At 44.6% G+C, this 107,350-nt stretch overlaps 1 protein-coding gene across 9 annotated transcripts; it reads right to left on the reverse strand.

Annotated features, from left to right (window-relative positions):
- Positions 1-1,184: 1,184 nt before the first annotated feature.
- Positions 1,185-84,944, reverse strand: LYN (LYN proto-oncogene, Src family tyrosine kinase). 9 transcript variants are annotated; one of them, XM_066578319.1, is made up of 13 exons: positions 84,758-84,876; positions 39,763-39,836; positions 24,328-24,376; positions 24,131-24,236; positions 22,870-22,968; positions 22,689-22,792; positions 18,689-18,838; positions 18,010-18,162; positions 14,954-15,136; positions 14,701-14,777; positions 11,037-11,190; positions 9,589-9,720; positions 1,185-8,170 (listed from the first exon to the last, which is right to left on the reverse strand). In XM_066578319.1, exons 2-13 carry the CDS (start codon positions 39,829-39,831, stop codon positions 7,968-7,970), a joined length of 1,479 nt encoding a protein of 492 aa, XP_066434416.1. In that variant the 5' UTR covers positions 39,832-39,836; positions 84,758-84,876; the 3' UTR covers positions 1,185-7,967. The 9 variants fall into 9 exon arrangements, with proteins under 9 accessions (XP_066434416.1, XP_066434414.1, XP_066434413.1 ...); XM_066578317.1 differs by having other exon boundaries at positions 24,131-24,239; XM_066578316.1 differs by having other exon boundaries at positions 39,700-39,836.
- Between the last annotated feature and the right edge of the window lie 22,406 nt (positions 84,945-107,350).

The raw sequence follows: 107,350 nt of genomic DNA on the forward strand, positions 1-107,350 counted from the left end.
GTGTTTTTGTATTTCCTGTGTGAGCTAGTGAAACATTCTGACATGTCAGAGTTCTAGTTTGTACAATGGCAACTGGTAAACTTCACTAAAAAAAAGATGGCCAATGATTTAGTTAAGAAGACTTATAAACTATTTTGATTGTGCTCTCGGGGATCGGGACAAAAATGTTGCACTTCATATTGCTTGCATAACCTGTACAACTACTAATAGAATGGATGAAAAGAAAGCGTCGAGCCATGCCCTAGCTGTTCCAATGGTTTGGTGTGAGCCAACTAGTCATGGGGATTGTTATTTTTGCCTCACAAATATTGCAGGACATTCTAGTAAAACTAGACACAAGATATGCATTTGTGTCTTCAGTGCATAGACCTGTGCCTCATGGGGAAGGCTTGCCTATTCCTGTCTAACTACATCGGACCTAGCAGAGGAAGCTACTCAGAAGATGCTGACCTCTGGAAGAGTACAACCCTGAATCTCATGACAGGTCGCCTCACCTCATAGAACAGAAGAGGAACTAAACAATTTGGTCTGTGATTTACAACTTGCTAAACGGGGAGCTGAACTATGGGTTCTAGATTGAAACAAAGGAACCTTCTAGTGGAAGGGACAAAGATTTCAACTTATAGATCAAGAAGTAGCCGTTTATCTGAATATTATGAAATGCAGAATTCAGTGTGTGTAATTATATTATAGTGAAGGCTATTTATTGATTCTAGTACAATCAGCTTAAAAGCAGTGCTATTGTATAATGGCAACAAACTCCAGTTACTGCCTTTGGCCTGGGCAGTGGACATGAGAGAAGCATATGAAAGCATGACTTTATATTTGATTACCCCCAGTATCTAAGATCATGAGTGGCAGATATGCTGTGAGTCAAAAGTTGTAGCACTGCTTCCAGGTTTACATTCACATCTTAATTTCTTCCTGGCAAATGTAGGTGCCTTCAGAGATGAACAGGGTAAACGCTTTTACCAAGATATCCTTAGGATGGAGCATAGTTATCAAGGACACTGGAGTCCTTTGATCATGGGGGGTTACTATTGGTTTCTTCCTAGGGAGTCTTATTTTGCCAAACTAAATCAGTACGAACATTGCGATATGTGAATCTTAGTGCGTTTGTTGGTCTCGCATTCACAAGTACATTACCAGAAAACATTACTGAGTTCTAAGTATTTTTTGGGGGGGCATTTAACACCAGTCAATATTTGCCAAAATTTATTGTCCCTGTATTAGAACTGTGTATCTTGGAAATGTGATAGAATCTGATTCTTCCACTGAATTCAGCACCTCAAAATTAAGTAAATCGACCTATTTGCATACCAGAAGCAGGAAAAAAGTTAAAATTTGTTGACTATTATAATGAATTGAGGCTTGCAAGAGAGGCCAAAAGCGATCAAAAGGATTTGGGGAGTATATCAAAAGAAAAAACAAAGATACTATAGGATGTTTACAGGATGAAGATGGTGAATTGGTTAAAAATGATGTTGAGAAGGCTGAACTTTTAAATTCCTATTTTGTGTCAGTTTTCTCTCTGCAAGTAAATGTAACATTAGCTGATCTTCTCTGTACTATTGGGGAAATAAAAAATACAGGTTATCTATAAGCAGAGAGATGGTGAGGGAACACTTAGTTAAGTGAATTGAAGTCTCAAGATCCAAATAAATTAAATCCTAGGATTGTGAAGGAAGCAGGGGAGGTCATTACCAACTCGCCATAATTTTTGAGAAGTCCCTGAAGATTGGAAAAGGCCAAATGTTGTCCCTATCTTCAAAAAATAAAAAAGGGGGAAGACTGTGGATCCAGGAAACTACAGGCCTGTGAGCCTGACTTCTACACCAGGAAAGATTAAACCACATGTATGCAAGTACTTGGATGAGAATGGCGTAATTTAACCAGAGCCAGCATGGGTTTGTAACAAACAAGTCATGCCAGACTAATCATTTCCTTCTATGACAAAATCATGGACTGGGTTGAGCAGGGAAATGCAATGGATATAGTATATTTTGACTTTACTAAAGCATTTGCCAAAAAAATCTCACACCATCCTTATTGAACCAATGATTGACTATGGGATTAACAAAGCAGCTGTCATATGGGTTCACAACTGGCTGAGTGATTGTACTCAAAGAGTGGTCATAAATGACTGCACATCCAATTGGAAGGATGGGTCTAGTGGAGTACCACAAGGCTCCGTCCTGAGCCCATTAGTCTTCAACAGTTTTATAAATTATGTAGATGAGGGAAGACTGATCAAATTTGCCAAGGAGACAAAGCTAGGAGTGATGGCTAACACCCAGAGGATTTTAAAAAGGATTCAAGCTTGAAGAGCGGGCAGTAACTAATAGAATGGTATTTAAGGAGGAGATATGTAAAGTCCTCCAAGTGAGCAATAAAAATTAAAAGCATATCCAAAATGGGAGGAATTGGGCTAAGCAGCAGCATATGTGAAAAAGACTTGGGTATACTACTAGATCACAGACTGAGAGCTTATTCAGACGACCATATATCGGGTGGGTTTTCACGCCCGGCCGATATACGGTGTCCCTTTCTGCAGGGAGAGGAGGTGGGCCGGGCTGGGAGCAGTGCACTGAGCTTCTGCCCCCTCTCCACCCATCGCCACTGTTTGCAATGGGAGGGTGGGACGGAGGTGAAGCTAAGTTCCATTCAACCCCCTCCCATTGCAAATAGTGGCAAGGGAGTGGGAGCTCAGTGCACTGCTCCTGGCCCGCCTCCTCCCCTTGCAGAAAGGGACACCCTATATCGGCCCGGGCATGAAAACCCAGCTGATATACGGATGTATGAATAAGCCCTGAACATGAGTCAACAGTATGAGGGAGCAGGAAAAAAAAGGGCAAACACACTTCTGGGCTGTATTAAGGTCTCTATGCTAAAACGTAACCTTTAATACTAATATGTTAAAAACTAGAGAGACATCTGACATACAAAAAAAAGGACGATAGCAAAAGTTGGGCATAAAAACCCCCTCTAGAGGATCAAGAGAAAAAAGATTGGTGCAGTACCCAAAAATTAATGAATGATGCGTAGACAATGGAATTGCATCATTTACACCAAATCCATGGACTTGGTAATCTTAGATGTAATAGGGATGGCACCAGGATGACACACCCAGTTGGTGACACTATGCGGAGGCACAACACGCAGCACCCAAAAATTAATAAAGGATGCGCAAACGGATAGTTAGCATCATTTACATCCGATCCTGTGATTTTATATTTTATGTCTTAGTCACAGGAATAGTATTTTAGATTGTACTGCACTCCCAATAGGTATATCTACCTGAATTGGGTGAATTAATGATGTATTTTACAGTGTGACAATTTGCACCAAAAACCATAGGCCTGTTCAGTCTCCCTGTCAAGACTAAAAGATAGCTGACAAGATAACCTCAGAGATTCTCCGCAGCTCCCAGAAATGACTACTGCAGTTGTCAGGTGACATTCCGTAAACCTGTCGTCATGTGGGCTTCTAATGCAGAAGCCCTGAGGCAGGTTTACAGGATGTCAGCGATGATATCTCTGCCAGCCTCCCATTGGCTCCAGCAGTCATGTGGGTAAACAACTTATACTAATGGAGCAAGCAGTTCCTCTCTGATTCTAGTGGTAGCTGTGCCACATAGCTCTGTTCAGTCTGCAGTGTTTACCCAGATTCCTTCACCTGTACTGCAGGCATCCAGGTAGAACGGGCAGCTGTCCAAGGATTATTCTTCATGGGCAAACAGAATTATGTACTCACAACCTAATCGCGTGAGCAAGTTATATCCTTTTCTTCTCTCTTATTTCTATATGAAGGTATATATTATTTGTATCTTACTTAAAGCCCTTGTTCATAGGTTGGATGTGGTATTGCAGTTCGGCTACCATGTTGGCGATTTCCATAGCAGGCCGCGGTTCATGGCCCAATATTGCGCTTGCCCATGTGTAGGTGGTCTTAGATATATTGCAGCCAGAAATGTTGATTACCACCTACATATTTTGGGTCTTTCTTCCCTCTGCTGACTCCAGTATTCCAGTGTTTCCCAACTCCAGTCCTGAAGGCGTCCTAACAGGTCATGTTTTCAGGATATTCTAAAGTTAAAAAAAACTGTGGCAATGTCTGAGGCACCAACAATAATTATATCACCAATGCTGAGGAAATTCTGAAAACCTGACTTTGAGGACTGGAGTTGGGGTACACTGCTGTAGGCATGCTCTCTCCAAGCTTACGGGTCTGGTGAGTTCATAGTGGTGGGATGTCAGAAAATCTGATCAAATCTATCCCCTGAGTTTGTATTTCCTGGTTTACACTAGGTTTTTGAGAACTGCCTCGGAGGTGAGAAAGATTCCACTTTCTCTTTAGTACAATATTTTACAAAGTTCTATACATTCACATGTGCTACCAGGGGCGCCCCAAGCCTTTACAAGCTGTCTGAGGCAAAGTGTGAAATGGCACCTCCACCTCCCCTGCTTCGCAAAAAAAACCAAACACTTATTTTACAGGTATTTTAAATTCCATAAAAAAGATACTCCGCAAATATTTGTTATTTCAGGCAAGTCTGAAATGGTCCAGAGTAATAGTAACCCCCTTAATTGCCATAGTAGTAATAGTGATGGCTCTCAGCCAATCAATGCAGCGGTCACCGAACCAATCAGAGCCATCGCTTCCTGGAGGCGGGATTTATAAATCCCTCGATCAGCAAGTGACGTTCTGTCAGCGGCCGAGGACTGCAGGACGTGTGGTGGAGCTACAGAACCTCAGAGACAAGCGGGAGGGACCCGGAACAAGCCTGCTAGGTCAGTAAAATAAGCCATTCCCCGAAAATAAGACCTAGTGCCTCGTTTGGGCCAAAAATGTATTCAAAAGACAGGGTCTTATTTTCGGGGAACACATACACAAAATAGGAAACAAAAAGTTATAAATTAGGTGCAGCTTAAAGGGGTCTACTCTTGTGACCTTTCCTTTAGGCATACCCTGACTATTTAAACTGTAGATTTTCTAGTGCTCCATCCTTACAGTAAAATTCATGAAGACGTTTTTTTTTTCTTTTAAATTGAAAAATCCTTTCATACAGCATCATGTATACTATAATCAACATAGAACAGCATTGCTTTCAGAACAGTTAATATTTCACAAGTCAATGAAAAAAACTTTATATACATTAGTTTCATGCAAAGTCTAGAAAAGCCGCTAAGACTGATTAATTCAAAACTGCTCACAGAACAAAGCAAGAGTGGTTTAGTAATGAAATACACCCACAAAAAACCTGGAGTAATACAACTGAACCGGGCATGTATGCCGCCACTGAAGTGATGCCTGGAATTACAGATAGCTGCACGTTCCTCAATCCAGTAGAGATGGGCAAATTTTGATTGCAAGTGAGATCTGCCGATCTCTGCTGGAGAACATGCGGCATTGTTCATTGACACAGATGAGAGGCTGTAGACATTATGTAGGATATAGAGAATGTTCATGCGACATGTGAATGAATCCATTTAGCTGGAGTACATTATGAATGTGTATGGTGTATCGCACATGGTGAATGTATATGGTGTATCATACATGGTGAATGCATACGGTGTATCATACATGGTGAATGTATACGGTGTATCGCACATGGTGAATGTATACGGTGTAATGCTGGATAGAATTCATCTGCTGTATAATTGTTATATACACAAACATTTCTTTGGTACCAGGATGCAGACTATAAAAGTGGAATTCTAGAAGAAAAACACCTAAAAAAAAAAGCAATTCCTATAAATATTACTAACTAGCTTCACTTTATTCTTGGAGACCACAGGAGGTCGCAGAATCTGCACGTTTTAGTTTAGTGGAGATATAAAAATGTAAATTAACTCGTGAACAATGGGACAGGTTTACTAATACTGTCCAATAGAGCAAACCTCAACTGGACGGTCTCCGAATGTGCCGGATTTAACACGATAAATCTGTTGGATTGTATTGACGGTCCAGTTCCCTGGTATGCGACCCATTAGTTAGCTTAGTTTATGCCAAAATTTGGTGCAATTCCATTTTTAGGTCAAACCCCTTTTCAATGGAGGAACACCATTTTGTTGGGCAAGTTGTAAAAAGTGTATGAAAGTGTCTGAAACGCGTAGCAAGTGTAGTGCAAAGGACGGTCAACAGTTTTCTGATGCAATTTGTGCCACAAAACTCAAATTTCCAATAGTAAATCTGCCCCATTGTGTTCATCCTTTGCCGTTTGTGAACTGAAGTGAAGAGAGACCTGCGGGAGAACCGCTTGCTACTCCTCCGTACGTGTGACAAGTACCTGCTGGTCTTATTCTTCTCACTTCAGAATTATCATCTCCTTCCTGAACCAGCAATTATATGAGTAGGTACCAACTTCCTGGCTGCAGCGGCTTCTGCATTTATACCGCAGCCAATTTAAACCAGCAGAGCTGCATGAACTATGAGGGAAGCAGGCAGAGCCTCTCTGGGGGGGCAGATGTACTTCAGACTACCATTAGACCACACTGGTAAGCCGTGGTTACTGATCATAACCCAAAATGGAGCATTATAATAAAGCAGCCAAGAAGATAATAAATAGCAGGTAGAAATATCTGAAGGTAGTAGCCAATGTCATTTTAAGCCCACATGTGGACATCCTACATCTAAGAGGAATAGAGGCAGCAAATTCTGTTATCTCTGACCTGTGTAATGAGGAATGGGCAAAGATGCCATACTGCAGGCAGCCAGTGTCTCTAGATTATATAGGACTATTCCTAATATTACTGGGATCTCATATACCAGCATTTAATACGGGGAGATAAAAGCATCAAGCAGAATCTGACCCCACTACTGTTCCTATAAACACAAGAGGCGGCCTACAGACCAAGTACTGGGTCCCACGGACAAGAAGATTCATAAGTGGTGGCAAAGGGTTGTTAAAAAATGTGGCCTGGGGGAAGGGGCAGTAAAATAAATGTTTGGCCCCATAATTTTAAAGGCACTTGCCATTATCTGCATAATAAAAAGTGAAAATAAAGTTAAAAACCATGGCTTCTCCACCGCACGAGCCTGTCTCACTCATAATTAACGCATTCCTCTGTGCTATATCAGGCTATTCGGGTAAAATAATCGTCACTAATTGCGGGCAGCAAATGAAATGTTCTTTTTCTATCATTGAAAATATAGCAAAATTACTTAAAAACATACTAAAACTCATACTCTGGAACTAGCACTGCAAAGGCGAACTCTACAGTGGGAACCCAATTGACATGCTGCCAATTCATAAAACGGCGTCGCGTGTCAACTGCCGTGCGGATTTTTCCACAGCGTATGGATGAGATTTCTTTAAACCTCGTCTACTTTGCAGCGGATTTTCTGGCCATTCGTTCCAGAAATAAAATCCACTTAGTGCGGCAATACCCATCAGTATTTGTAAGCCAAAACACGGCCGAGATGCAAAGCTTTCCATTGTACTTTTTCTGTATTGGCTTGTAAATACGGATGCAAATCCTGCTGTCTGAAGGGGCCTGACTGCGATCCCATACAGGTAAACCTGCTACCTTCATATGGCACACGTGTTAGGTGGCTATGAACAGTTCAGGCCGTTTGACTGCTCCTAGGAAATGTTGATATGGTCCGATAAGCACACCTTTAATTACACGGCTCAGCTCATTGATTAGCAGAAGCAGACCCCATTACCGAGAGCGAACGACACACTGCATTATTGTATACGGCCACAGCCAATAGAATGGCTGCACAGGCTGCGAATACGAGACGGCTGGAAATTCACCGCTAGAGAACATGAAATCTTTTAAATATTCAGAAAAAGAAAACAGATTAACTTAAGTCCATTATATACATAGAAACTGGTGCTGACAGCCGCGAATAATGTACCCTGAAGCTTGGGAAATCAGACAGCCATTGTAAAGGGAAGTACACAGCTGGATGGGGGTCTCCAGCAGTACCCCTACTCGGTAACGTGAGGACTTGTCCATGGTCTATGGCTGCTGTTGATATTGTACTTCTGTTGCTGTGTAGAAGTCATCCAAGACACTTTGCAAGTAATCAAAGGTGGGTCTCTCTTCAGCTTTCTCTTTCCAGCACAGTTTCATGATTTCATACAGTTCATCAGGGCAGTTTTCCGCTTTTGGTAATCGATAACCGCGCTGGAGGGCAGCCATCACGTCTGCGTTGCTCATCGCTTAAAAAGAAAAAAATTTAATAAAATAAAAATGATAATTTAGCACCATTATTAGATTTCTTAGCCCCCTCCCCCCCCCCCCCCCCCCCACACACACACACATCCCCACCCCCACCCCACCCCACCCCACCACACTCACTGCTTGCACCTTGCTGACCAGTAACAGGTACTTCTACTCGTCAGTTTCATTAATAGGGCAGTCCAGTTTGGATAACCCCACTTATCTACTTGATGACTTGCTGATTGATGGAGTATTACTTTTGTTACTTCTGGGGTCAGCTGTTCTCAGTAGAGGAACTCCATGCTTAAGAGCTTGTCCCACAACATATTACCCTAAGTGTATGGCTTGGTGGTCACAGATGCGCACTACCACTATATGCATTTCATTGGGATTGCCAAGCGCTTGAACACCATTATCTCTGTCAGTCCCACTGAAATACATGGAGTGGTAGAGCATGTGTGACCACCACTACATTCATTTGAAGACCTTCAATACCCCAATTTTCATGATTGGTGGGGGTCACCGCAGTCAGACCTCCACTGATTAAATAGTTATCTCCTATCCACAGGATAACGGATAACTTCATTTCATGGGACAACCCTTTCAAAGCTCATTTGCTCATTACACTGCATAGATGTGCCAGGCTGTCCAGAAGCAAGGGCAGTTGTATTCTGGCTTATATAATATTTAATCAGCAGACCATCTCCAATACGTCAAAATGCACCAAATGGACATTTTATAAGGGGTTGTCTAAAAGGAGAGGACTTCAAAACATTTCATTCTTTATACAGAAAGGGCCATGGAAAAAGTAGCACCTCATACTTATGAAAACTTTATAAAAGAAAATTTGACTCGGTCGCCCACAGCAACCAATCAGAGAGCAGCTTTTATTTGACCCCAGCAGTATCAGAAACAAAAAGCTAAGCTGCGATTGGTTGTTCTGGGCAAAGATTTTCTTTTAGACAGCTTTCATAAGAGTGTGGTGCTGGGCTGCTTTTCTGTGGCCACCACAGTATTTTAATTGTATCCATTGGGACAGGTATAAAATGGATTTAAAAAAAACTGTGTTGCCCCTAGCAACCAATCATGACATAGCTTTCATTTCTCTTAGTACATTTACAAAATGAAAGTTGCACAGTGATTGGTTGCTATGGGCAACAAACCTATTTTCTTTTAGCGCATGGGGCAGATTTATAAAAACTATTTATTTATCTAAAGAGAAGTCTTTAAAATAAAAAAAACAACGAAAACAGAACACACTCCACACTTGTCCTTACCAAGATGAAGGAGGCCGATCTTAAAACATCACACACACAAAAAAAAAATAGAACTCTACAGATTGTATTCCTGCCAAGTATATTCCACATGCATTTCTTAAATAGCATTGTTTAACCCCTTTAACACCCGCCGTAGTTACCTGGATACGGTATTTTTCCATAGGTTATAATTTCACTCAGCAAAATCCCAAATGACCATACATCTGACTTTATGGTGAATGACCCGTAGTTGATGGCTTCCGGGGCTGTCCATTTGATAGGGAATTTTGCACCTGAAACATCAAACACGTCGGTCACAACTTAACCCGTCAACATGAAAAACACTCAAAATCACTCTTCGATGTGGCTCTCCTCTGCGTTTCCTCATGGCTGATGCAAATCCTACAATACATGGTCATATTTGTGTCCTCTTTTCTTGGCTCATTTTAGGACACGTTAATAAAATACACCAGAAGGACCAACATGGTGCATCACGCTCAACTTCTCTTTCTTTTCCCCCTTGGTGGACAGTAGGCTCATCTTATCTAGCCACCGTCTTCATACACAAATTTATTATCGTACAAGTTTAGATATTGTCACAAGTTTCTGGCACAAATTAACATAATAAGGTCAAAAATGGACTATGGAGCTTAATAAATAAACATGGTCACTCGTTTGCAGCCAAATCATCATAATTGTGGCAGATGTCAAATTCAGCATTCTTAAAGCATATTCAATTTCCTGAAATATTGTACATCATGATTATAGGGGTTGTACCACAAATCAACCTTTATCATCTATCCTTAGGTGATAAAAGTCTGATTGGTGGGGGCCTTACTGCTAAGACCGCTACTGATTCTGAGAACGAGGGTCCTTGGACCCCCTCTTTGCCTCACGATGGGCTTGCTGCACTCACCCACAGTGAATGGCACAGTGGTTGCACATGCTTGGTGCAGCTCCACAGATTTTCAATGGAACTGCCAGAGATAGCCGAGCACTCGTACTTGACCATTTCCATCAGCCCTACTGAGATAAATGGAGTGGCACCACGTATGTGCAAATACTGCTCCGTTCAATCTTCATGTCACTGAGGATGGGTGCAGCATCCCCACAGTGAGGTAAGAGGGAGTCATAAGACCCCTGTCCTTGGGATCTGTGAGGTCTCGATGATTAGATGCCTAGAGTGAGGACACAAGCACTCCTGTTCACAGTTACTCAGGATGATCACACAGCTATTATAGAGGAGATCACAGCTCATCCTCCTGACTGGATACTTATGGTCTGTAGCCAATTTAGGAGAATATAGAAGGTAATGATAATTAAATTGTCCTCCCAGTAGGCTAATGCTCGGCTGATGTGACCAGAAAGTAAAAAAATATGAGCCTGAAGATGATGGTTGAGAAGTATCATACAGGAGGACTGCACTGTAGGGAAGAGACTGCAATACACTGAGGAGACCACTAGAGTGTGACAGGCAATCAGGTGCGGGAGGCAGAGATAGAAAAATATGTTTTCACTGGAAGTGCCTCTTTAAAGTCAGAAGTGTATAAGACAATCAAACTGTATATTTTTATATAGCATTAACGAGCTTCGGCAAGATTAGACATACCTTCTCTTGCTGTATATTCATTATCTTCAATAACACGGGCCAGACCAAAGTCCGCTATTTTGCACATGAGAGACTCCGAAACGAGCACATTCGCTGCCCTAAGATCACGGTGGATATAATTCTTCCTCTCTATGTAGGCCATGCCTTCTGCAATCTGGAAGAGAGGTTGTGTCATTAAAGACTATGCATCGTGTACGAGTACCAGGTCTCTACAGTTTAGGTACTTCTAGTTGTCGCACTGTTAATATGGCAGATAAGAATGGGTCATTTGTAGTTTTACTTTCGGCTGTGTTATTTCCTGGCACCATAGTGTCTTATTTCCCTGGCAGAATGCAGATCTACCAAATGCTGATCCACAGCGTTTTAACCCTTTCCAATCCACTGTCTGACATCTGAAGACATTCTGATTGTACAGCTCCGATGTCGGAAGACGTCCGGCAGGGTATTCTTACTATATATTACTGTCCGCTCTATTGTCAGGGGCCTCTCCAGCATGTCCCACACCGCAGTACTGGCTCTAGCCAGCAAACGGCACCATTGAAAAATGGCCGAAAGAGAAAACCCCTTAGGAGACCCTGAATCCAAAATTGGATTGCAAAGGGTTAATGATCTGTGTGATCCGGTAAAGCATGTTTCTGATAACTCGAAGAATGCAGTGGAATATGCATTGCAATGTGGTTTATATGCAAAAATCCATATATGTAAGAAAATATATAAAATACGTAACCAAGCACTATTTTTAAAGAGCTCATACATAAGTCCAGGCATCAGTTTACATTGTAAGGCTAAAGCTTGCCATACACACTAGGTCTGTGTTTCCGACAAGACTGCCCCCAATGGGGCAGATATTAAGGAAGTGAGGATTGGGTATGTTGGATTACCGCTGGGAGATGAGCTGCCGCTAGGTTCCTGAAAACGGGTTTCCTCTGACTCAAACTTTCATATTTCTTTCTGTAGGCTAAATAAAGATAGATGCAATCTGACTGGTTGCTGCAGGTAAGAAGAGCCTGTGGTGTAACTGTAGTCATGTAAGATGTCACAGGGCGACACTTTACAAATCATGTCACAACACTGCATCCTGGGAGCAAGAAATCAACTGTATACATACAGTATATACAAGTATGCATACAGTCAGTGTTTGCAGTTTTGCTTCAGTTCTCGTTAGTTCCCCTCCCTTGGCTGCGTTATCATGGTTATTCATAAGCTGATCTTGAATATTCTCAGTTCCCCTTTTCTCACTGCTGGTTTTACAGTAAGACAACTGTTAACGTCAAATCTAGCAAAGTGAGAAGGATATACAAAATATAAACAAGCAATGGCCCTCGAACTGGTTGTGTGCCGTCACAGCCCATCTGTGCTCAGGAACGAGCGCTGTATTCAGTCATGTTAGTTGGTGCATCAGCAGTGTATTAGGCTGCTTTGTGCTTGCCCATGCACAACCTATTGGTTAGAACAGGGGTCCCCAACTCCAGTCCTAAGGGACCCCCAGCAGGTCATGTTTTCAGGATATCCTATAGTAAGAACACCTGTGGCAATGTTTGAGGTGCTGACAATAATTACATCACCTGTGCAATACTGAGGAAATCCTGAAAACATGACCTGCTGGCGGTCCCTGAGGACTGGAGTTGGGGAACACTGGGTTAGAAGATTCTTGACATCCTCTTCTGACTCTCTTCATTGACGAATTGTTTATGTCACTTGTGCTGGATGTTTTTCCTCAATCACGCCATTCTCTGTATCCCCTCAACACCATTGCACACCAAAATCTACCTACCCTGTAAGTTTTTTTTTTTCAGTACTGGTCCTGACTAGCCTAGCACCGATGACCATACCTTGTTGGAAATCGATAAAATGACTCAATGTTCGCATTCTAATGTGCATTCACTAGAACTGATCCACGGAAAAATTGCCCATTGGATTTTATACTTCATTCTGGGGTCATTTGTCCAATTTGTATACAGAGAAGCGCCAGTTATAAAGGGTCAGCAGTCACGAATAAAGTGGCTATTCAGTGTATGTAGCTTGTTCACCAAGCAGTAACCATTAATGCTTCTGACTAATGAAGGGATTTTCAGCTTTTAGAGTACTTTTACAAGAGACGACTATCAGGAGGTGAAGTGGCTGGCAGTCATCCTAGTGATGATTATTCCTATGCTTTCACACAGGAGTGATGATCTCTCACTGAATGGAGGAGTAGCACGCTGAAGATCTTTTTACGGCCGCCCGCCTACATTCAGAGTAAACAGGCAGTCATAGTTGAAGGACTGCCTGTTTCAAACAGGCTGAAAGTCATTTGGTTTTTAGGTGAGCTGAAAACCAAGCAACTCCGACAAATGAGCGATTCTCGAAGGAAGACAAAAAAAACGCAATGAGGTAGAAGCCAATAAAGGGAAAAAGATGCCTTCCCAACGTCAAGTCTAGCAATCAGAAGAATCCCTGGATCACTGACCCTTCTGAAGTAATTGGCGACTAGAACATGTAATATTGTAACACTCAAGAAAGGTGTCCAAGCTCCTCTTGAATTTTTTTATCAAGTTCGCCATCACCACATCTTCAGGCAGAGCGTTCCCTCTGAGCGATTACCTGGGAGACTCTGTCAGCCCCTGTAAGAAGTAGTCTTACACCATAGCCCAAAAATATTTAACTAGGTCTTTGGCATTTGAGCACAATAAGGCATATAGAGATATCGCAACTGGTCGGTCTGTACGGGATATTTCACACTATCAATTAAAAATAAAAAATATAAAAGTGGAAACTGGAAAAAAGCGTCCATGAATGTGGAAGAGCCAACGGTTGGTCAACAGCATAGACAAAGTTGTGCAATGAATATAAATTCTCCCGGGACTAACATATGAATCAATAGCAGACAATTATTAACCTAGAATAACAGGCTCATAAATAGAGGGTGGGGACATCATTCCTTTCCGCTTCACTTGCTGTAGATAAAGAGAAGTTTTCCTAATGTTTTATCAAACCTCTACATTTTTGTAGGTCATTACACATATCATTTGCATGCCTATCTCCACTTCCTAGTTTATGACAATCTACTTTACAGAAGGCCCTTTGTCTGGACCTCTGTGTGTTCTCCTTTACATACAAACAGACAACATCTTCCTGAAGGCAGGACAGTTCACAGCCCGTGTATCACACAATGACCCATTGAATGAGTAGACTAGCAGAAGATTTAACCTAGCATACTAGGTTTATATAAAAGTGGTGGCGGGGAGCCAAAAACTGACAATCACATTTGCATCCTCTGAGAAAAGAATAGACGCCGGCTACCTCGCCAGTAGTTGTGTGTTATTTGTACTGTACACAGCTTCCTGTACTGTAAACAGGTAAAGACTCCCATGGTCAAGTAAATCACTTTTTCTTGCCAGAAGAGGTCAATATAACACAAAGAGCTTCGCAGGCTTAAATAGCTATTCATGACATTCATGGTCTATGTTGTGACATAGACATTTATGGTCTATCCTGTGAAATAAATGTCTAACAGGGATGTCTACTGCCCGAATTTACTGTTTGCAGCAATTATATAAGCAATAATCATGACACGTGAGGGTACCTTAACTGATGATTTTCAAGAGGAAACCACTTTAAGGAGAAGGGAATTGTCACCAAAAATAAAAGCAATTCCATATTACAGATGCTTTATTAAGCATACCTGCGCAGAGAAGTCAATCAGCTTAGGAAGAAGTACTTTAGAACCTTCATCGCTCTTCAGGAAATCTAGTAGGCTTCCTAGATAAAAATGAAGAAAAAAAAAGTTTAGACAAGGCTGAAAGAGTGACTACAGTACACAACCTATAAGTACACTGTATAATATTTAGTCACATTATATAGTTAATATGTATTCGTGTGATATTTTTAATATTTTTATACTAAGAATATACAATATGAGCAGCTAGTAGATTTACCCTTTGCCATATATTCCGTGATAATATAAATCGGTTCCTCTTTAGTGACCACAGCATAAAGTCTCACTAATTTGTCATGCTGAAGTGTCTTCATCAAGTTGGCCTCCTCCATGAAGGCTTCCACAGACATGGACCCCGGCTTGAGGGTTTTAACTGCGATTTTTGTATTGTTATTATAGGAACCTAAAATGGAAAGTTTAAAGATGACCCAAAATGAAGACTTTTGTAGTTACTTAAAAGATGTTGAACTATTAGGATATGTAACATAAAACACATTGCAACTAATGTACACAAACCCAACCAGAAAACAAAAAGGGGTTGTCTCATCCCACTCCTGGCTGAGAAACAGCAGATTTTGGAGGGAAAAGCCGCCATGACTAAGCATTATCCTACCAGCCAATGCAGGGGAAATGTAGTATTACATGGCAGCCATTCACATGCATGCCCCATGCATGTAATACGAAAACAGGTTGGTTCATCAAAACAGGATCCACTTGTACAGAACCAGGGACTCAACCTCTATGAAGGCCATATGACCCAAGAGTTGTCTTCCTGAGACACTACCCTCAGTTCACACACTACTTTGTGTCCAACTCCAAGCTCCATACATTAGCAAGAGGAAACATCTTGAAACTTGTTTCAGACTATTGCAAAATTTGTTCAAGTCATTTCCTGTACTGTAAATGTTCAAAGGAAACGGAAGCAAGTGTCCTTTATAGTCCAATGCATTTTTGTTTCTATGGAAGAGCACTCTTTATAGGTGGACATACTACTTTCGTATGTTAATAGATTAAGATAACTTTATAACAACACTATAAAATGTATCTTTAAAATCAGCATTTTACATAGATTTTTATCAAAGAAAATCACATTCAAAGCATTGGGGTATTAATGGTTTATAAAGTCAATCCGATGTTCTTGTTCATAACCTTTCCATGTAAGTGATAAGGTATACAGTGTTGTGAAAACTACATGATATCGGTCTTCCACACAGCAGTAGAGAAAATTTAGCCCACTCCAATTCTGGAACAGTCGTAGATTTTTGGCCATGAGGTACCAGTTTCAGGGTCTGCTACAAAATTTAAAATTGACTAACTAACACTGCAAGTGTATTTTGTCTGCAACTATGTTTATGTAGGCTGTGCATGTCACAGCAACATCAGTATGAATGTCAAGACCCAAGGTTCCCCAGAAAACCTCTGCCCAAAGCATCACACTGCCTCCGTTGGCTTGACTTCTTCCCCTAATGCATCCTTTTTCTGAAGTAAATGACTCAAACACACCCTGACACACCCTACATGATGTAGATTAAAAACATGATTCACCAGATCAGACCACCTCCTTCCATTGCTCCATAGTCCAGTTCTGATGACCACACAACCATTGGTAGGTGCCATCAGCAGTGTACAGGGCTCAGCATGGCAGCGCTGACTGGTTTGCAGCTAGTTAGCCCTATACACAGTAAACTGTGATGCAGTGTGTGTTCTAGCACCTTTCTGTGATAGCTACCATTAATTTTTTTAACAATTTGTGGCTACAGTAGCTTGTTTGTGGGATTGGATCTGATGTGCTAGCCTTTACTCCTCTGATGTGTGAATGAGCCTTGGTCACCCATGGCCCTGTCGCTGGTTCACCGATTGTCCCTCGATGGACCACGTTTGTTACAGTAGCTACTAAACACTGCATACTGGAAACATTCCACAAACAGGGATGCTGTGAGCCAGTCACGTAGCAAACACAATTCGATCCTTGTGAAAGGCGATTAAATCCTCACTCTTGCCCATTATCCTGCTTTCATCACATTAACTTCAAGAACTAACTGCTCACTTGCTGCCTGATATATTGCACCCCTGACAAGTACAATTACCAATATTAAATGTAATTCAATTCACCTGTTTTTATGGTTTTAGTGCTATGGCTGATCAGTGTATATTGACTTTACATTATGGACTAGGTTTGTGAAAAAAATGTAACCTTGTTCCTCGACCATTCATTTCTCTTGTGGTTTAGATCACGATTTGGCCAAAGAACTCAAATATCAGTTTGTGGACAGATAACTGGCGTAAATGTTAAGAGCATCTTGTCTGGAATATTGTATGTACATTTATGGTGGACATAATTGCAGCAGCGGTGTCCAAAATGTTCCACATTTGTCCATAAAATATTATCCAAACAGCTTGAAGCATTCATCATGGTCTTATGAAAATTTGAGGAACATTAGTTATCACCTTTCTACGTGATTATGAAAAGTGCTCCTCGGCCACGCTTACATCTGGCACAAAAGCCCATATGAAGTAGTGCAGCATATTGCGCAATTTCCTCCAGGAAAATTTGGGATGGCATTCCAGAAGCCAAACGAATCTCATTATAGTCAATGGAGTCGGTTTGGCACTGCTTGGGTCCGGTACATGCCAAATCCAGTACTTCTGGTATTTTCATTGCTCAGCTCCTATAGCAGAGCCCAGGGGCATAACTATAGGGGTTGCAGTTGCACCCGGGCCCACGAGCCTTAGGGGGCCCATAAGGGTTCTCTTTTCATATAGGGAGCAAAGTACTATGAATAAAGCATTATAGTTGGAGCCCTGTTACAAATTTTGCATTGGGGCCCAGAAGCATTGGTGCCCAAAAATCACACCGGAAGTCTCCAGCAGCTGTGTATGTGGCCTTAGAAAGACGTGCAATCGACTGGATGCCTTTCTGGGATATTTATAACTTCCTGGATGAGTGGTCTCTGCACCCCTTAGCATTATTTTGGCAAGCTGGCCACTTACTGATTGTCAATGTTTCACACAGACTAACTTGGTGACTCGGAATGATTCCCCATCCCCCATCTCAATCTCTTCCAGCATTTTCCCCAACTTTACTTTCAATAAATTTTGGTTTTACCTACCTGGATGCAACCATATATATATATTATATTATATTATATATGCCAGTAGTATTCAGGAAACATTTTCGAAAATGGAGAGCGTATAGACAAATGATGGTTATTGGCATTACCGCGCTTACTTTACATGACTTTTCACAAGCATTGCCATATAGGTTTTCTAGCTCACCCATCCAGACTTCTCCAAACTGTCCAGCTCCAAGTTTCTTTGTTAGTTTAACAGACTCTCTTGGAATTTCCCAAGCATCTTTATCCCATGGCTTTTGAGGTTTGGGACTAAAACAGGGCTTTTCCAATTTCCTGCAGAGGCCATCAGCTTGTTCTAACATCAAATAAAAGAATATTATAAACAAAAACTCAAAAAGGTACCATAAAATAAAAGAAGGTATGTGAAGGTGATAGAGATGGTAGAGCCTGAATAGATGTGCTTTGCTAACAAACATTGTCCTGAAATGTCTGACCGAATGATACCATATATTCATACTGCATGTATTGCATGGAACTAGTCTGAAGGATCTTTGGCCAATTTCCTGGAATGAATTATGAACCTTATACCCTATTAAATTGCAGTCAGAGGTCAACAGATTTATATTACAATGATGAGAGGTGATATGATCTACAAATATATTCATTTTCTTTCTACGGGGCAGTATAACAGTGTAATCAACATTAAAACCATTCTGAATACTGTGTGTGAAGGAGCAGACAATGCAAACGCCAGGATCAATTCCAAAGTTGTTTCACATTAAACTATATTAAAAACCATAAACCAGCTTTACTGCGTGACCCACATCATCTGTTCATAAAAGAAGACGCTCCTATAAAAAGCAAAAGCATGAACGGCTCACTTTGGTAATGCTGGATCATGTCACTGATGCACGGGAAGGTAATCCTGGGGGAAATGTAAAATCCGCCATTGTCCAGAGTCCTGATTTTATAGTGCTTGATGACATCACCGCTCTTTGCATCGAAATCCCTTATTGACAAGGAGAAGCTGCCTGATGGAGAGAAAAGGATTGGTTTATGTGAGTTAGCATGGCGGTACTGCTCCCGCCACTGCACCATAGGCCTGATCACATTGGTGTTGAGGACATGGCAACAGCCAGGTAAATACTAAACAGCAGTGCTCTATTATTCTGAGATTTAGAATGTACAATACTGTACTTAAATGGGATTAAATCACGCCTTAAAAGAAAGTCTTATTTAAAATGCAACCGGCTGAACTTCTTCCACTATTGTAGACAAACCAAACAGCAATCCTCGCTTTGCTGTTGCAAGCCATGACATTTCTATGAAAACATTAGGCAACTAGCAGCATTATAGTATATGTGTACCATTGGTAGCAAGAAATGAGCAGCCAACTATAATAGAAGCAGGTCATCGAGGACGGGGTCAGCACCCGTGTGCCCACTGAGTCTGGGGGGCTGGGCTGCTAGGTCAGCACAGCAGTTGGGCCTCCCTGATTTGAGTTTCATGTAGTCTGGATAATTAAATAATGAAGTACATACTTGCCTCCTCTGTCACTCCCTGGCAGCCGTGATTGGTGCAGCTGACACATGATCGCTGCAAACATTCCCCGACCTCAGTAAGACCGGGGATTGCCCATGGAAATCGTGTGTGTCACAGCTGCCACGGAGCGACAGAGGAGGAAAGTAGGTACTTTTTAAAATATACTGTAATTACATATTTATAAGGGGACGCATAGCATGTAAAGGGGGTCAAAAAGTGCCACCTATATGAAAAAGGAAGCAAAATGTGGCATATACGTGTAAAAGGGATTTTCTATCTATCTAAAAGGTGGCATATCTAAAAGGTGACATTATTTCTAAAAGTGGTACATAAGGGGCAGAAAGGAGTATTATTAATGAATGGGTACAAAAAGAGCATTATTACAGACTGGAAGTAAAGCGGGCATTATTACTGACTGGAGGAAAAATGGGGATTATTACTTAATGGGGCAAAGGTGGGGGGGGGGGCATTAATACTGAATGGGGAAAAATTAGATATTACAGATAACCCCCTACTTACGAACAGGTTCCGTTCCAGGAAGCTGTTCGTAAGTGCATTTGACAGAACTGACAGCGGCATTTAAAGCATTAACAGTTCTGATGAGCGGCATGGCTTGTCGGAGCTGCTGCCGCCAGGTGTCGGCTATAAGAATCAGCCTGCACCCAATGTTCAGGGGTCCCGTATGGCCTCCCGCGATAAGATCGTGGGATGCTGTGCGGTTGCCACAGCAGCAGGGGGCCTTCTGAAAGGCCCTAGGGCTGCCTATGCAGAATGCCTATCAAGCCGGGCCTATGGCACGGCTTGATAGAAGCCTGTCCGATCGCTGTACAGTATGACGTAATGTCATAGTATTACTGCAGGACAGGCTTGTTCGCATCTAGTGAAGTTTGTAAATTGAACATTTGCATGTAGGGCAGTATCTATATTACTGAGTGGGGGCATAAAGAAGGCAGTATTACAAAGTGGGGTCACTTTTACTGTGTGAGTCACTATAAGCAGCACAGAATGGCCTCAACAGGGAGCACAAAAAGGGGGATACTATTATTGTGTGTGACAATATTACTACCTGTGGTACAGGGGAGATTTTGCAGAAGTATGGGAGAAGTAGGGAAGATGCTGGAAAAGAAAGAAGCCAAAGATGTCTGTGTTATTCTGCAGAGATAAGTTGTGAGAAGTCATCATGGTGGTCTGGGATGGATGAAGAAGAAAGGAGAAATTCAGTGTCTCCAAATAGGAAGTCACCTATGATAACTGGAGGTAATTGCACTATATTCACTTATATGGTCTGCAGAGTGCCCCAGTAGAGCTGGCATCTTCTGTATAGTATGTACAGTCACTGTATGGGGGTAATGTTAGTCTTTGTATAGTGTCTTTTTTTTCTGCAACAGTATGGTGATATGTTATCACTGTGTGGTAGTGGTGGTATGTGATCATGGTTAGGTGGTATTATTTCTGGAGGTAATATGAATGGTAACAGTATTTGCACCTTGTATATTTGGTATGTGATATTATTTTAGTTTCTGGTTTGGGGTGACATATCCATGATTAACCCCTTAACGACCAATGACGTATAGGTACGTCATGGAGCGGCGGGGTATGTATGAAGAGAGGTTGCGTGGCAACCTCTCTTCATACAGTGCGGGCGTCAGCTGTTTATAACAGCTGACACCCGCGGGCAATAGCCGCGAGCGGCCGATTGCGGCTATTAACCATTTAAATGCCGCTGTCAATTCTGACAGCGGCGTTTAAATCCCCCGAACGATGTTCGGGGGTCCGGCGCGGCCCCCCCGTGGTGAGATCGGGGGAGCCGTGCAGGTGTCATGGCAGCTGGGGGCCTAATGAAAGGCCCCAGGGCTGCCTTAACAGAATGCCTATCAAGCCATCCCCGTGGGGTGGCTTCATAGGCTGCCTGTCAAAAAGCAGTATGACGTAATGCTATAGCATTACGTCATACTGCAGGAGCGATCAAAGCATCGCATATTAAAGTCCCCCAGGGGGACTTCAAAGCAATGTAAAAAAAAGAATCAATAAAGTTTTTTTTAATTGAAAAAAAAAAAAAAAAAGTTGCAAAAGTTTAAATCACCCCCCTTTTGCCATACCTATTATTAAAAAATCTAAATAATTAATTAAAAATATGTATTTGGTATCGCCACGTCCGTAAAAGTCCGATCTATCAAAGTAGTGCATTATTTTTCCCGCACGGTGAACGTCGTCCAAAAAAAAAAAAAAAAAGAAATACACTTTTTTAGTTACCCTGTCCCAGAAAAAAACGCAATAAAAAGCGATAAAAAAGTCGAATGTACGCCAAATCGGTACTATCAGAAACTACAGAACATCCCGCAAAAAATGAGCCCTTGCTGAACTATGTCGACGGAAAAATAAAAAAGTTATTGCGTGCACAAAATGACGGCAGAAAATAATTGAAAAAAATGAAATGTCTTTGAAAAAAAAAAAGAGGAGTATAGTAAGAAAAAACCTATACAAGTTTGGTATCGTAGTAATCGTACCGACCCATAGAAAAAAGTTATGTCATTTTTTTTGCTGTTTGTGCGCTGTCGAAACAAGACGCACTAAAAGATGGCGAAATGTTGTGTTTATTTTCATTGTACTCCACTTAGAATTTTTTTAAAGTTTTTCAGTACATTATATGGTACTTTAAATAGCACCATTGAAAAATACAACTCGTCCCGCAAAAAACAGGCCCTCATACAGCGACATCGATGGATAAATAAAGGAGTTACGATTTTTTTAAAGGGGGGAGGAAAAAACGAAAATGGAATTTAAAAAAGGGCCGCGTCATTAAGGGGTTAAAAGAGTTATCCAAATTCGCTCGGAGTAGTGGAGTCAGAACAGCTACTTCCAGCCGAGTTCCAATGAGTGGCTACTTGGTATTGCTGTCCCTCTGTTGTTGGTGAAGCATAGGGACATTACACACATTGCTGTACAGCCATGCAAACAAAATTATATTGAAAAAGGAAGAGGAAGGTAGGCAGGTTTGGGGAGAGAGGGATTGTGGGCATCATGATCTGTAATGACAGTAAGAGCAAAATGGTAATGGCTCATAACCAGATATGCAGTTGTCTACCAGCTACAATGCTGTCTGACCAGATGCTTGAAAATATTCAGATGCTTTTAGTTTAATTTGCCAAGTGTGGTGCTACATGGGACAACAACTTAATTCCTTAGCAGATCAGGTCACTCTTATTTTATTCACCAGCTGTGACGTGGAAAGGGAGGAAACCTCTTTGAATTAGATTTCCTGGATAGAAGATGGTCATTATCTCCACACCATTGAGAACGTTAAGTGGTACCATTACTATGAACTGTCCCTGGAGTTACCTTTGAGGGTTTCACTCTCTCTGATAAGAAACGCTCCAGCAGCATTACCAGGGGCTAACAGCTGTCTTTCTGCATCTTTTCTTGTTAGGTCTTTGAAAAACCATCTGAGAAAGAAATCATAAATTAAGCATCTGAAGATGATCCATAAGAAATGGCTCCAAAGTAAATCAGGAGAACTTACTCTTCTGTTTCTAATGTGTTAACTTTGGCCACATAGTTGCTTGGTATATAGCCTTCTTTCTTGGTGGATAGGGACTTTGCTCTCCACCACTCTCCATGCCTGTAACAATCACCACATAAATCAAAAGAGATCAAAAAGTGCAAAGTAAAGACTTTTTTAGAACACCAGCAAGGTGGAGTCATAACTAACCAAATAAACTAACCGGTCTTACTTTTATAGGTTTGTTTTATTGGTTTGCGTAGTACGATACAAGGAGACCTTTAACTCCAAATCACATGGTAACACCAAGCTTTAATTTACTAGTGGAGGTTATAACAGGCAACATGGTATGACATTCTCAGCTGAGGTAAAAGATTGAGATGTCCATACACTTTAAGATAGAAGTTAACCATTACTGGTGACCATTATCTGAAAATCTTACACTAAAAGATCTGCCATGATCCATCCAGTTGCAAAATTTTAGCCAGGGTCAAAGTGTATGGTATGATTGGCCAACCATTTGCCAATTTGGTGTGCTTTTTTGCCTAAACTGGTACTCTGGTCAGCTTGTATAGTTTTTCATGTTGCCGATGGGATCATCCTTACATTATCTTATGTGTACAGCCTGCTTAAAACTGGGCTCATTATTTAAGTAGAAGACTCCCATTGATCGATCAATCAGTAAAACTGGAACTGCAATCTTACTATCATGTGTTGTCTTTAAATGCTTTCTTCAGACGTCAATCTGAGATACACTGACAGCATTAATGGACTGAAGTCACCGACCACTTGTGCATGCATTTATTACAACTAGTGACCTTCTTCTGCTATCTTTTGCCCGTTCTAAACAAAACACAAACATCACAGCCTCTTCACTATAACTGCACCCCAAAGATGCCCTCATCCCACCCCCATTGAGTAGAGGAGTAGCCTCACTCTGATAAAGCTTGTTTTTAGCTAATGAATTAAAAAGGGGAGTTAATCAGTATAACCAAGATGAAACCAAGGAAGACCGAAACCAAATTTGTTATGACATTGCTTTCCTACATTTTTCCCCACGCTTGCTACCCAATGTTTTTTACTCCTGCTTTATTGGACTTTTCCAAAAATTGTTCTCACCTTTCTGAAAATTTAGCTATTCTGTTTTAGAAAGATCTCCTTAAAATATTATCTACACTGAATCTCAAAACAAAAGCAAAATAAAAAAAAGTTACAAACGATTCGAAATGTGAACTTTTCATTTCCATGTGCAGAGCTATATACAATCACACTCAGAACTTACTCTTCAAGTATTTTCATTTTTTCTCCTTTCTTGAAAGTCAAGTCATCTTGATGGATTCCTTGATATGCATATAAAGCTACTACTATATTCCCAGACTCCTCTGCTTCTGCTATGGATGAAATAAGAGAGTTGTATTTGCAGATAAATACATGTAACTGTAGGCATTCTACATCTCCAGCCAAGACACACAAACTTACCTGCATGTTGAATCACTTGTCCCGGCAAGAGACCTCCTGTATTTGGCAACTAGAAAAAAAACAGAAAACAAGATGACTATGGGGCAAAGTAGAACGGTATGGCTTCTGACTAAAGTAAATGGAGAACATTAGAAAGGGAATAGCTAATTAATAACCCAATCTACCAAAAATAGGGCCAGATTTAACAAAAAGCATAAGTCCTAAGGTATCACACACTGATAGGTGATGGATAAGACAGCAGTGGGGAAGCGTTGTGGTGTACTTCTACTCATAAGGGACTTAATTCACCAAATTCTGGTTACTACAATGCACTAACTGTAAAGCTTCACATTTCACACAGAAATGCCAGGCATAATTCATGAAAAGTATCCTAAAGTGTAAATGTCTGCTGACACTGTGGTATTGGTCATTAATAACACTGTACTACACAAGTGCAACACGGTCTGGGCAAATACGGAACTTTTTAAAGATTTCAGCTGCTTTTTCTTCCGTCTGGAAGCCGGGCAGCTGGACAGAAAATGAACGGCCCCCATTCTAGTTAACGCGTCCATTCTGTTCGGTTCCCCAAACGGAGCAGGAAAGCGGAATCGGAATCTCCAATGTAGGTATGACACCACTCTTAGGCCCAATGTCCACTGGCGCGTTTGAGTTGCAGAATCCGTGTGGGGCATCCGCAAAGCAAGCTGCCCAAAGGAAAGAATGGGTGTCCGCAAATGAATTAAAACATGCTGATTTGTTTTGCGGACCTTTTGGTCTGAAAAACAAATTGCAGCTTGCTCCATTTCAATGCGGTTCGTGCATGAATGGAAGCTGTCCGATCTGCAGCACACCTGCAGCCGACACTGCGAACGTGCCATGCATCCTGCAGGAGTTTGAAAAAAAGAAAATGTACTGCGCATTTCCGACGGCGAGCTGTGAGGACCATGCACAGTACAGCAAACCTGAAAGTGGAGAAGTCCGCGCGGACGCTGCTCCCAGGGAAATACAGGTATGCAGGGGTCACTGGCCGCAGGTAGGGCTGGATTCCATGCAGAATTTCCCACTTAGAATCCAACCAGCCCATGGACATGAGGCCTTACTGGTACACTACAACTGAAACAGTATGGGTAAAAAGGACAAAAAAAGAGTGTTTAAAACTTGTGTTTCTAAATCTGTTAAAAAACAACAGACGAACTATACATTAGGCTATTAAGGTTGTGTTTGCATCAAGATTGTCATTCTAATGTGCAGTCCCATAAAATGAGCCACCCTCACCGGTTAGATGTCCCCCTCCCTGGTCCAAAGCAGGAGCCACAGGACCAGCCAGTCTGGTTCTGGAAGCTCCTGTAGCAGTCATGTGCTCTTTACTCTACATGTACCCACTTGGCCAACCACTGGCCTCAGCACATGCCCACTACAGCCTCTGGAGCTGGATCAGTAGGTACTGGGGTTTCTGTGCTGGACTGCGGCAACCACTAACAGTGGAGTTGTGCTTATTTTTTATATTTTAACACATTCACTGCCTATACATATTTTTACTGTTGGAAAACTCCTTTAAATTACTCTTTAGAATATTTATTAAAGGAGCTATTCCATGAACAGGCTAAAATCACCAAAGTAGGCGACAAGGGATAAAATGATAAAAGATGAAGTGTACACCTGTTAGATCTCCCTGCCCTTCCAGTGTCCACCGTGGCACACCACTAAGGCCAGTGACTGACCGCAGCAGTAACGTGTTGCAGACAGGATGTCATTGCTGCAGCCAGGTAGGGCCCTTCAGACCTAGATATCGCCTCCTTCCAGGAGTTCTGTCAGGGTTTCCATTTAACACCCCCCTCCTCAAACAGCACCCATCTTTGTCATAAATGAAAACTGCTGAAAGCAGAGCTATTGGTCTCAGTTTTGAGAGTTTTCATTAATGGCCAAGATACATTCTGTTCTGGTTCCATTTTTGGGATTTTAAATGGATACGCTGGCGGGACCCCAGGACAAAGGCAATAGCGAGCTCTGTAGAGGCCCTCAACAAAGCACAGATGGATGACAAGCAGATATCTGCCCTAAGGCTGGATTCAGACGAATGTATGGCCCTCAACAAAGCACAGATGGATGACAAGCAGATATCTGCCCTAAGGCTGGATTCAGACGAATGTATATCGGCTGGGTTTTCACGCCCAGCCGGTATACGTCGTCTCTCTCTGCAAGGGCGGAGGCTGGAAGAGCCAGGAGCAGTGCTCTGAGCTCCCGCCCCTTCTCTGCCTCCTCTCCACCCCCCTGCACTATTTTCAATGAGGAGAGGCAGGACAGGGGCGGGGCTAATTCTCAGAACTTAGCCCCGCCCCATCCTGCCTCCTTTCATTGCAAATAGTGCAGAGGGGGTGGAGAGGAGGCAGAGAGGGGGCGGGAGCTCAGTTCCTGCTCCTGGCTCTTCCAGCCTCCTCCCCCTGCAGAGGAAGACACCGTATATCAGCTCGGCGTGAAAACCAAGCCGATATACGGTCATCTGAATCCACCCTAAGGATTAGGGGCGTTATATACTGATGGGGAACTAAAGCTGAGCATACACTAGAAGCCATGGACAACTGTACAAGCAGATTCATGGCATTTCCTGGCATGATTTAATGTGACAAATTGGCAGCTGAAATCAGATACAGTGAAGGAAATAATTATTTGATCCCTTGCTGATTTGGTAGGTTTGCCCACTGTCAGAGACATGAACAGTCTATAATTTTTAGGGTAGGTTAATTTTAACAGTGAGAGATAGAATATCCAAAAAAATCCAGAAAATCACATTGTCTAAATTATATATATTTATTTGCATTTTGCACAGAGAAACAAGTATTTTATTCCCTACCAACCGTTAAGAGTTCAGGCTTCTCCTGACCAGTTAGAGGCTCCTAATCAACTCGTTACCTACATTAAAGACAGCTGATTTAAATGGTCACCTGTATAAAAGACTCCTGTCCATAGACTCAAATAATTAGTCAGACTCTAACCTCCACAACATGGGCAAGACCAAAGAGCTGTCTAAGGATGTCAGGGACAAGAGCATAGACCTGCACAAGGCTGGAATGGGCTACAAAACCATAAGTAAGAGGCTGCATGAGAAGGAGACAACTGTTGGTGCAATAGGAAGAAAATGGAAGACATACAAAATGACTGTCAATCGGCATCGATCTGGGGCTCCATGCAAAATCTCACCTTGTGGGGTATCCTTGATCATAAGGAAGGTTAGAGATCAGCCTAAAACTACACGGGGGAAACTTGTTAATGATCTTAAGGCAGCTGGGACCACATTCACCAAGAAAACCATTGGTAATACATTACGCCGTAATGGATTAAAATCTTGCAGTGCCCGCAAGGTCACCCTGCTCAAGGCGGCACATGTGCAGCCCGTCTGAAGTTTTGATAATTCTTAGAGTGATTGGAAGAAGTTGCTGTGGTTAGAGGAGACAAAAATTGAGCTCTTTGGTGGAAACATTATGTCAATGGGAGAATGGAAGGAACCATGTACCGTAAAATCCTGAGTGACACTAGGACATTAAAAATGGGTCGTGGCTGGGTCTTCCAGCACGACAATGACCCAAAACATACAGCCAAGACAACAAAGGAGTGGCTCAAAAAGCAGCACATTGAGGTTATGGAGTGTCCTAGCCAGTCTCCAGACCTTAATCCCATAGAGAACTTATGGAGGGAGCTGAAACAACAGCCTCGAAATCTTAATGATTTAGAGATGATCAGCAAAGAGGAGTGGACCAAAATTCCTTCTGACATGTGCGCAAACCTCATCATCAACTACAAAAACCGTCTGACTGCTGTGCTTGGCAACAAGGGTTTTGCCACCAAGTATTAAGTCTTGTTTGCCAGAGGGATAAAATACTTGTTTCTCTGTGGAAAATGCAAATATATATAATTTAGACAATGTGATTTTCTGGATTTTTTTGGATATTCTATCTCTCACTGTTAAAATTAACCTACCCTAAAAATTATAGACTGTTCATGTCTCTGACAGTGGGCAAACCTACAGAATCAGCAAGGGATCAAATACTTATTTCCTTCACTGTATTTGGAAAAGTTGATCTGACATGTTCGATTTTTTTCAGTCGTTTTTGGTGCTGTGACAAACGACAGATATGCATCCTATCGATGGAAGCTCAGGACAGAATCATAGCAAAAATCAATTGCCAACTTTGTAATTTGGACATATGGCTTTGTTGTCCAAAATAACAACCTCCATAGGCCAGCCATGAAGGACAATGACGCAAAACGACCATCTGAAATCCCTAATGTGTGTCCAGTTTACAGTAATGTCATCAGACTTTCCTTCAAAGTACACAATACGAGTATTTAAAAACAACTAATGTTTATGTTCACACACAGTATATAAAAGAAAGCCAAACAAATTAAGCCCCTGGCACATGCCAAATTTGCAGATACAACAAATACACCCTAGCAACAAATGCGTGAGGCGGTAGACTGCATGTACAAGTAAATATTTAGGTTTTATTCAGAATTTCACCCCAGCCTTCCAAAGTGTGACATACAGATTCAAAGTCTTTCTCCATGGGAAAGGAGGGGTCTTATATAGACCATTGCAATGCTCCCTGGGAAAAAGTATGCAAATAGGGGATGAAAGAGTACCTCCACAGCCCTGGGGCAGAGTAGAGGAGGGAGTGTTACTTCTTAAGCTCATCCAACCATTGAAAAGCGCTAATAGACAAATAGCATGTCGATTGGCGCTGGTTTCTGCCATTCACACGCGGCAGAGGATTACTGGTTTAAGGAAGAAGGATTGGTAAAGAGAACCAGTCATCGATTATAAGCACCATGCAATAAGTTATGGTGCTTATAGTTTAGATGATGGGGAGTCTAGCGAACAGTGTCTTATACTCAACGGGTCCCCTGTTTCTACTGTGTCCCCCGGCAAAGTCAGCGCACACACAACAGCTTGACAGTTTTCAGAAGACTGTACACACACCCAGTAGAGACGAATGGAAGGTGTGCACACAAGGCCTTCTGAAATAAGTCACGCTAGCATGCATATGCCAACTTCGCCAGGGAACACACCAGGAACAGTGAACCAGGCGAGTATAAGAGACAGCTCCGCAGGCTCCCCATCATCTACACTATAAGCACCATAACCCAATTTATGCTGCTTATAGTTGATGATGGGTTCCCTTTAATTTGATCTTTCCTCCGCATACATATAGCATTCTTCGGCAGCATATTCACAGTTTACATGTGGGGAATATGTTGCCAACAAGCGGGCATTTTTGTGCCCACATAAAAGATCCAATCATCCAATAAATCAGCTGATCATTGGCATATTCAAATAGTTGAAGATCAGCAAATGAACCTGATCATTGTCCCATGTAAAAGCGATCTACAGACTAGTATAAAAATATGTTCACACATGGCAGATTTTTGCATGGATGCCGTTTCGACAGCACATTAATGGATTTTCCTATTCAGATGTATAGGACTGTTGCAGAAATTTCTGTAATTGGTCTGCATGTGTGAACGTATCCTAATACTCTACAATATGAGCAAAACACCTATCTGAATTTGGGCATATCAACGTCGCGGCGGGGGCAGTAGTGTCTCCGGTTGGGAACACCAACTTTGTGTGCCAGAATATTTGATTGACCGCTATGTAAATGATAGACAGTGGAAACCTATGTCTATTGCTGGCATTCCCAAACTCTAATCCCTAGCAATCGGTTGTTACAAATGCCCGATCTCAGCTGGTTTAAACAGAAGTATTGTGGAACACAACTCCTTTATTAATAGTCATGACATCTAATCTGTAGCAGGAAAGTCACTGATGAAGAATTATCTAAATGCACCTAAAGATCATAGATTAAGCCCTTCCCACCCACCATCTGTATATACATCTGCACTATGTAGCTAGGACGTATATATAGATATCCTTCATTTTAGTGGCACATCTCACTGTATAACCCACTACCGGTAAAAATATTGGAACAGCACTTTGTCAGTTTGACCCAAAGTGATAGAGTTGACATTACATAACGAAAAGTGATAAGCATGGCAGCGAAGTGAGCTGAATTACCAGGAGATACCAAAAAATACAAATGGGGACCTTTATACCTAGGTATTAGAGTGAGAAAATAAGTTCCAGTTCTTTAAAATATGAAATAATTATGTGAAGGAGTTAAATAACGGTTTCTAATGCCAATGCCAGACTGCTGCTCCTAAACCCAGAAAGAAAAAAAAACGAAACAAAACTTTCATGCATTAATTTTGCTGCTTTACTAAAAATAGAGCAGCTTCTTTTTGAATACATGATTTTGAGCGCTGTATGACAAACGCTAGGATTTGGAAAAGGTGCAAGAGAGGGCAGTAAAATACATAGGAGGCTGGGAGAACATGCATGAGAAGTGGATATACATATATAGTCCACAGAAAACAACAGCAACGTCTCCGAGACACCAAAGTTCACACAGGACCTGATGGTTATAGGCGTGATGGGCTTTAATGCGAACATCATGTCTTCTGGATGGCATTGCAAAATAAATATCATTGGTAATTATTGTAAAACCCACATACTTCCCCTATAGGATTGGGTTTAAATCGTTCCTCTTTTGTGCTGGGAAATGAAAGCTTTCTGCTAAAAATACAATTGCGATGGCATTTTTTGAAATAGAAAGACCCAGATTTTGGGGCTGAAAAAAGTGCAGAAGCAGAAATATTTCCAACTCATACTTCATCATTCTTCTACTTCTAAGGCTGTTCAGTCACATAAAATGGTTGTATAGCGGAGACATACCTTGCTTGATCCCCTCACAAACATACACACATCAGATCGACCAAGCAAGCAGATTTATGCAATAGTAAAGTGGGCATCAAGCTGCCAGACACTTGGCTTATCTCCGTACAGAAAAAGATAATCCCTTTTCTTTCCCCACATTTTGAGAATGACACCCCTCGGCCCATGAACTGAGTAGAGATAATCTTGCTGCTTCCTCTCTGTATAACAGGTTGCCCATCAAATAACTGAGTGACAATAGCTACAGTGTCTATTACAAGTTTATAGCTTGTGGTCAATCCTAAGGGGACATTAGCAACTAGCGACAATCAGATATGCAAATGTCCCACAGCTGATCTATTAGTGGGTCAGCTGATCACACTGTTGAGGCCAGAATCGTTTGGGGAGGAGTACCTTATTGGAAACCTCGCATCGCATGCACCCTGCGCACCGTGCAATGCTTTGCCGCCCCACTGAAAACAATGGTGTGGCATTCTAAGGGAATGCCCAAAGGTAGGACGTGCCCGCGACATATCTACTGCCCCGCACAGGGAGGGCGGGGACACACTCATTTATACTACTGTCTCAGTGCACAAATCTCATACGATTTTCTCGGCCGTGTGAAAGTGGTCTTAGGTATTCTTTTGTAGTGTGGTGCAAGTTATAGTGGAAATTATGTGTATTTAAATGCAGTAATCCTTGCTTATTTCTAGCATGCTGAGGTAGTCTGCTCAATGTGCTCTTGATCCTTTGTTTAGGTCTAGTCCAGACCTTGCTTTGTAGGCATTTTTGTTTTGTCTGCTCCTTCCCAGTTTTGTACAGTTTTCTTTGCTTCCCCGTGTCTGTGGGTCCTACTGACGATCATTGTTTTAGGGATAGTGTTTCAGCCAGGGTTTGCCACTTGGGACAACTAAGAATTACTGATGTCTGGTGTCAAGAATAGATTAGTGAGACTTTGGGAGAGCTAACATTAAGGTCAGGCATTGTCAGGTTGTTATTTCTGTTTCCATCAACCTTCAGCTTCATTATCTGACTGTCATCATCATCCATCCCGAGGATTTTGGCAGAGTGAGGGATTTCCGGGATGCGGCGTATTTTTTTCGCATAAAATGACACAGTCATGTGAATGGATGAGGAAACGCTGGCTGTGATCGGGGGAAACGCCCATTCAGGCACTTATACGGAGCGGGCGTAAAAACACTGTCACTGCATATGCACTAATGTGAAAGATCCCTTAGTCTAACTGAAAGTACCAACTTCAAATTGACTCCTTAAGGAACAGGCCATAACATACAGGGCTATTTTTAATTTTCCGTTTTTTTTTATTTTATTCCAGGTAAAAAGCTTAAAAAATTTTTATTTTTAATTCATGGCTTTTTTTATTAGTATATTTATGCTAAAATAAAAGTATGGGAATGTCGGATTACAGGACACATGTGGCGTTGGTTTTGGTTGGTGTCAGTGGAGGGTCAATTTCTTTTTTATGTACATATTTTTATTTGAATTTTTTTACATTTTTTTAAACTTATTTTTGTAACCATTTGTTTACCATCTATGTCCCCTATGACGTCATATAAGATCCCTGGGATTCATTTATATTGTATTGTTTTTATTTCACACTTTTCCACTGTAGCTGGGGCATCCATAGGATCTGGGTCTGCTAGGACATCGCGGCTCTGCTGTGCAGTCACGTGTTCGCCCAGTCGCATAGCGGAAGTAATACTTGCACTTTCACTTTTTAGTTCGGAGCACTCATTAAGCGCTATGTACCAGGGAAAGGGGAAGGCTTCTTTCCTTCTCTGGGTCCTCGGTTGTGTCGGACAGCTGAAGACTTGACCTGCTCCTGCTTGATTCCAGGAGCAGAGGCTTTAATCTCACACCATATTTCTGCTATCGGCCAGGATTAAAGTCCAGAACCAAGTGCTATGTATATTTACCGCACTTGGTTCTTAAGGGGCTAAAGGGGTTTTCCAGGTAACTACTATTGATGACCTATCATCAGGATAGGTCATCAATAGTTGATCGTCCGCGGTTCGTCACTCATTGACACAAATAAACAGAGGTCAGAGCAGAAGTCTGCACACCGACTTCTGTACAGTGGCCGGCGCTTGTAACTGCAGGCACGGCTTCCACTTACTTCAATGAGAGCTGTGCCTGTAGTAAAAAGCGCCAGCCACTACACAGAGGTCAGCATGGCGGGCTTCCGCTCTGACCTCTGTGTATTTGAAGCGGAAGTGTTCGCACCGACCTCACATGTAGTGTCCGGCGCTTGTAACTACAGGCACGACACTCTTTGAAATTAATGGGAGCCATGCCTGTACTTACAAGCGCTGGACACTACACAGAGGTTGACGACGGACCCCGGCCAATCAACTATTTATGTCCTATCCGAACGTTAGGTCATTAATAGTATTTCCCTGTAAAACCCCTTAAAAAAGAAAAAAAAAAAAAGTTAAAACAGCCTTAAAATAAGGAAAAATTGTATACTTTCCTATCCCTACTGCTACCCTTCTAGCGCTGCAGACCAGGTGCCCACCTCACAGATCCCGGTAGAGGAGGCATGTGGTCACGTGCCGGTCACTGTGCACTGGACTGCTCAGCTACTTACAGGCTTCAGCGGCTGTAGAAGAATCACTGCTGAAGCCTGGGAGTGGCTAAGCGGCCATGTTCATAATAAACGGTACATGACTCCCCGCCGCTTCTTCTGAGTTCAGCGCAGTGGGCACGGGAGTTGTGGCACTGTGTGGGGAGCAGCGGGAACGGGTACATATTCAATTTTTCCTTATTTCCAGGCCATTTTAATGTATTTTTCAGTCCTGAAAAATCTCTTTACAGACACTGCTACTCTAGTGGTATAATAGCAATCATAAAATAATTTCAGTCAGATAAGTGTGAACACAATACTTACTGCTACAGAAGAGTCCATAGAAATATGCCAGAAATGCAAATAAGTCAGGCAGGGCAGACCACAAGAATGTACCAAACAGAATGGTGCATGTGCCAGCCAAGACAGTGCGCATACAATGGTGCCAGTCAGCCATAATGTTGCTACAACAGGACACAGTTTGGCCACTTTCACATCTGCTCTAGAACTCCGATCGGAAGTTACATCGCAGTTCCGGCACAAAATACCAAAAGTAAAAGCGCTGCATGCAGTACTTTTTCTTCCCCTAAAATACCAGACAGCTGATTGGAAAGCAGACGGACCCCATTCTAGTCAATGGGATCCGTTCGGTGTTGCTCAGTTCCGTCACAGGACGGATCCGTTCAACCAGGGGATTCCCTTTTCCTGCTTGTATAACAGAGCACGAAAACAGAACCTGTGGATGCAGATGTGAAACCAGCCTTATTTTTCAAGTGGTCCTGAATTTCTCTTGACTTCTCTTACATGAATTTACATAAGGGCAACACAACTTGGCAGTAGGTGGGGCCAAGATTTAAAATCTGCAAACCTCTTAGGGCCGCAGGTAAGTTTTTAGTGGCTCACATTGTAAGCCACTAAGGCCCATTTACACACACAGAAAATCTTTCAAAAGATTGAAAGATCAGCGAGCGGCTTGTATAAAGTACTAATAGGCACTAATTGCCATTAGTACTTTATCAGCTTCATTTGCATGCAAATGAGCTTCTGGGAGCTGTTGCAGAACTCAGCGGGAGGTCTGAGCTCTGTAATCAGCTCCATTGGTCAGCCACGGGATGCTTTTGAGCGATCATTGTTGTGTCTAAATGCACCTTTAGCTGCTAAAAACCTATTTGACAGTTTAATGATTAAACTATTTTGCAAACCCCAGGATGCTGTGTGGCCAGTGAATAGATATGAGCCCGGACCACTGTTGGTTCTTGCTGCTAGTCAGATACAGAATGAGTATGTAAGTTTTTTTTAAAAAGCAATTATTGTGCTATTAATTTGCACTATATGTACTCAGCAGACTAAGGAAAAGGACAAAGGAATCACATAAAACTTTTTATCCTGCAATGCACGATCTAAAATACTGTAGGACAGGTTGAAAGATTCTGTCGCACTGCCACTCCCAGAGCCTACAGGTCCTTCCCTGACTTGAGCGGCAGTCATGTGGCTGGCTGAGCGCTGTGCAGCGTGTGGCTGGTCACATGACTCATTCACTGAAGGTCCTTTTAACCCGCACAATCATGTCACACTAGCCACTAGTGGAAAAGTGTAGGCTTTACCACCAGCAGTGGCTAGCATGACAAGACTGTGACATGACCATGTTGTCAAGAAGCTAAAGATTAGCCTTTTGACTTCGTAGTCATGCTACAGTCTGTGGGCCGCCAGAAATCCTCTGCCGGGACACTTGTGGCCCAGGGGCAGTATTTTGTTAACAAGGTCCCGCTTGGGACTGAAACGCGTTATCCGTGTATTAGCCTGTAACATGAGCACATTGTAATTAAGCAGATGATTTCTTTCACAAAAGCCGTTTTTCCCCATTACTTGGTTTTTTCTTGTATTTTGTGCAGACAATCTCAACAAATCTTTGTTTGACACTAACTCACTCATTAAGAGTCTAGCAAGTAGTTTTCCAAGCCATCATGTAGCTACTCTGGTGACATATGGATGTGATAGAGTAATTTATATTATATATATTATATATATAAATTACTCTATATACACACACACACACACACTCTCTCTCTCTATCTCAATTACTGATTGCAGAGTTCATCAACTATTCCACTTTGTAGCTAACAAAGCATGGAAAAAAATATTTAACACGCCCATAGATGTAATTTGGTACTTTTTGAAGCAACCTCCCAAAAATGTACTCCGGAAAGAACTGTAGAATATTCTAGATTGCAAAACTAAATTTTCTGCGTTGCTCTCTCGAGAAAAAAATGTACTTCCCCAATGAACCATGTTATAAATAGCTAGGTTTCATTAGAGTAAGGATTTTTACTGACTGTGCCCCTTTTCTTCCTCACTGTAGTTTACAAGACAATGTAGCAGAAGCTTAAGGCTGCCTGTCCACGGGCGTTTTTGAATTGCGTTCCCTGCGGTTATAATCTGTCCGCGGGGAACGCAATGCATGCTTTTCATAGCGTTGCTATGGAAAGCGCTTCTTCCCTATCCACGAGCGGAGAATCACAGCGATTCTCCGCTCCCGGCCGGCAATTCGCAGCATGCTGCGAATTACCGCGATTCTCCGCGGTCAGCCTGTCAGATTGGCTGACCGCAGAGATCAGTCTGCCGGCTCCTGCTCCTGGGCAGCAGCTCCCGTGGCGGAAATTCGCTGTGGGATTTCGCAACGCCCGTGGACAGGAGGCCTAAAGGACCACAACAAGCTAAAATAACAAGAGAATAGTATAAAAAGAGGCAGTTAAAATCTGTAATTTTGTATACTTACACTTTTGCTTCACCGCTGTATGCCATTGGCTGCATGTTGATGTATAAGAGGACTAGTGCTTTTCATTATGTATGTATGCTCAGTAGTCCTCTCTAAGCGACACATGGCTGGTTACATAGCAGGAGAACTGGAACATAGGGCCAATGACACATGAACCAATCACAGACCCATTTATGCAGCCTTCATACGGATGAGTGTTTCAGCCAAATCGCGGCTATCCTGACCTGAACTCCGAGCATCATGGATTCCCATAATGCTCTGAGTTCGGGTCAGAATTCCCATGTGTAGGCTGAGACGCTCATTTGTATTAGAAACGCCATAAACTTGTGTGTCACCGGCCAGAGGATGCAAAATAGATTTGAACTCCGTGTCCTTTATACTATTTACTGATTACTTTAGTTTAAAGGGACAGATGAGCAATTTCCTTTGAAGGGATCGAGAGGATGAGCTGGGCAAGGCGAGGAGCGATAAAAGACATAAAATTATTTCCTACCAGTTAAATCCTCCACCATTACAGTTCTTCGCAATGGTCTTTGTACCCTGTGTGCAACAATGACATCACTCTGACACATAACCACTGCAGCCAATCACAGTTCAGCAGTCACATGCTGCACACACCCGAGGCCAATGACTGGTTGTAGCACTCATGTGTCAATGTGCAGCACAGTAAATCAAGACCAGCGATGAGCGCTGAGGCAACTACAGGTGATTTAATGGGTAAGTAGTACTTTTATAGTTTTAATGTCAATTACCCACCTCGACTCCTTTTTTTTAATCCTAAACAAGTCCTTTAAGTGGCCCCAACACATACAGACTGTGAATACATCTTAACTATTTCCTAAATATATCATTGTGGAAAACATAACTTTTGAGCAACAGCTGGTATTACGTCAGTCAATGCTCAGTAATGCCCCCGAGTGGTAGAAAAACACAACCTTCAAACATTTCTGGTAGCCTTATTAATCAAAAGCAAAAAGGCCTTGTTGCAAACGGCAAAGAATCAGGATTATGCCAATATTTTTCTAGTTTTAATACCAATCCTCTTCTAAGCTTCAGATCTTTTGCTGGCTGTGGGATATTGGCTTTTAGGAGACAGTGGAATCCATTCTTTCTTCTAGTCTAGTACCGCACGTGGACACAACTCCATAAAAAGAACCGCTCCCATGGTTAAGTACTGGAAGGGTCTTTTCTTCAAAAGTTTCCTTTTCCCCTGTAATCAAATGAATTGTAGCCAAAGATTTCAGTCGTTAGATCGGCCCCCTGGAGTTCACTCTAGACGTGTTCTATGGCATGAGAAGTTGGCAGGGAAGGTTTTCTTCTTATAACTCAGACTGACCACGAGTGACCAGTGGACTTGTGTACCGTTGCTCCCTCAGAAGCCCAATGGGTCTTTGGGTTCTTGGCAGAGATGTGGGAATTTTCACTTCTATACCTGACCAGTCTACAAGTGGTTCTGTCAGGCTGGTTTCATATTTTTTGCAACCTTTTTTTCATGTCTTTTGTTTTATATTTAAAAAAAAAAAAAAAACACAGCAGGCAGATATTGGCAATAAGGCAATAGCAAAATACAAAATGCACTACAAACTATGCAATTTTAGTTCATTTTTTGAGTCAGGCGTGTTTGTTTCTTTTATTTTGCCAAAACACAGCCAATTCTAGGTATGGTTTTTTGTTTTCCTTTCTTTTTTGTATATTTTTTTTCTATAGATGAGGATTATGGAAAAATGGCTGGAAAAAATGCAAAACTTGTAACACGATCAAGAATTTAAAAAAAAAAAAAAAGCCCCAGAAAACTGCCGCAAAAGACTATATATAAAAGAAACCATAGAGATGTTGCTTATTTTAGCTTCCGGATCTTATCTCAAGAGCTCCTCTCCACTTCTCAACTTCCATTTATAAATGACATTTTAAAGAAGTTGAAAATGTAAGAAAGAAGCATTTAGATATTTTTATCCTGCTTCGCTGGAGTCCGTTATCAGATGTTCAGCTGCTAAGGGCCCATGGTTATTGAGAATAAACTCTCTAAGATTTCTCTCACATAGGCGTTGTTTTACAACGTTCAGCGGGCGTTAAAACCGCTGCACTAAGTTTCCATTCACGTCAGCGGGGCCTCTCAGGCGAGGGTTTTAGCCTAACATTTATAACGTACACTAAAACAAGTGATGTTCTATTTTCGGGGGTTCAGTTCAAATCGCCCATTGAAATGAATGGGGTGCATTAAAACCGTGGACAGCATTTTTACTGCTGCTTATTATGCCGCCGGGAGGGAGGGGGGGGGGGGGGTATGGTGCTGTCATCTGCTTGCTTTGCCTGCGTTGTTGCTGCACAAAATATGCAGTAAACGCTCACACTGAGCGAGGAACAGTAAGTGCAATAAAATTTGCAGATGTTGTGTGTGAACATTTGTATAAGAGTGTGATCATCTGCTACCATACTATATCTCCCATTCACTGTAGTGGAGAGTAACCGCAGAGTTGAAGCCACCATGTTGCTGTAAATGGGGGACATGGAACACCCCTCGTTTTGGAGACTGATGTGTGTATCAACGGTCAAACATTTAGGGCAACTGAGTTGAATTCTGACTACCATAAGGCCGCATTCACACAGCAGGTCCAGATTCCAGATCCCGCCCTTACTGTAGCTGGTAACCCCACATACCTGTGTTTCTTCTTCTCTATCTGTACTGCGGATGGTATGGCTGTTGCGCTGCCACACATGCGCAGTACAGATTCCCCCATGCCTTCCGGTATAGCCGCAGGTCGGACGGCTTCAATGGAAGCAGTTTGTGCAGTTTCCGCACGACAATAGACCGTGCTGTGATTTTCCTCTGAGAGCAGCAATTGCAATTGATTTCCGCTCGTAGGCATGAAAAATCACTTTGCCATAGCATGCTATGGAGGGTTATTGCTGCAGAATCCGGGGGATTCCACAGCAAAAATCCACCCATGTGCGTGAGGCCTAAAATGGTCATCAATGATAGGGACTTAGTTATCTACAGCCAGATAAAACGTCACCTGAAAGTCCATTTACAGGAATCATCCTCACACAATGTATCATAGGTGTGGCTGAGATACACGTATAGAGAAAAGGATTATATATAGATAGGTTACTGATTTTTTTACTGAATTACAACCCTTATAAGGCCAAAGCATCTGCAGTTTGTCGGCCAAAGGCCGCCTAATATTCCTGCATATAGGAAAAGATGGGCAACAGTATTGAAAAAAAAGGCGCTACTGAATGCGTTCTCTCTCCTTTCTATCTACTTACTGGCCTTTGCTGCTTATTGGACGTTGGATCTGGTACATAAATAGTTCGTTCAGGTTTACGTACTGCATAGCTCTTGATATGGTTTCCAATCGGAGATGATGGGTCTTTCGTTTTTGATCTGATACATCCCATATTTTCTGCAACGATAAAAGCAACATCCATTGAGATTGATTGTAGATACACGCATGGAGACATCATAGCACCCTGTCCATGTGGTCTACACGGGGCTGCTCTCATATTACAGGCAGTTTCCCACTAAATACATTTATTTCCTATTCACAGGATAAGGGACAAATGTCTGATCACTCGGGGTCCGACTCCTGGGATCCACAGTGATCCTAACAACTGTGCACCCTGGATTCCCCATGTGAATGGAGCGGCAATGGGGGGGGGGGGCATGACCATTATTTTAATCACTTCTGTGGGACGGAGGGATATCGATGTATTCCGCTATCTCCTTCCATACCAAAGAAGTGAATTAAGAGGTGGTCACATATATGCATCACCGTTCCATTCACACGTGACATTTGGCGTGTGTCATTCTTGTGATCGCTGCCAGTCCCAGCGGTCAGACCCCCAGGATAAATGCAATTATTGGGAAAACCCCTATAAAGAGATTGTCTGTGAGAATACAATTCTAAATAGTTAAACAAATATAAATGAAAAAGAATAAACGTGCGTCACGTCTCTAATCTAACTCGCATGGAAACCATTAACCGTGGTTGACACTGTTGAGACGATTTTCCTCTTACTAAAAAGAACCCAAAAACAGTTGATGTGCTGCGCTGCTTATCTTACAGAGGTTGTTACGTTTTTTCTTTTTTTTTTAATTCTGTGCTCCCCACGGCCAAATTTTCCTGGCTCCCTGCATGTTTAGTGTTGCACCTCTGTACTCCGCGCCATGTCTGTTAACGGGTCATCCCAGACTGCTGCAGCCAATCACAGTTCTTGACACTTGATTAGGTGACTATAGCAGCTTTTATTGTGTTTGGCCACGGGGAGCACAGAATTAACTCTGTAAGGGTAGGAGCGGACGCAGCAGACAAATCTACTGCAAGCTCGATGTTTCCACAACAAGTGGCTGAGATTTGTTCAGATCTCATCCATATGGCTGGTTCTGTCATCTACTGTGGATCTTATGGGCCCAAATCTGCATGGATAGTCCACAGCATTTCAACTCTGCGCATCGACCTTAAATTTTGCCATCCGTGAAACAGGGAGCCCTGGATGACCACTGCTATACGCCAAGGCCAATATGCTACCATCAAATAAATCAAATCAATGAGCTGATATCAGGAAACAATACTTGAAGTTAAGAGTCATGATGTCAATGTACTCAACCATATCAGTCCCTGCAGGGTGTATAAGAAAATACAAGCACTAGGCATAATATGCTAGTAGTGGCTCCCCAAAATGCTCTCAAGGAACACATTTTTATTTAGATTTTCGAAAGATAGTCAATATAGGAATAAAACAGATGAGGAACAATAAAGGCCAAACATTTTTTTACTCTTGTAACTTATGGATCCTGTAGATACGCCATAAATGTCCAAGATGGGAACAGGAGGGCCCGACACTGGATAAGGCCAGCGTATTGGCTGCATGGCTCAGCCACCCTGGCCCCACTGACTCTAGCCACTGTTTTTTCACCCAGTGAGGCTAGGCTTGGAGGCCCACAGCGGATTCCGTCTGTGAGCCCAGCCAGTCACCCTGCGTATTTGTTATGTATTGCGTATGTCTGTGGCGGTTCGCTGTCGGTCATGCGCCGTACAATTAGTTTTTTTTTTATCAATCTTTGTATTTCCTGCACCATCGCTAAGCGATGACGTGGGTACCTGCAAGCCCATACGCAATGTTAATTGCATTCCGGCTGCAGTTTGGACGCTCCCTATTCAATGGAGGCCGTCCAAGCGGAGTCTGCGGCAAAATAGAACATGCTGTGTTTTTTTCTTCCGCTCACAGAATACACAATTCATATCTACGAGCGTGAACTAAAAAGCGAAAATACATGCCTTTCAAGGTCTGTTTTGCCAGGGACCCTCCGTGCAGACGTCGATCGCAGATTCCACAATTGGAATCCGCCCATGTAAGCCCAGACTGAGGAGTGGTGGGGACCGCCCACTTGACACACTCACAGCGCCAGGAGCCACATCTGGACCATCTGGACAAAGGGAGGATAGTATAAAAAAACAAAAAAAAGGATCAGAACATCAGCAACAAATCTGCACTGTGTCAATAGGACCTTACTAACCTATACAGCCGTGCCGCTATGTAGAAAATACTTCCCATTGACATTCTAATGAAAGAAGTCGGCCTTCTTTACTTTAGTGCTACATTACATTCTCAGCATTAATGTGAGCAAGCCCTTGCAATGTGATACTTCTCTTTTGAGCTCCAACCCTGAACCAGCGACCTGTGAACAGTTGTGTCGTTCCCACATACTACACATTCTTCAGCTACATACATTTACAGCAAATACCAGCAACCTAATGAAGACATTCCAGGTACCATTAGATGTTCAGTATTTAATGGTTCACCTCTGGAACAGATGGAGCAAACGTTAACCATCAGGTTAACACATTCTCATAACTAAACTACCAGATACTACCTACAATGCCGTCAACCGTGTCACAATGTGGCGGTCACATTAACAACTATTACATAGGTATGGCAGCGGGGGGATATCTACAACAGAAGACCCCCAGCCCCCCTCTCCGGGTCACTTGGAACTAGGTTTGAAGATATATAATACTTACAAAGTTTTAGAAAGCCATAAGATACATCTCGCGTGTCTTTCAGGATCTCGCTATCATCTCTGGTAAAGTCTCCCCACACCCGCTGTTTTTACCATATTGTGTTACATGCAAATGTTTCATAAAAATATTTTCAATTCCTTTTTTTGTTTTGTTGAGCTGATAAGGTTGACAGCACTGAAACAGGAAGTTTTGCGCTCAACATATTATATTTAGAGGACATTTCCACATTACGACAGAAGCAAAAACCTGATGAAGAAAACAGCCAACAAATCAACTTATTGAAAGTTTGATCAGTTGGACTAGTGGATCCTGATGCTGTGGTCAACTTTTAGTATACCAGCAAGAGGCCCAAGAAGGTTTGGCAAACAGTTTTTGCCTATAGCTCATCACCGGTGTTCTCTCGTTCTTCTGCAGTGATAGTGTATCTGTACGTCTTTATTATTTCAGATCTTATCCAAGGGGCATTAAAGTCATGGAGCTGGAACAGACCATACGAAGCAATGTGTAACAGGATGTATCAAAGCTCCAGAGTTGTCAAATTTCTATAAATGAAGCTCATTTAAAATGGCATTTAAAGGAGGGATCCTTCGCAGTGCCGGAGCTATCGCCCTATCTCTCTTCTGAATGTGGACCTGAAATTGTTCTCCAAAATAATAGGAGACAAGAGTTCCCCCTATCTACATCTTACGAATCACAAAGACCAAGCCAGCTTCATCCCACTCAGAGGCTAGGGACAACACGACTAAAGCCATAAATTTGATACACCTGGCACGAAGACTATCCTTACCTGTGTGCCTACTGTCCACAGATGCAGCTGTGATTGGTTCATCGAGCTCTGGCTTTGATCGGCAGAGCTGCGGTGCTCGAGAACCAATCACAGTCATTCAATAACATTTTTTTTATTGGCTGCACGTAGGGCTTATTTTAGGGCTTTGACTGTAGGATTTCCTACTGTCAAAGTTGCATCGCAAAGCATGAAAACCGTGTTTTCACGTGACAACACAAAGGAAGGGTCCATAGGGAAACAAGGGCTACAAAAAAAAAAAAATCGCGGCTATATAGAGCACACAGCAATTTTGTAGTCTCGCTACAAAACATAGCTTGTGTGGAAGAACGGTACCGGTGTATCTTGACGCCACCAGGAAGTACCGGTGGAGTCAAGATTGACAGGGGGTGATGCCCCTGTACCTGATTGGTTGCAGAGTGGGATGGGTTCCAGGTCCCGGAGTCAGCCCACTAACAAAGGATTTATGCCTCTGCTCCAAGCTCCTTCCACCCCAGCCGGCCTATTGGAATCACATACTGCAGCCTTCGCTGCAGTCAGGCAGCCCCAGCAGGACAGCGCCGTGAAGCTCCTTCCCCGGACGCGTCCTATTCATCACCTCAGCAGGGGCACGACAGCGGAGGGAAGCGCCTTCCCTGCTGGCGCAGCAGTACGCAGGCCACAGCTCCTTGGGACAGACACTGTAAGCTGGTCGGTGCAGCATCCTGCTGTAGGATGGGAAGCCCTGGCGCAGGCGGCCGCTATGTACTGCAACAGGACAACAGCAGCGACCACAACACAGTGACAGCCGGCAGCGCCACAGTACCGAAGGAGGTTGACAGAAAGGAGCCCATAGAGCGCGGGGGGAGAGTTACTAACTGCTGCAGGGAGGACACAGCACCGGGAGACAGTGAGTGACAGCTTCCGCATGCACGCACGTACTGCACTGCAAACTTACACTGAGGCTGGGGACGAGAGTCCCACGCCTGGGAAGAAATGCATCCTATCACCTTCCAGGACCTAACATTCTTGCACCAATCGGGAGCTAGGGGTGTGAGAGGGGCGTTCCTTCATGGAAGCCCTGTCAAACCCCTAGTTGCCGGTGGCATCAAGATATACACCAGTACCAGGAAGAACCCATAGGAAAGCATGGGCTCTACATACATGCAACTTATAGCACTGTCGCAGCGTGAGAAAATAGCCTGTGTGAAAGCGGCCTGAGGCGGTGATTTTTTACTTTCAGTTTCACATCTATGCCATGATGCAACATCACAGCAATAACTAAGGTTACACCATTTCTGCCTGCTGGGAAGACTGTTCAATTATCATTACTTTCTATATTCACCTAAGTAAGCTACAGACCATAACTATACAGTCAAGAGGATTAGCTGTATTCTCCTCTGTAATAGCTGTGTGACAGGATCAGTAACTGTGATAAGAGTGCGTGTATCTCTCTCAAGGCAGTTTCTGTTATAGGTTTATTAAACAGCATCATACAAACTGAGAATTTGACTAGAAACTGAATACATAACCCCAAGCAGATCTGAGCTGGCCAGAACTGAGATCACACAACCAACTAAGGAAAAAGCCAGGAGTTTCAGACAGAAATAAATAACTAACCATGGTAACACTACCTGGCATATATTGAAGTGATGGATTGGGGGTGGAGGTAGGGGAGAAAATAGTTACCTAATGAATGAAGAAAGAAAAAAAATCACCAGTGGCCCTTTAAAAGATTTTTTGGAATTTTCTGGTAGAATTTCCCCTATGTTTTCACAAGACTGGAAAGATCTACCCATATGTGCTGTACAGCTATTAGCTACAAGAGGCTATTGTGCAGGGAGATTACATGCTGAGCTACAAGGCCTTCTGTTGATCTGGTGTCATTTGAAACTTATAAAACTAGTGGAACCAGTTCTGGGACAAAGACCGTACGCAACACCAAAAAGGAGGGGATATCCGATTAAGGAAATAAGTGTCAGAAAAACATGTCATTAAAACAGACAAATAAAATGTCAGATTTTTTTGTGGACCACGATCAGAAATACGTTTGTACATCCAGTATCGGTATATGCCATATGAAGCAACATATATAATAGGCACTTCAGCATGGAACATTGCGTCCACGTCTATGCACTACAATCTCCTGTCCGATACTTATCAGGCACCATCTTGAGAGTGGGATTTTTTACGTTCACTTTTTAAATCTATCCCATGATGCATAGAGGCTGTACCATTCTGCCTGCTGGGTGGACAGTGTAAAAAGGTTTTGGTTATTAAAAAAAAAACCCATCCCCCAGCTTGGCCCTGCCTAAAATAACAAACAAGCACATTCTCACCTCTTCTGGAGTTCTGGGACACAGCTTACAGACGGCGCTGGCATCGGCAACAGCTTCTGGGTATACAGGCTAGGCCTCAGCCAATCTGAGGCCGCAGTGTCCCTGTCAGCGCTCCTGGCATCAGCACTCCTATCTTGGCTGCCGTGATACCAGAAGCTTGAGAATGTGACACTGTGGCCTCTGATTAACCACAGCAGTCATATGCTTCCACCCAGCTTGGCTACCTAAAAGTCACCGCCAGCTGTCAGCTGCGTCCAAGGGCCCCAAGGAGAAAGGAGCACACTCTACTTTGTTATTTTAGGCAGGACCCAGCTGAAGGATGGGGTTTTGTTTTAAGGACCTCTATAACTATGGACCTCTATAATTAACATTAACTTCAATATTCACCTACATAAACTACAGACAATAAGTATACAGTCAGGAGGATGAGCTTTGATCTCCTCTATTATAACTGTGTGACAGAAGCTGTGTGATCATCATTAGTAGCTGTGACAGGAGTGTCTGTGTCCCCCCTTTAGGGGGTTCTGTTACATGAACCCTCTGTGGTAGGGTTCACGCAACAGCATAACATACACTGAGAAATTGTCCTGCAACTGAACACACAATCTCAAGTAAATCTGAGCTGGTCAGAATTGAGATCACATGACCATCTTAGGAGAAAGAAATCAGGAGTTTCAGATAGAAAGTAATAACCAAGGTAACATTAACTCACATGGGTCTGTGAAACTCAACCCATTATTGTGCTCAGGAAACGGATGTCCTCGCGGACAAAAACACCTCCCGTCACTTCAGGAAAGTAGCGATCTTATGGCGTATTTCCCACGGTTTGTACTGCGAAACCTCACATCGCACTTGTGTGCAACTGGAACGCCATGCAATGTTTTTTCTGGCCTCATTGAAAACAATGGGCGTGGCATTCCGATGTGGGGGGAAAAAAATAAATAAATAATAAAAGTTCTCATGTGTATGACCCCATTCAGAAGAGTGGGGTTCATATTCGTGTGTCTCGCAAAGCACGAATCTCGTACGATTATCTTGGCAGCGTAAAAGCAACCTTAGGCTGCTTTCCCACCTGTGTCAGGGCTCAGTTCTGGATTTCTGTATCTGTTTTCATTTATTCAGGTTTCCGACAGAAAAAGAGCGCAGTCTGCAGCATTTTTTTCCGTAAAAACAAACAAAAATGAAGCATAACAGTATTAACACACGGATCAGTTTCTCTCCTCCAAAAAACAGAAAGCTTGAACGGAGCCTTAATGCAGGTGTGAAAGCAGCCTTGAATATAGCGACCCTATAACCATGTATCATTCATTAGAAGTTTGATCATTTAGCTCTAAGAAGTTGGGCTAGACCAACGTGTAACGATTTTCTCAAAGGTGTCCTTCAAATAGAGCACTTATTTTAGGCAATTCCTTAAGTACATAATCTCTTCTGCTTTCACTGTTCCCATGATGTTGACTTAAACGCCATTAAATACCACACAGATCAGCCAACACATTCACATCCCTAATACTGTGTAGTTCCCCCTTGTGCCTCCACAAGCGCTCTGACCGGTAGAGGCATGGACCCCACAAGCGCTCTGACCGGTAGAGGCATGGACCCCACAAGCGCTCTGACCGGTAGAGGCATGGACCCCACAAGCGCTCTGACCGGTAAAGGCATGGACCCCACAAGCGCTCTGAAGGTTTCCTATGCTGTCTGGCCTTAAAATGGGTTTTCTTGGACTACAATAAACAGTCTTCAAGACAGGTCATCAATAGTTGATCAGCAGGGGTCTGCCGCTCGAGTGAGCATCGAGGCCGCTTCGGTATACACCAGTCAAAGCGCCGTATATTCTATTGCAACTTGAGCTCCTCATTTGACTGACCATAAGCATATTCACTCGGGCTGATGATCGGACAAGTGAACGTTCATACAAAAGGTTCATCCCCAATTAATCGTCTGCCTATGTAAAGTAGCCTCAATACTGAACAATTGCTAAAACAAACATTTTTCTTACTAAAAGGTCCATTTATGGGGTTTGATGATCAGAGAAGAACATTTGTAGGAACATGCATTTGTCTATTCATTGGGCAGTGTGACGCTGCTGTGTAAGAAAAAGGGGTGAGACTGCCTTACCAGCAGCTGATCCAATACTTGGAGATTACAAGGAGCCGCCCCAGCAGCAGACACAAGAAATGCAAAAGTTGCAAAACATCCAGCAAATTTATATAAAAAAAAAAACCCTTAAACTTTCATTCCATCTTAATAAAAGCTCAGCTAGTAAAGGAGCAGAAGATGAAAACAGGAACGGGTTTCAAACCAGAGAAACTTGGTTCTTACTCACGAATAAGAAGAGTATTTTTCTGTTTCGAAACGCATTAGAGCGTTCCTGTTTTTATCGGACGTTCCTGTATTAGCTGTGCTTTATCAAGATGGAATGAAAGTTCTGTGTGAAGCCGTACCTGATTAGTCAACCAACTGGCAAACGCTCATTCATCGGCTGATGGTATCTTTAGTGCAGCCCCAAAAAACATCCATCAACAGCACATCTTCCGCGACAATGATGATTCGCCCCCCCTGATGCAAAGCACATAATACTGTGTAAAGGCCTTTTAAAGAAGTGCAGGTCTCTCAAAAGGACCCCAAGTGTGAGCAATACCTACTGTACTCGGATGACAACAATATAGGGTCACCTACAGCCTGGGAGACCTAGAATCTAAAAACTGAACAAACCACCCATCATGCACTTTGCAGAATTGTCTTTAAAGCTCCGACGGAATAAAAAAAAAGTTCAGACTTGGAGAATCCCAGGAAACCCATGCAAGCTGCCAAGAGAGATAACTTCTGATAGCTATTTTTGACTTTTGTGAAAGTACAGAACCAAATACATCCACCATACGTCATAGAGTTATGTGGATTGTGACTTCTGTTACACTTAGTATAGACTAAACAGACTGCTGATCAGTATTGTTTTTTAAACACAGTACAACATCCAAGCTGTAGTTACATGTGATTAGAACCCGTTATTTTCAATGGTTTAATTTGCGTAAACGAATTTTCGCTTGCGGCAATAGCTCCATTTCGAAAAATTACAGAATATAAAAAATCCCACATTAGTTCCAATGGGTATGTGAAAAAACTAAAGAAAAAAGTCACATGCCACTCTCATGCCATGTGATTTGTATGTGAGTGCAATGCTTTTTTCCCACATTTTAACTACTTGCGATTTTTTTTGCATGTGCGTGAAAATCGTAAGTATATTTGATGCATAATCTGTATTCTACGTGCAAAATGCATCACATACTTGAAATTTGCATGTAAACCTATTGAGATCTAGGTCCAAATTTAAAGAAGCACGTAAATACAGCCCTATAGTGATAAGGAAAATAATGGATACCAAATATCAGCACAGTTTCCCTACATGTTAATATATTGCTGTAATGGGGCCTGTATATGCCGGCATGACATTCGGCCTCATGTTCCTCATTAATCTGTGCTAAGGGCTCTTGACGATCGATATCTTGCCGCAAGAAAATCACGTCTTCATTCCCCCAATTTTTGAGAGTCAGCAATGCATTTTCCTGAGAATATCTTGCATCGCTACCGCCACGATTTTCTTGCGCAGAAGTCAATAGGAGTTTCTAATGTTAAAAACGCATTGCATCGTGCGTTGCGAGGTGATAAAAAGAAGGCTCCACAGGAACACATGGGAGAAAAAAAAAGCAAGGAGAACAAAAAACAAACACCCAAACCAAACCACAAAAACGCAGGAAGATAAGGTATGCTGCGATTTGTTTTCACTCCACATCACATGAGTAAAAACATCGCAAATGGGAATGAAACCATTGGTTTCATAATTCTGTGTTTTCATTCACTTTTGCATTACTAAAAAAAACGCACGATTTTCTCGCAAGTGTGAAGGCAGCCTTAGAGAAGTCTTCAGAAAGTTTCTATCTAGAAATGCAAGGTTCTCCCTACAGCTCTAACCAAAATAAACCAATGCTAGACTGCTTTCACACCAGCGTTAGGGTCAGTTCAGGGTTTCCATCTCTCTGCTCTGTTTTTGAGGAGAGAAACTGAAATAGGATGGAAAAAAACAGAGCAGAGAGACAGAGACCCTTAACTGACCCTAACGCAGATATGAGAGCAGCCTTACTAAGAATGTGTTAATTATATCAAAGGGAACCTGTCACCAGCTTCCATCACATTAAACCACGAGCGGCGCTACAATCAGGATGGATCTACCCTTCTCAGACTACTTTTGCCATCAATGATTATAAAAACCTACCTGAATAATAAATGTGTGCAAGTTTCACATGTCGCGTGTAAATGAAGCGGGGCAGTCCGGTAGCGGTGCCAGACGGTTTCTGCAAGTTTTTCATAAAAGTCCTCTCTAGCCCCCTCTGACATGGAGGACAAGGTAGGCGTCATCCACACTACTCTGAAGTCTGGCGCCTGCGCCGTGCGCTTGGGTTGCTGCGCAAATAAGCTCCTTCAGTTTTGGATAATTCATATGTAAATGCGCTTGCAGCTGAATGCATGGCGATTGCGTCAGACTTTAGAGCAATGCATGGATGACGCCTCCGACTACGTAGTATTGTAGCACAGCTCCATTGAATTGAATGAGAATTCCATTGAAGAGGATGGGATCTTTGCCTGTAATACCAAGCTTGGCCACAACAGTAAAAACAGAGCTGCCTGCTTCCTGAAGAAAGTAGCTTAATGCATGAGGGCAACAGCCCGGCAAAAAGCTAATCAAATGGGGTCCTGCACGGCAGTTCCCCACTGATCTACCATTGATTACTTATCCTGCAGATAGGCCATCAATAGTTTACAACTGGGGAACCCCTTTAAGCAATAGTGTAGTTATTATAGTTTTATCTATGCAGATAATACTAATTGCTGATCATATTCAGAACTCTCAGGGCTCTTACTGCCAGACAATGAAGCCAGTCACCAACAGCCTACACAGAATAAAGGACTTCTACTCTAGTGTTTAGTTCAGGAAGCTGTACAGTGACACACGTGGAGTGCCGTACCTGTATCTCCGACATATATTGCCCTGGAAGCTGTAATATGGCCAAGTGCATGAGGCCTGAATAGCATTTGGTATCTGTGCTCCATCCTTTGGGATGCTAGGGATTACATTTTGAAATAGAGGAAAGGCTATTTCACCATTGATCTTAACAGCGTAAAGCAACCGTCCGATCCCGAAACAACATGCAGAAGGTATATTACCTGCCGTTTCTGATTATGTCCATCTGATCCACAGCTTCGGGATCCCACTTTTAGCCATCGCCGATGCAATTTTGTAGCTACCTAATGCACATTGGGCACTGCTCTTTGATTGGCCAGCACTGATCATGTGAACAGGGCTGGCCAATTACAGAGCAGGTATAGTGCACTGGTAGTCTAAGGCCTCATGTCCACGGGCATAATACGGCCCACACAGATATTTGATGCGGATTTCTGCTTCGGATGCACTGCAGAGGATCTTTAAATTGTATTTTTTTTTGCCTGCGGGAGATCGTAGAGTTTTCACGCACGGATGCTCTTCGGATTATCTGCGCGTGAAAAAAACCGCGATCCCACCTCCCAGCATTTTCCCCACCTTCCTAATTGAATTTAACCTTCAAATCCACAGTGCAAACGCAAATATATTTACGGTTCCACTGCGGATCTCCAGCGCCCATAGAGATCACTGGGGCCCATCCGCGCGTGATCCAGGTTAAAATGGAGCATGCTGACTTTTCTTTCTGCACGTGAAATCCGCAAATCAAAATAAATCACATCTGCGGCTGTTAAATTAACCGCTTATGGTCAATGATTCCCTGTGGGAAAATTGATCTGCGGATTTCACACGCAAATTTGCTAAATTAATTATGCCTGTGGACATGAGGCCTTAACACTACCAATACATTGTGCAGGATAGGTAGTCTGAAGATTAAGTGGAACTGGCACATCAGAGGGGTATCAGCAATGAAGGCCAAAAGCAGACAATATGGGCTTTTAGGACAGAATTTTGTCCTGAACCGAGAGGCTTGCCTTAAAAAGAACCCAAAGTGAGAATTCTGCTGCTTTGATAATCCCATAGAAGACTGTGTAGACGAATACATTGTAACAAACTATTGCTCAATCTTAGATGCTTTTTATACTTTGTCTATTTTAATGGCAAGAATAGTGCGGCATTCTGTGCAAGTCTTGGTGATAAAAAGTGACCGAACGGCCTCAATTACTAAATTGCTCTCAGTTTTTTAGGGTACCGTAGATCCTCACAAAGCAGCCGCAACACCTCCAAGATGATGCTGCGATCTGGCCCGGAGCCGCACAGTCCCGTAATCCAGCGCAGCTTGTAAATAAACTAACTTTTAACTGATTGTCGATAGTTGCACAGTTTTAAGCAAACTTCATGGCCATTACCAACCAGCAGTTGTTAATTCATTTGCAGTCTGCACTGACCTGAAACTTTTGGATGTGCGGTGACCACTATGCAAAATCCCACTGTGAGGGAAATGATATAGGAAATGACGCCATAATAGGAAATGGCTATTAATGTGAATATTATTTCCAAATACATGCAATGTGTCAATTTCTGTAGAATGAAAGTGTACTATGTAAGGACAAACATATGGAAAAACTATACAACTCTGAATCCCTTTAGTTAAATCTGATATATAATTAATCTAAGCACTATTACCGTAACGTTTCTTGGGATCCAGCATCATATTTGTGATAAAAGGCATAATATGGCTCTACAAATGCCCTTTGTCTATTAAAGCACTAGATGACTGTTAGGAATAGGATACTGAATATATAGGCCCAACATATTAGCAATATACAATTAGGAAGTAAATATAAAAGTTATTCTCCATACTGCCACCTACTGGAATGGTAGATACTCTGAGTCAGGGAGCATTGCATAGCCTATATAAAACTCTCTATAAGCTTGTGGTGATCTCCATAAGAAGAAACATTACCCCCCTACCTAAAATTATCATTAAAAGGGGAAGCCTCTACACTGCAGACACCAGCATTATGCAATTTGAAAGGGACATTGTGAAGAATTACTGGTCCCTGGAAACGATGCTTTAGGAAGTGACACAGGTCAAGTACATTGCACAAGATGTTTTCACTGCCTTACAACACTGCGGACTTTTACCAAGTTACTGGTTACCAGGTCTAACCACCATCATACTCGCACCTGAGGTGCCACCTAGTCCCTGTGCTTGACCAAATCCTACAGCAGCAATGCATTATCATAGAATGGTTTGTGGGTGAGAAGGTACCAAAGAGGAAGACAATATGGATAGAAGATCACATCACAGATTGTAGGTCGAATAAAAAGAGAAGACGGTGAAAAGGATGGAAGTGGGGTGGGGGTGGGGGAATATCGGAATCGAGAAGACTACACAAAATATGGTGAACTCAGAAAGATAAACTTGACAAAAGGTGCGTTAGCAAACATTGTCAATGCACAACTGTAACTCCCCCCATACACAACAGTTGTTCGAACCCACCAATTGTGGCAGGAGCGGACAACTCTTATATGTTTATGGGGTGTTCTGAATCATCCCAGACAGATGGGGTCAGTGGAAAGAAGAATGCAGCTTACTGAATTTTGACACCCGATTCCCTTGTTCCCCCTAGAGATAAGATGCAACTAGACGAGCCTTAGACGGGGACAGTGGAGAAAGCGGCAGTATAACACATGAACGCTTGTGATATGGGGGATTCGGGAAAAATAGCCATTGGCCAAATGAGTATTCAGCTGACACTTATTGAAGGTGTAGGAGTCCTGCCAGGTTTCTGTACATATAGAATTCAACTTCCCTCTTCTATACTTTTATATTCTATTGTAATATTATTGTTTTCTCTAAAATCTCTATTAACGTCCTCAAAAGGTATTTATTTATTTGGCCTAGAGTGCTTTTTCTTCCGGTATTTTCAGCCGGATCTGCAACGGGACCTCCAGCCGCAGGTTCTGACACAAATGTGAAACCACCCTTACAATGCCTCTAGAACAGAAGCCGAGGGGTCTGGGGTGTACTGTTCATACTTACCAGGCTCCCCATTCCCACATGGTCACCCCTGGAATTCAACGCTCTGTCTATGAGTGTAACTCTTCAGTGTGTGCACTTCCACTGAGAATAGTTGGAGTCACGCTCATAGACGGACCACCAACCTCCAGGGGGGAGTGTGTGGGAACTGGGTGCCCACTAAGTATTAACAATACACCCCAGACTCCTTGGGATCTGTCCTATAAGAATTGTATTTTAGTTTATGGTGCTTCTAGGATGTGACAGGGTCCCTGAATTAGAGAAGTACATGTCGTAGCTCACCAAAAGTTACCAGAAGTGAACATCATTTGTTCTTTATAAACTTCCCAATATCTCAGCTTAGGAAAACTGAAAGACAGCGTTGCTGCATTCAGCATGTTACAAACCATTAGCTGTTAATATGTTTGCATGCCAGGAAAAAACATTACCCAACCTACAAAAAAAATGTATACGTAAGGGCCCAACGCTCACAACATTGACCGTGAGAATGCCTTACAGGCCCATTTACCGTAGGGCTGTGCTGAAAAGGGGAAAACAAAGAGGTCAGGCTCTTACTGAGTTCTGTAAAAAGAGTTGTAACTTTACAGCTTTGGGGATTTTCCATAGAATGCGGTTCGCCTGCAAGCAGCCTCAGGTGCAGGTTTTAAATAACATAAAAAGGCCAACTTTCTACAGCATACAGAAGAAAAGAAGCAAAAAAGTTTGAGTTTTTAGTTTATTTAGACCATTTTATTAAAAAATTGAAATAAATAAATAGCAGTCTGCTAGTTGACGTGCAGCAGATACACATGTTGTATTTTGGGCCACATGGTCTAGCTGGCAACCTGCCACGTTCTACTGCCCCGTGGCAGCCAACTACTGCATAATTTTATCAGAAAACTCACGTAGCCAGCCAGATCATGGACCCTTAAGGTGCTTGCTGTTCACACATGGTAGATGATGGTCTGTGCAATCGTTAATATGATCTTCGTTCCCATACCAGCAATCACTGGTTGGCTGCACGTCTCCCTGTGCAGCTGACCTGCAAGCACTTTTATACTCGCTAAAGGTCCAATTATTGGGAACGAATGTTCATTCATCCAATCATCAGGCCATGTAGAAGGGACAACGAACAGGTGACAAACTAGCAATTGCTCATTCATCAGCTGATCATGACTTCTTAGCATGCATAAATGCTGTCTGGTTAGTTGCTCATCTGGCCGTGTGAACAGGAGATGTGCAGCCGACAGATGATAGCGGGACGGGGAGAACCAATCGTTTCCACAAGAGTTTGTCTCCATGTGTGAGCGGCAGTGACAGAGCGCCGTCTGACAGGCTTTGTCAAGCAGCTCTCAGAAGTGGCAACGAAGCAGCCGGTGTAAAAAACACGCTAAAAAGCCACAATCAGCCGATGAAGGATTCTTCGCTCAGTCATCAGCTGATCGTTGTCCTTTTTACACGTCAGGGGAATGCGTGTCCGGTAATCAAACCAAATAAGTGGCCCTTTAACCCTTTTCATGCCTACAGACACGCCTTGGGCACTTGGGTTTTGTATGGAGCTGGTTCAGGAGCCAATCCTGCACCACACACGGCAGGTGCTTACTGTCAGCTGACACCCACCCAAAAGCAGCCACGATCAACATGAACGCTGATCGCAGCTGTTAACCCTTTAAATGATCCTGGCAGTTTTGGGGCATCCTGAATGCTTCCACCCCAAGTGACGAGATTGCAAAGTGCCATTCGTTTGCTATGGCAGCCTGTGCTTTTCTGAATTTTTTTTTTTTTTTTTAGAAACCCTATCTAAAAATTTGGTATTGTCATAATGGTACATTCTTGTTGCAGGAGTATGTACTCCATAAAAGAAAACCTCTGCGCAGAATTGCTTTTATTTTTTTTTTCCCCATTTTACTCCACTTAGAAATTTTTAAAAGTTTTTTAGTACATTATATGGTGAATTAAAATGGTACCCCTAAAAATACAACTCATCCTGCAAAAAGCAAGCCCTCAGACAGCTGGGTTGACTGAAAAATAATGATTTTTTTTTTTTTTTTTTTAAGTGGGGGGGGGGGGGGGGGGGGGACCAAAAATGTAAAAAAAAATGTGGCGGCCATGTAACATTAAATGTTAATTTAACATTTCTTATAACAAACTAAATCTGTTAAAACTAATAGTTAATCAATATTAGTAATGGTTGGATTTCCCTAGTGAATTTATCAGTGTTGTAGGTTGACCTATTTTAGCAGTGGTCAAGTTTGCTGAAAGTGGAAGGAATGCTGACAGGCCAACCCAAAACACTGACCAGGAATTTGAAAATTGTAAATTCCATGTCCACAGAACACAACTGGCACCAAACCCACAATAAACTTAGAGAGGGTTTTCTACAAGCAGTATGTATCACTTCTCCATAGGACAGGTGGTAAATGTGAGATTGCCGATGGTCTCACTGATCACTAGTCTGAGGAATCAAGTTCATCGCCCCAATTAATTGTGGGGGTGTATGGATAAGACTTTTGAAGTTGCGAGGCCCAATGGGAACAGAACCCAATATCAAGTGATGTAAAGTGCTGTGTAATACCGTATGTCTGCACTATATACATAATAGTGATCAAACTTTTAATGACGACCCGTCCATCTGTGCGTGAGTGGGTGCGTGAGTGACTTCCACACTCCGCCTGAGAGTCTGTGTGTGTGACGTGCATGTAGCAGAGCTGTGTGGCACATTGCATCACCAGCAACACTGGTACTATAATTTTCTAATAATTACTAGTTACTATTAGGCCTCGTTCACACGGGCGACAAAGTCGCGCGATTTTGTAGCAATGCTACAAATCGCATGTATGTGAAGCCCATGGTTTCCTATGAGTTCCTTCACACATGAGATGTTTTGTAGCATGCTACAAAACGACACACAAACCTCGCAGGTCCGGTGATATGCCTGCGACACACGAGGTTTTGTAGTCCATGTTTCCCTATGGAGCCTTCCTCTCTGTTGCATCGCACGAAAACACGGTTTGTATGCGATGCGATGCAACTTTGACAGTAGCACATGCTACTGTCAAAGCTATAATCTAAGCCCTAACTGACGGGGGAAAAAAAACGATGCGTTGTTGCACGTGTGAAGTCTGCACCTACACAGGATTAAAGGTACCTTTACACGGAGCAGCCATCACTAAGGCCTCCCTCACACAGACATTTGCAAAAACACTGCGTTTACTGTGGTTTCAGCAACGTTGTCATGCCATTTAGTCAGTATTTTTAGCTGCGTTTTCAGCACAACTGTTTCACTGAAAATAGGACCCTGTCGTATAAATTTTTGCCCCAAAAGAGGTACCGGGTCTTATTTTCAGGGGATGTCTTATACTCACCTAGCAGGCGCCGTCTGGGTCCCTCTCCCTGCTCTCCGGCGTTCCTGCAGGCTTCCTTGCATTTGTCAGGCTGTGATTGGTTTTGCGGAGCCGCGGCTCAGCTAATCAGACCAATCTCTTACTGGAGGCGGGGTTTTCAACCCCAGTTACCGGCAAGAGATGCCCTGTCGGAGCTGACAACTGCACAAAAGCCTGCAGAACACTGGTCTGAGAAGCCCCATCGAAATGAATGGCAGCATTGTGCAGCGCTGAAAACGCAGCGTTAAACGATGAAAAAAAAAAAAAGTCTGTGTGAGGGAGGCCTTAGGCTGAATGCACACGGGCGGAAACTCCGTGGCAAGATTTTGTGCAGAATTTCCACTGTTGCACGCTGCCATAGGATTGCATTAGTTTATGCAATCCTATGACGACAGCCGCGATATGACCGCGTGAAAACTCGCGCTATTACAAAATCGTGGCATGTCCTATTTCAGTGCAAACTTCGCAGAGGCTTGCACTGCCGCATCATCGTTGACGTGCCGGCTCTGCACTGCGCATGTGCAGCTGTGCACCAGCTGCCACATCCGCAGATTAGAGCGAAGACGCCAGACGGGTAAGCGAGAGGTCACCACTGCAGGTGCACAGGTCGCAACCCGCTGTGAGAATCTCACAGTCGGAATCCGACCCGGCCGTCAGCATTCACCCTTAGTCACTCAGAAAAGTCACTGAAGCCTACGAATGACAGAAGTTTATTTGCTTTTACACGGAGCACTTATTTATCATTAGTAGTCTGACGACATTGTTCTTAGGGGATCTTTATGCAAATTAACTTAAGTACGATTGGCCAGGACTTCTGATCAACCAGCAACTAATTTTTTAGGTGAGCAGAAACAAAACGACTAGCAACTCATGAGCGAACGATCCCTCGTCACCCAGTTAGTGGCTGCGTTTACATGAAACGGTTATCATTTGCATTAGCTCTTTAAGGCCACCTGCACATGGTAGAGCCGGATTCTGCATGCGGGATTGCAGCGGAATTTGGCCCGGATCTCGACTGGCGACCCCGAGTACCTGTTTTCTTTCTTCATTATCTGTACTGCGGATGGTCTTAACGACAAGACGTCGGACATGCGCAGTACAGATGTTTTCCCCCTATGTTTATTTTTCCTGCTCCAGCACTAGGTGATGACGCGGGAATCTGCACTAAAATGGAACAGGATGCGATTTTATTTCCCTCTACGAGTGTAAATCGCAATTGATTTCCGCTCGTGCGCAGGAGGAAGCACTTTTCCATACCATGTAACGAACAGTATTTGGTGTGGATACCGCAATGCAAATCCATTCGCGTGGAGCCTGCTTTAGGTGAATAGTATGATGATAGCCATCCCGTGTTACAATTACACTTCCTTCATTTATAGAAGATATAACTATTTTATTTGATGCTTTATCACTTTTTCCAGTCGCCTTTTCTGTCCTCCAGACTGCAGAATGTTTAGTTTGGAGAAACTTGGTTCTCATAAGACAAAGCAGCAAGTACCACAAGACATTTCCTTCATGCACAGACCAGGAAGTGAGAATATAATGGTGATCTTCTCTATCTGAAAGGGGAAGATGTAGAAAAGCATGAAAGTATAAAGCTGTCTGATGTTTTTTCATGACTACAAGAGAATGTCTCAAAGTTCCCCATTTCCATCAATATTGGTTTCAGTACTTCAGCCAACCAGCAGCTGTAACGACTAACACACAGAATATTCTAGAACATTGTATGCCTCCATTTTTCAGTTTATTCGATTGTGAAAATTTCCTTATGAATTCCATTTGATCCCTGCCTGGTCTCATGGACCGCCATGTCCTCGTGTCAGGAAATGTGGTAGTGGCGATGGGCCAATAAATACGGCGTTATCCTGAACACTGCTCTTTTCAATCCAATTCACTAATTGTGAACGTAAAGTCTAGGCTGTACAGGCGCAAACCCTGATGAGAAAAGAGTAAAACTTAAAGGGGTTGTCCCACGGCAGAAATGAAATTTTTTTTTCTTCCCAGTCCCCCTGGTAAAGCAAACATACTACACTACCCGTGGAAAGCGTTATAAAAGAGCGTTTCTACTCACCATTATCTCGTTTCGTGAACTTTTAAAATTTCTTCTTTAAAGATGGCCGCCGGTCCTTTCCCAAGGTGCACCGCGGTTTTCTCCATGGTGCACCGCGCTTGCTGTAGCCCTACGTGCGCGCTCCCGAGACGCCGGTCACGTGATTCAGTTGATGACGCCATCGCGGGAGGCAGGGACCTCTACTGCTTGTAATGCCGATTCCAGCCACCCCATTGGCTGGATGGCACGACGAGCAGTAGGGAGGCTGGTAGCAGAATGGCCACTCCAGTGCGCTCCCGAGAAGTGATAGCTCGTCTGCGCATGCGCAGATGAGCTGTATCGCGCGAGCACACTGAAGCGGCTCGTCCACAGAGAAGAAGTACAGACTGCGCAAGCGCGTCTAAAGAAGGCAGAAGGCACAGAAATTAGTCGGAGCCATGGAGACGGGGACGCCAGCAACGGAGTGGGTAAGTGTATAACTTCTGTATGGCTCATATTTAATGCACGATGTATATTACAAAGTGCATTAATATGGCCATACAGAAGTGTATAACCCCACTTGCTGCCGCGGGACAACCCCTTTAACTTTCTAGGTAGTTTATGTATATACTGTATATTGTTAAATGGTAGTCAAATGGTTAACAATCTTAACCCTTTAGTAAGTGTCGTATAGTGTTTTTAGAACTTCTGATAGTACTTCAGAAAACTTTTGCAATGCTACGTAATCTTGATGCTCAGGCTACTACTATTAGCCTTTGCCAATGATTACTAAGCGGAAATCAATTAAATTTATCTCCAATTCCCTTAAAGGGAATCGTGACCAAATTCATGCTGCCCGGGACAGATATGCTCATTACCCTGTGTAGGTTTAATTCTGAAAGAATCTGACATTTCAAAATGAACACACTTTGAAACTTGACTCAGGACTGAGTCCTGAGTCATGGAGTAGGGCCGCCCCGGCCTATCCCCACTCATGTTATGTAGACTGACAGATCTCTGCTCTTTGTGTATAGGAAGAGAGCTGTCAGTCTATATAATGGGGTTGGGGAGAGGCTGGCACAGTCCCCCACCATGGCTCAGAGTTCAGGTTTTGAGTGTATTTATTCTTAAATGCCGCATTTTTTTCAAAATAAAACATCCACAGGGGTGAGCCTACCCGTCGCAAGTTTATGCTGTCCATGGTTTGAGCAGCATGACCTTGGTGACAGATTAATTTTAACCCCCTCAGATGCTGCAGTCAATAGCACAGCAGCTAAGGACTTGTTTTGGAAAAAAAAGTTTGTTTTTTTTATTGTGCAAAAGTACTAAAAAGTTAAAAACAAAAACATCTTTCCTTACTTGGTAGTCATTTACGGAGGTTACTTTTGCAACCAACCAATTCTCCACCCCACCCAAAAAAAAAAGGAATCGAGTTTTCCAAGGAAAAACTACTGATGACCTATTGACCTAGCCTTAGCATGTGTAATCAATAGTTGATGGCCATTGATTTCAATGAAGGTTGCACCTGCAGTTACAAGCACTGGCCATTATCCTGGGGTTGGAGCAGCAGCTTCTGTTCTGTATCCTAGTGTGTAGCAGCAATGACAGCGGGCACCTGATCAGCCAATTGGCTAGAATAGGTCATCAAGACATCAATAGTATTTCCCTGGAAAACCCCTTTAACAAAAGCTAAATCAAATTCTACGTGATCCATGTGATTGGCCAAGATGGAATACCTATTTAACGTCAAAAACACACATTTGTTCAGACATACATACAATGACGAAGAAGCTAGACACACCCGTGGGGAACCATTTCTCTAGAGCAGATCATACATTAATGGTCTAAAAGTCTTAATAGTCAAAGGTCAATCTTGGAATTCAAATGGATAAGATCTTTCCACATAACACCTGAGTTTATGACTAGAGATGAGCGAACGCACTCGTCCAAGCTTGATACTTGTTCGAGTATTAGCGTGTTCGAGATGCTCGTTACTCGAGACGAGTACCACGCGATGTTCGAGTCACTTTCATTTTCATCTCTGAGACGTTAGCGCGCTTTTCTGGCCAATAGAAAGACAGGGAAGGCATTACAACTTCCCCCTGCGACGTTCAAGCCCTATACCACCCCCCTGCAGTGAGTGGCTGGTGAGATCAGGTGTCACCCGAGTATATAAATCGGTCCCTCCCGCGGCTCGCCACAGATGCATTCTGACAGAGATCAGGGAAAGTGCTGCTGATGCCGGAGCTGCTATAGGGAGAGCGTTAGGAGTTATTTTAGGCTTCAAGAACCCAACGGTCCTTCTTAGGGCCACATCTGACCGTGTGCAGTACTGTTGAGGCTGCTTTTAGCAGTGTTGCACAATTTTTTTTTTTGTATATCGGGCGTGCAGAGCATTGCGTCCGCAGTCTGCAGTCATTGTACAGAGTGTAGGGCCAGTACTGGTGAAGCAGGGAAAGAGATATTCAGGCTATATAGGCAGTGGGCTTTTTCAAAAAAATTGGGGAAAAAATACTATATTTGGGCTGCCTGTGACCGTCTTCAGTTTACTGTGTGTCTGCTGGGGGTAGTAGTCCTAATTAATACGCAGCTAAGCGTTACAGCAGGCTTGCGCAAAATTGTTTCCTGGCTCTGCTGTCTCCGTTACATCACCGTAGTCATCCCGCCAGAGGGAAACAGTATACATAATATTATACGCTGCCTACAGTATCTATCTGCTGTATCACCTCAGCATTTAAAAAAAATAGAAGCAAAATACTTAAGGCCTACTACTGGCCTTTGGCCACTTGACTGCTTCTGCGCTGTGAATTCCACTAGCTCAGTCATACGCACCTACGTCTCACTACAGGCGTGCGCAAAATTGTTTCCTGGCTCTGCTGTGCGTTCCGTAAGGGAAGTCAGCCTCCAACCACAGGCCAATAAGCGGCACATTTAATTACAGCGTTCTGTTTCTGCACTACTGGTAATACAGCATGCTGAGGGGTAGGGGTAGGCCTAGAGGACGTGGACACGGCCGAGGACGCGGAGGCCCAAGTCAGGGTGTGGGCACAGGCCGAGCTCCTGATCCAGGTGTATCGCAGCCGACTGCTGCGGGATTAGGAGAGAGGCACGTTTCTGGCGTCCCCACATTCATCTCACAATTAATGGGTCCATGCGGTAGACCTTTATTAGAAAATGAGCAGTGTGAGCAGGTCCTGTCGTGGATGGCAGAAAGTGCATCCAGCAATCTATCGACCACCCAGAATTCTGCGCTGTCCACTGCTGCAACTCTGAATCCTCTAGCTGCCGCTCCTCCTTCCTCCCAGCCTCCTCACTCCATTACAATGACACATTCTGAGGAGCAGGCAGACTCCCAGGAACTGTTCCCGGGCCCCTGCCCAGAATGGCCAGCAATGGTTCCTCTCCCACCGGAGGAGTTTGTCGTGACCGATGCCCAACCTTTGGAAAGTTCCCGGGGTCCGGGGGATGAGGCTGGGGACTTCCGGCAACTGTCTCAAGAGCTTTCAGTGGGTGAGGAGGACGATGACGAAGAGACACAGTTGTCTATCACTCAGGTAGTAGTAATTGGAGTAAGTACGAGGGAGGAGCGCACAGAGGATTCGGAGGAAGAGCAGCAGGACGATGAGGTGACTGACCCCACCTGGTTTGCTACGCCTACTGAGGACAGGTCTTCAGAGGGGGAGGCAAGTGCAGCAGCAGGGCAGGTTGGAAGAGGCAGTGCGGTGGCCAGGGGTAGAGGCAGGGCCAGACCGAATAATCCACCAACTGTTTCCCAAAGCGCCCCCTCGCGCCATGCCACCCTGCAGAGGCCGAGGTGCTCAAAGGTCTGGCAGTTTTTCACTGAGAGTGCAGACGACCGACGAACAGTGGTGTGCAACCTTTGTCGCGCCAAGATCAGCCGGGGAGCCACCACCACCAGCCTCACCACCACCAGCATGCAGAGACATATGATGGCCAAGCACCCCACAAGGTGGGACGAAGGCCGTTCACCGCCTCCTGTTTGCACCGCTGCCTCTCCCCCTGTGCCCCAACCTGCCACTGAGATCCAACCCGCCTCTCAGGACACAGGCACTACCGTCTCCTGGCCTGCACCCACACCCTCACTTCCGCTGTCCTCGGCCCCATCCACCAATGTCTCTCAGCGCACCGTCCAGCCGTCGCTAGCGCAAGTGTTGGAGCGCAAGCGCAAGTACGCCGCCACGCACCCGCATGCTCAAGCGTTAAACGTGCACATAGCCAAATTTATCAGCCTGGAGATGCTGCCGTATAGGGTTGTGGAAACGGAGGCTTTCAAAGGTATGATGGCGGCGGTGGCCCCGCGCTACTCAGTTCCCAGTCGCCACTACTTTTCCCGATGTGCCGTCCCAGCCCTGCACGACCACGTCTCCCGCAACATTGTACGCGCCCTCACCAACGCGGTTACTGCCAAGGTCCACTTAACAACGGACACGTGGACAAGCACAGGCGGGCAGGGCCACTATATCTCCCTGACGGCACATTGGGTGAATTTAGTGGAGGCTGGGACAGAGTCAGAGCCTGGGACCGCTCACGTCCTACCCACCCCCAGAATTGCGGGCCCCAGCTCGGTGGTGGTATCTGCGGCGGTGTATGCTTCCTCCACTAAACCACCCTCCTCCTCCTCCTCCTCCTCCTACGCAACCTCTGTCTCGCAATCAAGATGTGTCAGCAGCAGCACGTCGCCAGCAGTCGGTGTCGCGCGGCACGGCAGCACAGCGGTGGGCAAGTGTCAGCAGGCCGTGCTGAAACTACTCAGCTTAGGAGAGAAGAGGCACAAGGCCCACGAACTGCTGCAGGGTCTGACAGAGCAGACCGACCGCTGGCTTGCGCCGCTGAGCCTCCAACCGGGCATGGTCGTGTGTGACAACGGCCGTAACCTGGTGGTGGCTCTGCAGCTCGGCAGCCTCACGCACGTGCCATGCCTGGCCCACGTCTTTAATTTGGTGGTTCAGCGCTTTCTGAAAAGCTACCCACGCTTGTCAGACCTGCTCGTAAAGGTGCGCCGACTCTGCGCTTATTTCCGCAAGTCCCACACGGACGCTGCCACCCTGCGCACCCTGCAACATCGGTTTCATCTGCCAGTGCACCGACTGCTGTGCGACGTGCCCACACGGTGGAACTCTACGCTCCACATGTTGGCCAGGCTCTATGAGCAGCGTAGAGCTATAGTGGAATACCAACTCCAACATGGGCGGCGCAGTGGTAGTCAGCCTCCTCAATTCTTTACAGAAGAGTGGGCCTGGTTGGCAGACATCTGCCAGGTCCTTGGAAACTTTGAGGAGTCTACCCAGATGGTGAGTGGCGATGCTGCAATCATTAGCGTCACCATTCCTCTGCTATGCCTCTTGAGAAGTTCCCTACAAAGCATAAAGGCAGATGCTTTGCGCTCGGAAACAGAGGCGGGGGAAGACAGTATGTCGCTGGATAGTCAGAGCACCCTCCTGTCTATATCTCAGCGCGTTGAGGAGGAGGAGCATGAGGAGGATGAGGAGGAGGGGGAAGAGACAGCTTGGCCCACTGCTGACGGTACCCATGCTGCTTGCCTGTCATCCTTTCAGCGTGTATGGCCTGAGGAGGAGGAGGAGGAGGAGGAGGATTCTGAAAGTGATCTTCCTAGTGAGGACAGCCATGTGTTGCGTACAGGTACCCTGGCACACATGGCTGATTTCATGTTAGGATGTCTTTCTCGTGACCCTCGCGTTACACGCATTCAGGCCACTACGGATTACTGGGTGTACACACTGCTCGACCCACGGTATAAGGAGAACCTTTCCACTCTCATACCCGAAGAGGAAAGGGGTTCGAGAGTGATGCTATACCACAGGACCCTGGCGGACAAACTGATGGTAAAATTCCCATCCGACAGCGCCAGTGGCCGAAGGCGCAGTTCCGAGGGCCAAGTAGCAGGGGAGGCGCGGAGATCAGGCAGCATGTACAGCACAGGCAGGGGAACACTCTCTAAGGCCCTTGACAGCTTTATGGCTCCCCAGTCAAGGCTGAGTCGGCGGGAGCACTGTAAAAGGATGGTGAGGGAGTACGTAGCCGATCGCACGACCGTCCTCCGTGACGCCTCTGCCCCCTACAACTACTGGGTGTCGAAGCTGGACACGTGGCCTGAACTCGCGCTGTATGCCCTGGAGGTGTTTGCTTGTCCTGCAGCTAGCGTCTTGTCAGAGAGGGTGTTTAGTGCGGCTGGGGGAATCATCACAGATAAGCGTACCCGCCTATCAACCGACAGTGCCGACAGGCTTACACTCATCAAGATGAACAAAGCCTGGATTTCCCCAGACTTCTCTTCTCCACCAGTGGACAGCAGCGATACCTAAACAATACGTAGGCTGCACCCGCAGATGGAAGCATTGTTCTCTATCACCATCAAAAACGTGGACCTTATAGCTTCATCAATCTGTGTATAATATTCATCCTCCTCCACCTGCTCCTCCTCCTGAAACCTCACGTAATCACGCCGAATGGGCAATTTTTCTTACGCCCACAAGGCTCAGTCATATAATTTTTGTAAACAATTTTTATACGTTTCAATGCTCATTAAAGCGTTGAAACTTGCACCTGAACCAATTTTTATTTTAACTGGGCTGCCTCCAGGCCTAGTTACAAATTAAGCCACATTAACCAAAGCGATTAATGGGTTTCACCTGCCCTCTTGGTTGGGCATGGGCAATTTTTCTGACGTACATTAGTACTGTTGGTACACCAATTTTTTGGGGCCCTCGCCTACAGTGTAATACAATTAATTTTTTGCCCACCTGCATTAAAGCTGACGTTACCTCAGCTGTGCTGGGCACTGCAATGGGATATATTTATGTACCGCCAGTGGCTTCCTGGCACCCACCCATGCTGTCGGTCCACATGGAGTTGTAACTGCATATGTCCACTTCTAAAGAACCCCAGTCTGACTGGGGCATGCAGTGCGGGCCGAAGCCCACCTGCATTAAACATGACATTACCTGAGCTGTGATGGGCAATGCAATGGGATATGTTTATGTGCCGTCGGTGGGTTCCAGGGAGCCACCCATGCTGTCGGTCCACACGGAATTGTAACTGCATTTGTCCACTTCTAAAGAACCCCAGTCTGACTGGGGAATGCAGTGTGGGCCGAAGCCCACCTGCCTTAAACATGACATTACCTGAGCTGTGATGGGCAATGCAATGGGATATATTTATGTACCGCCGGTGGCTTCCTGGCACCCACCCATGCTGTCGGTCCACAGGGACTTCACAATAGGGAGTTGTACCTGCCTGTGTCTATGAATTAAAAACCCCGGTCAGGTTGGGGCATGCAGTGTGGGCCAAAGCTCACCTGCATTTAATCTGACGTTAGCTCTGCTGTCCAGGGCACTGCAATGGAATACATTTATGTACAGCCGGTGGGTTCCAGGGAGCCACCCATGCTGTGGGTGCACACGGAATTCCCATTGCGGAGTTGTACCTGCCTGTGACTATTTATAAAAAAAACGCGGTCTGACTGGGGCATGCAGACACCTTGACAGAATGAATAGTGTGTGGCACGTAGGTTCCCCATTGCTATGCCCGTGTGCAGCTCCTGATGGCGGTGGCACAGGATTATATTTCTCATTGCTTCTGTACAGCATTGTGGGCTATCGCCCCGCCCCTTTTAAAGAGGGTCGCTGCCTAGCCATGCCAACCCTCTGCAGTGTGTGCCTGCAGTTCCTCCTCATGGCAGACGCACTTATAAATAGACATGAGGGTGGTGTGGCATGAGGGCAGCTGAAGGCTGCGCACGGACACTTTGGTGTGCGCTGTGGACACTGGGTCGTTCGGGGGGTTGGGCAGCATGTAACCCAGGAGAAGTGGCAGCGAAGTGTCATGCAGGCAGTGATTGTGCTTTGTTGGAGGTAGTGTAGTGCTTAGCTAAGGTATGCATTGCTAATGAGGGCTTTTCAGAAGTAAAAATTGTTGGGAGAGGGGGGGGGCACTCTTGCCACTATTGTGGCTTAATAGTGGGACCTGGGAACTTGAGATGCAGCCCAACATGTAGCCCCTCGCCTGCCCTATCCGTTGGTGTGTCGTTCCCATCACTTTCTTGAATTGCCCAGATTTTCACAAATGCAAACCTTAGCGAGCATCGGCGATATACAAAAATGCTCGGGTCGCCCATTGACTTCAATGGGGTTCGTTACTCGAAACGAACCCTCGAGCATCGCGAAAATTTCGTCCCCAGTAACGAGCACCCGAGCATTTTGGTGCTCGCTCATCTCTATTTATGACTTATTACATGGACACTTCACACCCTGATTTTCCATCTTTTAGCTTATACACAAACATTAGGATGTTTTTACATGGGGCGATCTGTCAGACAACAGATGCCCAACAGGTCGTCCCAGCGAATCATTCCATTGCTTTTACACAGAAACGAGCATTGCTGCCTGAATGGAGGTTGAGCGGGCCGGGGATAATTCCAGCTGCCCGCCTCCATTCATAGTAAGCAGGTGGATCGTCTGATGAGCGGTTCACCTCTCACTGCCATATGGGCCTGTCTTCCTCTTACACTAAATACATCCCCTCGATTGTTGATGGAAGTCTCCGGCTGCTGGAGATACCTTATGTCCCCTGTATAGCACACCTGCACCGTCCTGTGACTTCCGTCACACGTATGTGCCCGATCCCTCAGTGTGGCACAGGTACATTATACATGGAACGCAAGATGTCTCCAGTGGCCGGAGCTGGAGATCTTCATCAACATTCAATGGAGTGTCTTTATAGCCTGGACTGCAGCAAAGGACGAATTGCACATTGGGTGGTCAACATATAATTAGCGTTTCAAAAATAAAATGCGTTACTTTTTGTCGCCGTCTTCTGACCACCGTAGCCTTTTTTTATTTTTCCCATCTACGGGGCCCGAGTACAGGCCTGTATTTTGTCAGACAACCTGTAGTTTCTCTTGCAGCTAATTAGTACATATGGCCTTTTGATCGCTTATAAGTTTGTTTGTTTTTTACTTAGAGATAAGGGGACCAAAAGCAAGTAGTATAACCTTATTTTTAAAGGAAGCCTGTCACCATGTTCATGCCGATTTAGCAACAAACCCAGAAGATGTATGTACATTGCAGGCACATGGGTCTTGTTCTGAAATGCCATGGCATACTATGAATATCCACTCCGAATGGAGCTTGGAGTTATGTGGCTTCCCACCTGCAGACAAAACAGGAAGAAAGCAGACACTCTAGGTAATTTGGGCAGAAGAGGCAGTCACAGCGCCACCCCATAGCTCCAAGCTCGGTTAAGAATGGATCTTCAAAATAGGGTTATTCTGAAATGCCACAAGATATAACTGACTGCAATGTACATACCAGGTTCGGGCAGCATGAACTTGGTGACAGGTTTCTTTCAATTATTATTTGATCCCTCCATTGCAGCCCCTTTAAAGCAGATCTGTCACCAGATTATGCTGCACTATTTAAGGCAGCATAGTATGGGGACAGGTCTACCTTATTATCCAAATAGCACAAAAATATTCTGCCATTTTGCTAATAGTAGTCATCAAACATTATATTGGTCTCCTAGTGATGAGTCCACTGGGTTTAGGAGGAGAGCGCTGCTTCCCACTTCCTTCTCCTGCCAGCGGTTGGCTGCCGCCTAGAGTTTTAGCAAAATAGAACAAAAAAAAAAAATATATCAAATATTTTGGACATAGAGCATTATACAGATAGGGTAGTTCAATGAGCTGCTGCAGTTTCAAAACTTGGAAATCAGCTGATTGCACCATATCTAAAGTCAGTCTTGTTGAGCAAGCCATAGTGAGGTCTAACTAAACCAAGTAAGAGGAGGGAAAGTCCACCGGCAAAAAGAGGATGTCCAGGATTACAAATAAAAGGCCCTTTCATTTCTTAGAAAAAGCGCTACTTTTGTCCATGGGTTGTTCCTGGTATAGCAGTTTTTTTTCCTAATGCTGGACCAATCCTTTTAAAGAAATGGTAATGAGATTATTAATAATGATGATCTCTTATTTCAATTAAAGCAGCAACAGCAGACGGCACCCGTCACAGACATCAGTTTGATCCAATAGTCCTAACGGTCGAAAGTAGAGCAAAGTTTATTAATTCCTCCATTAACTAGATACTTTTCACGCTGTGTCTGCAGAGTATGTTTACCGTTTGCGCCAGGAAAGTTGTTGGTGCATACGGTAAACAGATCCACAAAAACCCCCTTTCACCCGACTGAGGCCGGCTTGACCTGTTATTTTCCATCAGGGTTGCCATTTTTCTACTGCATAGAACAGCGCTGCAGATTGTTTGGCATTAAATTCCTTTTGACCTTCAATCTCGGTTTTCCTGCTCTTTTAAGGTCTGCCCCCTGGCCCTCTCAGTGTGTCAAGTGGGCGGTCCCATCTTCTCACTTTCAATGGGTTATGTTGTACCGTACAGTACGATTTTTTTCCCCCAAAGACAGCCCGTGGGAATCGGATGACACTAATTGGCATCTGTTAAACATATACATCCAAGGTTTACATCAAGGATCCTCCTGAAGATCCTAGACCTGAACCAACCGCTATAAGGAAAGGCATTGTTGGAGTAAGGCCGGCCATAAGCTCAACTATATCTTAGTGGCCTTTTATTAGGGTAAATAAATTGCAGGTGACGAGTAATGATATAAGAGGTTGATTGACGCTCGTTTACTCTTTACATGTTGCAATGATTGGGGCACAAACATTTGTATGACTGATCTTTTGGGCAAACATCATACCCTGTAAAGGCCATTAGCACACAGCAAAGACTGTGAGATACCTGCGGCTGCCACTTCACCAAGATTTTGTTCATCGCTTTAAAAAGGCTGTCACCTACTTGTAGCCCTATAAGTGAAGCTTATGCCCTGAGAGTAGGTGACCCATGGAGTCTGGGGATGTACATTTTATACTTTCATACCCATCATCCCTCCGGTGTGAGCTCCGAAAGCCTCTGAATGCATTGAGCGGTGCTGTTAAGTAGTTTGCCCCTTATAAAGTTAGAACGAGCGGACTACTTAGCAGCATCACTCAATTCATTCAGCGGCAGCTTCCAGCGCTCACACCGGGGGAACGACGGGGAAGACAAGCATAAAACCTACATCCCCAGATCCCATGGGTCACTTACTTTCAATCCATAAGCTTAGTTTATAGGGCTAAAAGTGGGTGTCAGATTCCCTTTAAGGGGTGAAGAGGTTACAGTGTCTTTGGTCAGGGACAAATCTTCTTTTGTGACTGCCATACCTCTTATGTGATGGACAGTTGGTGAGGAACTGACAATACCGCTGTGCAAGTTTTCTATTACAGTGGTCTGTGGCACCGAGGCTGGCAGTTAAATCATATAATATATTAATATATGTTTATAGGGCGTAGCTTAGTGTTGTGCCAATACCAGTATGTGCAAACCTCTTGGCTCTAGAACACAATACCTTTACTACAGAGCATGATAGGCCAAAGACTAGTTATAGCCAGGCCTATAATGAACCTATTTTCATAAAATTTGATTGCAACACTAAGCAAAGTTGCAGTCGTTCTACAACAAAGGAGTGTTTGCATATGAAAATCTGCCATCTGAATGCGATGTAATACAAGTACAAAGATGGACTTCTAGGGATTAGAATAATAGACATCAGTGAAATGCAAGCAGCATCATGTTCCTGATAAACTTGGCACATATGGATGTCTGGGGGATCCGGAGTCTCTCCCGGCCCAGGGCTTCCAATTAGCATTTAACAGGATCAAGAAGGCTGCAGAAGGCCGCAGTCACAAGATGGGAGCATTTTTGCATCCGTATTATAGAGGAGGGTCTTGGCCTAACCACAGGACTGCTGATCTAAACTCAGAGCATCATAGGGATCCCTATACATCTGGGTTCTAGTCAGCAGACCCACGGTTGGTCCAAGATCCTCATCTGTAATATGGGTGCAAAAATGCACCTGTTTTAGGGCTCCTGTCCACCGACGATAGTGCATTGCGTTACTCCTGGTGATAATCCGTCCGCGAGTAACGCAGTACACGCTTTACATAGCCCCCTGTCCACGGGCGGAGAATCATAGCGATTCTCTGCTCACGAGACTCAAATCGCAGCATGCCATGATTTGCCTCGATTCTCCACGGTGAACCTATCTATCAGATAGGCTCACCTCGGAGACCTGACAGTGCTCCCACCTCCTTCCCCGCAGTGGAATATCGCTGCCGTATTTCCGCCTCGGCCATGGACAGGGGGCCTAATTCTCATATAAAGCAGCCAAATTGTTGAAGAAAACCCAGAGCAAAACATTAGGTGGGGAGCCCGTAAAGGTTATGGACACCTTTTGGACCTGTTTTTTAATTGCAGTGCATGTAAGTTTACAAAAAAAAAAAAAAAAAAGCAGATTTCAAACATTTTCCAACATTTTGCTTCTGCTGAGTAGCTAGCACTGACTCCTATATACATGCAGGCTGAAATAGCCAAAGGGTAGAACATGTTTTTAATGAAAACCAAATTAGTTTAATCTGCAAAAGTACATGCAATGCAATAAAAATAGGTTAAAAAGTATCCATAGTCTTTAACCCTTTCAGGGTTGTAAGAATTGTTGTATGGTAGTAATTGCAGTTTAAAACTGTGGGACAAATTTGTCCCTTGCTCCTCAAAGAGTTAAAGGCCATGACTACATCTGAAATGGTTTTTTCCTATAGTGCAATATATTTAAAACAAAAGTAACATTAAGCATAGTTTTGATTTTTTTTTAATCAAAATCCTATTTTCTTTTCCCAATGCAGTTTTCTATAAAAACAAACAAGTTAAAGCTGCTGTTCACGTCACAAACCACTGTATTCCCCCACGTACATCTAAAATGCTAAAACTAAGCAACTTTGCATATAACCAGGATTACGAATTTGTTTTCTGTTACCAAGAAAATCCATAGGCCTAGAAACAAGCAAAAAAAAATAATCTAACTATATTTATGATGATATTTCTGATATGTCAAAAGGGTCAATAGTGGAAAACTCCTTGAACAAAATCTACCGAAATTACTGATGTTCTGAGAAAGCTGACAAGTCAAAAGGAAGTAGACTAATTCATAGACTGTTGTTAGCAGGCAGGTCTAATAACGGCGCCCGGCCACAAATTGTACAGCCAGAACGTGACTCGCGAGGTCTGCCACAGGAAATGAGCTACCACACCATATGAAAGACCCCCAGTGGACTAAGGTGAATGAGCAAACAATAAGAGTCGGGGTGGGCTTTAGTATATTACAAGCAAGATCCTTCACCACAATATGAAAAATATGTACTTAAATCAATGCAGTACCCAGTACTGGGCCTCAGGGGTGTAGATAAAGTTCAGTTTGAGACCTCCCTCTTTTTATGGTCGTGGTCTGCCAGAAACTTTTCGCTGGGTCTGTTAAGCCACTCGCTGATGCAGCACTGCTACCCGGGTGCTGAATATAAAGCTCATGCAGAGTAGTGGGCTCGCTCTGTAAATGGGAGCAGCGTCCCACAACTTCACTAGGTTTCACATTGTGGCTAAATCAAGTGCTACGCAAGGTAAAAGCTTAATCAATGCCTAAAACACTTTTTTATATTTCACTCGCTATATAGCAATTGTCTCTAATGCCACAGTCTGTTATAAAGTCGAACCCTCGTACCAGTTCTGCATTGTCCTACTTTTGTTAGAAACAATGGCATATGACGCAGAAGCATACACCAAGTAAAGAAGCTGCTGTACTACCAGGTACATCACTCCAGAAGACAGATTTAACAGGGTTTTCCAGGACTGAAAAAGAAAAACTAATGGGCACAGAATGGTGAAAAATTGTAAAAAATTAGCAATGCTAATTTCTTATGTGGTCTCTCTGGTCCAGCAGACCCAATACTTCACTACTGCAAGCTGCTGCAGCGATCATGTACCCTGATTGTGCATGTGTTCGCTCAGCCAATCACAAGCTTCAGCTTTTATGGCATTATCTCAATTGAAACGTGATCAGCACATGACCACTGCAGCTTCTTAAAACGGGGATTGCAATTATGCAAAGTTGCTGTCAAGAGAATGTCAAATGTTATTCAAGTTTACAATGTGGTCCTGCTTTGGATTTTGTGTCTATAGCTCTATAGACCATCACATTCAGAAGTGTTTATTCCCAGGTTGTCCTGGATACGTCCTGTAGGCTCTCCAGCATTACAGCTCAGACTTGGAATCAGTAGGAACGACCAGGAATGTGTTCTTAGTGGCCCGAAACACCTATTTCTGGCCCCTCCATAAATATCATACATGTTTTTTGTGTAGGTGCACTGTGCAAATTGTCTAGTCTCTTGTTATGTGTATTGCACAGCTGCAGCATATGAGAGGTTAATGTCTGAATGTGGGTGGGATATGTCTAAAAAAAAGTATCAATTTATGTCCTGTTACCCGGTATGTTAGACCCTATAAATGTGTCAGAGCGGGAAAGGGTCTTTCATCATCTTCTACGGTTGAGTGTGGAGTGGAGTGCTGGCCACATGGGGATACCTTCAACCCTCATGTGGTGAAGTGATGGAGGAAGAGGAGAGGTATTCTGGGGCCTGCTATTCCAGGTACCACCTCCAAGGAGCAACTGAAGTAGAGAGTCCGCTATGCAGAGTGTCTTCAAGTGCTGAGTGAGTGTCTGGAGTGATCCTTCCCTTATCCTTCTCCGGACTGTAGGACCTGTTTCTTCCTGTGTCTCCTCCCTGACCTCACATTCTTTGTCTTTCCTGCACTGGCATGTTTAACGTGTGAGCTGACAAGCTTCAAGTAAATTTTTCAAGTCACGGTCCATTCCCAGTGACTGAGGTACTAAAGTTAATTGTGTGTGTGAACTTCCTTCATTTCTCCGCTGAGGATCATTCTGGTGTGTTAGGAATGGTGGCGTCACGCGTAACAAGTCTACAGGTAACCACTGTTCCAGCGTAGCCTGGAAAAGGCCTAGCAGTACTTGGACCGAGGTTCCGTGCTTCCCTCCAGGGAGAATTCTGGTAAGAACCACTGTAACAAGTGCCAACTCTACCCTCCCAGCTCCTCAGCGTGGGCCTCGTGTCTAGGTAGCCACTGGGATGCTGCATGTTTTTTTCTCTTCAGCTCTCAGGATAAGATAGCTGACCAATAGCAGAGCAGCACTTAGTGGGGACGCGCACAGGAAGGAAGTACAGAGGGGGAACTTGTGAAAAATGTAGTTTCAAGCTGCATATCGGCAGGGATCCAGTGGTGATCTTAAAGGATAGCAATGGGGGAAACATCAGAAACAGAGGGCATGATAAGGAGGTAACGGCTGTGCAATTTATACCCATAAACAGCTGTGTATAAACATGGCGCAAACACCTTTCATACATTTCTGCACGTGGACTTTTCCCTGTGAATAGGCAAAATCAACTTGCGGAATACTGACACGGAAACTAAAAAGACGTGACATGTCAGTTTTTTTTAGTTTCCACATGCAGATTTTGCCCATTTACAGGGTAAATTCTGTGTGTGGACCCACGCCAGAAGAAATCAGATTTTGAAACTGTTTTTGAGGCAGGAGGGACGTATTTCTTCAACAAAGATTTATGAACAACATTATGAATCACGCTGACCGGTAATGCAAATAGACCGGCCCTTCTCCGGCCGCGCCCCCTAACAGAGGAACTCCGGGCCCGGCCGCAGAGCCCCGCCCAGCAGCGCCGCTGACCCCAGACCGGACACCAACCCGACCAGGCGACCCCTGGGCGATACCACAACGGTCCCCGACAGTCCTGGGCACTCCACCGCGCACCCCCTCCGGCGACCACAAGTCTCCTCCTAACACTATTATCCTGTGATACTGACCCGAAGGAAGGCAAAAAATCCCAAAAGGTAGAAGCCAATTTTCCTTATGTAAGGAAAAAAAATTTGTTCCCGACTCCAAATCTATCAATCAGACCGAATTCCTTGATCAACAACGTAACTACCTAGTGACTGTAACTTGTAATACTGTGCCACTCAAGAAGAGTCCAGGTCCCTCAAAAAATTTTTTTATCCAATTCACCATTACCACATCCTCAAGCAGAGAGTTCCATAGTCTCACTGCTCTTTCAGTAAAGAACCCTCTTCTATGTCGGTGTAGAAACCTTCTTTCCTCTAGACATAGAGAGCGCCCTCTTATTTCCTCTAGACATAGAGAGCGCCCTCTTATTACAGTCACAGTCCTGGGTATAAACAGATGATGGGAGAGATCTCTGTGCTGACTCCTGATATATTCATACATAGTTATTAGGTCCCCCTCAGCCGTCTTAAATTGTAAAGGGAATAACCCCAATTTTGATAATCTCTCTGGGTATTGTAGTCCGCCCATTCCATATACTAAATTCAGTTGCCCATCTTTGTACCCGCTCAAGCTCTGATATTTCTTTCTTAGTACTAGTGCCCAAAACTGTACACAATATTCCATGTGTGGTCTGACCAGTTAACAAAAGGAAGAACAATGTCCCCCAGGCCTCTTTTGATGCCCCCCATGATCATAGGGCATTGCTGCCTGACTGATTGCTTCAGTAAAAAGTTTACAGTTCACTAGAATGCTCAAGTCCTTTTTAATGTCACCTTGGCCCAGTGGTTTCCCATTCAATACTACATTACACTTCCGCACGGAAATTCCACGGCATTTACAGTAAGAGCAAAGTCAATGAGATTTTGAAAATGTCATCCACAAGCTGCGGAAATAATCCACACAAAACCTGCGCGGAAATTGACAAACACTGTGAATTCACCTCTTCTCAGTGAATTCTGCACTGAAACATGCGATAAATGCACTTCAAAATCAGCGCCAAATGGCATGGGTTTGGAGGCGGGCTTTCTGCTGCAAATCAGCCCCCGTTTTGACCCAGCCTTACTGGCTTAGAATACTTTTTCTTTGGACAGCTGTTTCTTGCAGTCAGAGCTTTAAATAGTGACTAGTCAACCATTCACATCTTTATGGTCCCTGATAAAAGTGTGGGGGACAGGTGAAGTGCGAGGTATGGACAAATAACAAGGTCTATTAATGGTGCCATTACACAAGTGCCGTTAACGCTCAATAGTGCCATTTGCTGAGCTGCAGGTTCAGTGATGTAGGCGGGTGATACACAAACAAGAGACAACACTATATTTCTTTGGTCAACAGCCTTTACTGAACTTTAGTTGCGTTACAAGTTAAAACCCCTTAGTGACGGAGCCAAATTTTGGAAATCTGACACTTTAACATAGAATAACTCCGTAAGGCCACCTGCAGACGAGCAGGTCGGATCCGGCAGCGAGAATTCTCGCCGCGGGACCTGACCCGAGAGCCTGCAGAGACGAGCGCGTACTCACCCGCGCCTGGCGGCCCTGGCTCTTTCATGTGCCGGCTGCCGCGCAGCCGGCGCATGCGCAGACCGGAGCCGGCGGCCGGGTGAGTGCGAGCCCCGCACAAAAATAGGACATGCCGCGGTTTGTTTGCCACGCGAGATTTCGCGCGGCCAAACCGCGGCCGTCTGCATAGGAGTGCGTATTGTAATGCACTCCTATGCAAACTTTCAGTGGCGGAAATCCCGCGGGAAATACCGCCGCGGGATTTCCGCCCATGTGCAGGCGGCCTAAAGGTTTTGCATATCCAAGTGATTCTGGCATTGTTTTTTCATCCCATATTGTACTTTATTTAGATGGTAAAAATAGACCGATATGATTTATACATATTTATTAAAAGTGCCAAAAATGGGAAATTTTGAAAAAAAATTATCATTTTTTCACATTTTCAATTGCAATATCTCAAATATGTGCAAACATATTGTACACATTTTTGATAAGATATATATTTCCATCTGTTTACTTTATTCTGGATGAACTTTGTTTTCCTGCACCAAGCCAAGATTGCAAAGGCCCATTTTAAAAACTACACCCCTTAATATATTCCCTGAGGGGTGTCATGAGTATTCTGACCCCACAGTTTTTTTTCAGGAATTAATGCAATTTAGAGTAGAAAAATATAGTTTCATATTTTTGCAAACACGTCATTTTTTCTATAGTGCACATATCAATGAAGACTTGCACCCCAAAATGGATACCCTTGTTTGTTCTGTGTTCAGAAACATATCCATTGTGGCCCTAATCTTCTGTCTGCATGCACAACGGAGCCCAAACCAAAAGGCGCAACCTGTGGCTTTCAAACAGACATTTTGCTTGAAGGCGATTTAAGCCCCATTGCCCACTTGAGCCCTTGAGTGGCTAAAATGATGGAGAACCCCATAAATGACCCCATTTTGAAAACTAAACCCCTTATCGAATTCATCTAGAGATGTTCTGCATATTTTGACCCCACAGTATTTGAATGAATCTAAGCAAAGCAGTAGGAAAAAATTAGGATTTTCATTTTTTTGGCAATTGTGTCAATTTAAAAACATTTTCTTTTGTACAGCACACATATAAATGAAGACTTTCATCCCAAAATGGATCCCCGTTTGTCCTGTGTTCAGAAACATAACCATTGTGGCCCTAATCTACTTATAGGACATATGGCTAGGCCTATAATGGAGGGAACACCTGTTCAGGGCATAACTGAATAAATTCCAGGCCCCATTGCTCAATTGTGCGGAAAAGAGATTGACTCCCTAAAAATACCCCCCCCCCTTCTTTTGCGCCCTTTTTAGCGTTCCCCAAATCTTAGATAAAAGTAATAATCTAAACTGTGTGGTATGTCCGAAGACAGCAGTAATTAGGGGGCGTGGATGAGCAGATAGGGCAATAAATCTGGGTATCCCTCCTCCTCTCATGCTTATTTGGGAGGTATTTCTTGACCTCAGTGACAGGGATAGGGTGTAAAAAGTGGCGCTCTGTGAGGCTCTGTAATCTCGCTGATGTGCGGCAGTCTCACACAGAAGGCGCTCAACAAGCTGCTCCTGGAACTGCAGGAAGGCGAGCGTTCCCGGGGCTTCTTGTAAATTACGGATTACAGGTAGCGATCTGAATAACGCCGGGCCCACACGGCCGTATGTGAAATCTGCTTGTGGAGGCCCGCAGCGGATCCCAGCTGTGAGCCCGGCCGTGGCGCTGCATACGGCTGTGCAATGTACTGCGCATAACTGCGTACTTACACAGGCGGTCATGTGCAGTACACCATTTTTTGCTTGCATTTGCTGTGCCGTCGCTTAGCGATGACGCGGGTACCCGCAGCCCGTATACAACGTAGTTGCGTATAGACTGCGGGTATATCTACGACCATAGAGCACAATGGGCTCTATGTTACGGATATCCACGGTAAAATGGAACATGCTGCATTCTGTTTGTTGCGAGTGGATCGCGTAATTCCGGCCCGCTAATTTGAGCGGAATTGTGTAATCCAATGCATTTGATTGTTCCGCGTATTACTGCGGATCAGACGCATGCAAAATCTGTAATTCTTATTTGGTTGTATGAGACTGGCCTAAGGCAGATGGCTACCTTTTTATCATGTGACCAGGGACCGCTCAATGAGGCCACCGGCCACTGCCCCAGGCTCTTGGCGACCTTTGGTCGCCGGGATCAAGGAGGGTTTAGATTTCCCAGGCTCCCCGGCTCCTGCGAATGTGTCTGGCATTTTGCCGGCGGTCGCATGTGCAGTATCAAGGAAGGTTCACGGAGGAGGATCACATCGGGGTTCAAAAATGGAGCCGTAAGGGGAGATGAAATTAACTTTTTAAACTTTTTATTTTTACTTTTTTTTTTAAACTTTCCATAATCACCGCTATCCGCATGCAGCGGCCCCCAATCACATCTCCCTGCACTCAGCTATCTTTGACTGCCGGGTGTATGTAGACTATTTAGAGTATTTTCAGCTGCCCCCATGGATCCGTATCCATTGGACACCGGCGATCACGGACCTGGGAACATCTCCTGCCTCCCGGCTACCTTCAGGAGTCGCGTGATTTCAAATTTGTTGTGGCCAATAGCCTTCTGCGTGTGCGCGTGACGTCATACGTCTGCCGCGCATGCGCAGAAGAGCGGCGTCAGGTTCTGGAGAACCAAATCAACGCAGGACATCAGGGAAGAGCGGGGTAAGTAATCTCAGCTGCTCTAATGGATTCGATCCATCAGGGCAGCTGAATTTTTAACTTTTGTTTTACTTTTTATTTACTTTATCGTGGCCCGTGATGACAGCTCCATGTTGTTGGCTACCTCCGGGAACCGACAGCATGGAGCTATCACGTCCATAGCCCACGTGGCTTTAATCCAAAGAGGATGCATGTTTTTACATCCTCTAGGATTAAAGCCCATTTAGCTAGGGCGTAAAAACACTATGGGGCCGTCACTGAGGGGTTAACATTTAAGGGCAGTACCCGGATCTCAATGGTGACTCAGTGGTTAGTGTGACCCAATTCCAAGGCATCAGCAAAGAAATTGAATTCCACATGTCTTACCATTACAGAGATGTCTAACCCATTCTGTGCCCATCCTAACTGTTTGTGCATCCTCTATTGCTTCTGGAACCTACCTCTAGGTCAGTAGTTCTAATCCCTAGGTGTGTTTGAACACTCAACAAGGAGAGAGAATAGAACCCATTGATTTCAGTATGTTAATTCAAATTTCTCTATTTGCACACGCATTTCGGTTGGGGGGGGGGGGGGGGGGGAGTGTGCAAATGCAAGAAGACGCTCTATTCTATTCCAAAATATGCCCCCAGCAGTGATACCACATCAACCATGTAAGTTCAGATACACATAGTAGCACATGTATGTAATTATGATGATTCCATTATCAGTTCCTCATATAAAAACAAGTTAAAGATTAGGGGAAATTATTAAATCTAATAACCAGTTTACCAGAAACTGGAGAACAAATTACTAGGTTTCCAGATACTTTTATGGATCAAAAAGGGTCAATACCTGCTGGTCTCCCCTTTGAGACATAGCAGTGATGACATCCCAATAAAGGTAGACTTGACTGCTGCAGCTAATGGTAGTGAGCCAGTGATTGGCTGCAGTAGTCACATGTCCTTGGTGTCAGTAAGGTCATTGCTGACCTGCTGCAGCTGGAAATCAAGGCCAGCAGAGGACCCGATGCCAGCGGAGTGAGAGCAGTGAGCAAGACTTCTCTTGAACATTTGTTTTTGCTTCCTGAAAACCCCTTAGAGGAGTTATCCTGCTGACATACACTTCGGTTGGAGAGGAAGGCATTGCTCCGACCTGTGCAGTGGCTGGTGCACGTAATTGCAGGTGCAGCAATCATTGAAATCCGTGGGAATCCAGCCTGCAATTACAAATGCTGGCCACTATGTAGGGGTTGGAGCAGCACTGCCTGGACAATCCCTTTAAGGCCCCCTTCACATGACCATATTTGCCTGCGTAATATGCAGAGAATAGAACTCATTGATTTGAATGGGTTCGTTTACATGTGTGAATTTTGGTTATGCAAAAAAAAAAAAAGAAGCATGCCCTATTTTCCTGCGCATTTGCGCACTTAAAATCCCCATAAAAGTAACTTACACAATCTTTCAAACTAGGAGATGAGCGAAACACTGCATAATTGTGCAGAAAAAAAAAAAGAACACATCCTGAACTATCTATGCTAGTTATTTAATTTGGCGTTGTCTGTTTGCTGCATGCAAATGAGCGTGCCCTGCGGGCGTAAAAAGCACAGTATAGTACGCCGATATGTGCGCAAAAAACATTGAAATCCGTGGGAACCCAGCCTGCAATTACAAATGCTGGCCACTATGTAGGGGTTGGAGCAGCACTGCCTGGACAATCCCTTTAAGGCCCCCTTCACATGACCATATTTGCCTGCGCAATATGCAGAGAATAGAACTCATTGATTTGAATGGGTTCGTTTACATGTGTGAATTTTGGTTATGCAAAAAAAAAAAAGAAGCATGCCCTATTTTCCTGCGCATTTGCGCACTTAAAATCCCCATAAAAGTAACTTACACAATCTTTCAAACTAGGAGATGAGCGAAACACTGCGTAATTGTGCAGAGAAAAAAAAAAAAGAACACATCCTGAACTATCTATGCTAGTTATTTAAATTGGCGTTGTCTGTTTGCTGAATGCAAGTGAGCGTGCCCTGCGGGCGTAAAAAGCACAGTATAGTACGCCAATATGTGCGCAAAAAACATTGTTCAAACTGCAAAAATATTTCGCTCAGGCGTGCGCAAATACGTATATGCTCGTGTGAAGGGGGCCTTAAGAGACACGTGTAACCATCTTTACCAGTATGCCATGCTTGCCAATTTAATGCCTTTTATTTTTCCCTTTTTATACAAACTTCGTCATTTTACGTCATTTCTCATAACTATTTGAAATTTGACGGAATTTGAAAAATAGAAATATAAGGTTCTGGCCACAACCCATTTTAGTCCGCAGGTCTCACATGTACCCTGGTCTACCCCTAAAAAAGGATACAAATGTGTATTCTCCTATACGCGTTCATTGTGCAAACATATGGCGAATGACCGTTCCTTGGCAGGTGTACATCCGGCTCCTTCTACTGTTTTTATTAACTGATCTTATAAACTGCCCTTTAGCCCGACATTATCAGCGTGTCCATGTGACAGCAACTGCAAATACAGAGGAAATGCAGAAGTTGTAGCTTCTCACTGTACAGAGCTCAAACTTCATAGAACTTTCAGCAGTAAGTGTATGGTAACCCAGCAAGGCGTACTGAGAACACGTTCTAGGCGCCCGGTGTCATTAGTTCCTGGTGAAATAGATACTTAGTGACATACTTTAAGGCATATGTTCCAAGAATATTAGTACTACTACCTAGATGTCCACCGAGGCGGCACAAACTGTTCCAGCAAAGATTAGATACTTCTGCTTTTCATACAAAACCACACACTTAAAGCCAGCAAACCCCTTAAAGGGCATGGACGTGCCAGCGATAATCTGACTGAGTCCCGTGTGCGCCCCCTCCTATACCAGTCTATGGGAGAGCGCATCCGGTCTCCCATAGATAGACTCTCTTCACTATAATAGGATCCGTCATGCTGGACAGCATTTTCCCGGATGGAATAGTGCAGCACCGTATTGTGCAAGATTGTATGACAGATCTGTGACAAAGACAACTGTGCGGATGGGAATGTGGCCTAAAATCTCCAACACACTTGCGTATTTGGCTCTGTGTGTTATCCATCACCATACTGACCCATTATAGCCTTTTTTTCATGCAGACGACCTCGTGAAAAAAAAAAACTCACCGCATGTCCTATTCTTGTCCATATTACAGACCAGAATTAGGTCATGCAAATAGCATGTGAATGTGTGGCGCGTCCATATATTGGACAGCACATGGACAGGATGAGGGAATCCGAATGATTTATCAGTCCGTGTAAAAGGGCCTCAGAGGGAAACATCTGTTACCCGTAGGCTATAATGGTATCTGTTTAATGGTTCCCTTATGAAAAGCCTATGGTATGACGCATCTGTTAAGCACATGCCCTACCGCACAAGTTACTGAAATAGCGCAGATCGCTGTGTTACATGGTTTACGTACCTCATTCACTTCTAGGGTAGCTACAGAACAGTATCTGGATTATGGGTGAAGAGCCTTAGCTTGCTGTATCCAGTTATGTTATTGTTACTGCTTAGTATTTGTTATGTTTTCTAATAAAAGCCGTATAGAAACAATGTATCAGAGTGCTTGGCTGCTGCTGTACAGCTGCTCTCCTCTTGAAGCCTTGATGTAGCACCCCCAATGGGGCACACCAAGGTGGGACCGGCTCATTCCCTGAGAGCCGAGATGAGAATGTTCCTCCAATGCAGATATATAATTAAAGGGATACGCTATAAATTAAAGGGATTTTCCTGAGGTTATGGGTAGATTCCCACAAGTGTATACACAAAACGAATGCGATAGTGCAACGGTTTTGCACTGTGAGCATCACAATACCATGCGCATACCTGCGCATTTTACTGTACTTTTCACGCTGACCAGGACCGTTCACAAGGGCGCGGACACCGCCATGCACCAAGTTAAAAGGCTATTTAGCCTAATTAGTCCCCAGTGTGTTTTGTTCCTTTACAAAATTGCGCACCGACTCCTATGAGGCCTTTTGTGTGCAAATGTGAACGAAAATGGAGCATGCTGCTTTTTTTTTGCATGACCAAAATGCGCAGATGTAAAAAAAAACATTAAAATCAATACAAATTCAGCCGTGTGAAGGGGGCTAAAATGGAAGGAACCCACTGAAACCAATGGGATCTACTCTATTGCGCTTGCAGATTTTGCATGCGCGAATAAGCACACAAATACGCCCACGTGAAACCGCCCTGAGTCATCAATAGTCAGGTACAGGGGATCTGCCGCTCGAGATCCCGGACTCGGTTCGCTGTCAGCGCAGTAGGGCCGGACGTTGTCATAGGAGACGGAGGAGGAAGCGCCATAACTGGTTTCACTGCCGTCAAAGTCAATGGGAGCTGAAACGGCTATTACACTCCTGCGTCCAACCCCGGTGGTGGAGGTACCCAAGTGTAATAAGTGCTTCAGGTCCAAACGGACGGTCCCCAGCGATTAACTATTGATGACCTATCCTCTGATGACCAAAACCCCTTTTAGGAAGTGTCCTTTTTAGTAAGGGGTAAATTACACGGCCATCCAACAAACCAGTCATACCGATCCAAAATACAGCTGCCATAACCTGCTATTGGCCGTACTGGATCTGTGCTTTGACGCAAAAGCACAAAGAGGATCGCCGCAGCTTTGCGCCATTTCTGGAAGACTGTCAGAAATCACACAGAACTAAACATTTTTACTGACAAATTTGGAAATCCAAAAAGGGGAAACGAAACCCATGAACGGTGGAGAACGCTGCTATGTGTGCGGCTTTACCATGGGCTATAGCATGCTAATTACACTAAAACCGGGCTTACACGGCGTATATTTACCATGTATTATGTGGACCCTGTATGCTCATGTGATATGCGGTAACTCGCAGGCAATCCATTGCCTTACACCGTTCACTCACACTAGCGTGTCGGAACTGTGTAGTATGCGAGCGCAGAAAAGAACGCAGAATGTCCTATTTTGCCGCGTATATATGCGAGACAGAGCCCATTGTATATACACGCGGAGATACGCAATTACATTGTGTATGGGTGGCCGGTATACACGTCACCACTACGCGATGGCACAGGAAATTTAAAGAAAAAAAAAAAATGTAAAAAACCCCCAAAACACAGGTGTACTGCGCATGACATCGTACGCACAGTACGTGCTTACTGGTATACAGGGCAATACACAGCGTCCCAGCCGGTTCCACTGCTGTAAACCGCTGCGGGCTGCATTCACACCGACGTATTTGATTTCGCATGACACTTTTGATTGTGATGGTTTCCCCCCCACTGTGTATTAAAAAAAAAAAAAACGCAACACGCTGTAATTTACTTAACATTTGCGCAGGAAAAGAACACATCTGGCACTTATGAAAGAATTCGGCCATGGCAACGGCCGAGAGCATCGGTGCGCAATATTTTTAGCATGTGCACAAAATACAGTAAAACACGCCCATGCGCAGGCAACTTTCGTTTCGCAAGAACATGCGCAAATACGCTGCTGTGAAGCCGCATCGTTCCCACTGTCCGCCATTAGACCCTTACTAATATCCCAAAAACAGGTCCATAAAGACGCAGCACTATACCGTAACATACCGCCATGGACCCCTAGTGGGGAACGTATAGCCCAGCGGTCCGCGGACATATATGGGTATATGAGGGGTTACCTGCAGCACTAGTAATAGCATGGATGCACAGCAGCAGGTAGCTGCAGACTCCGGCCAGCACAGTCAGGGTGCTGCATGGCCATGAGCTGCATGGCCAGGTCAGTGGAGGGGCGCACTCACCCTAGCTGTCCTCCTCAGGTGGTGGAGGGTCCCCTGTAGCCGCCGTGTGAGGTGACCCGGAGCTCCGCCGCCGCTGCTGTGAGGGAACTTCTCACTTCTGTCGGGAGGTTTTCTCGCTACTTCCTGCTCAGGAGCCTCCGGCGGAATTTGCATAATGTGACCAAAAGGGCGAGGAGAGTCCCGTCTGCCCGGGAGCCTCACACTGCCGGCGGGGTCTCCGCTCAAGAGGGTCGGGATGGAGCCGCGCCTTCTTGTGGCAGTGGGTGCGGGGGGGGGCAGGTAGCGCAAAGTATAGCAAAAGATGGCATTGAACAAACTTCCTATTCATATGGCCAAAACTACAGGCTGCTTTGGTCAAATGTTGCATTGAGGTTGCATTATGGCGCGCGGCGTAACGCAGCCATGACACACCTGGTGACAATACAAACCTGACGGACTTTTGGTTGGCCATGGTAGACCGCAATGTAATAGTCCTTTAGGCTGGGTGCCCACGGGGCGGAATGGTCATGGAAATTTGCAAAAATCTCATCCACACGCTGCGACCAAGCTGCACGGAATTCAAAGCCGCTGCATATCAATTGTATCATTGTTTCCGCTGTGGGCGCTCTCCTTTCTATGGCGAGAGATGGCAGCAACGGAATAAGCCAAAGTGATTTCTTGTCGCGTCCAGGCGGCCTTCTGTACTGCGGATGGTCCAGTCAGCCAGCTGTCGGACATGCGCAGTACAGATTTTCCTGTGCCGTCACTAGGCGATGACTGGAGTCCCGCGACTCTTCTACAATGTCAACTGTGGGAGGGCTGCGGGTCTGACGGCTTCCATCGACTTCAATAGAAGCCATTGGTGTGGAGCCTGCCTGGAAATGGAGCATGATACTTATGTGAGCGGACATACGGATGCTTCATGGATTTGAATTGGTGCAGATCGTCCGCGCAGGAGGCTATTGCAGATTCCGCAAATCAAACCCCGTCGTGTGCAGTCGGCCTTAGAGTGGCCGAGATCTCGGTCCTAATCAGGTCTGCACAACATACAAACAAGGGCCACATGCGGCCAGGCAGAAGATTTCTGGTGGACTGTGACATGACTATAATGTCCAGAGACTACTTGCTAGCCATAGTCATGTTGCAGTTCACAGCACAGTCATGTCATGCTAGCGGTAGGTACATATAGTGCCGCAGTGTGCACAATAAAAGCCCTGTTTACACGGGCGTATTGTCACCGCATATTACGCACGCATATATCCCGTGTATAACACACAGTGAATGGAGGCAATGAAAGTCAATGGATTTGAAGGGGCTACATATAAAACGCTGTCCATGTACATGCAAAAAAACCAAATCACACTGCACATGTCAATGATCACGTCATTCATGGGCATGCCCAGTGCCAATCGCAGTCCATACGCAGTTGCTGCCATCAGAGTGTATGGGCTGTGTACAATGCTGCAGGAGACTCGCAGTGTTAAACGCATACGCCTGTGTGAATAAACCCTAATCGGTTTTCTAAAAAAAACCTGCATACACATTCTGTAGCTGAAGAACCAACGGAGGTCCGGGCTCAGATCTCGTCACTCGCCGCACAGCATCCTGGGGCTTGAAAAATGGCTTCATCATTAAACTATAGAATAGGTTTTTAGCAACTTACTTACAATGTGAGCCGCTAAAAATCTATCTGTGGCCCCAAGAGGTTCACCAATTTTAATTTTAGCCCATATCTAATGCCAACTTGTGCAGGCCTGGTCCCAAATAATCAGAACTAATCGAATATCAATTGGCGCTCATTTCATTCTCCTTCGCACAGGCTGAGAATCAACCTATTGTGAAGAGCGATAGAACTATAGTCTCGGGTGCAGCCCTGTCCGCGTGCTGTGAGATGTGCGGACACTCACTACTGCGGACACTCACTACTCTCGTGTGAGACTCGCAAGAAAATAGGACTTGCTGTCATTTTTCCGTCTCACAGCATCGCGGAGAGAAAAATTGCCCATGCAAATGGACCTATCCTAAACAATTGGGCCTATTTTCCTCCAACTCGCAACACGCAAAACTTGCTCGCGAATATCGGCTGTGTAAATATGGCCTAAGTGATCACATGACTTGTGAGAAAGTTCGATTTCCAATTTTATTCTTCATTCCTATTTTTCCTTTTTAAACTAAACAGTACACTTTGCCATGTAAGCCCTGACACCCACAGAGTTCACCTCTCTTCTGCATTGTGACAGTGTAGAGAATCATGAAAGAAATGTAATTTCTCTCCAAGAGACAAGAGACACCAGGATTACATACACAGTGTGGCCAAAAAATACATGGGACTTCACTGCAATATGCACTGGGCAGATGGAATTTCTGGAAGTGCTGATACTACATACCGGAAAAGAGAGGAAGGAAAGCATAGTAAACATGGATGAGTCACTGATGAAAATAAAGTATAAAGAAGAAAAGTCACCATAGTAACTTTAAAACACAATCCTATTATATTATATAAGCCACCACTAAGGGCCCCTTCACACAACCCTATGTGCAAAAATACAAGTTGTATGGCTTTATGGGGAAGGATTCAGTAGAACTTGTATTTAATTCAGTTATATCACTGCTCATTCTGAGCTGAACAGTCCAATGGGCGGAGCTATCAGTGATTGACCGCTATCTGCGCTGCGGAAGAAGTCGTCACTATACAAATAAGGATTATTATTATCTGTGTATTGCTGGACATATAGGGGTAGCTGTCAATCACTGATAGGACCGCCCATTGGACCGTTCAGCTCAGAATGTGCAGTGATATAAATGAATAAAATACAAGTTCTACGAAATCTTTCCCCAGAAAAATATATAAATTACATTTTATTCATTTATACCTCTAAACATTCTTAGCTGAACAGTCCAATGAATGGTCCTACCTGTGACTGCCAGCCTTCTCTGTATGTACAGTCATACACAGATGCCAGTCCCTGATAGAACCGCCCACTGGACTGTTCAGCTCAGAATGTACGGAGGTATAAATGACTAACGTACAAGATATACTGAACCTTTCCCCATAAAACTATATATCAATCTGCTCAGCTCTTCCTGCTCTATAACATGACAACATGTTCGACCTGACAAGATTCCCTTTAAATGGGATCCTACAGAAATGAAGAAAACAAAGACCTCTATGATTCCTGTATGTAAACCTAAGCTGTGACATCAACAAGATAACTGTGACAACTATTGACCCTCAGTTGAGTCAGATTCTGTTAAGGGTGCTCGTTCGTACGTATGACATGCTTGCTTGCTAAAAGTCTGTCGGCCTATTGACGTAGATGTCAGGAAGCTTTCTCAGTGTATTTGGTGACGATGTGCGAATATTGCCTAACTTTTCACACTTCTGTATTTAGAAAGTATTGCATCAAGTCCCATCAGGTTCCCTTAAATCAGTTCCATGATGATTCAGTAACATATGAAGTATTTAAACTGCTTACAACTCATAACGCTGCCTGCTCCTTGACATGTAAGCAGATATCCCGTAGTTACTACAGACACTAACTGCAAACTGTTTAGGAATGTTCTTCTTCATATGGCACAACGGAGGAATCAGCAGCCTTGAGGTTTTCTTGAGATAGATGTCACATCTGCATGGGATAATTGTCGCTGACGTACAAGTCACAATAGGAGACACAATAGAATGAGAATTGCAGGAAATGTACAGAAAAATAAGTGTATGTAGTGAAGCAGAGAAACAGCGGTGAAGGAAATAGCTGGAATCCTCAACCGTACCGTAGCAATGGGAAGCAATACAATAGAATAGAATATACAGAATTATTACAGATCTGTACATGTTCCACAGAGTGAGAGCCAGTACTATATAATATAGTTATATCTAGATGATGGGTTACATTTTTCCTTGCGTACCACTGCCTGCTATTAGGTTTTTCACTTTTTTGCTACTACCGTGTTTCCCTGAAAATAAGACAGTGTCTTATATTAATTTTTCTTCAAAAAGGTTTAACTTTTTTACATGTATAGCTGCCTGGACACTATTTAAATTGACTTTTTTAATTAAAGGGGTTGTCCCGCGAAAGCAAGTGGGGTTATACACTTCTGTATGGCCATAATAATGCACTTTGTAATGTACATTGTGCATTAATTATGAGCCATACAGAAGTTATTCACTTACCTGTTCCGTTGCTAGCGTCCCCGTCTCCATGGTGCCGTCTAATTTCAGCGTCTAATCGCCCGATTAGACGCGCTTGCGCAGTCCGGGCTTCTCCCTTCCGAATGGGGCCGCTCGTGCCGGAGAGCTGCTCCTTGTAGCTCCGCCCCGTCACGTGCCGATTCCAGCCAATCAGGAGGCTGGAATCGGCAATGGAGCGCACAGAGCCCACGGTGCACCATGGGAGAAGACCCGCGGTGCATCGTGGGTGAAGATCCCGGCGGCCATCTTACTAAGGTAAGTAAGAAGTCGCGGGAGCGCGGGGATTCGGGTAAGTACTGGACGTTTTTTTTTTTTTACCCCTGCATCGGGTTTGTCTCGCGCCGAACGGGGGGGCTATTGAAAAAAAAAAACCCGTTTCGGCGCGGGATAACCCCTTTAACTGTTAGCAGGGCTTAATTTTGCAGTAGGGCTTATATTTCAAGCATCCTCAAAAAGCCTGAAAAATCATTTTGCATCCTCAAAAATTCTGGAAAATCATGCTATGTCTTATTTTCAGGGAACCAGGGTAAGAGTACCTTAAAGTTTTCACTGGAAAGACATGAAATCACCGTGGTCTATTGCCCAGGATGCTTGAGAGTATTGGTGAACATTTGTCTATTGAGTGTCTTTATAAGATGTTAGTAAAGTGTCGATAAAAACTGCCAAAATTCTTGGAAATTAAATTTATATGAAAATACCCATGCAATACTGATGATAGATAGCGGTGGAATCACATTAACGGCATCGGCCATTCCAGGTGGTTTCTGGGTAAAAATGAATACTCACTGGCAGTGAAATGGGAATAGAAATCTTTTTTATAACAGATCCTGTGTGGCATAGTAAAAGGGTGCGTAGGCCATCAATGTGTGATCAGCGATCGATTCACTCTTATGACCTCTGCTGATATTCACAGTTAAAGGGAATCTTGACAAAGACCGACAGGTCGAAACGTTGCTGCTGGTGATAGCAGAATAAATCCAACTTTTGCTATTTTTGCATCTGTATATGGGTAAGGTATTTTTCATATTCATCCATTTCCGGGCTCCTATGGTGCCAGCCTGTAAAGTCCATGCGCCGGCTGAAAATATGACTCTTTTCAGAGTCTCGTGTGCACGCACTCCTATACAAGTCTATGGGAAAACATGTGCACAAGACTCCGAATAGAGTTAGATTTTCGGCCTGCGCAAGAACTTTAACTCCTTAGTGCTCAAGAACGTACATTTTCATCATGGAGGTTCAGGGTTTCTATGGAGGGTGACCGGGTGATGATCCGGCTCCATATAATGCAGATGTCGGCTGTTTCTTACAACTGACACCTGACTGCAACAGCCCAGATCAGCACCGCCACTGATAACTCTTTAAATTCTCACAGCGGCATTTAAATGCACCAGTCGGAGTTCAGAGGTCCAGAATGGCCCCCCTGCAATGAGATCATGGGGTGCCGTTCTGTTGCCAAAGCAGTCCGGGGGCCTTCAGATGGCACAGGGCTGTCATTGCAGATTGTCTATCAAGCCATTCCTGAGCCTCTGAGAGCCTTATTATAGGCCAAGGGGGGAACCACTTTTAGTTCCTCAGGTGACAAGACCGTTCATCTAATTACAGCACAACACTAATCATTTGCATATCCGCCTGAGATGTAACTGCATGACAAGTTTTGCAGCAAAACAACTCCTCCTTCTTCTAGGGGATTGATGTTTTTCACAAATAGTGTATTCATGTCGTTCAATTGAAGCTGAACTTATCCTGCTGCCGAAATAGCACCGTCATTTTTAAACAGTGGACCTTCCAATGATCAGATCCCCAACCAATTAAACATTTATGGTATATCCTATTGAAATGCCATAAATATCTGTGATTGGAAACCTCAGTTTATGTTCACTTAAAAGCTAAACATTGTCTCCATATTTATAAAATTATATACATTTTTCTGCTAAAATGTATTGCTGTAACATCAAGATGTTTTAGGATTGGTACATATCGAAATAGAATGCATAGCCTTATGGAATTGTCATGGCCTGAAGTATACATATCTGGCCCCACCATAACTGTTCATAAATGTTCATATAAGCGTCCCTAAGGCTCTGTCATGTCTTTAATGTGGATGCACTGTGCAATTGTCTTGTCAGTGATTTATGTGTATTGAACAGCTGCAGCGTGCAAGAGGTTAATGTCTGGGTATGTATGGAAAATGTAACAGTTTGTGTGTATCCAATTTTGTCACTTGAGCATGAAAGATATGTGTGCTTGCAAGATGTGCAAATGTGTTGTTGGAGTCTGTAGTCTTTGCCAAACAGTCAGTCTTTGCCCAATGTAGTCAGCCAGTCAGACAGCGAGTGAGCCTGCAAGTCTACACGTGGGCAGGAGATATCCCCACCTAGGCCTATCCGGTATTAGTGTATCTTGACGCCACCAGAAGCTAGGGGTTTAACAGGAAGAAGGCCCCTTAAGGAACCCCAGCTCCCGCTAGGGTGAAGATACGAAAGTCCTAGCTGCCCAGTGTGCATTGATTACTCACTGCCATGGTGCCTTAGGCTGACTTTTACTTCGCTTCTTAGACATACATTAAGAGCTCTAAATGCTGCCATGTTACCGCTGTAACATGGCAGCATTCACATCCACAAATGTATGTCTAAGAATCAATGCACACTGCGCTGCGATCACTCAGAGCGGAGCCGCCGACCCTGGTTCCCGGATGGCCGCCGCCTCACAGCTGCATACCGGCAGCAGTTGCAGACTCTGCTCTCGCTGTCGTCTCTTTCCCCGCAGACCCCGATGTTGGCACTCACCACCCATGTGCTCCACCTCCGTTGCCACAGTCTGCCGCCTCAATGCTCCCTGATGACCACTTTGAATCTTGATGGGCCACGCTTCTCTCCACTCACTTCCCTGAGTCCCAGAGTAAGTGAGAGCTCAGGCGGGGAGGTCTGCCGCTCAGGATCCCCATCCATCAACTGATCGTCCGACCCACTGTCCAGTACACTGGGCCAGGCGTTGTCATCAGTAGACAGGGAAGGAAGTGGGAGCACCAGCTTCTTTCCAATCACAATCAGAGGGAACGTTGCACTGCTTTTAGACAGATCATGTTTTCTGTCTTCGTTCGAGTAATACATAAACACTGAAGCATTTTATATACCATGTCTTGGCAAAAAAAAGTTTATATACTTCATTCCATCAGCTAAAGGAGACATCAAAACTATTCAGCATTTTGTTAATAATAAGCTTGATGCTAGTTTTTTTTGCTTTCTATTTCCAACGTTGTCGCGTAGCCCGTCTGCGCGGAGTCCATGGCAAAATGGAGCATGCTGCCATTTTTCTTCAGCTCGCGGAATATGCAGTTCGTATCTACGAGTGGTAAGGAGAAAAAAAAAGGATCGAAACTTCGTGTCTTTGAATGCCTGCGTTTTGCTGTGGCAAGTTTGTGCGGAGGGCGATTGCGGATTCTGCAATTAGAATCCATTTATATGAGACCAGCCTAACTTCCATATAATATATGGACAGCCTGAGTCTGTCAGAGCAGGAACTACTGTGTGACTCATACACTGTTGTTACTTATGTCTCATCCCAGGAGATCAATAGTCATACAGCCTTTTAGTAATTCCTGTATCCCTACAGCCATAGTGCCCAATGCCAGCATTTGTGAGTATGCAGTGCACCTACTGCATATAGATATGCTTTGTGTAATAGGGGAAACATATCCATCTTCTGCTTCTTCTATTCATACTGTTCTTTTCACATTTTGGAAACACTTTCCCTTCTGAAGCACTGCAGCTTTATAAGGGATTGCTGTACTTATAAAGGATATGTAATAACAATATGTATTCATAGTCAGATTTACTGTACACTTCCTTGTTGGATGATACATTTGCTGTTATCAATATTTACTTTTCACCTGACTTACACAATATACAGTAGCTCATGTGAACTGCTGCAGTATATGTTACACAAGAACTAGAACTGAGGAGAGGATCATTCGTCTTGGCACCGAGTAGATTGCACAGTATGGCACAGCGCTGCTACCAGTCTTACACGGGTGTATTCCATATTAATAATAGATACTGTAGCTTTCCCAACTAACTTCTACAGCATTTTACCTTCATCATATTGTGAAGTTTCTGACAGCCTCAAAATGTGTCCACAGTGCGCTCGAGCAGCAAGGAAAGCAAGTAGGATGCTCGGCTGCATAGCCAGAGGTATGATCAGTAGCAAGAGAGAGATTGTGATCCCACTGTATACCGCTCTGGTAAGACTACATCTAGCATACTGGCCCTTATTTATGAATATTGGTATACATTGCACCAATTCTTTTAGAACTGAACACTCTTAGGCCTAATTCAGACTAGCGTGTGTTTTGCGTTCGCGTAATGCACGCTTCTAAAAAAAGCAATGGCCCGCTGTTAACTCCTTGCGATGAGGGGACTACCAGAGGGTTCCGTTAATCCCTGTGGGGATTCCCCTCATCACTGAACACTGTGACGTAATGACCCGGAGAAAAAAAAGTTAGTACATTATTTAATCCACATGGTGCACACCATGAAAAAAAATCCATGGCAAAAATAGCTAATTTTGCCTACCTCGCTCTACAAAAAACGTAATAGAAAGTGATTAAAACGTTGCTAGGATCAACAAATGGTACCATTGAAGAGTACAACTCGTCCTGCAAACCTCACACAGCACTACTGACAAAAAAGAAATAAAAATGTTAGGGGTCTTTGGATGCAGCAATAAAAAAAATGCATTTTTTTCTTTAAAGTGTGAAAGAGTTGCAAAAAACCACCAAACCTATATAAAATTTGATAATGACATAATCATACTGGCCTGCAGAATTCATCTAATATTATTTATACTGCACGGTGAACGCCGTTAAGATTTAAAAACATGCAAGAATTGCAGGTTTTGTTAATCTTGCCTATAATAAAAAAAAATGGAATAAAAACAGTATTTCCAAAAATTGGATTAATGAAGATCGGAGGTAGAGATGAGCGAGCACCAAAATGCTCGGGTGCTCGTTACTCGGGACGAAATTATCGCGATGCTCGAGGGTTCGTTTCGAGTAACGAACCCCATTGAAGTCAATGGGCGACCCGAGCATTTTTGTATTTCGCCGATGCTCGCTAAGGTTTTCATGTGTGAAAATCTAGGCAATTCAAGAAAGTGATGGGAACGACACAGAAATGGATAGGGCAGGCGAGGGGCTACATGTTGGGCTGCATCTCAAGTTCACAGGTCCCACTATTAAGCCACAATACCGGCAAGAGTGGGGCCCCCCCCTCCCAAAAACTTTTACTTCTGAAAAGCCCTCATTAGCATGGCATACCTTAGCTAAGCTCCACACTAGCTACAACAAAGCACAATCACTGCCTGCATGACACTCCGCTGCCACTTCTCCTGGGTTACATGCTGCCCAACCCCCCTCCCCCCTGCACGACACAGTGTCCACAGCGCACACCAAACTGTCCCTGCGCAGCCTTCAGCTGCCCTCATGCCACACCACCCTCATGTCTATTTATAAGTGCGTCTGCCATGAGGAGGAACTGCAGGCACACACTGCAGAGGGTTGGCACGGCTAGGCAGCGACCCTCTTTAAAAGTGGTGGGGCGATAGCCCACAATGCTGTACAGAAGCAATGAGAAATCCAATCCTGTGCCACCTCCATCAGGAGCTGCACACGTGGGCATAGCAATGGGGAACCTATGTGCCACACACTATTCATTCTGTCAAGGTGTCTGTATGCCCCAGTCAGACTGGTAATATGTACCTTAACAGTAACCGTTGGTGGTAATGTGGTGGTGACTGCGGACCTAGTAGCACGGTTGTATTTTGTTGGTTTTCGGAATGTGGCCAGGATTAAGTGGGCCGTGGCGGGGGGATGGTGGGGGGGCTCTCTTGTTGTGTCGGTAAAGGTGAAATTCTTGGACTGCCACCAGACGAACCAATGCAAAGGCATTTGCCAAGAATGTTTTCATTGTTGGAGGAGGAGGGGGATGTTTTTGAGGCACTACGTGTCCGTGGTTATATGCACCTTAACAGTAACCGCGTTGGTGGGAAATGGCCTCGCCGCCATCATGTCTTTGTGAAGCCTCTGTTTCCACACCCCAGAGACATACCATTAGCAGCGGTATAGGCAGAGCCCATCATTCGTAACATTTCAGCCGTAGCATTAGGACAGGCCCCACTAACATATCACTAGCAGCATTATAGGGGGAGCACAGTATTAGTTCCATTTCAGTAATAGTAGCACTCAAGACAGGCCCCAGTAACAATTCCGAAGCAGCAGTATAGTGGGAGCGCAGTCTTCGTTCCATTTCAGTAATAGTAGCACTCAAGACAGGCCCCAGTAACAATTCCGAAGCAGCAGTATAGGAGGAGCATAGTCTAAGTTCCATTTAAGTAATAGTAGCAGCCTACACAGGCCCCAGGAACAATTCCGAAGCAGCAGTATAGTGGGAGCGCAGTCTTAGTTCCATTTCAGTAGCTGCAGTATAGCCAAGGCCCAAGTTACATTTATGTAGCTAAAGTGTAGGCCAACCCCACACACCTTTCTGTACCATGAGTGCAGGCGAAGAACATAGAAATTGCTATGATTACACTGTAGGTGAGGGCCCCAAAAAATTGGTGTACCAACAGTACTAATGTACCTCAGTAAAAATTGGCCATGCCCAACCAAGATGGCAGGTGAAACCCATTAATCGCTTTGGTTAATGTGGCTTAAGTGGTAACTAGGCCTGGAGGCAGCCCAGTTTAACGAAAAATTGGTTCAAGTTAAAGTTCCAACGCTTTTAAGAGCATTGAAACGTATAAAAATTTTTTAGAAAAATTATATGAGTGAGCCTTGTGGCCCTAAGAAAAATTGCCCGTTCAGCGTGATTACGTGAGGTTTCAGGAGGAGGAGCAGGAGGAGGAGGAGGAATATTTTACACAGATTGATGAAGCAGAAATGTCCCCGTTTTGGATGGTGAGAGAGAACTATGCTTCCATCCGCGGGTGCAGCCTACGTATTGCTTAGGTATCGCTGCTGTCCGCTGGTGGAGAAGAGAAGTCTGGGGAAATCCAGGCTTTGTTCATCTTGATGAGTGTTAGCCTGTCGGCACTGTCGGTTGACAGGCGGGTACGCTTATCTGTGATGATTCCCCCAGCCGCACTAAACACCCTCTCCGACAAGACGCTAGCCGCAGGACAAGCAAGCACCTCCAGGGCATACAGCGCGAGTTCAGGCCACGTGTCCAGCTTCGACACCCAGTAGTTGTAGGGGGCAGAGGCGTCACGGAGGACGGTCGTGCGATCGGCTACGTACTCCCTCACCATCCTTTTACAGTGCTCCCGCCGACTCAGCCTTGACTGGGGAGCGGTGACACAGTCTTGCTGGGGAGCCATAAAGCTGTCCAGGCCCTTAAAGACTGTTGCACTGCCTGGGCTGTACATGCTGCTCGATCTCCGCACCTCCCCTGCTACCGGGCGCTCGGAACTGCGCCTTCTGCCACTAGCGCTGTCGGATGGGAATTTTACCATCAGTTTGTTCGCCAGGGTCCTGTGGTATAGCAACACTCTCGAACCCCTTTCCTCTTCGGGAATGAGAGTGGGAAGGTTTTCCTTATAGCGTGGGTCGAGCAGTGTGTACACCCAGTAATCCGTAGTGGCCAGAATGCGTGTAACGCGAGGGTCACGAGAAAGGCATCCTAACATGAAGTCAGCCATGTGTGCCAGGGTACCCGTACGCAACACATGGCTGTCCGCACTAGGAAGATCACTTTCAGGATCCTCCTCCTCCTCCTCCTCAGGCCATACACGCTGAAATGATGACAGGCAAGCAGCATGGGTACCGTCAGCAGTGGGCCAAGCTGTCTCTTCCCCCTCCTCCTCATCCTTCTCATGCTCCTCCTCCTCCTCCTCCTCCTCCTGAACGCGCTGAGATATAGACAGGAGGGTGCTCTGACTATCCAGCGACATACTGTCTTCCCCCGGCTCTGTTTCCGAGCGCAAAGCGGCTGCCTTTATGGTTTGCAGGGAACTTCTCAAGATGCATAGCAGAGGAATGGTGACGCTAATGATTGCAGCATCGCCGCTCACCACCTGGGTAGACTGCTCAAAGTTTCGAAGGACCTGGCAGATGTCTGCCAACCAGGCCCACTCTTCTGAAAAGAATTGAGGAGGCTGACTCCCACTGCGCCGCCCATGTTGGAGTTGGTATTCCACTATAGCTCTACGCTGCTCATAGAGCCTGGCCAACATGTGGAGCGTAGAGTTCCACCGTGTGGGCACGTCGCACAGCAGTCGGTGCACTGGCAGATTAAACCGATGTTGCAGGGTGCGCAGGGTGGCAGCGTCCGTGTGGGACTTGCGGAAATGTGCGCAGAGCCGGCGCACCTTTACGAGCAGGTCTGACAAGCGTGGGTAGCTTTTCAGAAAGCGCTGAACCACCAAATTAAAGACGTGGGCCAGGCATGGCACGTGCGTGAGGCTGCCGAGCTGCAGAGCCGCCACCAGGTTACGGCCGTTGTCACACACGACCATGCCCGGTTGGAGGCTCAGCGGCGCAAGCCAACGGTCGGTCTGCTCTGTCAGACCCTGCAGCAGTTCGTGGGCCGTGTGCCTCCTATCTCCTAAGCTGAGTAGTTTCAGCACGGCCTGCTGACGCTTGCTCACCGCTGTGCTGCCACGCCGCGCGACACCGACTGCTGGCGACGTCCTGCTGCTGACACATCTAGATTGCGAGACAGAGGTTGAGGAGGAGGAGGAGGGTGCTTTAGTGGAGGAAGCATACACCGCCGAACATACCACCACCGAGCTGGGGCCCGCAATTCTGGGGGTGGGTAGGACGTGAGCGGTCCCAGGCTCTGACTCTGTCCCAGCCTCCACTAAATTCACCCAATGTGCCGTCAGGGAGATGTAGTGGCCCTGCCCGCCTGTGCTTGTCCACGTGTCCGTAGTTAAGTGGACCTTGCCACTAACCGCATTGGTGAGGGCGCGTACAATGTTGCGGGAGACGTGGTCGTGCAGGGCTGGGACGGCACATCGGGAAAAGTAGTGGCGACTGGGAACTGAGTAGGGCGGGGCCGCCGCCGCCATCATAGCTTTGAAAGCCTCCGTTTCCACAACCCTATACGGCAGCATCTCAAGGCTGATAAATTTGGCTATGTGGACGGTTAACGATTGAGCGTGCGGGTGCGTGGCGGCGTACTTTCGCTTGCGCTCCAACACCTGCGCTAGCGACGGCTGGACTGTGCGGTGCGAGACATTGGTGGATGGGGCCGAGGACAGCGGAGATGAGGGTGTGGGTGCAGGCCAGGAGACGGTAGTGCCTGTGTCCTGAGAGGGGGGTTGGATCTCAGTGGCAGGTTGGGGCACAGGGGGAGAGCCAGCGGTGCAAACCGGAGGCGGTGAACGGCCTTCGTCCCACCTTGTGGGGTGCTTGGCCATCATATGTCTGCGCATGCTGGTGGTGGTGAGGCTGTTGGTGGTGGCTCCCCGGCTGATCTTGGCGCGACAAAGGTTGCACACCACTGTTCGTCGGTCGTCAGGCGTCTCTGTGAAAAACTGCCAGACCTTAGAGCACCTCGGCCTCTGCAGGGTGGCATGGCGCGAGGGTGCGCTTTGGGAAACAGTTGGTGGATTATTCGGTCTGGCCCTGCCTCCACCCCTGGCCACCGCACTGCCTCTTGCAACCTGCCCTGCTGCTGCCCTTGCCTGCCCCTCTGAAGACCTGTCCTGAGTAGGCGTTGCACACCAGGTGGGGTCAGTCACCTCATCGTCCTGCTGCTCTTCCTCCGAATCCTCTGTGCGCTCCTCCCTCGGACTTACTGCCCTTACTACTACCTCACTGCAAGACAACTGTGTCTCATCGTCATCGTCCTCCTCACCCACTGAAAGGTCTTGAGACAGTTGCCGGAAGTCCCCAGCCTCATCCCCCGGACCCCGGGAACTTTCCAATGGTTGTGCATCAGTGACGATAAACTCCTCTGGTGGGAGAGGAACCACTGCTGCCCAATCTGAGCAGGGTCCCGAGAACAGTTCCTGGGAGTCTGCCCGCTCCTGAGCATGTGTCATTGTAGTGGAGTGAGGAGGCTGGGAGGAAGGAAGAGCAGCAGACAGAGGATTCGGATTTGCAGCACTGGACGGCGCAGAACTCTGGGTGGATGATAGCTTGCTCCAAGCACTTTCTGCCATCCACGACAGGACCTGCTCACACTGCTCATTTTCTAATAAAGGTCTCCCGCGTGGACCCATTAATTGGGCGATGAATGTGGGGACGCCAGAAACGTGCCTCTCTCCTAATCGCGCAGCAGTCGGCTGCGACACACCTGGATCAGGAGCTCGGCTTGTGCCCACACCCTCACTTGCGCCTACGCGTCCTCGGCCGCGTCCACGTCCTCTAGGCCTACCCCTACCCCTCAGCATGCTGTATTACCAGTGATTTCTAAGCCAGGAAAGAAATTGGCGCAAGCCTGCAGCCAAAATAGAATTTTTTCCCTTGTTTTTCAAAGGACAAGCCACACTGCGTGTATTCAATGAATACTACTAAGTTTAATAACTGTGTTGTGGCCCTGCAAATGTGTCAGAGAACTGCAGTGATGCAAAGTTATTCGCTACAGCAGATCAGGGATTTCCCATGCAGGAAAAAAACTGGCGCAAGCCTGCAGCCAAAATAGAATTTTTTCCCTTGTTTTTCAAAGGACAAGCCACACTGCGTGTATTCAATGAATACTACTAAGTGTAATAACTGTGTTGTGGCCCTGCAAATGTGTCAGAGAACTGCAGTGATGCAAAGTTATTCGCTACAGCAGATCAGGGATTTCCCATGCAGGAAAAAAATTGGCGCAAGCCTGCAGCCAAAATAGAATTTTTTCCCTTGTTTTTCAAAGGACAAGCCACACTGCGTGTATTCAATGAATACTACTAAGTTTAATAACTGTGTTGTGGCCCTGCAAATGTGTCAGAGAACTGCAGTGATGCAAAGTTATTCGCTACAGCAGATCAGGGATTTCCCATGCAGGAAAAAAATTGGCGCAAGCCTGCAGTAAAACGTAGCTGGCTGCGTCTGATTTTTTTTTAACGTTCTGCACGCAGCACACACGTACCCAGAGCCCTGAGGACTGTCAGAGGCAGGCGAAATAGAATTTTTTCCTTTGTTTTTCAAAGGAAAAGCCACACTGCGTCTATTCAATGAATAATGTATGTCTTCTGGCCCTGCCTACACAATTCTATCCCTGTAGTATTAATGCCGGGTGCAATGGTCTGCACAGCCGGTTTTGAGAAAAAAAAAAAAAATGCAACACTGCTAACAGCAGCCTGGACAGTACTGCACACGGATAGATGTGGCCCTAGAAAGGACCGTTGGGGTTCTTGAAGCCTACACTCACTGCTAACACTCTCCCTGCCTAACCACCACTTCTGTCCCTATTGCAGGGCGCAATGCTCTGCAGATCCAATTTTGAAAAAAAAATAAAAAATACAGTGCTAACACAGTACTGCACACTATTAGATGTGGCCCTGAGAAGGACCGTTGGGGTTCTTGAAGCCTACACTAACTCCTAACGCTCTCCCTACAGCAGCTCCGGCACCAGCACTTTCCCTCAGCTAACTGAGTCACAAGGCATCTGAGGCGAGCCGCGGGAGGGGCCGACTTTTATACTCGGGTGACATCTGATCGCCCCAGCCACTCACAGCAGGGGGGTGGTATAGGGCTTGAACGTCACAGGGGGAAGTTGTAATGCCTTCCCTGTCTTTCAATTGGCCAGAAAAGCGCGCTAACGTCTCAGAGAGGAAACAAAGTAACCGGAACATCGCGTGGTACTCGTTACGAGTAACGAGCATCCCGAACACGCTAATATTCGCCCGAGCATCAAGCTCGGACGAGTACGTTCGCTCATCTCTAATCGGAGGTCATCCTGTAAAAACAAGTCTTCAAAGAGCCCTGTCAATTGAAAAATAAAAATGCTATTGCTCCTGGAATGCAGCGACACAAAAACAAATCTTAAAAAAAAAATATTTAAAAAAAAAAAGTGTTTTTAGTGTACAAAAGTAGTAAACAAAAAGACTGTATAAACTTGGTATCGCTGGAATTGTGATAAGAGAATATGTTCTTCATTAATAATGTTATTATTTATTTTGCACACTGAATGCCGTAAAAATTAAATCCAAAAAACAAATAGCAGAATTTTTTTCCAAATCACCCCCCCAAAAAAACTGTTTATAAAAGTCATACGATATGTCATATATGTCCCAAAAATGCCATTAAAAAATACAACTTGTCCTGCAAAAATCAAGCCCTTGTATGGATATGTTGATAGAAAAATTAAGAAGTCATGGCTCTATAAATGAGACAATGAGAAAAACTGAAAAATTTGTTGCTCATTAAGGCGTAAATAGGCTATGTCACTAAGGGGTTAATAAACTGTGATATTGGAAATAATTATTCTGTAAAGAAAAAAATCCAAATGTCAAAATGTTGTCCCTAGTAGGGTCCTAGCTACTGGGAGAACAGTGGCCTTGATGTGTGAGGGGACTCTGCTACTAGCTGTTTGTCAGAGACTATAAAGAGTTACAGATGGCTTTTTTCATGAGAATACCTTCTTTGGGGAAGGGGTTAAATATAAGTGAATTAGTAGAATTCTTGGAAAACATGACTTATTCTATATATATTTGTAGTTATTGTGATGTCAAAAAATTTAATATTTGTCACTTTTAAGAGCGGGGACGGTTGTTAAAAAAGGAGGAATTTGTTGCTTTGACAAGTATCTTCCTGGAATTAAAATGGGTTTGTGCCAGATAAATATAGCAGCCCCCTGGTTGGTCACTGCAGCTGCCAATCACAGCGGTGTAGCTGTCCAGAGAGGAGAGGACACTTCCACTAGAGGGCCCGCCTTCATGGCACTTCCTGGAGGGGTACGTGGAGGGATTAGGCTACTTTTACATGGGCCACTAAAATCTGACAGTGCTACAAATCACATGTATGTGAAGCCCATGTTTTCCAATAGGTTCCTTCACATTAGCGATGTTTTGTAGGCTGCTACATTGTGAGAAAGAAAATTGCAGCATGCTCTATACAGCCACGATTTGAGATGTTTTGTAGCCCATGCTTCATGTGAAAGAGGCCTAAAAGTTTTCTTGAAGCTGGTGATAGTAGCAACCTTCAGACAAGTATACTTTATCCTTCCTCCCTACATAGTGCTGTAGGCAGTTTTGTGGTATCATTACTGCTGGCAGACTCCCTTAAAGGGCATCCACTCCATGGTGATATACAGTAAACACAGTGCCCAGTCCTGGATTCCTGCCACAGAACTTGGTACGGAGGAGCAGCGCCAATACTTTCTTAGACTCGCTTTATAACATTTCCGTAGAAGACAGAAGAGAAGGGCTGAAATCACTTTAGAGGCATGATGCTTTAGTCTATCAAAGACCATTAAGGCCGGACTCACAAGGGCGCAGGCTCAAGCAGTGTTTTTGCCTGGGATTTGATGAGGAATCTGCGCTGTTTCTATATGGATTCCTCATCAAACACGCTGCAAAATCTGCAGATTTAATAGGAATCCATAGCATAGTGTCATTTTTGTCTTTTTCACATGGACTTGAAATCTGTATACGGAAAAAAAAGTAGTGACATCAATAAACATAGATTTTTGCTCATTGACTTTGTGGCTCAAACAAATGAAAATCCGTCTCAGAAATAGGTTGCAACTACACAAATTCCAGTGAAAACCCAAATCAGAAATCCGCAGAAAATCTGCTACTGATTAGGCAGTGTGAATATAGCGTAATAGACAGTAAAACATGATGTGACCTACTAGTCATAACTACTGAAACTATGAGCCCATATAATATATAGCTTTTAGTCTAACCATGAAGATAGTAATAAATAGCAGGAATGGAGATAATGTGCTGGAGACCGATACAGGGTTAAGTCGCGTAGGTGTAAACACGTGCACAACGGTCATGTAATAAATTGCAATATCACGGTGATTATCCAGCGCACTGTGGACATTCCGCTGCAAATCAGCCCCCGTGTGGACCCATCCTTAGGGCTTATCCAGACGAGCGTATATCGGCCAGCCGATATATGCTACTATGTAATGCATGGGCTTGGCGTATGTGCAGTCGGGAAGGAGAAGACAGTTTAGCTATGCTAAACTGTCTCTCCTTTTCTTTCCCCTTCGCTTCACCTCCTCCCCTCCTCCCCTTTTCCTTCACCTCCTCTCCCCTCCCCTCCCGCTGTTAGCAATGGTAGGGGGCTATGCTCCGCCCCTCCCCGCCCATTGTCCGCAGTCAGCAATGGGAGAAGGCGGGACATTGGAATCCAATGCATCAGATGGTAGCGTATATCTACCTACCATGAAAATGCCGGCCATGTGAATAAGCTCGTGTGAATAAGCCCTTAGGGTGGTCTTACACAAATGGATTTAAATTGCCAAATCCGCGTTCCCCGTCCGCGCGGAAGATCCGCGGTAAAATGCGTGTAGTTTTGAATTTTCCTTTACACTCGTGGGTAAGAGTTGCGTATTCCAGCGAGTGGAAGAAAAATCTCTATTTTAGCGCAGATTCTGTAAGGACGGCCTCAATAGATGTCTATGGATGCGGGCAACCTGCAGCCCATACGCAATTAAAATTGCGTATGAGCGGTAGAAACACTTGCAATTTGATAGGAAAATAGAAAGAAAAGCTGGAATGCTGGCTGGAGGGGAAAAAGAGATCTTTGTTCCGCGCAGACAATATGCTGTGCATATGCATACATCCACATGGAAAAATGATCACATCTGTGCTCTTTTGTGATCATTCACAATTACTTCCCGTGAAGGATCGCAGGTCTTCCGCGCGGACAATACCCTGTGCATATGCATACATCCACATGGAAAAGTGATCACATCCGCGTTCTTTCGTGATCATTGACAACTACTTTCTGCAAAGAATCGCAGGTCTTCCGCTGCGGAAATATGCTTGCGGAATCTATATTGGTTCAGGTGGGAGGGTCATTTTTTTCAGGGCGGCAGCTCTGGAAAGGTCTTAAAAGTGCTTTTTTCATCAATATTTTTGTGTGTTTTTCTATTTTTAAGCTTTTCTATTATTACAGTCATATAAAAAGTTAGGTTTTATATGGGCTCATCAAGTTGTCTTGATCCCCTGCATGCAGCGGAGATCCCACTTATCTGCTGTAGTCAATGGCCACCCAGTTTAGCCGGTAATTGGGCAGTATCAGGGTGCTATTACACTGCTGTTCCTGCACTGCAAAACGCAGGAGCTACACAGATTACACCCAAAATAAAACTTGTTGGATTGTACATGGAGCGGCTCAAAGGTTATATTCCAGTGATTCTATGTAAATTCAGTCTGAGACGGAAGAATTACTGAGAATTGTGCTGAAGTAGTAAATAATTATCTGGAAAGTTTTTTAGAGGGAAATTCCCAGATAAGTGAAAGCGAACACATGCAGTGCGTCCGGATGAACTCACTCTGCAGATCCATAAAGGACTGAAGCTCATACAAAAAATGGAGTTGCAAAAAGACTAAAATCTGTTAGAAAATTAGAACAAAATTGATGATGCACAAATTATGAATAGGCTTTCTCTGTACTTCTTTAACCCTTAAAACCAGTGTGCTTTGTTCCTCAAGGACCAGGCACTCTTTTAGTGGTTTTACCCATAGGCTGGGTTCCCCCAGGGCAGAATCCCGCCAGAAATCTCGCGGTTTGGCCACAGCGAAAAAACGTGCGATTTCCGCTGGGAAAGCGCTGCTTCAAATCCCGCAGCACTTAGCCGCAGGGTTTGGAGCGGCTTGGCCACATGCTTTACCGCTGTGGCCGGCGCTCCCATAGAGGAGAGTGCGGCGGCAATGGAGAAAAAAAATTCACATGCTGTGGCCGGGGAATCAGTGCCGCAGCGCTGGCTTTGCCGCAACGGATTGCCCGGCTAAACCCAGGATTAGCAGGTGGATTTGCCACTGCGAAATTCCAAACTGAATTTCCGTGGCAAATCCGCCCTCTGTGAGCCCAGCCATATGGTGGTTTTATGGCCCTATTTTTTTGGGCAAATTATTTTCGCTGCGTTTGGATTTTCTTTTTCATCACATTCAGAGTTAGGTTTTAATACCTTTTTTCACTGAAAGTGTCTTTTTAAAAAACTGCAATTATTTTCTGCCGCTCTCTTCTGACTACCATAACTTTATTTTTCCATCCACTTAGTTGAGTGGGGGCTCGTTTCTTGCAGGACATCCTGTAGATTTTATTGCTATCATTTTGGAGTACATACAACTTTTGATAGATTTTTATTACATTTTTTCCTTGAGACGCGAAAACAAAAAAAAAAAAACCCCACAATTCTGACACTGCATTTTTTTCTTTCCTGATGAAAAAATAACTAAATATTAAACTTTTTTCCTTATTGTACACAATTATGCATTTATGTGAAAAAAGGATGCAAGATAGGTGGAAATCATGCATGAAAATTGCTCAGAAACGTGAACCTTTTTTTTGTTTTTTTGTTTTACAGAATGCAATCGCCTGGGTGAATACAATCATAGTTTAAAGGGGTTGTCTCGCGAAATCAAGTGGGGTTATACACTTCTGTATGGCCATATTAATGCACTTTGTAATATACATCGTGCATTAAATATGAGCCATACAGAAGTTATTCACTTACCTGCTCCATTGCTAGCGTCCTCGTCTCCATGGTTCCGTCTAAATTCGCTGGCGGCTTGCTTTATTAGACGCGCTTGCGCAGTCCGGTCTTCTGCTCTGAGCACGAGCCGCTTCAGTGTGCTCGCCGCTACAGCTCTTCTGCGCATGCGCAGACGAGCTGTATCTTCTCGGGAGCGCGCTGGAGCAGCCATTCTGCTACCATCCTCTCTTAGAGGAAGGTGCAGAGCCGCCCAGCCGAGCCGCCCAGCAGAACCGCCCAGCCCAGCCGCCCAGGTAAGTGATGGGTGACGGACTGACGGGGGTGACGCGTGACGCACTGCCACTGTGGCCCCGGAGCCTACCGCTGGGCACCGGGGCCTACCGCGGGGGAGCCGGGGCGTAGCGCGGGGGAGGCGGGGCGTAGCGCCGGTTACCTGCTGCCTGGCGGTGGGTGACTGGTCGGCCGCGTTCAATCCCGGGGTCCGGTCGGCGGCTGCGGGGCGTCTGGTTGTCAGGGAGAAACAGCTGGTAGCATCTCGGGAGCGCGCACGTCGGGCTACAGCAAGCGACGGGAAAAGAGCTGGCGGCCATCTTGGGGAAACTTTTTATAAGTTGCTGGAACTGTAAGTACAAACCAGCTAGAAAAGTCATTTACAGGGGTAATTAGTAATGTATGCTTAATAAGGGGGACTGGGTAAAAAAAAAAAAAATTCACTGCTTCTGCGAGACAACCCCTTTAAGGAAAAACTGACATGTTAAAGCCTCATAAACTACACTATGGGGCTCAAAACATGATGGAACGGGAAGTCCGGGTAGCGGGGTTTCATACTCACGGTGTGCGCAGTATCCGCGCTGTGCTCCTAAATGCAGGCAGCTTGACTCTTTCAGCTTGTGCATCTCACATTAATCCCGCTCCCCATTCCATCACCTTAGAGCCACATAACAATGTTAACATTATTGACAGCGTCCCTTTAAAAAAAAAAGAAAAAGACTGCATCTTCACAAACAGAAATACCGCTAAAATCAGCATATCCGTCACCATTTCATGCTGCCCTTAGTTGGCCTGAATAAAGCAGGTGACAGATGCCCTTTTATCAGCAAATTAAGTTAGGTTATTACAGACATCCCAGGATTTGTGAATGAAGAACCGGCTTATTTTACAGTCACATTCTTTCAAATTGAATAAACTGAGGAAGAAAGAAATGAGTTTGGGATTTCAAAATTTAGCTAGGCAGGATATTACATAAGACCTGAATTATAGGAAGATGCAACATCAAAAGAGGAACCTTTACAAGACTGATTAAACACATGATTCTACAGTACATGAAAGGAAAAAGTAAATGGTTGGATCAAGCATATAGTTGCAATACCAGAGCAGCCCTTGAACTGCTGCTGTTGCAGGGAAAAATAAGCAGACTTTTTTGTCTAATCCCATATAGCTACAAAAAGGTTTGCAAATATTGAGAAAATGATGGGATCTTTCCACATTCTGATTGGTTTCCTGCCAGAGTTATGCTACTACCAACTGCAGAGTCTATGAACTAAGGCCTCCTTCCCACGAGCGTGACGGGCCCCGCCGCGTAATATTCCGCGGTGAAGCCCGTCACGGCGCCCCCCAGAGACCCCATACTTACCAGCGGAAGATAGCGTGAAGACGCTTCCCCGCCCACCGCCGTCGCGTCATGTGACACGCCCACCGCGTCACGTGACGCGGCCGGCCGCGTCACGTGACGCGCCGGCCGCGTCATATGACGCGCGGCGGTAGGCGGGGAAGCGTTTTTTCACGCTATCTTCCGCTGGTTGCAGCGGGAGATAGCGTGAACGG

This window comes from Eleutherodactylus coqui, chromosome 9 (genome assembly GCF_035609145.1).
Source record: "Eleutherodactylus coqui strain aEleCoq1 chromosome 9, aEleCoq1.hap1, whole genome shotgun sequence".
Taxonomy (NCBI): domain Eukaryota; kingdom Metazoa; phylum Chordata; class Amphibia; order Anura; family Eleutherodactylidae; genus Eleutherodactylus; species Eleutherodactylus coqui.

Bases quoted from the DNA above. Each gene is read 5' to 3' on its own strand.
- LYN (XM_066578312.1), bottom strand. From the start codon at position 84,910: ATGCAAATTCCGCCGGAGGCTCCTGAGCAGGAAGTAGCGAGAAAACCT. The intron at 22,969-24,130 runs GTAAGTTCTGAG...TGATTGTTACAG, and splicing joins AAAATGAAAATACTTGAAGA to GCATGGAGAGTGGTGGAGAG. The intron at 11,191-14,700 runs GTATGCTTAATA...CCTCTCTTCCAG, and splicing joins TGATTGACTTCTCTGCGCAG to ATTGCAGAAGGCATGGCCTA.